Source organism: Sus scrofa, chromosome 1 (assembly GCF_000003025.6).
Source record: "Sus scrofa isolate TJ Tabasco breed Duroc chromosome 1, Sscrofa11.1, whole genome shotgun sequence".
Classification (NCBI taxonomy): Eukaryota; Metazoa; Chordata; class Mammalia; order Artiodactyla; family Suidae; genus Sus; species Sus scrofa.
This window is the reverse complement of record NC_010443.5, coordinates 196,805,438-196,949,616: the sequence shown is the minus strand read 5'-3', so window position 1 is coordinate 196,949,616 and position 144,179 is coordinate 196,805,438.

Below are 144,179 nucleotides of genomic sequence, written 5' to 3'. Positions count from 1 at the left end.
CAGTTACAAAAACCAAACAGCCTGACTTATTATGGTGACATAGTCCATAAACAAATCAACATACAGTTATCATTTTATTGACTATGTTTTCAAAAATATATCAAGTACATACTTGGATAAATGCATCTATTTTGCGGCTCATCCACTGGAGTTGTTTCTGTTGTAAAGGACATGAGATTAACTATCACTGCTTTCTGCATTTCCTACCTTGCTTCTCAATAGCAGACACAAATCTGCTCTAACTTTGGGACTCAGTGATAAATGAGCAGTATTAACTACACTAATGTGTATAACAACGTATAATCTCAATAATTCTGCAGAATATGTGATTAAGTCACTGTTACACTTGAGTTAGAGTAGCAAGAAATAAAATTAAAAAAGGTCCATATGTCTGAAAATAAAATTTAGAAGACTCACAACTCAAGGCATATGATTAGAGTGTATCATTCAACACAACCTTACTTTGCTCACATTTCTGTTTTATGGAAAGTTTTTGTTGTTGTTTTTGTTGCTTGTTTGTTTGTTTGTTTGTTTGTTTTATTTTCCCACTGCACAGCAAGGGGGTCAGGTTATCCTTACATGTATACATTACAATTACATTTTTTCCCCGACCCTTTGTTCTGTTGCAACATGAGTATCTAGACATAGTTCTCAATGCTATTCAGCAGGATCTCCTTGTAAATCTATTCTAAGTTGTGTCTGATAAGCCCAAGCTCCCGATCCCTCCCACTCCCTAGGGTCCCAGGCTAGGGGTTGAATCAGAGCTGTAGCCACAGCAACACCAGATCCAAGCTGTGTCTGCCACTTACACCACAGCTCATGGCAAAGCCTGATCCTTAGCCCACTGAGCAAGGCCAGGGATCAAACAGGCGTCCTCTTGGCTGCTAGTCAGATTCATTTCTCACTGAGCCATGATGGGAACTCCCTGTTTTAGGACAAGCTTTGATTTCAACACTGTCTTAGCTAGGGTTGTTTTGTCTTTCATATTATGTAAATCATCTTTCATGGAGATTTCCATGAGGATTTTTGGTCCAAAGATAGTACCAGTTGAAGATGAAGCATTTCAGACCTGCTCCTTGAGCTCAAAGTAAGGTTGACCTGCGAGTGAAGTCCTTCTTACTGTTATCTCTGCAAACCCAGTAGACAGAGAACTGGCCAAATAGCCAGAATCAGAACATAATTCCAAGGCATTCATACCAGTGAAAATCATACTGCTTATGAACTCCTGGAGTAGTAGGAGGGAAGGGCCATGGCAAAGTCAGCTAGGGAGAGAAAAGTTTCAAACACCAAGAGCCAAAGTCAAAGGCAGATTCTGAATTGTAAGAAAGTAAGGCTATTAGGTATATTTCATTAATAGAGTATCTTATTTTATCATTTCACTCAATCACCTCTTAGTATCTATGGGTGTCAGAGGTAGAAGAACAAACTAAATTTTCTGAGTCTAGTTTAAAGACAACTTGTTAGCTATAATATTATACCAGGGTTGGAAAGTGGCCTCATCATAAGGTCACTAAATAATCAATTTTGTCTACACTCTGGAAATAAGGGTCTATATTGCTTCATTTTCTTTCCAGAGCATCTTTCAGAGTTAAAAATGTCTGTGGTTAACCTGGCATACCATTTTCAGTGAGTGATTTTTTTTCTTCTTAATGTTGGATTGTCAGGGTGTTCTAGCCAATTTAGCTTAGGATCAAGATATTTAGTGGGATTAAATGGAAAATCTGCTCTGAGATTCCTTAAGGGTCTTTGAGGAATTTAACAAAAGGAGAATAGATAGTAAAATCAGAATCTAGTCTGTTGCTCTTGCTTGTGGCAAGGCTTATTTATAAAACTACTCAATTTTATTTTCCATGTTTTCTGATTCTCATTTAAAACTATTATGCAAAATAGAATTTAATAAAACCTAACAAGGTTACTATACTAGTCTATGCATGATAAAAAGACCAAACTATAAAAAAGAGACAGCTATGATCAAACCACGAATTGATCCAAATGTCAAATAACCTTAAAGAATCACACAGGGCCTTTCATCAGAATTTTTAGGATTCCTCAAATAAGTGATTTCCCACATTGGAAATGGAGAAGTCTCATAAAGGAGTAATTTTAAGCAGACTGCAATGCCTATTGAGCTTCTGTCAACCTTAAGATTGTAGATCAAAAACCAGAGACAGAGGAATCTTTTCCATGTGTTTCAGAAGACTATGGAGTGTTATGGAAAAAGCACTATTCTCTGGAGCTTTGGACTGCCTCTTAGCTGTTTGACATTAGGCAAGCTCCTCTGAGCTTCAGGGTTTTTTTCATCCATAAGGCAGAAGCTGTAAGAATCACTTACAAGGTTTTGCACAGCCAAGGAAACCATTAAAAAAGTCAAACTACAGAATGGGAGAAATAGTTGCAAATGATGCCAATGACAAGGGCTTAATCTCCAAAATAAACAAACAATTCATGCAACTCAACAGCAAAATAACAACCAAATTGAAAAATGCGCAGAAGACCTAAATAGACATATCTCCAAAGAAGACATACAGATAACCAAAAAAAGATGCTCAACATCACTAATTATTAGAGAAATGCAAATCAAAACTACAACGAGGTAACACCTCACCAAAGTCAAAATGACCATCATTAGCAAGTCTACAAATGACAAATGCTGGAGAGGGCATCCAGAAAAGGGAACCCTCCTACTATTTGTGGGAATGTAAATTGGTACAGCCACTATGGAAAACAGTATGAAGGTACTTCAGAAAACTAAATATAGAACTACCACATGATCCAGCAATCCCACTTCTGGGCATATATCCAAAACTTTCATTCAAAAAGATACATGCACCCTAGGTTCATTGCAGCACTATTCACAATAGCTAAGACATGTAAACAACCTAAATGTCCATCAACAGATGATTGGATTAAGAAGATGTGGTACATACACAAGTGGAATACCACTCAGCTATAAAAGGAACAAACTAATTTCACTTGCAGCAACATGGATGCAACTAGAGATTCTCACACTAAGTGACACTAGTAAGTCAGAAAGACAGCGACAAATACCATATGATATCACTTATATGTGGAATCTCTAATCTAATCTGTGCTAATATATGACACAAATAAACCTATCTACAGAAAAGAAACAAACTCATGGACATGGAGAACAGACTTGTGATTGCCAATGGGAAAGGGGAACGAGTAGGATGGACTGGGAGTTTGGGGTCACTAGATGCAAATTATCATATTTGGAGTGGATAAACAATGAGGTCCTGCTGTATAGCACAGGGAACTATATCCAATCACTTGTAATGGAACATGATGGAGGATAATTTGAAAAAAGATATATGTATTTGTGTAACTGGGTCACTTTGCTGTACAACAGAAATTGATAGAACATTGTAAATCAACTCTACTAAGAATTTTTTTTTTAAAAGAACCACTTACATATTTTAAGACCAATGTTGTGAATGTGTAAAAAAATTAAGGTATATAAAAGTGCCATAAATGGAAAAGCACTACATGAGATGTTACTACTTATTTGAGGAGACAGGTCACATTTTTGGTGTTTTGCAGAAACTCTGCAGATGCTTTCTTTTTTAAAATTAAAGTATAATTGATTTACAGTGTTGTGTCAATTTCTGCTATGTAGCATAGTGAACCAGTCATACATATATACGTTCTTTTTTTTTTTTTTCTTTTGCTCTTTAGAGCTGTACCTATGGTATATGGAGGCTCCCAGGCTAGGGGTCGAATCGGAGCTACAGCTCCTAGCCTATGCCACAGGCACAGCAACACCAGATCCAAGCCTCGTCTGTGACCTACACCACGGCTTACTGCAGGGCCGGATCCCCGACCCATTGAGTGAGGCCAGGGATCAAACCTGCATCTTCACGGAAACTAGTTGGATTTGTTCCTGCTGTGCCACAAAGGGAACTCCTACACTATTTTTCTTATACTGTTTTCCATCATCTTCTATCCCAAGAAATTGGATATAGTTCCCTGGGCAGTACAGTAGGACCTCATTACTTATCCATTCTAAATGTAATAGTTTGCATCTACCAACACTAAACTCCCCATCTAGCCCACTTCCTCCTTTTCCCCCTTGGCAAACACAGTTCTGTTCTCTATGTCTGTGAGTCTGTTTCTGTCTTGTAGATAGGTTCATTTGTGCCACATTTTAGACTCCACATATAAGTAATATCATATGGTAGTTGTCTTTGTCTTTCTGACTTACTTCACTTAGTATCTTAGTATGAGAATCTCTAGTTGCATACATGTTGCTGCAAATGACATTATTTTGTTCTTTTTATGGCTGAGTAGTATTCCATTTGTGTATGTATTACATCTTCATTCATTCATTAGCTGGTTGTTTACATGTCTTAGCTATCATGAATACTACTGTAATAAATACAGGGGTGCATGTATCTTTTTGAATGAAAGTTTTGATTGGATATATGCCCAGGAGTGGGATTGCTGGATCATATGATAGTTCAACATTGTATTTTCTGAGGAACCTCCATTCTGTTTTCCATTGTGGTTGTACCAATTTACATTCCTACCAACAGTGTAGGAGTTTCCATTTTCTAGACACTCTCTCTAGCATTTGTTATTTGTAGACCTGTTAATGATGGTCATTTTTGACTGCTGTGAGGTGGTACCTCACTGTAATTTTGATTTGCATTTCTCTAATAATTAGTGATGTTGAATATCTTTTCATGTTCCTATTTCCTATCTGTATGTCTCTTCTTCTAATAATCTCCTTCTTACCCTCTGATAACTTCATCTTTAGCTTGTCCACACAAGTAGATGCCATCCTCACCAGCACACCTTCATAAACTAATTAGGCTTAACAAGCCAAAATATACCATATATGAGTGGCTTATGTTTCTCTTAGAAAGTGATCATGTCTCTGGTGGCTTCTGAGATAATGTGTCTTGCTGGTGGCTGGACTCCTTGGTACACAGGGAACCTAAAGGTAGTGTTGGGTCCTTTGCCACCCCTCTATCACCTGTACCAATTAAATATGCTCAGTCCCACAGTCACAGACTTTTTGTTTTCTCTTTTGACTTCTTTTTGAGATAGCTGTCTCAAAATAATAACCCAGAACCAAAACATACTCCACAGAGAGGTACTGGAAAATTCAGTTTCTGTAAGGAAAAAATATTAGAGAATCAATTTTAAGTACCAACAACAACTCTGAGTGCTTGAGCACTTACTGTGGGACAGTCACTGTGCTCCTTTTAATGCCCACTTCTCCCAACTGTCATTCAAGGGCTGAGGAGAGAATTTTTTTGTTTTCTTCAAGATAGTTTGGGGAAGAGTGATTTGTGTTCAGAATTTCCACACCTCCTAAGGAAATAATACTGAATAATCCTGAGGGAAATATGGGAAAAGGGTATTTGTACATATAGACAAAACATCTAGGAGAAGCAAGGTACTATCATACCTTTATTAGTAAAACATTTACTTTGGATTGAGAAAGAAACAAGAAAAATAAAATTCTATGGATTCTGAAAGCAGAGAAAACCTATCCCCTGGTTTTTAGCAACAAAGCAACAGGGTTAGAGAAAAGGGCACCTAGGATATGGGCCTCTAGAGAACGTCACCAAACACTCTACACTCAAGCTGGACAATGAAGACAGATTAGGGAGCCTTGAGATCTGAAGTGGCCATGTACATTGATGCAGTGGATGTGTCTAAGGCCATCTGGGTTAACCTATGACCTTAGATAAGACTGCTAACTCTCCTACCAAGAACTAATCTTACCATTAATGATTGATATTGCTTCCCAGAGAAAGTGAGAATAAAATTTCAAGCACAAATTAAATTGCATTTTTACCTTTGCATCTCTACTAGCCCAGCAGAAGAAGGGCTCAGAGTTAGAAATTACCAGTTAAAGAAGACGAATGAAGTTTGTTTTCTTCCATTTATGAGTCTAGATTCATTCACACTATATGTTTAATGCTTCAACTAATCCTTGTAATGGGATTATAAATTATGAATTATTCTTTCCTTGTTATAGATGAGAAAACCTAGATAGAGAAATTTAAGTCGCTTCTCAAGATAGCACAGCTATTTTGTGATGGTGCTGAGCTTCACTCCCAAGTTTTTCTGACTCCAAAGATATCTCATCTACTATTCTACAGTAACTATACCATAAGTGTGAGAAGCCAGGGGAAATTCAGTGTTGGCCAAATATACTATTGATACTTCTCAACATAAATGTGAACCTGGAATGTATTCTTGCCTCTTCATATTAATACAGAGACAAAGTAAAAAGAGATTCCTGAGATTTTGGTCACAAAAGTGAATCTTACTAATCAAAAGAGTTCATAACATTTGTGTTTGCCCTTTATAGCTATAATTACAACTCTGAAGCACTAACTAGATTCTTCATAGGCATTTTACATCCTGATTTCTCCACACGTCTGGGTTTGGGTGGTGGTTCAGAAAGGACAAAGCTCACGAGGGATAAAGATCCATCTGTAGTCATCAAGTAATTTTCTGAAGATTAGAGATTTGGCTGATCTGAAGAAAACTTTGGCAAGACCCAAGAGTAGAGGAGGCAGCTAGGGATAGTTCACGACTACTCCCAGGAGCTCCGCATGCATCAGAAGGAGGCTGGCACCAACTGGCTGCTGAAAGAGCTGCCAGTGGATATTAGCACTTGTGTACCAAGACCGAAGGGAAAACAAGTTGCAAGACAGAGTGCCAGCTGGAAAAGTATTGAAAGGATGGAGATGAGCTCTTGCAGAGGGTACTGAATAATAATTTCTGAAGTATGCAAGGAAAGCCAATGTGTGGAAATGGGGGATTGGAAACAGATGCAGGGCAATAATGCAGTCAAGCAAAATGGAAGGCTGGAATGAATGAATGGGAAAGATGTCACCCTTGATTGACTTAAGAAACCCAGCCAGTTAGCAAATTCTAGAAAAGGAGGGTGGCTTAGTTCATTCTGTATCAAATATATTAAAGTATCAGGTAGGAAAAGGAAAGATGGAGAAATAAAACAATTATGAAAAGGGAAAGACAGTACACAGATACGTATTAAAAAGCAGACCAATCGGATTTTAATCCAAGTTCCGACACTTTAAAATGTATAACCTGGGGCACTCTTCTGTAACCCCCCCTTAATTTTTTGTCTTTTTAGGGCCATACCTGCGGCATATGGAAGTTCCCAGGCTAGGGATCGAATCAGACATGTAGCTGCCAGCCTACACCCCAGCCACACAAAACCTAGGATCTAGGAGTCAGGCATTGTAGCTGGAGCAGGATGAACAAGAAGAGAAGGAAGAGGTGATATTGGAAGGATGTGGGCTATGAAACTCTGTTAATATGGTAAAGATTTTGATTTTATCCTGGCTGAGGTGGGAACAAAATTGGAGAGTATTGAATAGAGAGTGACAGATCTGACTTATGTCTTAAAAGAACTGTTCTTGCTTGTTATATGGTGAATACCCTGGAAGAAACTGATCAAGGGAGAATAGCTAAGAAATTACTACAGTAAAGAGAAAGATCGATCCAGATATTGTATAGTCATTGTGACAGAACAATACAGTGATTGCTATAAAGGTGATGGAAATTGGTCAGATTCTGTATTTTTAAAGTAGAGATTACTGTGTTTGCTGAGAGATTGGATGGGAGGATGATAGAATGAAATGAATCAAGGATGACTTCCACATTTTTTGGCATCAATAGTTTATTTATTTATCTATTTACTTTTTAGGGCCGCACTCATGGCATATGGAGGTTTCCAGGCGAATTGGAGCTGTAGCTGCCAGCCTACACCACAGCCACAGCAATGAAGGATCCGAGCTGCGTCTGAGATCTACACCACAGCTCAGGGCAACACTGGATCCTTAACCCACTAAATGCAGTCAGGGATCGAACCTGCAGCCTCATGGTTCCTAGTCAGATTCATTTCTGCTGTGCCATGACAGGAACTCAGGCATCAATAGTTTAAAGATAGAGTTGCACTGATCAAAATAGGAAATACTTGGAGAGAAGGTTGGAAGGTAGAGGTTAAGAGTTCAGTTTGAGATGGAAGAAGTTTCAACTATAGAAATATCAAGTAAAGAGTTGGCTATAGAATTTTAGAATTAAGAAAAGAGTTTTGAGACTGGAAATATGTATTTGGAAGTTACTGGAATATAGATGGCAATTGGCAATTGATATTATTGGAATGGCTGGATTCACTTATGAGGAAAACAAAGTAAAGGTCTGGGGAGTGACTTTCAGGGCATTCCAGCATTTAGTCCTTGGAAAGATGTATGTGAGTCATGGGAACAGATTTTGTAACTGGATCCCACTTTATCAAAAGGGATAAGCATGCTTACAGAAATGAAAGAAAACTGATGGAAGTCAATTGCAAGATGCGTCTTTGAGCAGAAGAGCAAGCATAGGACATACACTCCAACAGAAGGAACGGGCCATGGATAGGAGCTGGGGTGTATTCTCACTCTATGAGGAGAGGAGAGAGTGTTTGGGGATAGATGCATGCATATTGGTAGATCTGGTATGTGAGCTTATAGAAAGTTTCTTTTAATACTTTAACTGAATTCTTAGCATCATTCACAGTGCCTGGTATGTAGAGGGTGTTCAAAAAATTATTGAATGGATGAATATGTGTTCTTAAATCTGCTTCCAGAGAACTTCCTGACAAAAATGCTCTGATTAAGAGTTCTCCTGGCTTTTAGCTTAAATCTGCACCATAAAATAGAAGAAAGCGAGAGGAAAATAGAGAAGCTTTTCAAATAAGCTTTAAAGATTTACTTCGTAACCTCCACCTCTTGCCTTTTCTTCTAAAACAAAGATGTGGATAGAAAGGTATGGAATGTTGTGCTTTTATTAGAGAAGTAATTGGATATCTGTGACTCCTCTTACCCTCTCATAATATCTGCTGGATTAAACTCTTGGCTTTTTCATTTTGGCTACATTCCCAGAACTGTATGTAAAGTGTTTTCCTGAAATATTGAAAAGGAACCTACATTTTAAGTTCATCATCTCTTTGTCTGAAAAGTGGCTTATTCTTTTCCTGTTGAAATTGCATTTTGCATGGGCTTTTCTCTTCCTTTACTATTAAAGTTAAAATTTGAAAAAGGGACATCTCATACAAGCCAAGCATGCTGTGGTGGACCATAAAGAGATGGGAACACCATAAGGGAAAAAAATAAAGATGACTAGAATGTGTTTTTTTATGTGAATTAATGGGGGGAGAGGGGATCCAGTTTTCACTGAGATTCTACCAGGCTCTTGGCTGTCTACATATGTCATTGATATTTAATCATATCATACACACACATACAAACCTGGAAAGGAGGCATTAGTCACTCATTACAAAAAATGGAAATGTTTCAGGTTGACAAAAAACAATATTTCCACTTTCCAGGTACCTTATTATATACCAGATATATTGCCAAGTACTTCATATACATCATCTGCTTTCATTTTAGTATAACTCTAGAAAGCGTATATTTTTACTTTATCTTAGAATATGGCAAAGCTGGCACATTAAGAAATTTAATCATTTGCTGAAGTTTAACAAAACTTCTAGGGGCTCAATCCTGGTTGTTGTTGGAGACATACCCTTCCTATCACACTATGTGGTTCCCCAAGGGAAGCAGAGATGCCAGGGAATTGAACAATACACAAAATAAAGCAAAACATCTATTTTAATGGAGAGCACCAGTGGTTCAACAGTTTCGCTTATTATACTCACTAGCTAAATCACACTTAGTTATACCTAGTTGCATCCCTTCAAAAATGAAGTTTCCTTTTATCTCCAAATCTCCCAATGAATTACAATTTAAACATTAGCAAAAACATATGTCTTAAAACTCAAGTCAAGATGAGAAAGGTCTTGTTTTTTTGACCCCTCAGCAAGTAGCCAACTAGATTACAATGGAAGATAAAGAAAGAAAACCTTATGCATCATGTGGAACTGTATTTATGCATGCACATGCAACTTTTTCAAGAGTAATTTCTCCTCAGGCAACCTGGGAGACATAGTAGTTAAGAACATAGTCTTTCAAATCAGAACTAAGGAGAAGTTCCCATTGTGGGTTAAGAATCAAACTACTATCCATGAAGATATGGGTTTGATCCCTGGCCTCTATCAGTGGATTAAGGATCCAGTGATATACAAGCTGTGACATGGGTTACAGATGAAGCTCAGATGTGGCATTGCCATGACTGTGGTGTAAGCCTCAGCTGCAGGTCCAATTCAACCACTAGCCTGGGAACTTCCATATGTTGCAGGTGTGGGCTTCAAAGTAAATAAATAAGTAAAATCAGAGCTGAGTTTCCAGGCTGCTTACCAGTGCCTGTGTGTGAAATTTGCACAAGTTCCTCAGCCTGAACCTCATGGTCTCTTCACTCATCAGTGAGCAAATGATGCTATTTCCTACCCAGAAGTACTGAGAAGAGCACTGAAATAATCCAGCTAGCACAGTGGCTAACAGAAAATGTGCTCAATAAATTGTTTCTGTCCCAAATGACAGTTGGAAATACAACATAAGGCACTAATAGTCAATCTAGAACCTGTGACAAGCATGAAGATTGGCCTTAAATAGAGTCCTGGTTTTTAAAAAGGTTCTAATGATTAAGTCTGATGCAGATAAATCACAGCATAGGCTGCATGATTAAATTGCGCCTCCTATTTAGTTGCATCTCAGGTGCTAGATACTTGCTACAATTCCTCTCTCCATCACAAGGAAATGCTTGTGTTTTATAAGTACAACAGAGTAAAAAGGAGATGAAGAAATTTAAAGATAGCTGAGACATTAGTACCTTAGTACATGTGAATAGGGTCCATGTACTCTTCCAAGACCATATTATAAAATTATATTTTATAAAATTATCTGACAAGCTAGAGAATTTGAAAGAAAGAACATTAAAAATTTTAAACCCAGCTTGGTTGTAGTTTTCCTAACAAGTCCAAAAGGAGTCCTAGCCAACTCCCTAGGTCCTATGTAATTACCACAACTATTCGTTTAGGAGAGGAATTCATGCCAGTTCTTAGAAAGAAATGGTATTTTCTCTTTCCAAATATGATATCATTACTATACACACCTTTTGCTGAGGATGGAACCCTGGAGAAAAATATATCTTTAGTCTCTCAGAGTGTTATCTCCAACATCACAGTATCTCCACAAATATAAATGTTCAATTTTTCATGTTTCTATTCAAACTCACTTCCTTCATAAAAATTTCCCTGATGCCTCAGCCACATCTAAATTGGTTCTACCTTTCTAAACTCATATAGTATTTTATTACATCTGTCCATTTTTCATCTTTATCTCTACCTCTGTCACTTTCACTACAAAAGATTCTAAGGGCAAGGTCTATATTTTATGCATTTTAATTCTACATAGATCTGAACACAAGCATAAACTCTTCCCACATAAGTATCAAACATTCAGTGTGGTCTAGACACTAACATAATAATTGGTTACATTGTATTGAGTGCTCTTCTTTTGCCACAAATCTCAAGGCTCAAATCACAAATCTCTTTAGCAAGGTTTAAGGTACATTATCTTAGTCAATTCTCAAAACTAACCTAATAGTTTCTAACATGACAGGCATTTTGTAAATTAGGAGGCTGTATCATTGAGAATGTGAGCCATGGACCTAAGATTCCAGATTAGTGATGTTTTATTTGGTCTTTCTCACTCCAGAGCTCATGCTGCAGGCACTCAGTAAATACCCACTCTATAACTAAACAGATAAAATCAGAAACTATGCTTTTTATTTTTTTTTACTATTCTCCAACTCTTAAGATGAGACAGGCAAGTGACCATATTTTTAAAAGAACAGGAAATTCCTTACATGAAAAAGAAACTAATACTTAGATATTTTTATCTTTTTAATAACTCAGCAGTGCATGCATAATATTGCTTGGTACCATTGAGAGCAGTCAAGTTTATTTTCAGTGACTTGCAGACTGTCACTTACTTAAACTTAATGAGTTATGAAGTCATTGGCCTTGCATTTAAAGAGAAGGAAGAACTTTTGGCATTTCCTTTGGGCAGCAAGATCACTCTAGCAATTAAGCTTCACTTCCTGTTAAGAATACTGTATTGCATACTTGAAGTCTGGTAGGAGAATGGATCTGAAAAGTTTTCAACACACTCAATACACAAAAGAAAAGGTGACCATACGGGTTGATAGGTTTGTTAACTAGCTTGATTATGGTAACCATTTCACAATATATACATATCAAGTCAACCTTAAATATATACAATTTTACTTATCAATTACAACCCAATAAATCCAGGAAAAAAATTAACCCTCATTTTCTGATCCACTCCAAAATAGGTGATAACAATGGTTTTAAACCTCTCCTAACAACTACTAATTGTTACATTTGATCCACATTATGAACAGGTGCCATTAGTTACTAGTAGTATAGAATAAATATTTGATCCAGATTGAAAAAAATAGGGGGAAGAAAACATGAATAGATGAAAGCTTTGAGCAAAAGGTCAGTTGTGAAGAGGGCATGGCTAGTCTGGAGAGAATATTCATCCAAGCCTCTCTCCAAGTACAGTGCATTCTGAATTATTTTTTCATCCAGGGAGCTTAAGTGGGAATTTAATGGGAAAACATGTGGTTCCTGGAACAACGGATTTTATAGGGGAAAAAAAAAGACAACATGTTTTTATTAACTAGCTGAACTTGTCCTACTTTAAAAATCAGGATTCATATTCTGCAAGTAATATGAGAAGAGCCTATGCTTTTTGTAGAAAAGAAATTTAAAGTGGGAAGGCTATTCTGGATGGAATAAAATACATGTTATTCTCCTCAGAGTGGTCCATAAAAGGTTAAAATAAGGACCAAAAAAATAGTCTGAGCCTAGCATTCTTTTAAGACCCTTGGAGCCAGACATAGTCAAAGATCCCGGTAACCACAGCTGCTCAGTGGGTGAAGGGACTCTGAAATCAGACTTCCTGGCGTCTAATCCAAACTCGGAATTTACCAGCTGCACATCATACATGTAACTTAGCCTCAATTTCCTAACTTAGAGGCCCAGGAGCACAATATCTGATTCATAGTAAGTACTCCACATTTATTAGTGTTTTACCTATTTTTAAGTGATTAAAAGTTTCTAAAACTTTACTAATAAAAAGCAAAACTTCCCATGGAAAATGAATACCTGGAGATATTGCTAGTAGAACTCATATTATAATGCCATATTCATGTCAAGTCAAGCAATGGCAGTTGTTTATGGTGAGGGAGAAGTGTGTTGATGTTTTTGATCTTTGTGTTTTAGTTTCTCTTTCTTTTTAGAGCACTTAAATACATCAAACGAAGATGCAGTTTATAATAATTCTTACTGCCTCATGCACAACAAAAGGATCACCATAGGGACAAGACAGAAGGTGAGAGAACAAAATTTCAGTCCAAGAACAACTACCTAGAAGATGTGTTTCCCAAAAAGTTTGGTTCACATCAGTTTTTGTTTGTTTGTTTTTTGTTTTTAAATGGCTGCTGGATCCTTTAACCCACTGCGTGGGGCTGGGGATCGAATCTGCACCTTCACAGGGAACTGAACCCCTGCAGTCAGATTCCTAACTCACTGCACCACAGTCCTCATGTCAATCCTTTTTTAGATGCCCTATGAGAGCTCATTGTTTATGGGAGATTATTCCAATAAGGTTATTTTTGGTCACCGTTTGCAAAAACTGCAGTCCTGCTAAAGTTACCAAGGAAAAACAAACTATTTGTGGAAAAATACATATTAAAAGCTAAAGAATCCTAGCTCCAGGAGTATAGGAACTGGCAGTTCTAGAGACCAAAACTCTCCTTCTGTCAGATCCTCTTCTTTCTCTTCCCCCTCAGCCTGTCTCTCTTCTGTACTTCTTTTCTTATCCTCCTCCTCATCCCCTCTCTCTCTTTCTCTCACTCACTCTTCCATAATCTATGATCAAGAGTATTGAGTTTCACAGCCCATTTTCCACTCAACAAAGGTGGGTGGCTGGAGAACTTGTCTAAGAAGGACTTTGAATGGGACAGGCATCCTAAACCATTCCACTCTTGCCTGGCAAGTACTCTTGCCCTTATAAATACATCAAAAATAGCCTCTGTAACATCTAGCTATCTATCATATATATAACTACCACCAAACCCAATTTTTAAAAACATGTGTCTTTCAAACCATCTGAAATCTGTAAGAATTTAATTTTTTTAATTTTACTTACATTTATAACTTCTAATCAGAGCTTCTGACCAAATAACTAGGTCTGTGAGGTTGTTAACATGATTTGACATAAAGGAATCTCTCCTTTTGTTCGTGTGTTTAACTTTATCTTGGGTAAATGTGCTAATTTTAAAAAATATTTAAATATATGTAGAGGTTACATAATATTGAAATCCACCCCAAGTGCTGCCTTCAGAGACTGAAGTTTAAAAAATGATAAATTCCAAAATTCATATAGCAGTGGGATGCTTTTGTATGATAAAGACAAGATAGCAAATGGTTTTACACTAAGTAAAAGCATTGATATAGGCTATACTGATCAGTGTGTCATCTCAAAATGAAAAGAGGAAAGAAATCACACTTGGAAAAGCTATAAAGTTTCCTGAGATAGAATGTTGTTAAAACACTCTATAATTGATGAAAATGTCTCTTGGATATGACTGTTTATATGTGATTGGTGCACCAAAACTCGACAAGCAGGAAAAATAAGCCCTTATTTCATGAAAGATGGGCGGACATTTTCCAATCATTTTCTGAGGTTAAATTCAGGTTCTATATAGCATCAGAATTCTTGGTTGATTTTTTTTTTCTGAACTGTCCCTCGTGGCATTATCTGTAGGAATATCCTAAGGACTTTTTTTTTCTTTCCTTGAAATTTTAATCCAGAAAGTAAAGCTTTTTCTAATTTTTCCACCTGATCATAGACTCTAAAACTCTAATTACTGTGAACGTGCAAATAGAACAGCATTGCCATTCATTCAACAAATGGTGAATATGTGAAACATTGAGATAGATGTTGGAGACAAAGTAAAGAACATAAACATGGTTTAATTTCTGTGAAGTAGAAATTCCAGCAGAGGTTAATGAGTCCTATACCAGAGGAAAAACACAGTTTTGGTTACGGTGGTCAATACTGTAAAAAGTACTTATGTCACTCTTTCAAGCACATGATGTATTTTACATCCTGCACCATTAAAGTTGTGACTGAGTGACTTGTTTTGACCAATGACATGGAGTGGAGGCAATTTGAGTCACTTCTAGATAAAATCTTTAAGAATCAGGATCTAATTTACCATACCTTTGTCTTTTCCTTTCCATAGTAACTGATACTCCCAAGAGCACCTGATCTGGAAACATGGGTCTTGAAGTGCAGACAATACAGAACAGGGCTCCCAGCAGAGCTGTGATAAATATGTAGAATAAGCAGGAAACTTTCAATGTGTTGGTTAACCTCTGAGATCTGGGGTGTTTGTTACTACAACACGACCTAAATTATCAGAGTTGTGGGGCACACAGAAAGCATGCGTAACCCACACTTGCGCAGAAAATATTTCCTTGTATACCACATATGCATGCATAATTTATTTCCTTATCACTTGCTCAACTGTAAGTCATGGAACTTAGCTCTTTGCATGGTATATCTGCTCAGTAAATGCTGGTTTAATTTGGCCAAAAATAAAACCTTCTCTCTAGAAATGCTACTTCAGTGCTCTTCTGCAGTTCCTGTTAATCAGAAGTTGGTTCTGGACAAATTCTGGCTCTGTTATACTATATAACTGGGGAAATTTACATGTGCTTTTTAATTTCAATGGGCATTAGATCCTTTATCCGCTAAACTTGAATGATAATTATTTGAAAATATCTCTCATAACTTTTGTTCAAAACAAGTAATCAACAAAATGTTTTTCTTCTCCCAGAATCACTGTTCTCTGCCTCTTTCACATTCCAGTGCTGCTAAACTCTAAACTAAAAATGGAAATCAAGATATTAATCTGATTCTACAATGCTGGAACACAAGACTATTTAAAATATCAAAAACGTGTTCACTTTTAATGCCTTTCCTCTTAAAATAAAATATAACTAGCACATTATTGATAAAAGGAAATATTTTGTTGCAAATTTGACTGCAAAGGTAATTTTAGATTTTCCACTGTGAGACAGCCAAGTGTTTTTGCCTGGAAATCTCTTAACTTGTTCTTTCTTTTATCAATAGTATCAGCTTCTGAGTGGTCAAAACGCCAACTGCAGACCTAGGTCAAATTTAATTCTATGCACTAATTACAGTAGACAGTTTGAAATTAATAGAGATTTTGCATGAGTAATTTTAATAGGAACAGGTACTTAATGATTCAAAAATATATTTGTGTTCTTAGGTATCCCATATTCCCTAGGTACTCTTTGCTTATTGCTGCTTCACTTCTTCCAACTCTTAATAAAGCTAAACTCTGTTTGTCTGCCATAAAATGATTTATAAATAAACCTTGCATTATCCTTGCTTCTAAGAATGCTTCCCAGTACACACTGCAGCATCTTCAAATAGGTATTCACCTCAACCAGGAAAAAAAATCTTTTTAATGATCATACTGCCATGATTTACAGTTGTTAGCTGAGAGAAGATTAATCTAAAGAAACTTGATGAAGTCTAGGCCAAAAAAACATGAGTAAGAAGCATTTAACCAAAGCAAAACATTTCGGAGTTGATATTCACTTTTGATGAACACAGGCATACACCCCTACAAATAAAACAGACTGAATAAACAGACTCGATCTTCGTAAGTTATTCACATCAACCTTCCTATGCAATGATCAAAACCAAAAAAAAACTTAAAAATGACTGATGGTATTTTTAAATGTGTGTCTGAGAGGTACTGGGAAGTTCTTGATAAAATTTGTTCAGTGAATCCAACTGAAGCCCGTTTAGAAATGTGCCGATCAGCTTGTATGTTAAATATCTGAAGAGAGACTGCATTTAGATTTTTCGCAGCCCAAATCTGCAGGCTCAGCCTATTCACATACAATTTGGTTGAGCATGAGATTAGCAGCTACACTGCTCTGATTCATCTGCTTTTAATGGAACCCTTGGGGATTGACTCAATGTTGCTGACTGGTTTCTTGCAACATTAAATTGTTCCTAATCTGATTGGCTACATCCTAATATTATAGACTATAGACTATTTGTCACAGCATGATTCTACATTTGGTTCCCTGAGTTCAGGCAAGTGGGCTATTTTTGTAAAGCTTTGATTTCTAATTTCAAAGTTTGAATATATGGTCATCACCAGCAAGTAACTTTAGGGTACAAAAGTGAAAACAGAGGCCATCCCTAATGTCACATTATGTAGGATGTGAAGTTTTGAAGTTCTTAGGTCATCGTGAAAGCATTTTACAGTTCTGCTTCTGGAATGTGCACACATGCTCACATGTGCACAGGTTCAGACTGTGCTAACATTTAGGATAGCAGCTTCATTCATAGGAGACTTACATGGGCATCAGTGTTTCATTTCATGATGCGTCATGTGTCCCAATATTAGGATACTGATTACAGCCTAAGAGCTGGAGTAATTACAGCCTTCCAAATTCTAGACTCTCAAACCTCCTCATTTTACAGGGCACAATTAGTTTACTTTCTCAAAACTGATTTCAGCACTGTGGCAGATGTTTTATGAATGTTGTAAATGGGTACAAAATGGAGAAATATCCTAATACTGAGAGTAGTAAATATTGTTGTCATGAGCCTAAGTCTTCTTTATACACATTAGAAGAAAGCACTCTCCAAAGAGAATGGTTAGGAGTTAAAAGAGAAAAAATCACTATTGTAATAATCATAAAAAAGCAATTGAATACTGGTATTAGATATTCTCTGTGTAACCAGGTGGTAATAATTTTACTGTATTAATGAAGACTTATAAAGTCATATTGTTCTACTGATTTGAATGGTATTTGCTTCAGCATTAGGAGGACTTGATGTCTTCCTTTTTAAACTCAAGTTATTAACTTAACCCTGTTATTGAGAGATTGCAATTCTTAATTTAAGGGTAATTTACAGTGGCATCTATAACATTAGATACAAATGGGACATTAGCTAAGGATGGAGTGGAGGACATTCATCCATTTTTATGCTCTATTATGGCTGACAAAGGATTAGGCCTGTGGTACAGACAGCAGATATTTACACCCTGCCTTTTTCCTCATTCTCCCCACCTCACAGGCCCAAAATCATGAAGATCCATGCAGAGAAATGTGAACACAGATGTCTGAATTTTTTCACATTGAGTGCAAGTCTAAAGCATGATTTTTCCCCAAGTGTTAGAGTAATCAGTTCCTACTTAAGTCTACATGCACTCCTACATTATATATATAAATATTATCTAACTAAAGCCTTTTAGTTCAGTAATATTTCAGGTGCCTAAAACAAGTCTTTTTAGATTTGAGTCAGTTCTATCTTGACTTTTATTTTTAAAAAGGCCTGAATCAGTAGAAGATTGATAAAGATGAGGACACTGAAGTATATAAACCCTACTTGAGATTCAATACTTTCAAATCAAAGCAAGTTCAGGCACTAATAGTTAGCAAAATTTTCCAAGGAAAGCTCTAATCATCTAGTTCTAAGTAGAGAACAAGAAAGTGTCTATTATTCATTTGTCATTCATCCTGACCCTTTCCAGGCACTAGTCACAGCAAGGGGAAGAACTATCTACATTAGTGACTCCTGGCCCTGGCTTCATACTAGAATCATCCAGGACATTTACAAAAAAAAAAAAAAAAAAAAAAGGAAAAAAAGAAAAAAAATGGATGTTTGCATCCCACAGTAGGCAACCAAACCAGAACTCTGGTGGAACATTGAGGTCTTAAGTTCCCCAAGTAATTCTAAAGTTCAGCTAAGGTTGAGAACCTTAACCTGCTTATTTGTTGTCATGTAAGAAGAAAACCACCCCAGATTAAAATTATCCTTTCTGTTAACTTTCTATAGTATGTGATAGTCCACTACTAAAACATTCATTGCATGCCTCCTACAGGCTGAATCGTCCAATAGTCCAATAAATACAATAGCCGTTAGCCACATGGGCTATTGAATGCTTGAAATGTGGGTAGTCCAAATTGAAATCTGCTCTCAGAGTAAACTGGACACCAGACTTCAAAGGCTTAATAGGCAATGAAGAATGCGAAAACTACAACAATAATAATTTGAATGTTGATTACTTATTGAAATGCTGTTTGAATAGGGATGAAAAATCTGCTAATAAAAATAATTTCAGGAGTTCCCATTGTGGCTCAGCGAGTTAAGAACCTGACCAGTATCCATGAGGATCGGGTTCAATCCCTGGCCTCACTCAATGGGTTAAGGATCTGGAGCTTCCACAAGCTGCAGTGTGGAGAGCAGATGCGGCTTGGATCCAGCATTGCTGTGGCTGTGGTACGGTCCTCAGTTACAGCTCCAGTTAGACCACTGGCCTGGGAACTTCCATAGCCTAAGGGTGTGGCCCTAGAAAAGAAACAAGATTCACTTGTTTTTACTTTCTGTTGTACTTTATAGAAATTCATATGTGCAACTTGCTTTATGATTTTACTAAAAATTGCTATCCTGGGAAAATAATATTGATGTACCAAAGGCAGTAGGTTGGGAAATGTTATTGATTTGTTTATAGGGTAGCCTATTTAAAATCATTAGTTTTGTTACCAAACTGGCAGAACAAGAGGCTTTGATAATATAGAAAATACTGCTATATTGAATGTTGATGTTGGGAAGATGACTCAAAAAGTCCAGATCATGGAACATTTCTTTAGTTTGAAACAGTGTTGCCATGTTGAGCCACAGTAGCTAATGACATGGATTAGATAAACTCTGCCTGCTTGACAGTTTAGGGTTATTCTTATCTCCATTTTCCCACCTGGTAATGTTAAACAAATAACATCTTCACTTGTTTAGGCTACTACAGTGGAACTACCATGAGTGTTCTGATTTTGCAGATTTGGCCATATGTTTCAGCTCTTACAACACTGTCCATGTAATCTTGAGAGACTAACTTCATCTTTCTGATCACATGTTTTTTTATATATAAAATACAGATAATACAATTGCTCCCAGGGTTAATTGAATGTTATCTAATATAAAAATAAAACACAAGCTAGTGCCTGCCACGCAGCAGAGTTCAATCAATGGCTATCCTTCTTTCTCCTCCTTCTATACATGAACACCTATTTATCCCTCATAACTCAAAAGTCACATTTTTTATGAAGCCATAACTGCGCACTTCCCCCTCTATTTTCCATAGAACATCACATGCACTTTAATTATTTGGTAACATATATTTTCTCCCACTAGACTACCATGTATTTCTTGAATTCAGAGTTTTTCTACATCTTTGTATAATCCCAATATCTAGCAGAAAATTTAGAACAAAAGCAGGTGATCAAAATTTGTTGGATGGATGGAAGGATGGGAGGTTGGTATTTATGAGTCAGCCCTTGAAATCTGCGCAGTTGGAGTACAGAGAAAAACATTCGATGATTCAATAAATAGTATATCAATAAGGAAAAGAACAGAGAAAATAATATCTGTTTTCTGTTCCATTATGAGTGGTTGCTCATCTGGCCTCATCCAGTAAATTGGCAAAAAATACGTAATGTGCTGCCCTATCACTACTAGAGGAACATACAAGAGCCAGTACCCCCAGCAAGGTAACACCCTATAGCCTTCCATGAAAAATATAATCTGAGATATCACTATCCCCACTGCCTTACCTCCCTCTACTAAGGACTGGCTCTTCTCCCAATTGTATTCATCCACAAGTCTTTCCCTAGCCAACACTGTATGTTGTCCATGCAACTGAAGGACCCCTTCTCTTCCTACTCCCTACTCCTCTACTCTCACCCCCAACCTGAGCCTTGGTAAATCCCATGCTATATATCCTATGATATAATCTAAAAGGTGCTTTTACTATCATCTCTAATCAGATTAACATAAATGATTTCTAGAAGTTCTACCCTCAAATATTACATTGCTTGCAGGCCCAAATGGCAATTAAAAAGCTTTTCATGATCCATGAGGTATCTGTTTCTGTCAAGTCCTCTAGGATATAAAAGGAACTACATCTATTACCTGTATTGTGATGCCTGTCTCAGGACCTTGCATTTCATAGCCATTAGGAATTTTGTAGTAGAATTGAAGTGAATTCCCAGGATAAAATATTTATGCCAGTGGATGGCATAGCTTTCTAAAGGTTTTTAACTTTTTTGTGTGTTTTTTTTTTTTTTTTTTGTCCTTTTAAGGCCACACCCATAGCAAATGGAGTTTCCCAGGGTAGGGGTTCAATCGGAGCTGTAGCCGCCAGCCTAGCCAGAGCCACAGTACTGCAGGATCCAAGCCACATCTGTGACCTACACCTAAGCTCTCAGCAACGCTAGATCCTTAACCCACTGAGCGAGGCCAGGGATTGAACCCCATCCTCATGGATACTCGTCAGGTTCACTAACTACTGAGCCATGACAGGAACTCCAGATTTTAACTTTTCATATTTACAGAGATCTATTCTGATTCTGTTTATAGATAATATTAATTATGTGAATCTAATATCTCAAATCTTCTGAAACTTTCCAGACACAGAAGAACACTAATTTTCCTTTGAACAAAAAGAATGTGAACTGGACTCTATGTATCTTTCAGGCAGTGGCCAACAAGGACATGTATAAGGAATCAGAGAGCATAGGACAAGCCACTGTCACAAGGAGCAGGATCTGGTGAGATATCAAGGCACAGTGGACAACATAACACTGTAATGTCCTACAAAATAATCATTTAAAATAATTTATTAAAAATGTTCCCATTGTTGTACCAAGAAATTAAATAAAAGGTTGAATCTCACTATATTTAAAATATGACAGATATATTATAAAATTCAACATAACATTTTAAATTATTTGGGATAAAATTTTTAAATTTCATTCTAGGTAAACAGGATTATACCATGCATAATTCAGTTACAAATTTGATCTCACACAATTATCAAGTGATTCTTATGTATTTGCTATAAATTTGGTGATACAACCTCTAGAAGTCAAAGGTAGAAACCTAAGTTAATTAGCAACAGTAATTTTTCTCATTTATCTCAGTGATGTTTTATTGTTGCTTGTAGATCTAGGTCTAAGACTGCTGCCTGGCTGACCGGATCTAAATTCAGCTCTATGTAGGAGCCAAAGATACAGTCAAGCTTAAAACCCTAAATCTATTGATCTAAAGGGTGATTGATATGATTATTTGATTCTGTAACCATAGGTTTGAATACCTACTGAGTTATTTGATTCCCAGTTTTTTTTACCTAACTACTGAGGAAACTTGGCATGCAATTATGCTTCCCTAAAGCTCAAATTCCTCAACTATAAAATTGTCAAAATAAGAGTATTTACTTCTTAAGATTGTTATGAAGATTAAACAAAATAATTGGCTAGGACATAGAAGATAACTGATATTCAATAAACATTAGCTATTGATTGCATCACTAAGCAGAGGAAAAATAAATGAGATGTAGAAAAAACAGAAAGCTAATTTATAGAATGTGTCCTCATCTAAGAGAACATCACATACCTCAAAGTAAAAATTGAGCTGTGGCACCCAGTGGAAAGAGTTTTCAGAATCACTTCTGGGTCTGCTTTCCAGATTCACAATTTAAAATCTGTATGAAACTAAACAGACTGCTTAATTTCTCTGAGCCTACATTTCTTTATCTACAAAAGGAGCTAATAACAAATGACCCATAGGTTGTGAGGATTAAGGAAAATAGCATATACAAAGATGTGAAATTTAATAAATAGGAAAGAAAAACATAAAACGGTTAAATTAGTACAGCATTTGTATGTAGGATGGTTTGCAAGAACTGTTGATGGATATGAAAGATGCTCTGTCTACTTGGTGATTCTTCCTCAAATAGAGAGGAAAATAGGAAGCCTTAATAACACTAGACTATTTTAAAATAATCTTCTGGCTAAGCAACACCTGTGCTACCTTGTTATCACTGTTCAGTCCAGGATTGTGTTTACTTGTTGAAATTTTTAAACAGGACATCAATAAACAGGCAGAACACTTTGAAAAGCTGATTGTACCATGAGCATTCCACAGGGAGAAGCAGAGTGGACTGGATGGATCATTAGGAGGCTGTACAGAAGTCTCTGTTGGCTGGAACCAGACCTTAAAGAGAACATGTTTCAGTGCTTCACTGTGATAGAGTTTATGAAATGTCTTTTCTAAAACACTCACAAATTCTTCTTCCTGCATCCTCTGGGATTGCTTTATGGCACCAAAAGGACTTTGTCTTGTCCCACCCCTTCAGATCATCCCAAATGTATGTTAAATCCCATGAATTTGTTTAACTTGAAATTTAGGACATATTAATTATTCAGTAAATATTTTTTGAATAAAATAAATAATTTATTCAAAATAAAATAAATACATAATTATGATGGCACAGGATACTGTTATAGCATTTTCAGAAAACAATAGAGACTACATAACGAGAGATATTAAAATGTTCACACCCTAAGATCCTATAATTTACTCCTATGAAATAGTTCAACAAAGAAATATATCTCTATCCTGGAGTTCCCGGCATGGCACAGTGGAAAGGAATCCAACTAGGAACCACGAGGTTGCTGGTTCGATCTTTGGCCTTGCTCAGTGGGTTAAGGATCCGGCATTGCCGTGAGCTGTGGTGTAGGTCACAGATGAGGTTTGATCTGGTGTTGCTGTGGCTGTGAAATAGACCGGCAGCTGTAACTCCGATTAGACCCCTAGCCTGGGAACCTCCATATGCTGGGAGTGGGGCCCTAAAAAAAGCAAATATATAAATCTATATATCTATATGTATATCTATATCTGTCTATCCTGATGATATTCTGTGTTGACAATATTATTATTTGAAAAATGTAAATATTTAACACAATAGAATTGTTCAAGTAGATTGTCTCCCTTAAAAGAAATAATTATGAGACATTATTGCAGTATTTGACAAAACATTTGGTAACAGCAGTAGCATACTAAACCCCCAAATATGGTATGTTAATAACCATATAAAATACATGTGATCATGTATAGATACTACAAAAGAATGCATACACATGAAAGGGGGTTGATTTAGAATGGTCAAATTACAGTTATTTTTCTGACAAAAATCTTTTTTGCTCTTGTTTTATTTTTAACAATTAAAGAGAAGTGAGAGGACAGCTTTCTGTCTTCTCATTATTAAAAAATATCAGATACCAGAAACAGGAACATTAAGTACCATTGTGTGTTCATGTTTCAGGTCATCATAGAAATCAAAGACATCATAAAAGTCATTCATGCCATGTGATCATGACTTAGTTCACTGCCTCTCTTCCTTACTAGAGTGTAAGATTTGTGAGGCCCTGTGAGGGCAAGAAGTACATATGTCTTAATGATTATCTCCTGAATTTTTACAATGACATGCACATTGTTATTCAAATACAATGTTTATTCAGTAAAAGGAAAAAAAGTATGCCACCCAAAATATGTCATTCCTATAAATTGCCTGCTATCTGGAAATCTACTGCAAATTCATCTTCATAATTTCTAAAAAGTAAATACTTCAAACTGTTGTCAGTCATGTACAGCTAAAAGCTGACATTGATAAGGGAAATCAGAGTCCTTTAAATTGTATGGAAAATGGAAAAACACTAAAGGTCTGTAGAAGGAATACAAAGGTGATGAAATAAAAATTCGTATTAAAAAAAAGGAGTTCCCTGGGGGCCTATAAGTTAAGGACTCAGCATTGTAACTGCTATGGCTTGAGTTGATGCAGCTATGGTTTAATCCCTGGGCTGGGGGTTTTTGCATGCCCTGGGGATGGACAAAAAAAAATATTCTAAGGGAGGTCAAGGAAAATTTATTTATTTATTTATTTATTATCAAGGCTGCAGTTGTGGCATATGGAAGTTCCCAGGCTAGGAGTCAAATCAGAGCTATAGCTGCTGGCCTACACCACAGCCACAGAAATGCAGGATCTGAGCTGTGTCTGAGCCATGTCTGCAACCTACACCACAGCTCATGGCCACAGGTATCCTTAACCCACTGAGCAAGGCCAGGGATTGAACCCGCAACCTCATGGTTCCTAGTCGGGTTCATTTTTGTTGTGCCACAATGGGAACTCTGGTCAAGGAAAATTTAAATATAAAATTTCTTCTCCTCCCTTAGGTTCCTCTCCCCACTTTACTATGCATTGTTTATCTAGATTATGCATCAACTGAGGCTCTTCATCAACAGAAATACCTGCTCAACCATAAAGAGCAACACTCTCCTAGCACTAATAAAATAACTCCTTAGGAGTGAACCTTCTTTTCTAATCTTGTAAAGGGCCATGGTGATGTACAACTCACTACTCATTTTAAACACATAGATATGGATTGTGTAAACTAAGTCATTTAATGTACAGCCATCTGTCTCAAAAACTTATATAACTGTTCTTTGATTTTTAGTAAGTGGAAGAGTTCTTGGAATTGTCTGAGAGGCTGTTCCCAGGTTATCATCCTCAATTTTGCTCAAATAAAATTTTCCATTTCTTTCTTAACTGACTTTTTTGCTGTTGTTGACAAAAGATATATTTCACGTATTTTAAAACCATGTTGTTACCAAAAGATATATTTTGTGTATTTTACAACCATGGTCTAGACCCTTGGATTTGAATTTGTACCATTAGGAACTCATCTCTTATATAATGTATAATAAACAAGCTACAATAAAACCTGCACTCAAAACAACAAATACAGAAAGCTCAATTATTCAAAAATCTGCTATACATTTTGGCATTATGCTTATCAATGAAAATCATTTTATGCTGAGTATTTATTTAGAAAAAGTTTTCTATAGGATATCCAAGACAAAATGATCATCTTTCAAATTTTGTACTTCATCCAAATTCACAATACAAAGAGTCATAATTTTTAGTCCTAAAGTAATCTGAGATCTAAACAAGGCTCCAGAGAGGAATAATCTAATTTTACAAATAAACAAATGGAGGATCAAACAGGTCAAGATATCTATCCCAGACTCAAACTTCACATCTAGCTTCAGGTAAAGAACAATCCTCATATATTATCAATGAAATCTGAATGATGTCTCTGAAACGTTACAAGGTACAATATTATAGGCACTTTCAAGAGATGGGATTAAGATGGTAGAATAGGACTGAAGCTTAACTTCTCTCAAAAAACAACAAAATTAAAACCAAATGCTGAAAAACCTTCAACTAAGTGGACTAGAAACTTTCAAAAAGATATCCTACTCAAGAAGACAAAGAGGCCACATCAAGAGGTAGGAGGGGGGATAATGCTACATAAGCAACCCCATGCCTCCCAGGTGGGAAGCCCAAAGGCTGGAAGGTAACTATCACAGAGACTCAGCTACTTGAGTGAGAGTTCTGAGCCCCACGTCAAGTCCCCATGCCTGGGGATCTGGCATTGGGAGAAAGAATCCCTGAAACGTCTGGCATTGAAGGCTAGTGGGGCTTGTTTGTGAGAGCTCCATAGGACTATGGAAATAGAGACCCCATTCTTGAAAGGTGCACACAGAATTTCATGTGTACTGAGTCCCAGGGCAAAGCAGAGGCTCCATAGGAATCTGGGTCAGACATGACTGCAGTTCCTGGAGGATCTACTGGGAAAACGGGGTGACTGTGGCTTGCTGTGCAGGAAGGACATTGGAGGCAAGGTCTCAGAAATATTCATCAGCATGTGCTTCTCTGGAGGTGGTCATGTTGGGAAAATATGGCCCCACCCATCAGTGCTGAGAAGCCCCAGGCCAAACAATAAACCAGGTGGGATCACAGCCCCACCAATCAGTAAACAGGCTGCTAAAGACCTCCCTAGGCACTTAGTAGCTTCCAATATCACATAGAAACAAAGCTCCACCCACTAGAGGGATAGGAATCAGCCCCACATACCAGTGGTCAGGCACCAGTCCCTCCTATCAGAAAGCCTACAGCAAGCTGCCTTACCATTTTCAGCCACAAGGGGGAAAGACACCAGAGGTAAGAGAAGCTACAACTCTATGGTCTGCAAAAAGGACACCACACAAAAAAACCTATAAAAAATAAAAGGCATAGAACTATAGCTCTGATAAGGAAGAAAGAAAAAACACCAGAAAAACAGCTAAGTGATCTGGAGATTATCAGCCTACAGGAAAAAGACTTTAGAATGTTGATGCTGAAGATGATGAAAGACATTGGAAATAAATTGGAGGCAAAGATTTATAATTTACAGGAAACACTGAGCAAAGAAATACAAGATTTAAACCTTAAGCAAGCATAGATGCATAATACAATAACTGAAATAAAAAAAATTCGTTAGAAGTGACCAGCAGCACAATATAGGAAGCAGAAGAAAACTCAAGTGAGGTGAAGGACAGACTAGTGGAAATCAACTGATGTGGAACAGAAAAGAGAAAAAAGACTGAAAAGAAATGAAGAGATTCTCAGAAAATTCTGGGACAATGTTAAATGCACCAACATCTATTTTATAGGGGTGCCAGAAGGACAAGAGAGAGAGAAGGGGACAGAAAAAATCTTCAGAGTTAATAGCCAAAAACTTCCCAAACATGGGAAAGGAACCACCCACTCAAATCCAGGAAGAGCAACGTGTACCATACAAAATAAACCCAAGGAGGAACACACAGAGACACATAATAATCAAACTGACCAAAATTAAAGACAAAGAGAAAATATTGAAAGCAGCTAGGGAAAAGAAACAAATTAACATACAAGGGAACTCTGAAACTCTGCAGACCAGAAGGGAGTGTCACAATATACTTAATGTGATGAAAGGACAAAACCTCCAACCAAGGTTACTTTACCTAGCAAGGCTCTCATTCAGATTTGAAGGGGAAATCAAAAGCTTCACAGATAAGCAAAAGCTAAGAGAATTCAGCAACGCTAAACCAGCTTTACAACAAATACTAAGGAACTTCTCTAGGCAGAAAAGAATAGGCCACAACAGGAAACAAAAATACCACAAATGACAAGGCTCATGAGTAAAGGCATTTATACAGTAAAGATAGGAAATCATCCAGGCACAATTATGCAACCAAAATCAGAAACCATAAGAGGAGCATACAAATGCAGGACACCTGTGCAATTAAGAGACCAACAAGTTAAAACGATCTTGTATATACATAGACTCCTATATCAAAACGTCAGGGCAACTGCACCCTAAAAATCTAAAATTGATACACACACAAATAAGAATGATCAAATCAAATACAACACTAAAGACAGTCATGAAACCCCAAGAGGAGAGAACAAGAGAAGAAGGGAAGAGAAAAGAGCAACAAAACCAAATCCAAAGCAATTAATAAAATGGCAATAAGAACATGCATATCAATAATTACCTTAAATATAAATGGACTAAATGCCCCAACCAAAAGACATAGACTGGCTGAATGGATATAAATACAAGAGCCATATATATGCTGTCTTCCAGGGACCAACTTCACTTCTTCTTTTATTTATTTATTTTTTTTAGATAATGCAATTTTATTTTATTTTATTTTATTTTATTTTATTTTACTCAAATGAATTTATCACATCTGCAGTTGTATAATGATCATAACAATCTAATTTCACAGGATTTCCATCCCACAGCCCAGGCACATCCCCCCACCCCACAAAATGTCTCCTCCGGAGACCATAAGTTTTTCAATGTCTGTGAGTCAGCATCTGTTCTGCAAAGAAGTTCCGTCTGTCCTTTTTTCAGATTCCACATGTCAGTGAAAGCATTTGATGTTGGTGTCTCATTGTATGGCTGACTTCACTTAGCATGATAGTTTCTAGGTCCATCCATGTTGCAGAAAATGCTGGTATTTCATTCTTTTTAATGGCTGAGTAATATTCCATTGTGTATATGTACCACATCTTCTGGATCCATTCCTCTATCGATGGACATTTAGGTTGTTTCCATGTCTTGGCTATTGTAAATAGTGCTGCAATGAACATTGAGTACATGTGTCTTTGCAAGTCGTGGTTTTCTCTGGATAGATGCCCAGGAGTGGGATTGCTAGATCAAATCGTAGTTCTATGTGTAGTTTTCTGAGGTTCTGGAAGTCCTGGCCACTGCAATTAGAGAAGTAAAATAAATAAAAGGAATCCAAATTGGAAAGGAAGAGGTAAAACTATCACTATTTGCAGATGACATGATACTATACCTAGAGAATCCTAAAGACTCTACCAGAAAACTGTTAGAGCTTATCCATGAATTTGGCAAAGTTGCAGGATACAAAATCAATACACAGAAATCGATAGCATTTCTATATACTAACAATGAAAAAGCAGAGAAGGAAATTAGGGAAGCAATCCCATTTACCATCGCATTCAAAAGAATAAAATACCTAGGAGTAAACCTACCTAAAGAAACAAAAGAGCTGTACTCTGAAAACTATAAGCCACTGATGAAAGAAATCAAAGATGACACAAATAGATGGAAAGATATACCAAGCTCGTGGATTGGAAGAGTTAATATTATCAAAATGACTATACTACCCAAGGCAATCTACAGATTCAATGAAATCCCTATCAAATTACCAAGGACATTTTTCACGGAACTTTAACAAAATATTTTAAAGTTTGTTTGGAAGTACAAAAGACCCAGAATAGCCAAAGACATCCTGAAAAAGAAAAATGGAGCTGGAGGAATCAGGCTCCTGGACTTCAGACTATACTACAAAGCAACAGTCATCAAAACTGCATGGTACTGGCACAAAGACAGAAATATAGATCAGTGGAACAGCATAGAAAGCCCAGAATTAAACCCATGCACCTACAGCCAACTCATCTATGACAAAGGAGGCAAGAATATACAATGGAGAAAGGACAGCTTGTTCAATAAGTGGTGCTGGGAAAACTGGACATCCACATGGAAAAGAATGAAATTAGAACACTCCCTAACACCATACACAAAAATAAACTCCAAATGGATTAAAGACCTAGATATAAGACCAGACACTATAAAACTCCTAGAGGAAAACATAGAAACACTCTCTGACATAAATGACAGCATCATCTTCTCAGATCCACCTCTCAGAGTATTGACAATCAAAAGAAAAATAAACAAATGGGACCTACTCAAACTTCAAAGTTTCTGCACAGCAAAGGAAACCCTAAACAACACAAAAAGACAACCCACAGAATGGGAGAAAATCTTTGCAAATGAATAGACTGACAAGGAATTAATCTCCAAGATTTATAAACAATTTCTGCAGCTCAATACCAAAAAAAACAAACAACCCCATCCAAAAATGGGCAGAAGATCTAAACAGACAATTCTCCAAAGAAGACATACAGATGGCCAAAAAACACATGAAAAGATGTTCAGCATCACTCATTATTAGAGAAATGCAAATCAAAACCATGATGAGGTACCACCTTACACAAGCCAGAATGGCCATCATCCAAAAGTCTACAAACAATAAGTGCTGGAGAGGGTGTGGAGAAAAGGAACCCTAGTACACTGTTGGTGGGATTGTCAATTGGTGCAACCACTGTGGAAAGCAGGGACCCACTTCACATCTAAGGACACATACAAATGGAAAGTGAGAGGATGGAAGAAAATACTCCATGCAAATGGGAATCAAAAGAAAGCTGGAGTAGCAATACTCATATCAGACAAAATAGACCTTAAAATGAATAATACTTTTAGGAACAAGGAAGGATATTACATAATGATCAAAGGATCAGTCCAAGAAGACGATATAACAACTGCAAATTTACATGCACCCAACATGGTTTCACCACAATATATAAGGCAACTGCTAACAACCTTAAAAGGACAAATCAACAATAACACAATCATAGTGGGGGACTTTAACACCCCACTTACAGCAATGGACAAATCAACCAGACAGAAAATCAACAAGAAAACACAGGCCTGGAAAGAAGCATTAGACCAGATGGACTTAGTAGATATTTATAAGACATTCCACCTAAAAACAACAGAATAAACATTTGTCTCAAGTGCACATGGAACATTTACTAGGACTGATCACATCCTGGGCTACAATCAAGCCTCAGTAATGTTAAGAAAATTGAAATCATGTCAAGCATCTTTTCCAACCACAAAGTTATGTGAATGGAAATCAACTACAAGAAAAAAACTGCAAAAAACACAAACACTTGGAGACTCAACAACATGCTACTAAAAACCAATGGATCACTGAAGAAATTGAAGAGGAAATTAAAAAATACCTAGAAGCAAATGACACCAAAGATACAACACTCCAAAACCTATGGGATGCAGCAAAAGCAGTTCTAAGAGGGGAAGTTTACAGCAATACGAGCCTACATCAGGAAACGAATAAAAGCTCAAATGAAATAGAAATGAAGAAAACCACTGAAAGGATCAATCAAACTAAAATCTGGTTCTTTGAAAAGATCAACAAAATTGATAAACCCTGAGCCAGACTCATTAAGAAAAAAAGAGAGAGGACTCAAATCAATAAAATTAGAAATGAAAAAGGATAAGTTAACAATGGTCATCACAGAAATACAAAGGATCATAAGAGACTACTACATTGAACTACATGCCAATAAAAGAGAAAACCTAGAAGAAATGGAGTTCCTGTTGTGGTGCAGTGGTTAATGAATCTGACTAGGAATCATGAGGTTGCGAGTTCAATCCCTGCCCTTGCTCAGTGGGTTAATGATCCGGTGTTGCTGTGAGCTGTGGTGTGGGTCACAGATGCGGCTCAGATCCTGAGTTGCTGTGACTCTGGTGTAGGCTGGCAGCTACAGCTCCGATTAGACCCCTAGTCTGGGAACCTCCATATGCCATGGGAGTGGCCCAAGAAATGGCAAAAAGACAAAAAAAAAAAAAAAAAAAAAAAAAGAAAAAAGAAAAAAGAAAAAAAAAGAAAACCTAGAAGCAATGGACAAATTCTTAGAAAAGTGCAACCTTCCAAGATGAAAACAAGATGAAATAGAAAAGATGAACAGATCAATCACAAATACTGAAATTGAAACTGTTATTTAAAAGTTTCCAAAAAACAAAAGTCCAGGACCAGATGGCTTCACAAGCGAATTCTAGCAAACATTTAGAGAAGAGCTAACACCTATCCTTTTGAAACTATTCCAAAAAATTGCAGAGGAAGGGATACTCCCAAACAAATTCTATGAGGCAACCATCACCCTGATACTAAAACCAGACAAAGATACTGCAAAAAAAGAAAATTACAGGGCAATTTCACTAATGAACATAGATGCAAAAATCCTCAACAAAATACTAGCAAACCACATCCAACAATATATTAAAAGAATTTTACACCATGATCAAGTGGGAATTATCCCAGGGATGCAAGTATTCTTCAATATCCACAGATTAATGAGTGTGATACACCACATTAACCAACTGAAGAATAAAAACCATATGATCCTCTTAATAGATTCAGAAAAAGCCTTTGACAAAATTCAACAATTTCTGATTAAAAAAAAAAAAACCCTTCAGAAAGTGGGTATAGAGGGAAACTATCTCAACAAAATAAAGGCCAATTAATAAGACAAACCCAGAGCTAACATCATTCTCAGTGGTGAAAAGCTGAAAGAATTCCTGCTGATATCAAGATCGAGACAAGGATGTCTGTTCTCACCACTACTATTCAGCATAGTTTTGAAAGTCCTAACCATGGCAGTCATAAAAGCAAAAGAAATACAATAATCCAAATTGGAAAGGAAGAAGTAAATCTATCAGTAGATGACATGATACTATACCTAGAGAATAATAAAGACTACCAGAAAACTGTTAGAGCTCATCCATGAATTTGGCAAAGTCACAGGAAAAATTAATATACAGAAATTGACTGCATTTCTACATACTAACAATGAAAGATCAGAAAGAGAAATTAGGGAAGCAATCCCACTTATCACTGCATTAAAAAGAATAAAATACTTAGGAATAAACCTACCTAAACAGACAAAAGACCTCTACTCTGAAAACTATAAGACACTGATGAAAGAAGTCAAAGATGACACAAATAGATAGAAAGATATACCATGCTCTTGGATTGGAAGAATAAATATGGTCAAAATGACTATACTTCCCAAGGCAATCTACACATTCAATGCCATCCCTATCAAATTACCAAGGACATTTTTCACAGAACTCGAACAAAATATTTTAAAGTTTGGAAGCACAAAAGACCCAGAATAGCCAAAGATATCCTGAAAAAGAAAAACGGAGTGATGAATCAGGCTCCCTGACTTCAGACTATACTACAAAGCAACAGTCATCAAAACCATATGATATTGGCACAAAGATAGAAATACAGATCAGTGGAACATGATAGAAAGCCCGGAACTAAACCCATGCACCTAAAGTCAACTAATCTATGACAAAGGAGGCAAGAATATACAATGGAAAAAAGACAGCTTGTTCAATAAGTGGTGCTAGGAAAACTTGACAGCTACATGTAAAATAATGAAATTAGAACACTCCCTAACACCATACACAAAATAAACTCAAAATGGATTAAAGACCTAGATATAAGACCAGATACTATAAAACTCTTAGAGGAAAACATAGGCAAAACACTCTCAAACATAAACCACAGCAGCATCTCAGATCCACCTCCTATAGTAATGAGAGTAAAAACAAAAATAAACAAATGGGACCTAATTAAACTTAAAAATTTCTGTACATCAAAGGAAACCCTAACCAAAATGAAAAGAGAACCCACAAAATGGGAGAAAATATTTGCACATGAATAGTCTGACAAGGGATTCATTTCCAAAATTTATAAACACCTTCTGCAGCTCAAAAAAACAAACAGCCCCATCAAAACATGGGCAGAAGATCTAAACAGACAATACTCCAAAGAAGACATACAGATGGCCAAAAAACACAGGAAAAGATGTTCAACATCACTCAGTATTAGAGAAATGCAAATCAAAACCACTGTAAGGTATCACATTATACTGGCCAGAATGGCCATCATCAAAAAGTCTACAATCAATAAGTGCTGGAGAGGGTGTGAAGAAAAAAGGAACCCTATTACACTGTTGGTGGGATTGTAAATTGGTGCAACCACTGTGGAAAACAGTATGGAGATGCCTCAGAAAACTAAAAATAGAACTACCATTTGATCCAGCAATCTCACTCCTGGGCATCTATCCAGAGAAAACCATGACTTGGATAAGACACATGTACTCCAAGGTTCATTGCAACACTATTTGTAATAGCCAAGACATGGAAACAACCTAAATGTCCACTGACAGAGGAGTGGCTAAAGAAGAAGTGGTACATATACACAATAGAATATTACTCAGCCATTGAAAGGAAAGAAATACTGGCATTTTTAGCAACATGGATGGACCTAGAAATTATTATGCTAAGTGAGGTCAGACTTGAGACACCAATATCAAATGCTATCACTTACATGTGGAATCTAAAAAAAGGACAGACTGAACTTTGCAGAACAGATACTGACTCACAGACTTTGAAAAACATATGGTTTCCAAATGAGACAAGTTGGGGGCTAGGGGGATACACTGAGGGTTTGGGATGGAAATGCTATAAAATTTGGTTGTGATGATCATTGTACAACTATAATGTAATCCTTGAGTAATTTTTTTAAAAAGTAAAGGGAAAGTGAAGGAAGGACATGCTTAGTTGTTTCAAACTTTAAAAAAAAAATTTTTGGCTTATTGGGGCTGTACCTGAAGCATATGGAGGTTACCAGGCTAAGGGTAGAATCGGAGCTGTACCCAATGGCCTAAACCACAGCCACAGCAACACAGGATCCTAACTAAATAGGTCTGTGACCTACACCACAGCTCATGGCAATGCAGGATCTTTAACCCCATTGAGCAAGGCCATAGCAAGGCCTGGGATCCAGCAAGGCCAGGGATCAAACCTGCATCCTCGTGGATGCTAGTTAGATTTGTTTTCACTGAACCTTAACAGGAGCTCCTGTTACAAACTTCTTAATGTTGGATTCTTTCTTCTTGTAGTTGTCCTTGTAGGTTAGGTCACAATCAGGTCATGATGTTCCTCTAAACCTCCAACAAGACAAATATTATTCTCTGTTCTGCAGCTTTTTATTTAAAAATGTAATACTCTTAAAGGTAACACCTGGAGAAGGGAAGCACCTGGTGAGTGTCAGACAGGCTCTGGCTCACCTGCTGGGTGGTTGGTGCCAACAAGACCAGAGGTCACCTCAGCCTCAGTGGTGGTGGCTCCTCTCGGTAGCACAAGGGTGCTGGGCACCCAGTGTCCCAGAGTCCATAAAAGCCATGGTACCCACCTCATGGGTGCCCTCTGTGGTGACTGCACTGGTAAAGGGAGCAAGCACACAAATTGGGGCCAAGGTCTGGTCCCTCGACTGTGACAGGAGGTTGCCTCAGGGACAACTTCAATGTCCACTATGGCAAGGTGAGCAGGACCACTGACTATAGCGTGCTGATTGCTGTGCACTGATGGCTGTGCACTTATGGTTGCATGCTCACCCTGCCCCTATTACGGATCCCTGAGCCATGCATAAGTCATTTAACCTCACATAGCACATCCGTTTCCTCTGTAAAATAGAAATAACATTTCTGTTCTATATATGTCTGAGTGTTCCTATGAATACCAAATAAGGTAATGTTTGTTCACTGTGGGCAGCCTTTGCTAAATTAAGATGAAGAAAATATTTTTGAGGATTTATTCAAAGTAAAAAATAAAAATAAAAAATAAAATACAATATTATCAAAGATAGGATTTATTTGTACTTATGAAATTATATGTACTGAGGCAAGGAAAATCTCAGATAAAAGACACTAAATTTACACAAATCTTAGAGCTTTATAGCCATGCCAATGGACTTTTTTGGAAATAGAAGTTATGACAGAAAAGTTTTTAAAATTTACTTAACCAAAAATATAACTTTTCCCCGGAATTTTAATAGGCTATTTCATTTACATAGAATTTGGGGAGGGGGATTTTAAGCTTTAGTAAAGTCTGTTTCCAAATCTATCTACACTGCTACAGGAGTTAAGAATATGAAAAGCTGATTTAAAAAACTGAAGCATAATGTCAATAGCATCGCATCTCTTAAACCTCTGTGTCTGGGAAGATAAAATAAAACTAATTTCTAGGTGAGTTTTCAAGCAGTGAGCCTTGAAAGTCATCCTTCTAATATACAAATTCTTTGATATCTACTGGTCACTGTTTGATTGAAAATAGTACATACTGTGTAATTTACAAACTAAAGATAGCTAACTCATTTCAAAAGATTACTTTGAAGACATTCATTTAAAATCATTTATGATGTTCAAAGAAATAATATCCACATGGAACTTGAGTACATATTTCTCTATCAATAGGATAATTTGCCACAAGCAATTAGCATACATTTAATGTAATACTGCCTTTGGAATTTTTAGACATTTAAACTAGTTTCCCTTGTCAGTTGCAAAGGTATCAGGTACAGGGACATTTGAGACCTATTAAACGGAATGACCCTTCCATCTTGTTAAAAAAAAGTAAAGGATAATTTCTGCAATCAATCTTGTATATTGAAAATAATGAAGGACCACTAAAGACAAATGATTTTCAGAAAGGATGGTGCATGAAAGTTAAAATAGTTGAATTCTTAGAGTTGTATGAAGAAACACCATTTCAACTATGATTATATAATGTGTACAGGTCATATAAAACTATGTCTGAATAATCCAACTCATTTTAAATAAAAGTATACTTTTGATGTTTAAAAAGTTGATTTTGGATTTCCCGTTGTGGCGCAGTGGTTAACGAATCTGACTCAGAACTATGAGGTTGTGGGTTCGGTCCCTGGCCTTGTCAGTGGGGGTTAAGGATCTGGCATTGCCATGAGCTGTGGTGTAGGTTGCAGACGTGGCTCAGATCCCACATTGCTGTGGCTCTGGCATAGGCTGGAGGCTACAGCTCTGATTAGACCCCCTGCCTGGGAAACTCCATATGCTGCAGGGGTAGCCCAAGAAATGACAAAAAGACAAAAAACAAACAAACAAACTTGATTTCAAAATAATTTGGAAATAAATTATTTTTAAGTATTAATTCTAAAATTATGTTTTAAAACAAAATTTAAAAATTTATAAAAACTAAAGAAGTTATTTTGTCTTATAATTTTCCTATAATTTAAAAAATAAAATACTAGATCAATATTATTTATAAAATTAAACACAAAAATATGGCTACTGTATATTGTTTTAAAACTATTTTTATTAATTTATTTTTGTTTGGGTTTTGGGATGTAAATCCTGTGAAACTGGATTATTGTTATCATTATACAACTACAGATGTGATAAGTTCATTTGAGTAATAATAAAAAATAATAATTTATTAATATAATTATTTGTTCATTAATATTCAGTTGATTGTGCTAGCACAAATCTTCTCAAGATGTATGTAATATTCATAGAAATTTAGAAGAAGAGGTGCTCCCATTGTGGCTCAGTGCTGCTGAACCCAACTAGTATCCATGAGGATGCAGGTTCAATCCCTGGCCTTGCTCTGTGGGTTAAGAATCCAGTGTTGCTGTCAACTATGATGTAGGCTGCAGATGCTGATTGTATCTGGAATAGCTGTGGCTGTGGTGAAGGCTGGTAGCTGCAGCTCTGATTTGACCCTTAGCCTGGGAACTTCCTTATGCCCTGGGTATGGCTCTAAAAAGAGAAAAAAAAATATATAAAAAAAGTTCATTTCCATTAAGCTCAAAGTATTCTTCTGGCTTAATATTAATTAGCTTGGTTACTGCGGGGCATTTCTATGACTTTTAACATGCTTACATGCAAGAGGAATCTGTACCCACCAGTATCACATAAAGAATTTCCGAAGAATGGTTAGTTGTAATTCACCACTGTTATGAAGAATAACTCCAGAATAGAATTTACAGAAACTGGTCAATACTTATTTAATTATAAAGCATGAAGAAGTTTTTTCCAATCCTAATGGTTCTTGGGAACACCAGATAAAATGTTTTAAATTACTAGGGTGGAACAAGATGGCAGAGGAGTAAGAGGTTGCACTCACCTTCTCCCATAAACACCTCAAAAAAACACTTTTACATATAAAACAACTCGCACAGAACAACTGAATGCTGGCAGAATTTAAAACCTCCAAAAATGGCAAGAAACTCTCAATATAACTAGATAGAACAAAAGAAAAAGAAAGAGAGAAAAGGAATCATGACAGGACTAGCATTCGGGAGAGGGAGCTGAGAAAGAGAAAAGGAACCCACTTCCTGGGAGGTCACCTAACTGACAGAAAGATCAGTCAAGTTGGAGAGACCTCAAAGTCACCAAGGAAAGCACAGCAGCTGGACTGAGAACAGCAAAGCAGTATGAGAGCCACATAGATCATCTGAACCACTGGCTCAGACATCACAGCCTGAGATGCTCATGCAGGGGCTGGGAGCTGAGACTTAGGCTCCAAAGGTAAGTCCTGGGGAGAGGACTGGGGTTGGTGGTGTGGAGACAGCCTAAGGGGATAAGGAGCAGAGCACCATGAGAAGGGGAATGGTAGGCCACAGGCTAAGGAGTTGAATTCCATGCCAGAGGGAACACAGGAGAAGGTCTGGCCTCACAGGAGAGGCAAGGCGCCATTGTTGGGGAGGGAGAGAGGAAGATGGGCAGACTGCCATAGGAAATTCCTTGCAACAGAGTGTGTGCATGCCCATGGGAGAAAAAATTTACTACATGGATACTAAACAACATGCTACTAAAAACCAAAGGGTCAATGAGGAAATCAAGAAGGAAATTTAAAAATAACTTGAGACAAATGATAATGAAGACACATTCACTCAAAATCTATGGGATGCTGTAAAAGCAGTGCTCAGAGGGAAATTCATAGCAATACACGCCTTCCTCAAAAAAGAAGAAAAATCTCAAATGGACAAATTAACCCCACACCTAAATGAATTAGAAAAGGAGAACAAAAAACCCCTAAATTCAGCAGAAGGAAGGACATGATAAAGATCAAAAAGGAAATCAATAAAATAGAGATTAAAAAAACAATAGAAGAAATCATTAAAAAACCAAGAGCTGGTACTTTGAAAAGGTAAACAAAATTGACAAATCTCTGACTAGACTTAGCAAGAAGAGGAGAGAAAAAACCCAAATAAGCAAAATAAGAAATGAAAAAAGGAGATGTCAAAACAGATATTACAGAAATAACAACAAAAAAAACCATGACAGAGTACTATCAACAATTGTACACCAACAAATTTGACAACCTGGAAGAAATGGACAACTCTATAGAGACTTACAACCTGACAAAACTGAATCAAGAAGAAATAGATCAACTGAACAGACCAATCACTAGAAATGAAATTGAATGCGTCATAAAAAAACTGCCTACAAAGAAAAGTCCAGGACCAGATGGCTTCACAGGTGAGTTCCACCAAACATACAAAGAGGAACTTATACCCATCCTCCTTAAACTTTTTCAAAAGGTTGAAGAAGAAGGAACACCCCCAAAGACATTCATTCTATGACACCACCATCACCCTAATTCCAAAACCAGACAAAGATACCACCAAAGAAGAAAACAATAGGCCAATAACTTTGATGAACATAGATGCAAAAATTCTCAAAAACTTTCAGCCAACCGAATCCAACAACATATAAAAAGATCATACACCATGACCGGGTGAGATTCATCCCAGTTTCAAAAGGAGGGTTCGACATACACAAATCAATCAACACCATACTTCACTTTAACAAAAGAAAAGTCAAAAACCACATGATCATCTCAACACAGCAAGAAAAAGCATTTGACAAAGCCCAACATCCATTCATGACAAAAACTCTTACCATGGAGCTCCCATTGTGGCACAGCAGAAATGAATCCGACTAGGAAACAAGAGCATCCCTGGCCTCACTCAGTGGGTTAAGGATCCAGCGTTGCTGTGAGCTGTGGTGTAGGTCGCAGATGAGGCTCAGATCTGGCATTGCTGTGGCTCTGGCATAGGCCAGCAGCCACAGCTCTGACTAGACCCCTAGCCTGGGAACCTCCATATGCTGCAGGTGTGGCCCTAAAAAGACAATAGACAAAACAAAACAAAACAAAACAAACATCAAAAAAACACCACGAGAAAACAAAAAACAAAAATCTCTTACCAAAGTGGGTATAGAGGGAACATAGCTTAACATAAAAAAAAAAGCCGTTTATGACATACCCACAGCAAATACAATACTCAATGGAGAAAAGCTGAAAGCCTTCCCACTAAAATCTGGAACATGACAAGGATGCCCACTCTCACCACTGTTATTCAACATAGTACTGGAAGTCCTAGTAGCAGCAATCAAACAAAAGAAATAAAAGGCATTCAAATAGAAAGAGAAGAGGTAAAACTGTCACTGTATACAGATGACAGGATACTATACACAGAAAACCCCAAAGACTCAACCCCAAAACTACTTGAACTGATCAACAAATTCAGCAATGTAGCAGGGTATAAGATTATCATTCAGAAATCAGACACATTTCTGTATACCAACATTGAAATATTAGAAAAGGGAAGCAAAAATACAATACCTTTTACAATTGCACCGTGAAAATTCAAATACCTGGGAATATACCTGACCAAGGAGGTAAAAGACTTATATGCTGAGAACTATAAAACATTCATCAAGGAAATTAAAGAGGATTCAAAGAAATGGAAAGATATTCCATGCTCCTGGATTGGAAAAATTAATACTGTAAAAATTAATCTACAGATTCAAGGCAATCTACAGATTCAATGCAATCCCTATCAAATTACCCAAGACATTTTTCACAGAACTAGAACAAACAATCCAAAACTTTATGTGGAACCACAAAAGACCCAGAATTGCCAAAGCAATCCTGAGGAACAAAAACCAAACAGGAGGCATACCTCTCCCAGACTTCAGGCAATATTACAAAGCCACTGTCATCAAGACAGTGTGGTACTGGTACCAAAAACAGACACACAGACCAATGGAACGGAAGAGAGAACCCAGAAATAAACCCAGACACCTATGGTCAATTAATCTTTGACAAAGGAGACAAGAACACAAAATGGGAAAAAGACAGTCTTTTCAGCAAGTACTGCTGGGAAACCTGGACAGCTGCATGCAAATCAGTGAAACTAGAACACACCCTCACACCATGCCCCAAAACACTCAAAATGGCTGAAAGACTTAAATACAAGACAAGACACCATCCAACTCCTGCAAGAGAACACAGGCAAAACATTTTCTGACATCAACCTTACAAGTGTTTTCTCAGGTCAGTCTCCCAAAGCAACAGAAATAAGAGCAAAAATAAACCAGTGGGACCTGATCAAACTGACAAGCTTTTGGCACAGCAAAGGAAACCAACAGGAAAACAAAAAGACAACTTACAGAATAGGAGAAAATAATTGCAAATGATGCAACTGACAAGGGCTTACTTACTCTCTGAGTATACATGCAACTTATACTACCCAACAGGAAAAAAAAAAAAAAAAGCCAACAACCCAATGGAAAAATGGGCAAAATACCTGAATAGACATTTCTCCAAGGAAGAGATACAGATGGCCAACACACATGAAACAATGCTCAACATCCCTGACTATTAGAGAAATGCAAATCAAAACTACCAGGAGATACCCCCTCACACCAGTCAGAATGGCCATCATTAATAGGTCCACAAAGAACAAATGCTGGACAGGGTGTGGAGAAAAGGGAACCCTCCTGCACTGTTGGTGGGAAGGTAAGCTGGTACAACCACTCTGGAGAACAGTATGGAGGTACTGTTCTCTGTAGAAATCTATACAGAGAACTACCATATGACCCAGCAATCCCACTCTTGGGCATATATCCAGACAAAACTTTCCTTGAAAAAGACACATGCACCTGCATGTTCATTGCAGCACTATCCACAACAGCCAAGACATGGAAACAACCCAAACGTCCACCAATGGATGATTGGAATAGGAAGAATTGGTATATATACATAATGGAATACTACTCAGCCATAGAAAAGAATGAAATAATGCCATTTGCAGCAACATGGGTGGAACTAGAGACTCTCATCCTGAGTGAAGTAAGTCAGATAAAGACAAATACCATATGCTATCACTTATATGTGGAATCTAATATAAGGCACAATGGGAACCTTTCCACAGAAAAGAAAATCATGGACTTGGAGAATAGACTTGTGGTTATCAAGGGAGAGCATGAGGAAGTGGCATGAATGGGGTGCTTGGGGTTAATAGATACAAACTATTGCCTTTGGAACAAAACAGATCCTGCTGTGTAGCCCTGGGAATTATGACTGGTTACTTATGTTGGAGCATGATAATTTGAGAAAAAAGAATGTGTACATGTATGTGTAACTGGGTCATCATGCTATACAGTAGAAAATTGACAGAACACTGTAAACCAGCTATAATGATAAAAATCATTATAAATTGCATATATATATTGTATATGTATACACACATACAGGTATACACACCTTCATAAATACTCTACATATGAATATTCATGTGAGTATATACCTGCGTGTTTATATGTATAATGTATTTTCCCAAGTGTGGAAAAAAGCTGTTAGCTATTTATCTCAACATCTGTTCTATACTTCCTCTGACATGAATTCTAGTTTTTAGCTGGGCAAACTGAAACTTGGAATAAAACCTTCAATACTTAGCCCCCTTGTACGTATGATATGTACTCCATGTGACATGTAAACAGAAATATGTGATATCTTTGGGGAAATCTTAAAAGAAAGCTGGATATTTGGTGTCTTTTGTATTTCCATACAAATTTTTAAAAATTTTGTTCCAGTTCTGTGAAAAGTGTCATTGGAATTCAATAGGAATTGCACTGATCTGTAGATTGCCTTGGGTAGTACGATCATTTTGACAATAATGATTCTTCCAATATAAAAACATAATATATCTTTCCATTTGTCTGTGTTACCTTCAATTTCTTTTATCAGTTTTTTATAGTCTTCAGAGTACAGGTAATTTTCCTTTTTAGGTAGATTTATCCCTAAGTATTTTATTCTTTTTAATGCAATAGTAAATGGAATTGTTTCCTTAATTTCTTTCTCTGATATTTTATTGTTAGTGTATAGAAATGCAACAGATTTATGGAGCTGGAGGAATCATGCTCCCTGACTTCAGACTATACTATGGTGTTACAGTAATCAAAACAGTATGGTACTGGCACAAAAAGAGAAATACAAATTAATGATATAGGATAGAAACCCATAAATAAACCCATACACTTATGGTTAATTAATCTGTTACAAAGGAGGCAATGAATACGCAATGGAGAAAAGACAGTCTCTTCAATAGGTGGTGCTGGGAAAACTAGAAAGCTACATGCAAAAGAATAAAATCAGAACATTCTCTAACACTACCACATACAAAATGAATTCCAAGTAGCATAAAGGCATATGTGTAATCTTCATACTATAAAACTCCTAGAGGAAAATAGAGGGGAACACTCTGACTTAAACCACCACCATTTGCTGGGGGCAGAGGACCTGTCTCCTAGCAAAATGGAAATAAAAACAAAACAAAACAAAAAACAAAACAAATGGAACCTAATTAATCTTAAAAGATTTTGTACAGCAAAAGGAAACTATAAAGAAAAGGAAAAGGAAACCTATGGACTAGGAGAAAATATTTGCAAATGATGCACAGGCAAGGGATTAATTTCTAAAATCCACAAACAGCTCTTACAGCGTAATATCAAAAAAAAAAAAAAAAAACAAAAATGGGCAGAAGTCCTAGATAGACCTATCGCCAAATAAGACATACATATGGCCAACAGTCACATGAAAAGATGCTCAATATTTGTCATGGTTAGAGACATGCAAATCAAACTACAATGAGGTATCACCTCACCCAGGTCAGAATGACCACCAGTAAAATTCTACAGATTATAAATGTGGGAGAGGGTGTGGAGAAAAAGGATCCTTCCTATGATGTTGGAGGAAATGTAAATTGTTTTAGCCTCTATGGAGAAAAGTATGGTGGTTCCTTCAAAAACTGAAAATATGATTCATACTATATGATCCATCAATCCCACTCCTCTGCATGTGTTTGGAGACAACTCTAAGTGAAAAAGATACATGCAGCTCAATGTTCTTAAGCAGCACTATTTTCAATAGCCAAGACTTGGAAGCAACCTAAGTATCCATCAACAGATGAACAGATAAAGAAAATGTAGAAGATATCAATCACTTTGGTATACACATGAAACTACCACAACAGTGTAAATTTAAATTTTTAAAAAAATGATAGCTGGTATGTGCTCTTTGGCACTTCTGTATTAGTTCTTTCATGCTGCTACCTTAAGGACAGATGTATCTGGAGTGGGAATATGTATCTGGAATGGTCTGCTGTGGCATTTCCTTCCCATGTACCACTCCACTGTCTCTAAGATGTGACCCTCACCTTCAGAGCTCAAAATAACTTCTTCTCTGAGAATTTCTTTCCCTTTTGAACAGGGTATAGATTTACAGCAGCCACATGTCAATATTGTGATGTAGTTGCATGTCCATTAGGTTGGTAAGATTTTCTCTTCCTGAGTTTGGGAATATGTTATATAGAAAAAGGAAATTCCTTCTGAGAGAGAATGGAATGGCTATGTATATACGGCTGGGTCATTGTGTTGTACAGCAGAAATTATCACAATCTTGTAAATTAACTACACTTCAACAAAACAAAAAAAAAAAAAAAAAGAAAAAGGAGATTCTTGACATCTAAGTGTTTGGAATAGAAGTATGTTAGAAAATTGACCACCAAATCATATTTCAGAGCTTCCATGGTTTCCTACTTCTTAAGGTTTGACTATTTAATAAAGTTTTTTGGGTGTTCCTTTTTTGCCTAAGCCAAGCCAGAATTGGTTTCTACTACTTGCAACCAAAAGAATCCAATTAGCTTTAAGATATAGTGTGAGTTTGCAGGAAAGGTACAACGTAAAGAACTTGTATCTAGCAAACCAGTGGTTAAACAAAAATGGAATTTAAGAAATCAGATCAGGAATTATGGAGTTGGAAGGCATTTGTATTGATGCAGCAAATCAAACTGTTCCAACTCCTATTCCCAGTGCTTCGAATTGTCCTGACACCCATGAACAACTTATCATTTCAAGTACCTACTTGCAGGTTGTCCTGTCCCCATCCTCCCTCTTTTCATGAGCATCACTGCAATTTTAACCCATCAAAACATTCTATTCATCATTTTAGCTGGAAAACATCCATTTCTTCTTCTTGCCTATCAAATCACTTTCAAGACTCCCCTCCTTACTGGTACTTCCATCACCTATTCCTTTGTTAAAGGAGGAAAAATAATTCTTCTACCCTTTTGAGTTCATAGCTAATAATAAAAGATTTACGGAGTTCCCATCGTGCCACAGTGGTTAACGAATCCGATTAGGAACCATGAGGTTGCGGGTTTGGTCCCTGCCCTTGCTCAGTGGGTTAACGGTCTGGCGTTGCCGTGAGCTGTGGTGTAGGTTGCAGACGCGGCTCGGATCCCGCGTTGCTGTGGCTCTGGCGTAGGCCAGTGGCTACAGCTCCGATTCGACCCCTAGCCTGGGAACCTCCATATGCCGAGGGAGCGGCCCAAAGAAATAGCAAAAAGACAAAAAAAAAAAAAAAAAATTTACAAGAGAAAAACACACCAAAGTTTATTTTCACTTATACCTCATGTATATGTGAAAGATAAGCAGAAAAAACTACTAACTCCCCAAGATAGCTTAGAATTCCCATCTCAGTGGGAAAAGGGGAAGGAGATGTAAGCCTCTTAGGAGAGAGTAAATGTTTTTTAGGAAAGACGAATGGGCACTTAGAATTGATGGGAAATATGATAGCTTGTGAAAGTTTGTGTGTGATATCAACTTCTAGTCTTTTCTACTATGATAAGTATCAATCTTCTCTAGGTGACTCTCCAGGGAGAATAAAACAACTGGGGCCTGAAAAAGGCAGGGCTGGCTTTGGGAGCCCAAAATTTCCCAAATTCCTAACCAAGGGCCATGAAACTCTTTAAGTTCTTGACAAGTATGCAAGTTCCTTTCCATTTCCAGCCATTTTTACTTCATCCTTTATATCATAAGTGTCTTACTCCACTGTCTAATTCTCATGATCAGAAAACTGCTTCAAATGGCAACTCCCACTACAGCTCATACTGGCTTCTTTCTTTTCTGCTATCCTATTTAACTTAGAGTACTTTCTAAGCTAGCTTTAATCACTTCCCAGTTTTGTTTTGTCTGTTATTTCTGCTTTCTTTACCAGATTGCCACTTCCTACTTGAAAAATCTAGTCTCCATCCTCTCAGAGTGCTAGGAGACCACTACTCAGTCAACATTTCCTGGATGGACAATGATAAGACATTGATCTGGGGGGGAGTTCCTGTCATGGCTCAACAGGTTGAGAACCCAAGTCGTATCCATGAGCATGCGGGTTCAATCCCTGGCCTCACTCAGTGGGTTAAGGATCCTGCATTGCTGTGAGCTGTGCTGTAGGTCACAGACACACCTCAGATTCCACTTTGCTGTGTCTGTGGCATAGACCGGCAGCTGCAGATCTGATTCAGCTCCTAGCCTGGAAACTCCTATATACTAAAAATGCAGCCCTGAAAAAAAAAAAGAAAAGAAAAGAAATTGATTTTCTCCTTGGTCATTAGTATTTATCTGATGGCATGTAATGCCTGCCTTACCACTTCATTGCCAGTATACACACTCTCCCACTATTTGGAATATTCTTCACCCCACATTTTGTGTAGCAAAACATGCCTTATTCTACATGTCTCATATCAGGTCCTACTTCCTCCAAAAAGCATTTCTTAAGCCCCAATCCTGTTTATTACAGCATTTTCCACCACTGTAGTTGAATAATTGATAATTACTGCTGCTCAGTAGTTCTCAGCTGTGGGTGATTTTGCTCCCCCAGGGGACATTTGGCAATGCCTAGACACATGCTTGGCTGTCACAACTGCAGTGGAGGGAGGGTTGCTATTGGCATCTAATGAAGAGAGGTCAAAGATGCTGCCAAACTTCCTACAATGCATAGGACAACCACTCAGAACAAAAACAAAAAAAATCATCCAGGCCAAAATGTCATTATGGCTGATGTTCAGAAATCCTGACGAGCTCAATGACATTAAAGTTACACTGAATGTGTGCTTTGACATTCACCCTCAAGCTATTGAAAATATTATAAGACTCAGCTGTTATAGAATTCTGAGATTTTGAAGATGTTATCTACCACACCAAACATTGTTCCCTTTGAGAAAAGGAAAAAAAAAGTGTCTTCTGGAAAAGTCATACTTTTTTATTCAATAAATCTTTTAAATTATTGTTTTTCTCTATTTCTTTGGCTGCTAGAAAGATTAGAGCCAAATTTGCTCCTACCTGTGACAATAATATATGACTGTAAGATACAAATATCTACTAACTTTATTGCTGCTTTATTATTTTTCCATTTTTATTCCCCCCCCCGTTTTTCTTTTTTTACAAATTTCTTCAATTGTGTCTTTCTTTTCTTCTGTCAGGCTTATATAAATCCTAAGCTTAATAGAGCAGCGTTTTTACATTTAGCTCCCTGCAAAGCTCAAAGGAGGACAGTATATCACTAAACAATATACTTTGGATCAATATAACTTTCAGAGGAAGATATAAGAATAATATTATTACTATTTGCAAAGTCATAGAACAATAACAACGATTTAAGTATAAACTAATCTAGGAGGTGATATGGCCAAGTTTCTCACTTTAGTGGGAAGGAAAAGTTGACTCAAAGAGAAAAAAATGCATTGCCTAAGTTTACTCAGTAGCACCAAAATGGCGCTGGAATATCTGGATATTCATTTTTCTGAAAGGTATTTGCATAAATAGACAATAATATAAATTTATGCTCCCAGATTTTTCAGGTACTATAGACTTGTGGGCAGTACAAGAGACTACCATATAGAAAATGAAAATTTAAGACTTTGAGGAGGCTCGCTTCTCGGCCTTTTGGCTAAGATCAAGTGTAAAACTTTGAGCTGCCAGTGATTTGTAAAGGACATCATGGAACATGACTCCTACTACTTGGCGCTTTGTTGCCTTAACCACCTATTTACACAGCAGAAAATCACAAGTTAGAATGCTGTTGATTTCCACAACATTCTCAGAAAAACAATCACTTTAAATTCATAGATTAGTGTCTGTTTCTGAGAGATAAGCAAATCCAAGCGCTTCTTAGGTGTCCTGTTTAAGAAATCACTCTTCTTTAAAGAAGCTCACATAAGTTTAAAATGTATCTCTCTTTAAATCTTGCAGTGCATGGTTTACAATTTTAAGTAAAATGGGATTAATTATTTCACTTTTACAGTGTCTCTGCAGTAAATTCCTGTTTAGCTTATCTTTTCACTAACTTGTAGGATTTTATTTTTTTCAGTAAAACAAAAACATGATTTTTTCTAGCTTTACTGAGTTATAAATTAACATACAATAATGTGTAGGTTTAAGGTGTATAATGTAATGATTCAATTTGTGTATGTATTGAAAAATGATTACACAATAAAGTTAACACCTCCATCACCTCACATATTTACAACTTTTGTGGTGAGAACTTTCAAGCTCTACTCTCGTTAATTTTCAAGTAGACAATATACTGTTAATTATAGTCATTATGCTGTGACTTACATCCCCAGAACTTATCCATCTTACAAATGGAAGTTTGAACCCTCTGACCATCTTCACCATTTTCTCCATACCTCCCTGCCTATGCTCTACCCATGACAACAACCAATTTCTTCTGTTTCTATGAGTTCTTTTTTTTTTTTAAGATTCCACACATAAAGAAGATCATTCAGTATTTCTCTTTCTCTGGCTTATTTCACTCAGCAAAATACTTTTAAGAGTTGTCCAAGTAGTTGCAAATGATAGAACTTCATTATTTTTATGACAATAATAGCCCTATCATTCCTATAGGAATATTATTACATATTAATACATTAGTGAGTTCCCATAGTGACTCGGCAGTAATGAAACCAACAAGTATCCATAAAAATGTGGGTTTGATCCCTGGCCTCGCTCAGTGGATTAAGGACCCAGGGTTGCTGTGAGCTGTGGTGCAGTTCGCAGATATGGCTTGGATCTGGTGCTGCTATGGCTGTGGTATAGGCCAGCAGCTACAGCTCTGATTTGACCTCTACCCTGGGAAACCCTAAGCCAAAGGTGCGGCCCTAAAAAAAAAAAAAAATATATATATATATATAGTATGACTATTATCTATAATAGTCCATTATTTATATAATGGACTATTACCTGAATTACATGTGTGTGTTTTATATATATATATATATTTTCACATACACACGTTTCTTTCTTCACTTATTGATAGACACTTAGGTTGGTTCCATATCTTGCGTATTATAAATAATGCTAAAAAAAATGCAGTACAGATATCTCTAGAAGAAAATGATTTAATTTCCTTTGGCTACATACCAAAAACAAACAAACAAACAAACAAAAAAAAAACATGGAACTTCTGGATCAAAGTTCATGTACTTTTTTCCTAACTTAATTTTGTTGTCTATGTTCTTATAGTTCACTGAATGCCTTTGAGGGGAATATCCTCAATTGTCAGATAATTCATAGTTCTTCACGTCATTAGCATCAGTTATAGAGGTTTTGTTTCCTTTGGTGACAACATGTTTACCACTCAGTGATCTTTGATTCCTTGCACTGGTATTTGTGCATTTGAGTAATGCACAAATACTCCTCCTGACTTTTCAGGTACACCTGAGCAGGGAAAGACTATCAGCAGTCTGCTCAGTCTGGAAGTACTAAACAGGACAGTTGGTAGCACTGAGGGCAGGCAGGGCTTGCTATTGTGGTCTCTAGTCCATGATCTGAGGTCAGGGGATGCCACTGGATGGTCTCCAAGGCTAGGTGGGCCTGGCCTACTGCCTGGTTTCTGTCGTCACTCGGGGCTGCTAGATGGGTTCCCAGATTAGGCAAGGCCTCTCTGACTGTTCCAAGATCAAATGGGGTTACTGGTTTATCTGCAACCACCTCTAGTCAGTGAGGTTTCAGGCCATGCTCCCAGCAGAGCAGTACCACTGGTTGGAATTTGTGACTAGACAGAGCAATAGTCTGGGTTCTTCAATTGTTCCCTGTCTGGTGGGGTCTCAGGCTATGCTCCCACCTGGATAGTGCTGCGGGTTTGCCTGGGCTGCTGGCTTAGCTCCCTGGCCAAGCAGGTTATATGACAGACTGAACAGCTAACCAGGTTTTCTTGCCTGGCTTCCTGGTCAAGCTGGACCAGAGGCCATACCCTAAAGTTGGGTAGGGCTGAAAATGTGCTCCTTGTGCAGAATGGGCTCTATGGCCAGTATGGTTCATTGATTGGGATCCTAATCAGGCAGAAAAGCTAACTGAGTTCCCTGGCAAGATGGAGCCACCAGCTCAGCTCTACAGATGGGCTCTGCTCGGTGCTGCTACAAGTAGGAATTCAATCAGTCAAACTGATTTCTGCAATCTCTGTGGCTTTCTCTGTCCCTGATTCCTACTGTTTGAACCTCGGACATTCCCCTAGTGTGCTTCCCAGGATGTGTCCTACAACACTGATGGAAATGGATGTCTACCTCATGGATAGTAGTCAGGTTTGCAAAATACTGAGCCACAATGGGAACTTACCTCTTAAGTTTTAATGCAATAAAATAACCTTCAAATGCACTGACCTTTTTTCTATCTGTACCTTTTATATTTTTTTTAAAATTTTTTCCCTGAATTATTACCTGCTATGATTATTTAGTTTAAAAATGTTTTAAGTTCCAACATCCTCTTAGCAGTGTTAGGCTTATAAGAAAAAAAAAAAAAAAAGAAGAGGCTGGCTAATTCTTAATTTGTATATCTTGTGTCATCTAAAAATGAAAGAATCAGGAGTACAAAGAATGTAAAGGTTTCTTCTCAATTTCTAACACTGTAACTCAAAAATGTGCCTTACTGATGCTAGAGATGGTCATGGCCTGCTCCCAATAGGGGTCCCTGAACAGGCACCACCTGCAGTTCCAATCACCTCAGAGGAGGGCATTGCAATCAAACACAAGCTGTTGTTGCTCTCACTGCCATAGGAACTCATGGACTCTGTGGCTGCTACTGCCAAATGCTCTGGTCACCTTGAAGATCTGCCTAGAGCTTATTACCACTTCCCAGGGCCCTGCAACTAGGAGTAGCCTGTGCCAACTTCCTGCAGATCCTTGCTGATGTTGAGACCCCAATGACCAGGCACTGACTGTTGGCCCTATCCATTGCCTCCTTCTCCCTGAAAACACACTGAGCATCCTGGGAAAAACAGCCTGCTCACACTGAAGAAAGACACAGCAAATATTCAAACTCCCACACCAAAAATAAATAATAACCACCACACCCCCAGAAAAAATACAAAGGGGTATTCTTGCATATAAGTAGCCTTACAAGACTACAGTTTGGCCTCCTCAAACTCATAGAAAAATAAAAACACAAGCAAGATGAAGTTCAAAAACCATTCCCAATTAAAGCAACTGGAGAATTCACCTAAAACAGACAACAATGAAACAGACCTCTGCAGTCTGACAGACATTGAGTTCAAAAGGGAGGTATTGAAAATACTGAAGGAATTAAGAAAGGATATGAACAGTAATGCAGATTGCTTTAGAAAGGAACTATAAAATATAAGGAGGAGCCAAGAAAAACTAGAAAATTCCTTTGCAGGGATACAAACTGAGCTTAAGGCAATAAAGAGAAGAATAAACAATGCAGAGGAATGAATTAATTTTGTGGAAGATAAAATAATAGAAATCACCCAATCAGGAGAACAGATAGAAAACCAAATGAAAAAACATGAAAGCAATATAAGAGACCTATGGAATAATATAAAGCCAGCTAATCTATGCATAATAGGAATTTCAGAAGGAAATGAAGAAGAAAAGAGGATAGAAAACATATTTGAATAAATTATGGCTGAAAACTTTCCAAATCTAATGCATACTGATATGATACAGGAAGCACAGAGGGCCCCAAACATGCTGAACCCAAACAGACCCACACCAAGACATACTATAATAAGAACGGCAAAAGTTAAAGATAAAGAGAGGATTCTAAAGGTAGCAAGAGAAAAGCAAAGCATTAATTATAAGGGAATCCCCATAAGGCTATCAGCTGATTTATCTACAGAAATACTACAGGCCAGAAGGAAGTAGCAAGATATATTTAAAGTCCTGAAAGGAAAAAACTTGCAACCTAGAATACTCTATCCAGCAAGAATATCATTTAAATTAGAAGGGGAAATAAAGAATTTCTCCAGCAAACAAAAGCTAAAAGAGTATAGCAAAACTAAACCCATTCTAAAAGAAATACTGAAAGGGCTTCTCTAAATTAAAATAAAAGAGAGAGAGAGAAAAAAGAGAAAAAGAAGAATTAGGATGGCAATACAATCATAGTAGGAGATTTTAACACCCCACTCACAACAATGGACAGATCCTCTAGAAAGGAAATCAATAAGGCAACAGATATCCTAAAGGACACAATAGAAAAGTTAGATTTAAATGACATTTTCAAGACATTACATTAAAAAAAATCAGAATATACATTCTTCTCAAGTTCACAAGGAATATTCTCAAGAATTGATCACATACTGGGGCATGAGGCTAACCTCAACAAATTTAAGAATATAGAAATTATTTCAACTATCTTCTCTGACCACAATGGCATGAAACTAGAAATCAACCAGTAAAAGAAATGAGAAAAAACCCTACTACAAGGAGACAAAACAACATGCTACTAAGAAACCAATGGGTCAATGAGGAAATCAAGAAGGAAATTAAAAAATACCTTGAGACAAATGAAAATGAAGACACATCCACTCGAAATTTATGGGTTGCTGTAAAAGCAGTGCTCAGAGGGAAATTCATAGCAATACACGCCTTCCTCAAAAAAGAAGAAAAATCTCAAATGGACAACTTAACCCTACACCTAAATGAATTAGAAAAGGAGAACAAAAAACCCCTAAAATCAGCAGAAGGAAGGAAATTATAAAGATCAAAGAGGAAATCAATAAAATAGAGATTGAAAAAACAATAGAAGAAATCATTAAAACCAAGAGATGGTTCTTTGAAAAGGTAAACAAAATTGACTCACCAGGAAGAGGAGAGAAAAATACCAATCAAACAAAATCAAAAATAAAAAAGGAGAAGTCACAATAGATACTACAGAAATACAAAAAACCATGAGAGAATACTATCAACAATTGTACACCAACAAATTTGACAACCTGGAAGAAATGGACAACTCTATAGAGACTTACAACCTGACAAAACTGAATCAAGAAGAAATAGATCAAATGAACAGACCAATCGCTAGAAATGAAATTGAATGCATCATAAAAAAACTGCCTACAAAGAAAAGTCCAGGACCAGATGGCTTCACAGGTGAATTCCACCAAACATGCAAAGAGGAACTTATACCCATCCTCCTTAAACTTTTTCAAAAGGTTGAAGAAGAAGGAACACCCCCAAAGACATTCATTCTATGACACCACCATCACCCTAATTCCAAAACCAGACAAAGATACCACCAAAGAAGAAAACAATAGGCCAATAACTTTGATGAACATAGATGCAAAAATTCTCAAAAACTTTCAGCCAACCGAATCCAACAACATATAATCTCACCCATGACCGGGTGAGATTCATCCCAGTTTCAAAAGGAGGGTTCGACATACACAAATCAATCAACACCATACTTCACTTTAACAAAAGAAAAGTCAAAAACCACATGATCATCTCAACACAGCAAGAAAAAGCATTTGACAAAGCCCAACATCCATTCATGACAAAAACTCTTACCATGGAGCTCCCATTGTGGCACAGCAGAAATGAATCCGACTAGGAAACAAGAGCATCCCTGGCCTCGCTCAGTGGGTTAAGGATCCAGCGTTGCTGTGAGCTGTGGTGTAGGTCGCAGATGAGGCTCAGATCTGGCATTGCTGTGGCTCTGGCATAGGCCAGCAGCCACAGCTCTGACTAGACCCCTAGCCTGGGAACCTCCATATGCTGCAGGTGTGGCCCTAAAAAGACAATAGACAAAACAAAACAAACAAAACAAACAAACAAAAAAACACCACGAGAAAACAAAAATCAAAAATCTCTTACCAAAGTGGGTATAGAGGGAACATAGCTTAACATAAAAAAAAAAGCCGTTTATGACATACCCACAGCAAATACAATACTCAATGGAGAAAAGCTGAAAGCCTTCCCACTAAAATCTGGAACATGACAAGGATGCCCACTCTCACCACTGTTATTCAACATAGTACTGGAAGTCCTAGTAGCAGCAATCAGACAAACAAAAGAAATAAAAGGCATTCAAATAGAAAGAGAAGAGGTAAAACTGTCACTGTATACAGATGACAGGATACTATACACAGAAAACCCCAAAGACTCAACCCCAAAACTACTTGAACTGATCAACAAATTCAGCAATGTAGCAGGGTATAAGATTATCATTCAGAAATCAGACACATTTCTGTATACCAACATTGAAATATTAGAAAAGGGAAGCAAAAATACAATACCTTTTACAATTGCACCGTGAAAATTCAAATACCTGGGAATATACCTGACCAAGGAGGTAAAAGACTTATATGCTGAGAACTATAAAACATTCATCAAGGAAATTAAAGAGGATTCAAAGAAATGGAAAGATATTCCATGCTCCTGGATTGGAAAAATTAATACTGTAAAAATTAATCTACAGATTCAAGGCAATCTACAGATTCAATGCAATCCCTATCAAATTACCCAAGACATTTTTCACAGAACTAGAACAAACAATCCAAAACTTTATGTGGAACCACAAAAGACCCAGAATTGCCAAAGCAATCCTGAGGAACAAAAACCAAACAGGAGGCATACCTCTCCCAGACTTCAGGCAATATTACAAAGCCACTGTCATCAAGACAGTGTGGTACTGGTACCAAAACAGACACACAGACCAATGGAACGGAAGAGAGAACCCAGAAATAAACCCAGACACCTATGGTCAATTAATCTTTGACAAAGGAGACAAGAACACAAAATGGGAAAAAGACAGTCTTTTCAGCAAGTACTGCTGGGAAACCTGGACAGCTGCATGCAAATCAGTGAAACTAGAACACACCCTCACACCATGCCCCAAAACACTCAAAATGGCTGAAAGACTTAAATACAAGACAAGACACCATCCAACTCCTGCAAGAGAACACAGGCAAAACATTTTCTGACATCAACCTTACAAGTGTTTTCTCAGGTCAGTCTCCCAAAGCAACAGAAACAAGAGCAGAAATAAACCAGTGGGACCTGATCAAACTGACAAGCTTTTGGCACAGCAAAGGAAACCAACAGGAAAACAAAAAGACAACTTACAGAATGGGAGAAAATAATTGCAAATGATGCAACTGACAAGGGCTTACTTACTCTCTGAAGTATACATGCAACTTATACTACCCAACAGAAAAAAAAAAAAAAAAGCCAACAACCCAATGGAAAAATGGGCAAAATACCTGAATAGACATTTCTCCAAGGAAGAGATACAGATGGCCAACACACATGAAACAATGCTCAACATCCCTGACTATTAGAGAAATGCAAATCAAAACTACCAGGAGATACCCCCTCACACCAGTCAGAATGGCCATCATTAATAGGTCCACAAAGAACAAATGCTGGACAGGGTGTGGAGAAAAGGGAACCCTCCTGCACTGTTGGTGGGAAGGTAAGCTGGTACAACCACTCTGGAGAACAGTATGGAGGTACTGTTCTCTGTAGAAATCTATACAGAGAACTACCATATGACCCAGCAATCCCACTCTTGGGCATATATCCAGACAAAACTTTCCTTGAAAAAGACACATGCACCTGCATGTTCATTGCAGCACTATCCACAACAGCCAAGACATGGAAACAACCCAAACGTCCACCAATGGATGATTGGAATAGGAAGAATTGGTATATATACATAATGGAATACTACTCAGCCATAGAAAAGAATGAAATAATGCCATTTGCAGCAACATGGGTGGAACTAGAGACTCTCATCCTGAGTGAAGTAAGTCAGATAAAGACAAATACCATATGCTATCACTTATATGTGGAATCTAATATAAGGCACAAAGGGAACCTTTCCACAGAAAAGAAAATCATGGACTTGGAGAAAAGACTTGTTGCCAAGGGGGAGGGGGAGAGAGTGGGGTGGTTGGCGAGCTTGGGGTTAATAGATACAAACTATTGCCTTTGGAATGGATTAGCAATGAGATCCTGCTGTGTAGCACTCTGAACTATGTCTAGTCACTTATGATGGAACATGATATTTTGCAAAAATGTATGTGTACATGGGTCACCATGCTGAACAGTAGAAAAAAAAATTGCACTGGGGAAATAACTATTAAAAAAATAATGAAAAGAAATGTGCCTTGTCTCTAAGAGCCTGAGGAGCAGGAGCACCTATATTTGTTGGTATTTTAAAATGTTTGAGTTGGGTTTTAGGTGTCTGAATCCTACCATTTACTACCCAACACACTGAAATGTGAGGGGAAAAAAATCCTAATGAAAAGTAGGTCACAGTTTATTAAGAACATATGTTGACATCCCTAACACGGCCCCTCAGCATACAATCCAAATTGTATAGATGAAAGCTGTACTGAAGAATGTGGATTAGGCACAATGATTCTGTGTAGTCATCCCCAAACAGAAATACCAAGTTGCTTAACCTTATAAAAACTCAGAATTGAAAAGGAACATTACCTTATGAGTTTAAACTTGGGTTCGAACTTTAAGTCACGGTAATCCCAGTCAGCATTAAATGGGGCCAATTAATGCCTATCTTCTTACCAGTCATACACGTCAGTCCTCCTGCAGAGCAGGCTTGGAAGGTGGCCAAGAAAAGGGGGTAGAAACTTGGGCAGGGGCTGAAAGTTTCTAGAAAGGAGTTAAACTATCCTTTAGACAGATAGGAAACAGAAGGAAACTGGTAATGTCATACTTAATCATGGGATAGTATGTGTCTTAAAAGTATTACTCCATTTCAAATTGCTGTGCTGAATTTTGTTTCATTTCAAAATAGACAGTATATATAATATGCCCTATAATTGATATGAAATAATAAGTTGGTGATAGAACTTATATCTGAAGATCCTGAAAAGAAAGTAACTCTCCTACCATCTTAATGGTAAGGATTCTTTTAAAAATTTGTACCATTAAGCTTATATTAAGAAAAGTTGAATCATTTTCTTAGTAAACAAAACTGAGGTGTTTATCTGTTTTCATGTATCTTGATGGCTTGATTCAGCAACACGGTTTCCTGATAAAAACAAAATCGTAACCCACTTTTTTAATTTACAAATCCAAACAAACTACATGAAAAACATTGCCAAACCTCCCTCAATCATATAGAAATAAAAAAGATTTATAAAAAAATTTAAAATAACTTAAAATGAAACCAGTTCAACCAATTTTTGTGTGTAAACAAAATGAAAATATAAACTGAATAAATTAAAACTTCTTTCTTCCAAAAATAATTGTATATTTTGCTGCAGATGTTATTTCCAATAAGCCAAAATGTTGGTTACAAAATTAAATCCAATTTGATATTTACTTTTATCATTTAGTTTTAATTATTTTCTTTTCAGAAATGAAGATGTTTAAATTGTATATATTTTATCTCCCCAATAAAACAAAACTTCAGAGCACGCTGTCACTAAAAAAAATGCCCTTTTCAGAAATAACTCTATATGCACATGGTATAAAAACTTGCTATAGTCATTTTTTATATCTTTAATTCTTATAAAAGGATTCCCTTAGAAGCATACTAGCGCTGAAAATTTCAGGCCTACAATAAAGCTAAAAACCTAAAAAAAAATGGCATTGCTCTGAAGAAAGTCTTTTTCTTACATGTGCAACTCGTTACAAATATTCGGCATTCTAGAAAGCATAACAGAAACAAGAAAAAGCCCTCCATCCCTACTTCAGCTAAGTTTCCATGCAAGCTTTTACTGCATTGTTTAAGAGTAGGTTAACACTTTTGTTATTAACCACATTTTTCAGAGTTTATATAACATTGTTGAAATTTCTTCCTACCTTTCTTAGTTGATATTACTAGAAAACTCAATTACATGCTTGGAAACTCTAGAAGACTCATTCTAAGTGTTTTTCTAATTCTCTTTTTATATTGAAACCAAGAAAAAATTTTCTTCTAACAACACAGGGACAGAAATTTTAAGACTAAACAGAAATAGCCAGGCTTATTTTATTCTCATTCAATCATCTAATTTTTCTCTATTTCCAATAAATAGTTTAAGCATAAAAAGAGTGAAGAGTGAACTCCAGAACTTTTTTTAAAATTTTTGTTAAATAAAAACCTTTCCATCTCCTTTCTTTCCTCCTGCTGGAAAGGTAAGACTATTGAACCAACTTAGTAGTATGAAAGAGAATAACTTTATAATATAAAATAAATTTGATGTAAAATGTTTTTGAAAGATACCTAACAAATTTCAGAAATACTTACTGCTAGCATTTTTGACACTCTGGAGATATAAAATATAACTTGATACATAATGTTGCATATTTATTTTTTATATCTAGAAGAGTTTGTGCCCCAAACATATAAATATAATTTCTTACAAATATATTTGATTATTATGACACTATGAAGTCCTTTATCTCCTTAATGTGTTGTGGTTAATGTAACTGAATATTAACGATATGCATAAAGAAAAGGGAAAACATCCATGTATCTATTCAGACTGCAAAAGTAAATTAAATACAGAAATATATATTTTTCATATTTATTTGTGCAATGCCTTTGTTCCACATAGTTATCATGCGCGGTGTCTAATATTAGTATGGAATGAGAAATGAAGAACAAAGGTTCTGATGCTTAAAGATATGCTGGCCTTAGTAATTCTACACAATGAATAATTTCTGGGCCAGCAGTACAAAGAAAATGAGTTTTATTAATTACATTGTTTAATTTTTGATTAGCAAAGCTTTATTTTTGAGATATTTCTGAGATTGCATACTGAGACTCTGGCTTCAAGAAGTATGCTATTATTACAGTTGATTTAGTGGTATTAATTATTATTATTTGAAATTCAGATATTAAAATTACAAATATTTTGCTTTGGACATTAGTTATTTCCTTATCAAGAGCACCATTTTCAGTAGGTTTCTAACAACTGTACCTGAATTCAATAAACTTTTGTTTTCTTCATTAATAATTAATAAATATTTAAATAAAGCTTGCTTTAGTCTAGGTCATGACTATTTTTAGTGTATAAAATACTTTTTACTTTTTTGTGGTTGAAAGAAAAGTTTTAAGGTAGAATGAGAGTTTTCAGAGCATATTCCATTAAATATTTTCATTTTTTTACAGTGGCTTCAGAATTAAACAGAAAAGAGATGATATTATTACTTCCTTTTTGTATTACAGGAGTTCCTTGGTGTACTGAGAGTGACTGAGAAAAATTAAACTTTATTTTAAAAAATTCAATTAAAATCACAGAGCAAAATGGTTTGTTTCCAATAGCGAATTACACATACTTCATTTAGGGCACTGCCATATCAGACTAAAGGAATCAACCTCACCATGAAATGCAAAGATCAATTTAAATTATGTTATAAAACAACAGAATCACTTTTTATCAATCATTTAAAATCTACAAGTGATAACATCTTTTGTTTCAATTACATGTCTGAGTTAAATTTATACAGCACCAATACATAGAAAGTAATCACTCCTGAGTGCTCCCTGAAAGCTGACAAAACTATTTCTGCAGTAAACACTTTTTATTTTTCATTAGAAGTCTCACTTGCTAAGTTACGTATGCTTTAAAAAAAGCTGTCTGTAGATTTTATAAAATTCAATAAAAATTGGGAAAACACAAAAAGAAGCATCAGATTCAAATAAAAATTTGCCAGAAGTACTGACTATGCTGAAATGGTTTTATTGAGTCACTTTTGAAGATGAGTTTTCAGTAAAAATCATTCATTTAATCTTCAATCAATAATAGGATAAAATGGCATAAAGTTGGATGAAGCAAAATCTAAATATGGTTGGCACACATGTATTTTGCATATGGTTAATATATTCATCTCTAAAGTTTTTTGACATTACTATATATTTAACAACAAAAAACTTGGGGTAAGTATTGTAGCAGAATATAAATTATAAAAATTTCCTTAATTTTTACCTTAATTTGCTTAACATCTGTTAAAAATTAATAGGAAGCTATGAAAGTCCATGATTCCTATTATAGTCAACTCCCTCTAATGGTCTTTAAAGACTTTATTATAATTCTGTTTATGAATTTAAATTTTGAAGTTTAAATTATATTTAATTCAAATAAGTGCAACTGAATTGATCTAAGATGTTTTACTAGTCAGAGGTGGAGTTCAGAGAGGACTTGGTACTTAAAAATGCCTCATTTATGAATCAAGCACTTGCTACATATTGCAAAAAACAAGAGCTATGGAATTTTAAGTACTCTATGGCTTTTGGCCAATAAATAAATTATACACATAAAATATATCTTTTCAGTCTATTCTTTACTATCTCCAGGAATATAAAATCTGCTCCATAACCTTTTTCAGCATTTGTCAGATAGTTTTTTTGTTTGTTTGTTTGTTGCTTTTTAGGGCCACACCCGTAGCATATGAAGGTTCCTAGGTTAGGGGTTAAACTGGAGCTACAGCTGCCAACCTACACCACAACCACAGCCATACAAAATACTTAACGCACTGAACAAGGCCAGGGATCGAACCTACATCCTCATGGATACTAGTCAGATTCATTTCCACTGTGCCACAATGGGAACTCCATGTCAGATAGTTTTAATGACTTATTTTAATGACAATTTTCATGCTCTTTTACTGTTTGTTTTTCTAACTAGAGCAGTACATACTCATGAAAAAACTCAGAAATGAACATGAAAACCTTATACAGTTCTTTATCTTTCTTATTACATGTTCAGACCATTTCTTTGATCATTGTTATTTTAGTTCAAATAGCAAAAAGAATGAATACTTATTTAAAAAATTTTCACACATGTAGTATTATTTTATATCTTCACATCTAAGCACATGCTTATAAAATCCCCTTATTTTTTATTTTGGCACTATGGTGGTCTTTAATTTTTTTCAATGGCACTTATTCAGCTAGCATCCTCCTCAACCACCTGGCCATTTGACAATGTGTGACCATTTACGCATTCTCAAATTGTCTTTTCAGATGGCATCTCTCACATGCCAATTCACCTACTAATGCTCTATTCCTCTCTTACTTTAACTTCTATGCCCACTTTTTCCTCCAAAGTCTAGATTTCTCTAGGAATTTTCTGTCTTTTTTTCTCTGTACTTACCATTTTAAACTTGTTTCTTTAAATGTCATCTCTATTTACTGACAACTAATTATATAACTCTAGCTTTACTTTCTCATTAAAGAAATAGTATAGCCTTCTTCTCCCCCAGCACCACTTAAAAGCGGCCACCAAACCTATTACCTAATGGCCCCTAGAACCCATTTCTTCTTATATAAAATCCTTCCACTATTAATAGCTTTTTCATGCCCTACTTGCATCCTTATTCTCATCATAATCTCCCAATGTGCCTATCTCCTATCCCAGAATGGCAAATTGTTTTTGTCCCCTATGCCGATTTCAATTGACTGGTAATGGAAGCCCAAAGTGCCATCCTGAGAGTCTAAGAAGACATCTGGGCTTGGTCGGAAAGAGTTGCATGTTGGATTAGTGAAATCAGTCTTGTGACACTGCTCTAATCTATCTTCTCCAACATATCACTGTCACAGTGATCAAGGTGCAACAGGAGAGCGATTTTTTTTTTAAGTACAATTTAGATCATATTATCTCTCTACTCCAATGGTTTTTTTGTTGTTGTTGTTCCCAGCTGCCTGGTAAATAAAGTCCAAGCTCTTAGAATTTCCCAATGATCTGGCTCCAAACAACCCTCACTGCTTCTACTCCACTCCATTATCCTTACGCTTAGTTACACTACTATTTCTTAGATATTGTTGAATTTCCATTTTCTGTACCTTTATTCATACATAGTCATTGGTCCAAATCATACTCATATTTCAAAATCCAACTCAAATGCCATTTCCTATCCCTGATTTTCCTGGATTTCTTAGGCATTATTGACAAGTAAAAGTCCTCTTCATCCCTCCAACGGCATTTACAAAATTCTTTACTGGCACACATCTCCTCAGCAACCATTTTTTCAGCATTTTCTCATCCTGGACCCTCTCAGACTTAGGGAACCTCAACACAGTGGGGATTCAGTAAATCTTTGTTTAATTATGGATTCTCATGAAGAATCCATAAGATTGTTTTAATCAGAATATAGGTATAAATTTAGCAACCTAGCAAAATTTTTATATTGTCGTTTTTTTTTTTTTGTCTTTGTATGAATGGTATGTTTTGTAACAGCTGAAACAGTTAAGTCTGAGATATGCTATGGTCAAAGGAACACAGAGTAACAGATTAAACTCTGGTTTAGAGCAGGTATTACAGTATATAGTTGTCTTGATGCCAAATACCACAAACACCACTGTGTGCTTTCCAGATGTTAAAATGTATTCGAAATGTATTTGAATGGGAAAAAAAGCAAAACAAAACCAGAAAAGTGTGTGTGCATGTATGCATGCACAAATACATACACTTAAATTCAATGTCACTTAAGCCAATTATTCTTGGATATCTTAATGCTTGTGGTATAATTTGGCAAAAGAAAATTCCAACCTAGCTAAGAAGGAAGTATATGTGGAAATCTTTGTGCTGTTTTCCATGTACTTCTTGGACTAAAAATGTTTCAGTCTTGTTGATCAATGTGTAGTCCATGGACCAGCAGTGTGTCAAAGTCTAAGAATTTGTTAGAAATGAAGTATCCCGGTCTCCACCTAAGTGCTACTGAATCAAAATCTGTACCTTAACAAGATCCTCATGTTGTTCACATACGGGTTAACCACTGAGAAGCACTTCTCTAGAAAACCTTAGAGCAAAAAAAAAAACAAAACAAAAAAACAAAAAACAAAACAAAACCAACATAATTAAAAAATGGGTGGGCATAGGACCCAGACAGACATTTTTCCAAAGACATACAAATGGACAACAGGTACATGAAAAGATGCTCAATATCACTCAACATTTGAAAAAAAAAAAAACAAGTAAAAGCCACAATGAGATATCACCTCACATCTGTTGATATGGCTATTACCAAAAAGAGAAGAAATAACGTGTCAGCACAGATATGGAGAAAAGGAAATCCATGTGCATAGTTGGTGGAAATGTGAATTGATACTATGTAAAAAGGTATGGGTTCCTTAAAATTTTTTTAAAATAGAACATATTATCCAGCAGTTCCACTTCTGGGTATTTATTCAAACAACTAACGTGAAAAGGTATACACATGCCCTGTTCACTGCAGCATTATTTACAAAAACCAAGATATGGAAACAACCTAAATGTCTATTGACGGATTAACTGAGAGAGAATATATACAATGGGTTGTTATTCAGCCATGAAAAAGTGAAATCTTGACACCTGCAACAACTTGGATGGGACTTTAGGGCATTACACTAAGTGAAATAAGCAAGACAGAGAAAGACAAATAATGTATGATCTCACTTATATGTGGAATCTTTAAAAAAGTAGAACAAAAAACTCAAGCTCAAAAATACAAAGAACAGATGGTAACTGACAGAGGTGGCAGGATGGAGGTGGGAAAAATGGATAAAGGGAATCAAAGGTACAAAACTACAATTCTAAAATAAATAAGTCATGAAGAAATAATGTATAGCATGGTGACTATAGAATGATACTTTACTGCATATTTGAAAGTTACTAAAAAAGTGAATCTTAAAAGTTATCACAAGAAATAATTCTGTTCCTCTATATACAGTGATGGATGTTAACTAGACTTATTGTAGTCATCATTTCACAATATATGATCATTATGTCATAACCTGAAACTGACATAATGTTGTATATCAATTATACCTAAATTTTTTTTTCAGTGGCAGGGGGGATACTGATATATGGATCACCACCCACAGAGATTCTGATTTGATTGGACTGGCATACCTCCTATTCTTTGGGATTTTAAAAAACTCCCCAAGTAATTTTATTATGTAACCAAAGTTAAGTAAACTTTGGTGGGTACTGGAAACACCAAGAATCTTGGTAAAAATATGAAGACTGAGGCCCTACACTTCTTTAGGATTTAGGGCTTCTGAGCTTCAAGTCATTTCTTCAGGTGATTCTAATAAACACTAAAACATGACAACAGCTTGTCTATAAAAATCTCACTTGAGGAGGTCTGAAGGTTTCCACTGGCCAGATAATGAATATGGAGGATATATGTCTATAGATCCTACAGGGAGCAACATTCCAAAGATGTGTTCCCTCTCCAAGATCCTCATTGTCTGGTTATTCAATAAAACACTTATCTGGATACTACCATGAAGACACTTTGCAGATAGAATTAAGTTTACTAATCTGCTGACCTAAAAATAAGGAGATTACTCTGGATTATTTAGGTAAACCCAATGTAATTACATGAGCTTTTAAAAGCACATGAATCAATCAGAGAGGAGGCAGAAGAAAACAGGAAAGCAGTAGCATAAAGGTAAGTCAGAAAATTCTAAGTGTGAGGTCAGCTCAGTGTACATTGCTAGTTCTGATATATAGTGACCACCACGGCCAAGCTCAAGACAGTGGCTTTTAGAAGCCAGGATGGCCCTAAGTTGACAAAGAGCAATGCAATGGGAACCTCAACCTTGCAACTGGATAAATAATATCAAAGTATCTAAAAATCTAAAAAGCAAAGTTATAAGATTTAACCATTAGTACTGAGGGACAGAAAAGAGATCTCTCGTAAAGCAATTACTCTGCTTTCCCTCTAAAAATTTCGCAAAATCTGAATTTAGATAAGCCTGAATGTATTCAATGCAAGTATTGTAATACATTCCTTTTTTTTAATGTTTTATAGAATGAAGGTTAGAATTAAAAACTTACCAGATTCAACACTCTTGTTTATCTCTGCTTTCTTGAAATCTCATTAAAATAATAGTTTAAAATAACCAAATTTAAACCATGAGGATAAAGGAAGACTATAGCGAGTCTAATCTCAAATATGGTGCAAATGAACCTTTCTGCAAAACAGAAACAGACTCACAGACATGGAGAACAGACTTGTGGTTGCCAGGAGGCTGGGGCAAGGAATGGGATAGAATGGAAGTTTGGAATCAGTAGATGCAAACTATTACATTTAGAATGGACAAACAATGAGGTCCTACAGTACATCACAGGGAACTATATGCAATCTGTTGGGATAGATTGTGATGGAAGATGGTATGAGAAAAAGAATGTGTTCGTATATACATATGTATCACTGGGCCACTATGAGATACAGCAGAAATTGACACAATGCTGCAAATTGACTATACTTTAATTTTAAAAAATAAACAAATTTTTGAAGGTGGAAAGAGGGAATGAATGATATAGACAAGTAACAAGCAAAAGCTACAACCCAAGTGACAAAGGTCAAAAGACAACTACAGAAATTGGTTCAGGCCAGCTAGCTGTTAAAAGCTTAAGAACTGGAAGCACCACTGACTCTAACACTGTGGGGGAGTGGGGGCATGCAGAATAGAAAGTACTAATCTTCTGGAAGCCTTCCTAACTCATGAAGTTAGGAGCCTACCCACATAGAATACTAGAAGTTTACTCTCTGGATACATTGAACCAAAGACAGTCTGGACCTGGCCTGCACCTGGCATAGAAGAATGCAGTGGTACAGCAAGTATCATCACTCTGTACATTCGATTCTGAAATTCCTTTCCTATTCTTGGCTTTCAAGAAGCTGACAATCAAACCTGTGATACAAAGTTAAGATTTCATATGCTTTATTGCTAATAAAATTAATCTGCTCAGGAGAAAGAAAACTTCAAGTACTGACTTTTGATGTCTTCCCAATGTAATAGAAGATCTCCATATTATTCATGCAATTGTGAAGAATACCAGTCCATTAATTCTCCCAAGGCAGAGAAAATTCAATTAAATTTTTAGTGCTTCCATTTTGAGTGGGAATACACACTAAGAATGCCCAAACTTTTGAGGAATAGCTCTTACATAGATAACAATGACCAATATAAACAACTGGAAGTGGGAAAAGTGGAGTCAAGTTAAGGTGAAGAAAAAAATATTGACAGCTTTCATGTATGTTCTCAGAGAGATAAGACATGAGAATATGTTTTTATATTTGTAAAATAAGAATAGGATATTATATGTGTTTTTAGGAAATGAAATAATTTTAAGAAAATAAAAACATGATGGCAGAATCATAATTTTTATCTATAAAAATGTCAGAAGACACAGTTATGGAAAGCTTCCAGAAAGAGGCAAAACAGAAAGGTGAAGAGAAGAAAATTCAGAGATAAAAGATAATAGGTTATGGATAAATAAAAGAATACCTATGTAGGAGGGTCAACATCAGACCAATTAATAGTCTTGAAAGAAAGATCACAGAAAATGGAGATAAAGACAAAATATGAGACTCTTAAAACTAAAACACATTAATATCCAGATTGAAAAGACCCACTGAGGACAATAAAATGAATAAAAACAAAAACATAACAACATTAAGTAATATCATAATGATATTTTAGAACACCAAGAATAAAGAGATAATCAAAATTTCCAGAAAGAAAAAAAGTCCTATCACATACACTATCAGGTATTAGATCGGGTATTAGAACACTGTCAGTTCTTCAACTGCCACTGTGCTAATTAGAAAACAATGGAGCATACCATTATAATTATTTGAAAATGATTCTTAACCCAGAACTCTATCCCCGACCAAAGGGCAATCCCGTGGTAGAGTAAACACAATATAACAAAGCATTATGTCTTGGGGAGTGAGTCACCAATTGAAGAGTGTAAAACAAAAAAGAAAAGACGTCAGATCCAGTGGGGGGAAAAAGAAAAAAAAGGATTAGCCCAAGAGTGAGAGGTGAACGAAATTCCCAGGATCAGTAAATGTTCTTGGAAGACAGATCTCTATGGATTTGACCAAGAGTCCGAAAAAATTTCTTATCAGTCTTGTAGGTCTGTTTAACCCAAAGCCATAGACATAAACTGCGCTGATAATTTGAAATAAGTCAGTTCAGGTCAGTTTTACTGACAAGGTAGCAAACACCTAAATTAACCAGCCTTTCCTCAAATGAAAATCCTTCTCTTATTATTATACATTTTAATTTCTTTAAGCCAAGAAATGTCACTATAGACTACAGTAATAAATTCCCATTTACTGATTCAATTTTTTGCCCCCAAAATTTCCCTCAGCAAACATAGATTCACTTTATATTTAACAGTTATTAACTTTTCCATAGTTAGCCCCATTTAAACCATTAAAAGAGAAAATTACTGATAGTATGTATTTTGAAATGGAGTTATAAATACATAAAGAATTAAATCAGAATTATGACAGGAAAAGAGTAAAATTTCTGCAGCAGTTACTTCTTACTCAAGAAATATAATATTATTTCATTTTATGTTAATAAATTCAGTAACCAAACTAGTTTAAAAATAATCATTAATAAAATTCTGTTTCTGTGAGTACGCTATTTTGATCTCCATTTTTTTATTTACATATTTCTTTTCATTTAGAAAGTCCCTTGAGATGAGCAACACCACACTATCAAGTCGATTTGATAAGGTTGCTATTCACCTACCTATACATAGAAATATTAAATGATGCTCAGCTCATTTCCTTAAGAGAGTCTGCTACATAAAGTAACTCAGAACAGTATGTTGTGGAGGACAGAATAAAGAATAATGACAACAATCAAACATGTAATATTGCATAGTTACTTAAAAGTAAGACTTCTGTCTTGTGGCTTCTGACATATAATATCTATCATTTTGTCAAGATCACGTTCCCAAGTTACAATTTAAGACATGGAACAGCCTAAATGCTGAAAACATTTTTAAAAAGTGGCACAATAACGAAATAATATTATTTTTCTATAGGCTCTACTAGAAAATTGGATTAAGACATCTCTAAATGATTTATTTTTAAGAGCACACTTAGATAAGGATGATCTCTGGTGTCACGCCATCTATTTTAATCTTTTTGAACAATGTGCCTTTTCACTCTCTGATCAGGTCTACTCCATTGGCCCAAATCACCAATCTAAAATAAGTGAATAGATTTCTTTATGATACACACGGACATTCAGCTGTTTTTCATAAAAATAGGGAAATTCAAGCTGGATGGGAGGTTAAAATTCTCCAACAATTTCATTTTGTAATGACAAAACTGAAGTTTAAAGAAAAATGCATAATTTCTCATGCATTTTTTAGTACATGCCATTCTATTCTTTTTAATCATTTCTTTCTACATAACAATTAATAATGGTAATATTATCAGTCACCAATATATGTAAAACATACATGAATTAATTATCATAATGGGCCCATTGTTTTTATTCATGAAGAGTCTGATTCTCAGAGAGAGAAGTAAATCCCCGCCCCAGTGCCACACAGCCAATAAATGGCAGGATGAGACCTTCAAAACCTGTACCTTTGCCTGTGCTATTCTGGGTCCCACTTGGATGTGCCATGTTATCTCACCTAGACATAATCTAAAAGGAAAACAACAACTATACCTGTCAAGTTTTTCATAACATGAACAGACTTAGTCATAGAATCGAGGGAAATTACCATGTGCTTCAACACACAGCTGCACTGTTTCTATGACTAATGCTACTGGTCATTTTCAAATGGTGAACCAAATTAATAGGCTACTATTGAAACAGAAGGGTTTTTTGTTTATTTTTTAAATCCAGATGTGTCATAGGTTTACATAATGTTTCTTAAAACATTAGTAATTTTTTCCTCTGATTGCCTGATTTCCCATGACTAGGGTTTAGTCTAATTATATAGCTGCATATTAACACAATTGTAAAAATTCTTCTTTCAAAAAACTCTACACACAGGTTAGTAAAACAATTCCTATCATTCTAATTATATAAAGAAGCAGAGAAGAAAATAATTCATATAAAATCCATCCATAAGTCAATGCAATATTGGAATTCATTTATTGCAATAAAACAATAATACTATTCTCAAGGAAGACATATTTTCTTAAGTTTTGAACCATCAAGATAAGAAAAATGGTTGTTAGTTCTATATCTGCTGGACAGTAAATCAGGCTATAGATTTAGCTCTCATCATTTTTAACTAATGTCAAAATAGAAAAGTAAAAGTGGCCTAATTCTGCAATTTAAGAGAAAACAGTTTAGGAATAGCAGACACATTTACCTATTAAAAATGTATCAATTATTATAACCCAATGTACTCTGTACTCTAGAGTATTTGTTCTTTAAACTTAAAATTAATTGTTGAAATTAATACTTAAAAAAAAAGGAGTTTCCATTGTGGCTCAGCAGTAACAAACCCGACTAGCGTCCATGAGGACGTGGGTTTGATCCCTGGCCTTGCTCAGTGGGTTAAGGATCTGCCATTGCCATGCTGCCATGAGCTGTGTTGTGGGTAGCAGAAACACTCAGATCTTGTGCTGATGTGGCTGTGGTGTAGGCCATCAGCTGCAGCTCCGATTCTACTCCTAGCCTGGGAACTTCCACGTGCAGCAGGGTATAGCTCTAAAAAAGCAAAAATAAATAAATAATACTTAACTTCCATTGGTGGAATTTAAGAGTTATCAAATTACCTTAAAAGATCAAAAAAAAATCTTAATCATTTTTGAGTTATAAACCCCTGTGGAGCTCTGATGCAAGCTATGGGCCCTTTACCTACAAAAATGTACTTGAGCTCATACAGAAACTGTGGCCAGCCTTTCCAAGGAATTTATAGATAGATCCTCTAATTAAGAAATTCCTTCTTCCATTGATGTGAAGCAGAGATATATTGAGCCCTTGAATTTTCATCTGTGTGGAGATATCACTAAAATTTTCTGAATTTTTAAAGTACCATTTTGTGGATTGAGCATTATCTCAAGCTATAGAACATCATTATCCATGCTCCTGAATTTTCAGACTATTTAACAACTGGCATTGTTGTATCTTAATTATTTGTCATCCCAGCCTGGATTGCTGAGATTCATCAATGTGGATTCCTCTCTTCTTCCTTTGTGCATTTGTTTTTAGACTAAAAAGACTTTCATCTTAGCCATCTACCATAAATTACTACACCCTTTATTTGTATATAAAGCTCCAATGATCTGTAAGCTTCCTGAAAACAGAAACAATCTCTTAATCATTTTTTAAATCTACATTGTCTAGTACAGGACTTTATACAAAGTAGGCATTTAGGAGTTCTCATTGTTGCTCAATGGGCTAGGAACACAACATAGTGTCCCTGAGGATACAGGTTTGATCCCTGGCCTTGCTCAATAGGTTAAGGATCCTGCATTGCCACAGGCATAGGTCATGGATGTGGCTCAGATCCAGCATTGCTGTGGCTGTGGTGTAGGCCCACGGCTGTACCTCTGATTTGACCCCTGGCCTGGGAAATTTCATGTGCCACAGATACAGCCCGAAAGAAAGAAAGAAAGAGAGAAAGAAAGAGAGAAAGAAAGAGAGAAAGAAAGAGAGAAAGAGAGAAAGAAAGAGAGAAAGAAAGAGAGAAAGAAAAAAAAAGAAAGACAGACCGAGAGACAGACAAAATAGGCATGTAATAATTATTTACTAAGGAATAAATGTTCTAAAAAGTTACAGCTTTAGTGTACTTATGAACATCCTATATTTTCACTGTAGAGAATTTCTGTCAGATTCGTTTCCAGGGAAAATCCTTTTATATTGAAAAAAAAATCAGATTATTCAGTCGTAAGAAACAATTGTTACCTGGCACAAACCTTCAAGTCCTTGACCATTTTTAGACTTGAGAGATCATCCATTGTTCTCCTATTCAATAAGCTAACCACATGTATAACACAGTATTGGCACATATTAGTGTCATGGAATAATTAACTTACGATGCTTTTCAATAACATGATTTGATACTATGATTTACAATTCTGTTTTGTGAGTTAAGGTCTTTAGGGTTAGGGGTTTTATGTTGTATGTTCTTTACAAAGTACGGTTTCTAACATACTCTTTTTAGCTCTAAGTTCCCTATAAAAATAATTTTACATATCTGGGCAAAATATCAGAAGATATTGCTGAAATTTGCACAATTTTCCAGCAAGAGTCACTAAACCAGACTGAAGACTTTCTAATTTGGAAGACAACAGTGCTGGAGTGGTACAAGAGAAAACTCTATATAAAGCTCTAAGAGTAGTTTTCTGGAGAAAAATGAATTATCGATTGAGAGACTGGACCCAAGTGAAACAACATACTGCTGGAGGGAGGCAGAAAATAGGGTGATTTGATCCCTGCCTCCTTGGTTACAGCCTGGTCTCAAAACATGAAGATTCCTAGAAAAAGAATCAGCTAAAACCCATAAAAAGGATTTATCAGTTTTCTCTTTTGTGTGCATGCTTTTAGTGCCTGGTGTTCCCCAACATTACACCCCTACCTTCAGTTCAGGGGTAATGCTTTTCCTAGAAATAGTTTAATCCAGAGGAGAAAAAAAAAAAGTATCTTGCTTAGAACAGGAATGAAATAGTATTTAAATCAGCCAGAAAAACACCTTCAGTAAATAAGTCAATATTCCTTATAGTGGGAAAATAAGATTATACCCCCCTCAGCATTCATATATTGAACTAAACTGTTCAGACTAAATTCATATATTACTGTCATTTTGTCATCATTCATTGAAGAGAAGAAGGTGTGAATGGGGAAAGAAACACTTCTTAACTACCCACAATTTCTTGAATGTAAATTGGTACAACCACTATGGAAAACAGCTATAGAGGTACCTCAAAAAACTAAATATAGAACTACCATATGACTCAGCAATCCCACTCTTGGGCACATCTGGACAAACTTTCATTCAGAAAGATACATGCACCCCTATGTTCATTGCAGCACTATTCACAATAGCCAAGACATGGAAACAACACAAATGTCCATTGACAGATGAATGGATTAAGAAGATATGGTATATATGTACACAATGGAATACTACTCAGCCATAAAAAAGAACAAAATAATGCCATTTTCAGCAACATGGATGGAACTAGAGACTCTCATACTAAGTGAAGTAAGGCAGAAAGACAAAGACAAATAACATATGATATCACTTACATGTGGAATCTAACATATGGCACAAATTAATCTATCTACAGAAAAGAAACAAACTCATGGACATGGAGAACAGACTTGCAGTTGTCAAGGGGGGAGGGGAAGTCGGATAGGCTGGGAGTTTGGGGTTAGTAGATGCAAACTATTGCATTTGGAGTGGATAGGCAATGAGATCCTGCTGTATAGCACTGGGAACTATAATTACTTGCGATGGAACATGATGGAAGATAACATGGAAAAAAAGAACATATATATATAAAAACTGGGTCACTTTGCTGTACAGTAGAAACCGACAGAACATTGTAAGTCAACTATAATAAAATTTTTTTAAAGAACCCACAGTTTTTTTTATGATTTTTGCCACAATACTCTTTTTTTTTTTTTCATCTTTTTTTAGGGCTACACCACAGCATGTGGAGGTTCCCAGGCTAGGGGTCTAGTCAGACCTGTAGCCGCTGGCCTACATCATAGCCATAGCAACACCAGATCCGAGCCGAGTCTGCAACCTACACCACAGTGCACAGCAACGCCGGATCCTTAACCCACTGAGCAAGGCCAGGGATCGAATCCGTGACCTCACGGTTCCTAGTCCGATTCATTTCCATTGCGCCAAAACAGGAACTCCTGCCACAATATTCTTATTTAATGCTCACAATGTGCCCTGATTATTCCATATTATCAACGAAGAAAATGTAGCTAAGCAAATTGCTCCAAGATGCCCAGTTATTAAGTGTCAGAGGCAAAATTCCAGTCAAAGTGTGTCTGAATCCATTTTTCTCTCTCTACATACTATACGACATTACCAACTGAATGGAAAAAAAATGAGGAAATAAAGTTAAATAGATACCATATTTGTGATAAATATTTTGGTTACTATTGACAGTGATAGAGGTAGATTTCAGGGAAGGAGACAACATCTACCATATTTGTTTGTGATTTTACTTTGGACATTGGAATTTACTTCCAACATAGATACATGGCAAGCATGAGAGGAAAAGAGGTTTAGTACTGACTGCCAAGAGTGATCTCAACATGAACCTAAAGAGCTGCATTTGTGGTCTACTAAGGAGGAGGCAAAGACCTCCAGGAGTCAGAATGAAAAGGAAGCAGACTACTTTGGAAGTCAAAGATGTAAAAGATAGATGTTATGTTTAGTTAGGGTCTGTGAATCAAAGGCCATCAGTGAGATGTGAATTCCTAATGTATTTGATTATGAGGTATCTGATTTCTGATACTCCTCCATACTTAAATTATAATTTCAGGGGCTAAGGATGAACTTCTGAGTATGCCTTAGACCAAAATACAAAAGCAGTTATCTGCTTTTCTTTTATAGAAAAAAATGGAAACAGAAGAAATTCTCATTTAAATACAATTATTCTTGGCCCCACTATTTGTAGTTTCCTAACTTCTTTAATAATGCTTCTTTTTCTTACTTTGTTAGATATAGTTGAACACATTCAGAGCAGTTAATGCATAACCAAATTTGACATAAACATGAAAAAAATCTTTGGAAGCCAACGACACTCAGGATTCCTCCCCTCATCACCCACACTTAAGTGTATCCCCAACCCATCACCCACTCCTAAATGTCATTTCCATTCAGCTAATCCCCACTGGAGATTAACATTACACAACTGAATGTCAATGATAAACTTAAGAAGTTCTACTGAAAAGTAGATTGATACTAATTTAATAAAAATTTAAACAAAGAAATCAAATAAATTTCCAAGAAACAGTCACCAGTCTCAAAGGATTATGATCAGTCTTGATGGTATGGGGTCCTTCAGATGAAGTTGTTTTAATAGTACAAGAGGAGACAGAGACCCAGGTTTATAGGGCTTTGTAAGATCCTGAAAAGTGCCTTCTCTATTGAAGAATAACAGAGAGATATGCTACAACATAAGTTTCAAAAGAATTACTCTAGTTGCTAGGTTGATAATAAGCTGGGGAAAATGGCTAAGAGTGGAAGTAGGGCCCCTAATGAAGTTATCGTAATGTTCTAGATAGAGGATGATGATGACTCAGAGTGTTTAGTGTTTGAAATCTGCAAAGAAAAGAATTCTGGCAGGAAATAAAGTAAAGATACTGTTTGAGGATCTGGAGTGAAAGGTCCAATGTGAATTGTCAGTGACAATCTGATCCTCCCTCTGGGGCAACATGACCCCAGATGCAGTGACAGAGGAACTGAGTAGCTGGTCAGGGCCAGATGCTTGTAACTACTATGGGTCCATGTAACACTGCTCATTGACCACACAATAACCATTTAGGCAAACCATTTCAGATCTTTTCTTTTCTAGAATCCAGTGTTTCTTTTCTTCTATTTTCCACTTTTGAATCCTACTTATACCTGATTGCATCCCTCAATAACCTCCTTAAAGAGTCTACTTGAGTACAACAGCAAAATATTTGCTCTCTCATTCCTCTGAACCACCTTAATACTTCTTAAGAAGTATGTTCCCTTTGATTTGTAATTGCTCATATCATCTTCCTAATTACATTATTTACCTAACATTGAATGAGCATGTATTCTGTTCCAGGCTTTATATTAGAAGTAAACTCTCTGAAAGGACTTCGTAATGTGACTTGAATATAGGAAACCTCTGAATAAATGAAAGAATAAATAGTCTGGATGGAGATGGGAGCAGAAGTCAAATTACTAACTTCTAAGCAAATGTTCCCCCCCCCACGCAATACCTCAGCAAACTCAAATGTCCTTTCCTCTATAGAGATAGCAAATTAGATTCTTAAAATAGCCCATAAAATCGTAAGTGTGCATCAGTTTAGATAATTGTACCTACTTCATGCATCAATTTTTACAGAGTAAGGCAATTCACACCAACTGAACACCTTTTAAACCACTTAGTTTCTGGAACAATGAATTATGCCTACATTAACTCAGTTTTCTTTATCTGTGGTGTCTGGGGAAAAAAAAAAACAGGTATAATTAAAATACTGATGATACAACAGAAATGATTCCCACATCATCTTATACAAGCTCCATTTGTTATCTCTATTTCTGAGAATTATTCTATCTTCACTTATTCTAATAACCCGTAAGAAAATCCTTTAAAGAAACAGCATTATTAGTCAATGATGATGTCATAGCCTCATCAGGTTCTAATAGTTTATATGTATTAGTTCTGTCCTTAAATTATGCATTGAGATAGCCAATATTTTTGACATTTTACTAGTTGAAAAAACTAGAGAGCTTCAATAATTTTCCTAAGATTGCATTCTAGTAAATGAACTTGACATGTGAAACAGTTTCCTATATATTGTCTTTCTTTGCTGTAAATGTGAAATTCCAAAGGTCTTTCTAGTCCTAAGAAATAAAGCCTCCTAATCTAGAGGCAACAAAAATTCTCATTCAAAAATTACCTAGCTACTTTCCTTTTTCTTCTAATAGCTAGAAATACTTGAAATACTTTTGTATTAGTATTAGTAATTTAGGCCTTCAGTTAAAAACAATAAATCAAAAAAGCCCTTGTTTTATGCAAAACACTTGAACTGCATTAAGTTACTAAAAGCCTACATGTCATATAAGGCTCATTCCCATGGAAAATAAATAATAAAATAAGACTACATGTTTAGCAGTTTTGTGGTAGCCCAGTATCACTGCTATGGCTTGCCTTTACTCCCTGCCAGGAATTTCAGCATGCTGCAGGTGTAGCCAAAAAAAAAAAAAAACAAAAAACAAAAAAAACCAATTAAGGCTACATGTTTAAAAATAATGCATTACAACTAAAACTGAAAAAGATAATGCAGTACAACCAAGACTTACAAAGGGGAACACATATTTCCTTTTAATTTTAAGGGGATAAGTGTTCATTAATTTTAATTTTCATCTTCATTGTCTAAAAGTTATTTAATAATAATTCATTATTTTAATTCATTAATTTTAATTATCTAAAAGTGATTTAATAATAATTCTAAAATTTGATAACCATCACACAAAAAAGATATCTTAAAAGGATTTTGTTTAAAAAGCATTTAAAAGAAGTTTTCAGAAATTGTTTCAATGAAATATGAATGATGTAAACTAAACTACAATGAATGGCAAATGAAGTTACATAAAAATCAAACAGAAAATGTTATGCATAAAAAGAAGCTATCCAAGGTATTTATACCATCTCTGGTTATTTTTCATACATATTTATAGCAAACAGGAAAATCAGAGATTAACCCAGGCTAATTTATTTGTGATAAAATTGAATACCAAAACGTTTAAGTAATTTGTTGAAGGTCATTGATTTACTTAGTAGTTTAGCAAGAATTAAGTCTAGAACATCCTTAGAACATCATCACCCACTGATGGTATCTGCTAGTTTTGATGAGTTCAAACACAACTCTTGGGATCTTTCCTGCCGTCACCCTTCAATATTTCAAATTTAAACTTGTATATAATTTTCCATTCTGTGTCAATGCACACAATCTCAAATTTAGAACCTTACTCATTTTCAAATATAGAACCTTTCTCACAGTCTCTGACTTTCATTTTATTGTTAATTATCTAGAAATACTTCCAAAACATTTTGTAAGAAAAAGAGTCACATTGACAAAACTGTACTAAAGAACTCTGTGTATTATGTTCAGGGGAGTAAATGAATCTCCTGTGCCCTTTTGTCATTGTAGAACCAGTCAATAACATTCAATAGTCTTAAGTATTAAGAAATCCTGGCAGTCTCTTCCAGGTGAGAACCAAGGGCTATGCTGTAGAGAAAGGGCATATCAGCCAGAGTGAGAGTTTCTACAGTGTTGAGAGTAAGATATTCAGCATTCAGAGGATGAGCACTTCTGGGGAAGCTTCAAAGTGTGACAGAAGCAGGAAGGAGAAACCATGGGCTTTAAGAGTTGGTGCTATGAGTTATAATTCAGATGTCCTTTACCATGCTTTAATAAATTCAGTTAAAGTTTGGGAACACTCTTCTGTTAGCTGTCAGACTATACTTTGGATGTGACAATACAAGGAATCTGATTTTCCCCAGGCCCTAGCTGATATTCAATCTTTATGATTACCTAAAATAGAGAAGTCACCATGGTAACAATCATGTCATATTAGTAATTTGTTAAAGTCTTCCAGCCTAATGAATCAGGCCACACTGTGAGCTATCTCAGTGGACTATACTATAACCAAGGGATGTTATTCCAGAAGAATGGCCCTTGAGGCATCAATGGGATTAGTGGAACAAAGGTTAAGCAGAAGCACAGGAGGATGCAGTGGGGTATAGGGAGAGAAGGAACAGCACAAGTCTTCTTCATTCTTACTGTGAAAAGTTAGGGTTAGAAGCCTCACTCCTTAGAAACTGAACCAAGGCTTCACATCTTCCCGTAAGATCTCTACAAATCCCAGCTCCAGCATGAGGTTGGATTCTGAAAGCATCCCTTCATCAGAAAGTAGAAAGAAAAGGAACTCTCAGCCCATCATATCTGGCTCACCTAAGGCCAATCTTGCTGTGCATTCTCTGAGATTACATGCCTAATCCCAGCACATGTGTTCTGTCCTGGTCAGATGAGACTTTAAAACCCCCCTCCAGTTCTAAGGCTATGATTTAGCCCTTTTGAACACAATCTTAATCATTCTTACCACATACGACAGTATTTTTGAATCTTAGCTTTTCCCCCACCCCCAACCTAATCCCTAAATTCTTCTTGTGACCAAAGTCAACCCACTGACCTCTGAAGCCCTGATTCCAGATGAATAATACTATTTTCTCTTCTCTATAATTAGAGGTTGCAAAGAAGTGATTCCTAAGCCTTTGCAAATCCCAAAGCATATTACGTGTCCAGGTACCAACACCTTACCCAGACAACCATTGACTTTTCTAGCAAATTTATATCTACCAAAAAATCTGTTGGAGTCCTCTTGTGGTACAGTGGGTTAAGGAACCAGCATTATCACTGCAGTGGCTCGGGTCATTGCTATGGCGTGAGTTTGATTGCTGGTCCAGAAACTTCCATATGCCGTGGGTGGGGCCAAAAAAATCTGTTTAATTACTACAGTCTCAGATCTAGACCCTTTTTTGGCTGACTCAGGCCAAATTATAATAGAAACAGAGAAATGTGTCTGAATTACAATGCAAGACTTGTGATAATCAATGGATTAACACAAGAGGTGTGAATTTCTTTGAGTCATGTGAAAAAAGAATAGTTTCATTATTATTATAGAATTGTACTTTCTTACATTTTGACATCTGAATTAGAAGTACCTGAACCCAAAGGGGTGAAATCTCATTAATATTTATATGTTATCAATAATAGAAATACATTTAAAAAATAATGAACTTGCTAATTTCAGCATAAATATCATGTACTTTTCAGTTTCCTCTGCTATAAATTTTTATCAAGTACAAGGACATAATTTTGCAATTAGTGTGGTGCAAGGAGTAAGAAATATTAGAAAGCATTAAGATCATTTTCTTTATCTCTTTATGATATCTCTCTCTTGTTGCCTTAAAAGCTGAATAAGAATATAACTTATTTTGCAAGAAAAAGAGATGGAGTTACTACTATAAATTATCCTTGCAGGTGCGGGCTAGGGACAGTCTAAAAATTAAAATCTACCAATAAACTAACAAATAATAATTTAAATGTTCTTCCCCCTATTTTCATTTACTATCTTCTCCACAAGGGTTCAGGGAAGTGGTCCTTCCCATTATCTGACTGGCCTTCATGTTCAGAAACTGGACATCTGGCTACAGTGGAGAGCTAATGAGAAATTAAACTGAAAAGAGGACACTGGATAAGTAAAGAAATTTAAAAACCTAAACTGCTGTCTAAGCCCTAAAGAATGGAACTACTTTCAAGCAATACGTAGTAGGATAAATCCTATTCTAGAGCTTTCAGGGTAGTGGTTAGAGAAAATTAAAGAATTTTAATTCTCTAGGTTCATAATCATTATCACAATAAATCAAGTTAATTTAGCACTTTATAGTATTTAAATACTTTCAAATATTTAAATTATTGAGCCTCTCAAAAACTGTTTGAGCTATTATTAGCATCTCCATTTTATATATGAATAAAAGAGTTTCCCAGAGGTTTGATAAGTGATTGATAAAATGTCACCTTAGTTGAGTGGCAGAACTGGAAAGAGCATTTGGATCATTTGGCTCTTTGCTATGATGCTAGTATTAAATTAAGATTACATATAATGTGAGATTAGATCAAGATGGAGGGGGAATAGGATGTGGAGTTTGCATTCTCCCCAAAACATATCAAAAAACCCCCACATCTACATGCAGAAAAATTCTCATAGATCATCTAGTAAATGTTGGCAAAAGACCTCAGACTTCTAAAAGGGGAAGAAAATCTCCACATTACGGGGTGGGACAAAATGGGAACAAAAAGGTACCAGCACCCCTGAAAGGGAGCTGTGAAAGAAGAAAGGTTTCTGCATACTAGCAGGACCCCTGATCAAGGGGGAGATCAGCAGGGCAGAAGAAAGTTCAAAGCCTTAGAGGTAAGATCAGCAGCTAGTCTGAGGCAGGCAAAGAGGATGGAAAGCCATATGGACAGTGTTACCACCTGGCACACTATAACCTGGCTCATCCTCTATGGCAGGCAGGGCCTGGATGCTGAAGCTCAAGCTTCAGAGGTCAGACCCCAGGAGATCACTAGGATTCGCTGCATAGAAAAACCCTGAGGTGGCTAGAGTATGGCTGTGTGGTACACCATGGTTAGAGAGTATAGGAGGAGGCCTGGGCCCACCAGAGAAGCAGGGCACCACTGTCAGGGAGTGGGAGACAAGGAGGGTTGGGGGTGGGACTGCCGTAGAAATTTGTTTTTCCATGAGCATAGGCACTCAGGTAGCAGGGAACCATTGCACAGGCCTCCCTGGGAATATACATGGACCACTGCTGCCATTACCACAACTGAGGGTCCCACAACCAGGCACTGCCTGTCACCACCAACTCCCCAAGGGTTGCTGCTGCTGCTGAGGGTCCCACAACCAGGCACCACCTACTGCCCACAACATGGCAAACCACCATGGCCACCCCTGCCAAGGGCCCTGTAACCAGGAACCCCTACTTCCCTAGGGCTTGCTGCCACTGTGAAGGGCCCTGGGGCTGGGCACTGCCTATCACCCCCACCATCCTGGGAGCATGCACACCCATTATTTTCCACCACCCTGTCTTCCTGGAAGTGCACCTGGACCATGCACCTGCACTCCCCCTTGAAAGAGATAATGGCCAGCATATGCTGAGGAAAAAGACAGAAAGCATCCAAACTAAAAGCAACCCTCATGCCAAAAATTTAGTAAACCCCTACAAGCTACTCAGAGATGTTCCCACAAATAAATGGCTCTCCAAGACTACAGTAGATAATTGTTTTCACAAAACTCACAGAGCAAGAAAAATATAAGCAAAATAAAGCAGCACAGTAACCATTTCCAGTAAAAAGAACAGGAGAATTTCAATAAAGGAGCAAACAATGAAACAGACTTCTGCATTTAATAGACACTGAGTTCAAAGAGAACATAATAAAAACACTGAAGGAATTAAGAAAGGTACTGACAAAAAACAAAACAAACAAAACAAACAAACAAACAAAAAAAAAACCAGATTACTGTATAAGGAACTAGAAACTATAAGGAGGAAACAAGAAAACATTAGAAAATTCATTTGCCTAAAGAAAAGCTGAAGTAATGCAATGACTATTTGGATGAATAATGCAGAGGAATGAATAAGTTATTTGGAAGAGAGAATAATGTGGAAATAACCTAATCAGGACAGGAGACAGAAAGCCAAGTGAAAAAAAAAATGAAAGTACTATAAGAGATGTATGCGATAATACCAAGTGGGCCATTTTACACATAATAGAAGTTCCAGAAGGAGAAGAAAGAGTAAAAGGGATTGAAGAAATTATGGATGAAAATTTCCCAAATCTAAAGAAGGAAACATATATCCAGATACAGGAAGCACAGTTGGTCCCAAACAAGATTAACACAAACAGACTTACACCAAGACATATTAAAATAAAAAAGGCAAAAGGTAAAGATGAAAAGAGATTCTAAAGGCAAAGAGAAAAACAGTTAATTACAAGGGAATCCCCATAAGGTTATCATCTGATTTCCCTACAGAAACACTATAGGTCAGAAGGGAGTGGCAAGATATGTTCAAAGCTATGAAAGGGAGCAAATCTGCAACCTAGAATCCTCTACCCAGCAAGATTATTATTCAGAAAGGAGGAGTAATAAAGAATTTCTCAGACAAGCAAAAAGTGAAAGAATGAAGCAAAGCTAAACACATCTTAAAGGTCACCTCTAAAGAGAAAAGAAGCAAGAAGACATAGAAAGGAGGAAATCAAAATTGGAAAGTAATCAGTTAAATAAGCCAGAATCCTGATCAAAAAGGAGAAAAAAAAAATCCATTTGTGAAAGCGAGATTAAACACATCAAAAACACAGCAAAAGTACGTAACACAGAGCAAAATGAAAAATATAAAGACATAAAAAGGATATCAAAATCATAAATGTGAGGAAGGAAAGTAAGAAAATCTAGACTTTTTTTCAGAATATATTTGAGTCTATATGACTATCATCTAAAGCAAGCAGGGGTTAACATACTTGAAAAACAGGGCAACCATAAACGACTAAAAGCAAATAACAGATACACGCACACACAAACAAAGAAGGGGACACAAGCACAAAATATAAGGAAATAATCAAACCACAAAAAAGAAAAAGGAAGGAACAAAGAAACAGAATCAACTAGAAAAAAAAGGTTTAAAATGACAATAAATACATATTTATAAATAATTACCTTAAACTTCAATGGACTGAATGCTCCAATCAAAAGACACAGGGGGCAGAATAGATCTTTTAAAAAAAAAGGGGGGGGGCCTACAATATGCTGCCTATAAGATACCAATCTTAAGGCAAAAGACACACAGTTTGAAAGTGAAGGAACAGAAAAAGTTATTTCATGCAAATGGAAACAATAAGAAAACAGCAGTCCTGATAATTCATCAAACAAGATAGACTTTCCTTATGATAAAGAAAGATATAGAAGGACATTATATAATGATAAAAGTGTCAAAACAAGAGGATTTTAGGAGCTGAGGGAAGGTGGCAGAGTAGTAGTATACGAGGCCCAGTTACTCCCACAAAATCTATGAAAATACAACCACATGTAGAACTTTTCACACAGAAAATTTACCAAAACAATGACAAAAGACCTCAGGATTATGACAGAGCAAGAAAAATTTCATGAAACCAGATAAGACAAAAGAAAGAAGAAAAAATAGAGACAGATATGAAAGGAAGCAAGATAGAACCTGCACCTCTAGGAGAGGGATAGAAAGAGGAAAAGCTCCTGCACCCTGAGAAGTTCCCCCACCAGCAAGGAGATCAGCCAGAGGAGGAACTCTAGACAATAGGTGTGAAGCAGTTAAGGCAAAAACAATCATCCACAATCAGTGCTACATTATGCAGGTGCCAACAGGTGCCTGGAACTAAAATTCTGGTCTTGTACATCAGACTCAAAGAGGGAGCTGGGGCTGGCTTCATAGGAAAAATGGTTTGGCCATGCAGAAATAGCTTGGAGGGACTAGAGAATAGGGTGCCAACTGAGGGCGTGTAAGCAGAGGCAACCCTGTGGGGCTTAGAGGTTATTATGCCATTGCTTGGGGGTCCTAAAAGGAGGGGGTGGGATCCACCACTACAGGCTTCTTCCCTGTGTGTGTTTTCTCAAGCTTCAGGACCCTAAGTGCTTTATCTCTGGGAGCCATTGGGCAGCAGAAGTTGCCTAGTAACAGCTGGGAATCAGCCCCACCCTTAGGGATGCAGAGTTTTTGGAGCAGGTGGAGTAACCACCTGGAGGAATAACATAAGTTCTGGACTCCAGTCAGTGGCCCCAGTGCTAGAGGTGCCAAACCTGCACCAGAAGAGCTGCCAGCAGCACCACCCCTTCCCCACAAGAGCAGTAATCTGCCTAACCAGGGAAAACACAAGTGCTGTGGCTCCACCCAATGGCTCTGCAGGGGCTCCTGCTGGTGATGCTGGTTTCAAAAGAGCTGAGAGAAGACCACCAACACCCATTCCCCGAGGGAGCTGTAAACTTCCTGACCAAGAAAAGCACAAGTTCCTGCAGGAGCCCATACCAGCAGTCCCAATCTGTGCCAAAAAGTGCCAAGAGAGAGCTGATGCTGCACACTCCCTGCCAAAGCTGCAGGCTTCCAAGATAGAGAAAAGCACAAGCTACAGGGCCCCTGCCAGTGGCCCTCTGAAGGTCCACATTGGTGGCACTTGTTCCATACCAAAAGAGCCATGGGAGGCCTATTAATCCATATTCCAATCCACAGTGGCTAAAGAGAGCACTCACTATCAGCAGCCAGGTTGGGGGTGGGGGAACTGCCAGAAATATATGTCTTTCAGCTACTGAGAGAGTCTTTTAGCAACTGTTAGGGAGAAGCCCCATGCCCTTGGAGCTGTGAGAGAGATCCCCAGAGTGGCCAAACAAGGGGAATGATGGCAGAATGGCAGAAGCTTCCCCTACAGATACAGAGAGCAGTCCCTAGAAACTTCCTAGCAAAGGGAGGGGTGGCAGAAACAACTGTTGACATTGCAAACTACAGAAAATATTCCAAAAAGCTACATGGTAGCAGGAGGGGTTACAGGAGACACTGCTACTCCTGCATGCTACAAAAGCAATCCTGTGAACTGTGAATCACTGCCACTAGCCTCAAAGACCCTGTCCCTAGCAGCCATCTAGTCAGGGAGAGAGAGTGTGGTAACAATGGTCCCAACACATGCTCTGGGTACATGTGAACCACTACCATCCAGAGAACTCCAGGACTGTGCATCCGCTATTGCATCTACATTCCTACTGTCAAGAGGACAAGAACCACAAAGGCAAACATTATGAAATGACAAAGAAGTAGCTTTCAAAGGGACAAGACAAACACACACACAAAAAAACATTAAATGATGAGGATATATGCAATCTACCTGAAAAAAAAAAATCAGAGTGATAATAGTAAGATGATCCAAGATTTTGGAAAAAGAATGGAAACACAGATTGAGAACTTAAAATATCTGAAGTATTTTTATGGAAGATTAATGGAGGCAGAAGAACAAATAAGTGAGGTGAAGAAAGAGTGGTGGAAATCACTGCCACAGGAAAGAATAAAGAAAAAGAATGAAAAGAACTGAGGAGAGTCTAAGAGACCTCTAGGACAACATTAACAGACCAATATTCACATCATAGGGGTTTCAGAAAAAGGTGAGATAAAGGACTAGAGAAAATATTTAAAATGATTATAGCCAAAAATTTCCCTAATGTGGGAAAGAAAACACTCACTCAAGTTGAGGAAGCACAGAGAATGCCATACAAAATAAACCCAAGGAGAAGCACAGCAAGACAGATACTAATCAAACTGACAAAAATTAAATACAAAGAAAAAATATTAAAAGCCACAAGGGAAAAGCAACAAATTACATATAAGGGAACCCACATAAGAATAATAGTTTATTTTAACTTGCTGGGCAATCTTGTGTGTATATATAGACTCCTATATCAAAACCTCATGGTTACCACAAACAAAAAATCTACAATAGATGAAATCCAAACACAACACTAAAGATAGTCATCAAACCACAAGAGAACAAAAGGGAAGAAAAAAGGCCAAGAGATAAAGGGCCAGAGAAAATCAACAAAAACAAATCCAAAACAATTAACAAAAGGCAATAAGAACATACATATCAATAATTACCTTAAATGTAAATAGACTAAATGCTCCAACCAAAAGACATAGACTGGATAAATGGATACAAAAACAAGACCCATATATATGCTGTATATAGAAGATGTGGTGTGTATACACACACACACACACAATGGAATATTACTCAACCATAAAAAGGAATAAAATAATACCATTTGCAGCAACATGGATGCGGCCTAGAGATACTAACTGAAGTTAGGCAGTGAAAAACATCACATGATAGCACTTATATGCGGAATCTAAAAAAAAAAAGATATAAATGAACTTATTGCAGAACAGAAACAGACTCACAGATTTTGTAAACAAACTTATGGTTACCAAAGGAGACAGGTGGGGTGGGGGAAGGGGTGAACTGGGGATTTGAGATTGGCACATGCACACTGTATTTTGAATGCCTGGCCAACGGGGACCTGCTGTACAGCACAGGGAACTCTGCGCAATCAATATTCTGTGATCATCTATATGGGAAAAGAATCTGAAAAAGAATGGATGTGTGTGTATGTGTAACTGAATCACTTTGTTGTACAGCAGAAATGATCACAACTGGTAAATCAATTCCACTTCAATAAAATTTTTTAATATGGGAAAAAAAAGAATAATAGCTGATTTTTCAGCAGAAACTCTACAAGACAGAAGGGAGTGGCAAGATATATTTGAGGTGATGAAAATGAGGAACATAGAACCAAGAATACTCTACCTGGCAAAGCCCTCATTCAGATTTGATAGATTGAAAGCTTTTCAGGCAAGCGAAAGCTAAGAGAATTGAGCACCTCAAAACCAGCTCTACATCAAGTACTAAAGGAACTTCTCTAAACAGAAAAAGAAGAGCCATAAATATAAACAAGAATATTAGAATTGCCTTCATGTCTCAGTGGTTAACAAACCCAGCTAGTATCCATGAGGACGCAGGTTCAATCCCTGGCCTTGCTCAGTGGGTTAAGGATCTAGCGTTGCCATGAGCTGTGGTGTAGATTGCAGACACAGCTTGGATCTGGCATTGCTATGGCTGTGGTGTACACCAGTGGCTACTGCTCTGATTCCACCCCTAGACTGGAAACCTCCATATGCCATGGGTGTGTCCCTAAAAAGAAAGAAACAAACAAACAAACAAGAATATTACAAATACAAAAAGCTCCCTGGTAAAGGCAAAGATAATAGAAAAATAGGAAATCACCCATTGACAAATATGATATCTAAACTAGAAAGCATGAGAAGAGGAAAGGACAAGTGCAGAACATTGAAAATGCATTTGAAAATAAGAGACCAGCAACCAGAAGTAATTCTGCACATATACAGATGGTTAAGAAAATGACATTAAGTACATTCTTATCCATACTTACATTGACTATAAATGGATTAAATGCGACAACTAAAAGACATAGACTGGCTGAATGGATACAAAAATGAGACCCATATATATGCTGCTTACAAGAGACCCACTTCAGATGTAAGGACATATACAGACTTAAAGTGAGGGGATGTAAGAAAATATTACATCCAAATGGAAATTATATAAAAGCAGAAATAGCAATACTCATATCAGACAAAATATATTTTAAAATAAAGAAGGTCACAAGAGACAAAAAAGGACACTACATAATGATTAAAAGATGAGACATAATAATTGTAAATATATATGCACCTAATATATAGGAGCATCACAATACATGAAGCAACTACTAACAGCCGTAAAAGGAGAAATTGATAGTAACACAATAATAGTGGGGGAATTTCACACCTCACTTGCAGCAATGGGCAGATTATCCATACAGAAAATCAACAAGGAAACACAGGCCTTACATGATGCACTAGATTACATAGGCTTAACTGGTATCTATAGAAATTTGCACCCCAAAGCAGGAGAATATAATTTCTTCTCAAATGCACATGGAACATTCTCCAGTATAGATCATGTCTTGGGCCACAGATCAAGTCTTGGTAAATTTTTAAAAATTGAAATTATTTCAAACACTTTCACTGATCACAATGCTATGAGACTATAACTCAACTACAGGGAGAAAAAAAAAAGCAAAAACACAAACCTTGGAAGCTAAAGAAAATGCTACTAAACAACCAATGGATCATTGAAGAAATAAAAGAGGAAATTAAGAGATACATAGAGATAAATGACAATGAAGACACAACAATCCAAAATTTATGGGACACAGCAAAAGCAGTTCTGAGAGAGAAGTTTATAGCAACAAATCTTATCTGAGGGAAGAAGAAAAAACTCAAATAAACAACCGAACCTCACACCTTAAACATCTAAAGAAGGAAGAACAAAGCCAAGAGTTAGTAGAAGGAAAGAAATCATAAAGATTAGAGCAGAAAATTAATAAGATAGAAACAGGAGTTCCCATCGTGGCTCAGCAGTTAATGAAGCCAACTAGCATCTATGAGGACATGGATTCGATCTCCAGCCTCATTCAGTGGATTAAGGATCCAGCATTGCCATGAGCTGAGGTGTAGGTCACAGACCCAGCTCGGATCTCACATTGCTGTGGCTCTGGTGTAGGCCATCGGCTACAGCTCTGATTTGACTCCTAGCCTGGGAACCTCCATATGCTTTGGGTGTGGCCCTAAAAAGACAATAAATAAATAAATAAATACCACAATAACTTAGAAACAAAGAAAACAATAGAGAAGATCAATGAAAACAAAAGTTGGTTCCTTGAAACAATTAATTAAATTGATCAACCTTTAGCCAGACTCATCAAGAAAAAAGGGGAGAGGGTTCAAATCAATAAAATTAGAAACAAAAAGGAGAAGTTACAAGTGACACCACAGAAATACAAAGGATCACGAAGAGACTACTATGAGAACTGTATGCCAATAAAATATACAACCTAGAAGAAATGGACAGATTCTTACGAAGGTACAACCTACCAAGACTGAACCAGGAAGAAACAGAAAATATGAATAGACCAATCACAAGCACTGAAATAGAAAATATGATTAAAAAACTTTCAAAACACAAAAGTCCTAGACCCAATGGCTTCAGAGCTGAATCCTATCAAACATTCAGAGAAGAGTTAACACCTCTTCTTTGGAAATGTTCAAAGAAATTGCAGAGGAAGGAAAAGTCTCAAGTCCAGTCCATGAAGCACTATCACCCTGATACCAAAACCAGACAAAGATACCACACACACACACACAGACACACAAAATTACAAGCCAATATCACTGATGAACATAGATACAAAAATGCTCAACAGAGTATTAGCAAACCACACGCAACTATATATTAAAAAGATCATACACCATGATCAAGTAGGATTTATCCCAGGGATGCGAGGATTCTTCAGTATCTACAAATCTATCAATGTGATATACCACATCAGCAAACTGAGAAACAAAAAACATATGATCATCTCAAAAGATGCATAAAAAGCTTTTGACAAAATTCAACATTCATTCATGATAAAAAAAAAACCTCTCCAGAGAGTGTGCATAGGGGGGAACTACCTCAATATAATAAAAGCCACATATGATAAACCCACAGCTAGCATTCTCAATGGTGAAAAACTGTAAGCATTTCCACTAAGTGTCCACTCTCATCAATGTTATTCAACATGGTTTTGGAAGTCCTAGCCACGGAAATCAGAGAAGAAAAAGAAATAAAAGGAATCCAAATTGGAAAATTGGAAAAGAAGTAAAACTACCACTCTTTGCAGATGACATGATACTATACATAGAAAATCATAAAAACACTTCAAGAAAACTGTTAGAGCTCATCAGTGAATTTGGTAATCAAAGATGACACAAATAAATGGAAAGATATACCATGCTCTTGGATTGGAAGTATTAATATAGTAAAAATGACAATACTACCTAAGGCAATCTACAGATTCAATACAATCCCTATTAAATTACCAAAGACATTCTTTATAGAACTAGAACAAAATGTTTTAAAATTTGTACGGAAACACAAAAGATCATGAATAGCCAATGCAACATTGGAAAGAAAAATCGGAACTGGAAGAATCAGGCTCCTTGGCTTCAGAGTCTACTACAAAGTTACAGTCATCAAAACAATATGGTACTGGCACAAAAACAGAAATATAGATCAATGGAACAGGATAGAAAGCCCAATAATAAATCCAAGCAGCTATGCTCAACTAATCTATGACAAAGGAGGCAAGAACATAAACTGAAAGAAAGATAGGAATACTGCTGGGAAAACTGGACAACCACATATAAGAGAATGAAATTAGAATATTGTCTAACACCATACACAAAAATAATCTCAAAATGGATTAAAGACACAAATAAAAGGCCAAATACTATAAAACTCCTAGAGGAAAACATAGGTAAAATGCTCTTTGACATAAATCACAGCAACATCTTGTTGGATCCACCTCCTACATTAATAACAATAAAATAGAAAAATAAACCCATGGGACCTAACTAAATTCAAAGGCTCCTTCACAGAAAAGGAAACTATTAACAAAATGAAAAGACAACCCACAAAATGGGAGAAAATCTTAGCAAATGATTCAACCAATAAAAGTTTAATCTCCAAAATATACAACAAACTCATACAACTCAATAACAGCAAAACAAACAACCTAATCAAAAATTTGGCAAAAGACATAAATAGACATTTTCCCAAAGAAAGAGACATACAGATGGCCAGTAGGCACATGAAAAAATGCTCAACATCACTAACTATTAGAAAAATGCAAATCAAATCTACAAGAAGGTACCACCTCACACTAGTTATAGTGGTCATCATTAACAACAAACAAAAGATGCTGGAGAGAATGGGGAGAAAAGGGAACCCTCATTCACTGCTGGTGGGAATGTATCTTGTTACAACCACTATGGAAAACAGTATAAAAGTACCTCAAAATCTAAATATAGATTAGATTTTATCCAGCAATCCCATTCCTAGGCATATATCTGGACAAAACTTTCACTTAAAAAGATACAAGCACACATATGTTCACCACAGAGCACTATTCACAATAGCCAAGACATAGAAACAACCTAAATGTCCATCAATGGATTAATGGATGAAAAAGATGTGGTACACATGTACAATGGAATACTATTCAGTCAAATAAAAGGACAAAATCATGTCTTTTGCATCAACATCAATGGAGCTAGAGACTCTCATACTAAGTCAGAAAGAAGACAAATACCATATGATACCACTTATATGTAGACTCTAAAATATAACACAAAAGATCTATTCACAAAACAGAAATGGATCATGGACATGGAGGGCAGACTCATGTTAGCCAGGGGTGATGGGGAGAGAGGAGGACTGATGGGGAATTTGAGGTTGGTAGTTTCAGACTGTTACGTTTAGTATGGATGAGTGATGGGGTCCTGCTGTACAGCTCAGGGAACTGTATCCAGTCTCTTAGATAAGAACCTGGTGGAAAATGAAAAATATTATTGTGTTTGAGTGCCTGGTTATTTATGTTGCTTTACAGTAGAAATTGAAAGAATATTGTAAATCAACTATACTTCAATAAAATTTTTTAAAAAGACAAGGCTTTTATACTCTTCAACATATATGACACTAATATAGGAGCACCCAAATATATACATATATATATATATTTTTTTGTCTTTTTGCCATTTCTTGGGCCACTCCCATGGCATATGGAGGTTCCCAGGCTAGGGGTCTAATCGGAGCTGTAGCTGCCAGCCTGCACCAGAGTCATAGCAGCACAGGATCCGAGCCATTTCTGTGACCTACACCATAGCTAAAGGCAACACTGGATCATTAACCTACTGAGCAAGGGCAGGGATCAAACCTGCAACCTCATGGTTCCTAGTTGGATTTGTTAACCATTGCAGCACCATGGCAACTCCCAAATATATATTTTAAAAAATACTAGGAAACATATAGGGTGAAACTGATAAGAATACAATAACATATAGACATTTTAACATTCTGCTCACATCAGTGGAAAAATCTTCTAAACAAAAAATCAATAAAGCAAGTGATTTCCTAGATGATATGGTAGAATGATTAGACTTAATTTATATTTTCAGGACATCACATCCAAAAAAATTGGAATACACATTCTTTTCAGGTGCACATGGAACATTCTCTAGGACTGACCACATATTAGGGCACAAAACTAACATCAACAAATTTAAGAATATAGAAATTATTGCAAGCATCTTCTCTGCCCATAGGGCATGAAACTTGAAATTAACCACAGGAAAAGAAGTGAGGAAAAAAAAAAAAAACTACATGAAGACTAAATGACATGCTACTAAAAATACAATGGGTCAACAATATAATCAAGAAGGTAATTTAAAAATACCTTGAGACAAATGACAATGAAAACACAACTATATGAGATCTATGGGATGCAACTAATGCAGTTCTTAGAGGGAAGTTCATAGCAATACAGGCCTTCCTCAAAAAAAACGAGAAAAATCTCAAATCAACGACCTAACCTACCACCTAATAGAATTAGAAAAAGAAGAAGAAGTTCAATAACAACAACAACAAAAAATCTAAAGTAATCAGAGGAAGGAAATCATAAATGTCAGAAAGGAAATAAATCAAATAGAGATTAAAAAAACAATAGAAAAAATCAATAAAACCAAGAGCTGATTCCTTGAAAGAATACATAAATTTGAAAACCTCTGGCCTGACTCACCAAGAAGAGAGAACTCAATATAAGAAATGAAAATGGAGAAATCTCAACTGATTTTCAGAAATACAAAAATCATAATTGTACACTATGAACAATTACATGCCCCAAAATTTGACAACCTATAAGAAATGGACAACTTTCTATAAATGTACAGCCCACCAAAACTGAATCAAGAAGAAATAGATAATTTGAACAGACCTATCACTAGAAGTGAAATAGAACTTGTGATATAAAAACAAAAAAAAGTCCTGTACCAGATGGCTTTCACAGGTGAATTCTACGTAAAGTGCAGAGAACTTAGGCTGATCCTTCTCAAATTCTTCCAAAAGATTAAAGAGAATAGCAGATTCCAAAAGGCATTCCCCGATGCCATCATCATCCTAATGCCAAAACCAGATAAAGATACCACCAAAAAAGAAAATCATAGCCCAATAAGTTTGATGAACATAGCTACAAAAATTCCCCAAAAAAATTCTAGCAAACTGAATCTAAACAACACATAAAAAATGTTATACACCACAACAAGTGGGATTCATCCCAAGTTCACAAGGATGGTTCAACATATTAACAAATATAATACACCATATTAAGAAAAGTAAAAAACTATGTGATCATCTCAATAGAAGCATAGAAAGCAGTTGACAAAATTAAACACCCATTCACAATTAAAAAATAAAAATAAAATAAAATAAACTCTTACCAAAGTGGGTATACAGGGAGCATATCTCAATATAATAAAAGCCATTTATGACAAAACCATAGCCAATATAATACCCAATGGAGAAAAGCTGAAAGACTTCTAATATCTTGCAAAAGATAACGAAGCCCACTCTCACCACCTCTATTCAACACAGTACCTGAAATCATTTCCATAGCAATCATACAAGAAAAAGAAATTAAAGTATCTAAATAGGAAGGCAAATAGTAAAATTGTCACTATATGCAGATGGCATGATAGTATATATAGAAAACCCTAAGTATTACACACAAAAATTACTAGAATTGATCAACAAATTCAGTTAAGTAGCAGGATATAAAATTAACATTCAGAATCTGGTTGCAATTCTTTATACTAAAAATGAAATATCAGAAAGGGAATGTAAAATACTTTTAAAAATTGCACCAAAAAATAATAACTAGGAATAAACCTGACCACAGATTGAAAGACTTATATTCTGAGAACTATAAAACATTAATAAAGGAAATTAAAGAGGATTCAAAGAAATGGAAAGATATCTCATGCTCTTGGATTGAAAGAATTTATATTGTTAAAATGGCAATACCACACAAAATAATTTACAAATTTAATGTGATCACTATCAAATTACCCATGACATTTTTCACAGAACAAGAACAAGTAATCCAAAAATGTATATGGAATCATAAAAGACCCAGAATTGCCAAAGCAATTAAAAAAAAAGTGAGGGGAAAAAAAAGTGGGAAGCATAACTCTCCCAGACTTCAGACAAAGCTACAGTAAACAAAACAGTGTGTTATGGGTACAAAAATAGACATACAGATCAATGAAACAAATAACCCAGACATCTACAGTCAATTAGTCTTTGACAAATGAGGCAAAAATATAAAGTGGGAAAATGAAAGTTTTTTTTCAGCAAGTGGGGCAGCTGAAATGTAAATCAATGAAACTAGAACACACCCTCATGCCATACACAAAAATTAAATCAAAATGGCTTTAAGACAAACATAAGAAAAGAGACCATAAGATTCCTAGAACAGAACATAGGCAAAACATTTTCTGACATGAATGATACAAATGTTTTATTAGGTTGGTCTCCCAAGGCAATAGAGTTAAAAACAAAAATAAATAAGTCAGGCCTAATCAAACTTGAAAGCTTTTGCACAGCAAAGGGAAAAAAAATGAAGACAACCCAATGAATGGGAGAATATATTTGCAAGTAATGCAACTGACAAGTGCTTAATCTCCAAAATATACAAAAACTCATACAACTCAACAACAAAAAACAACCCAATGAAAAAATGGCAAAACACCTAAATAGACATTTCTCCAAAGAAGACATACAGATGACAAAAAAAAAATCAAGAAAAGATACTCAACATCACTAATTATTAGAGAAATGCAAATCAAAACTATAGTGAGCTACCACCTCACCCAGTCAGAATGACCGTCATTAAGAGTCTACAAATAACAAATTCTGGAGAGGTTGTGGAGAAAAGGGAATCCTTTTACACTGTTGGTGGGAATATAAATTGGTTCAACCAATATGGAAAACAGTATGGAGGTTCCTCAGAAAGCTAAAAATAGAATTACCATATGATCCAGCAATCTCACTCTTATGAATATATCTGGACAAAATTTTCATTCAAAAAGATACATGCACCAATATGTTCACTGCAGCACTATTCCTAATAGCTAAGACATGTCCATCGACAGATGAGTGGATTAAGAAGATGTGGTACATATATATGATGGAATACTACTCAGCCATAAAAAGAACAAAATATTGCCATTTGCAGCAACATGAATGCAACTAGAAATTATCATATTAAGCAAAGTAAGTCAGAAAAAGAAAGACAAATATCATATAATATCACTTATATGTGTAATCTAAAATATGGCTAATGGGAATCTATGTAATAAAGTATGATCAACATCCTCTGTGTCTTCTGCTCTCTCCCCCTCAGCAAATAATGCCATTACCTGAAACCTACACTCCATAAACAGGCTTTCTGCCAATTCTTCAAGGCAGCATGCTACTAACTTAGAACATGTTCATGTATGTGTCCCTCTAGCAAGAACATATATCAATGCTCCTATAGCCCCTCAGCTTACAATTTCCAGCTCCTATTGCACATGTCATTTTCATACCACCCCCTCCTTGGGAAGCCTACCCTGATAGCTCTGACCAAATCAGGCACCTCTGCTTTTCACTTTCACAGTTCTCCATGTATTTGCTTGCTTTTCGATATTTTATAATGACATACTTAATCATTACCGTATATCTCTCACAGACTAAACAGTTAATGAGAGCTGGAATCATGTCTATTTTGTTAACGATAGTATCTTAAGATCTAGCATAACAACTGGCAAATAGAACTTATATACTTGCTGAATGATTGAATAAATGAATGAAATACAACTGTTGGATACTGCTGTCTGTTTTCATACCTCTTTCATGTTCACTGGCTACTTTTATAAGGTTAACTCATTTGAGCATTTTGGTAGAGTATAATGACTCGATGCTTTTCTCATTTTAGATTTATTTTTGTGTTCTGACAATAATATAGAGTGCAGTGTAATGAAAATTCTATGGCCAAATAAGAAGAATTTGGGGACCTCATTACCCTATGTTATTCCAAAGACCGACATTGACCGCTAGTATTCACTAGATGTGTGGTTTTGGTCTTGGCCAATAGACACTTAATGAATCTTAGTTTCTCTCTCTTCATCTGAGTCTAGAAAGATCAATATTACCTGCTAGTAAGTAATATGTGAAATGATACACCATAAAAATGTTACAAAAAAACAGGGGGTTGTCAGTAGTAATCTTGAAATTAGGAATGTTTACCTTGGAAAGATGCATTTATGTTGCATTTAAATACTAAATCTATATATATACAATGAACTCTGCAAGAAAAGTGTTTGTATGCCTAGAAAAAAGTACTGCACAAAAACATTTTCAGATTTTCTCTAGGGTGTATTGGCTTGCATTTTTAGTGAGAGGAAGAAACATTAATTTAAAAAGAAAAAGAAGAGCATATTTAGACTACCATAATCATGTCATTAGTGTCTACTATGTGCCATTGTCTCTACGAATTAACCCATCTCCCTGTATCTTCTTTGTTTTCATAAAACTGATAAGTGCCCTGAGAAATGTCCCCAAGTTACCACAATGAAAGCTCATTTTTAATGTTGAAGTCAAGTTACCTTAGCTTGGAAAATGACAGAGGACCCTGTCTAAAGACAGAAGGACAAGACATACTGTTTTCCCAGTCAATCCTTCCCATCTGGAATCCTTTGAGATACTGCAAAATGAAGCAACCCAAAGTATAGAATCCTAAATAAGTGATTCAGAAATCAACTGGCTGCTTTGACACAGTTCAAGTAGGATAAAAAAACCATTCAATAATTTTACCAGCAAATAGGCAGCACTGACCTTGGAGAAAAGCCATAATGATGGCCAGAAATAATTTCAGCTGCCATCAGCAACATTATATATTCATGAAGTTATGTTTATTTGTCCTCTGCATCAAATATACTTACAAACTAACCAAGTACTTAAGATGTCTTTGCCCTCTTTGACATCAGCATGAACAGCTACAGTATACATTACATATCTTTCAACTACATAGAAAAAAGCTATTTCATAAAATGTGAAAATATGATGCTAAGATTCTTTCTCCTCCTACTCTTCCTACCATCAACTGAGCCCTGCAGATTCTTCTTATGGTTTTCAAGGTATTGGCATAAACATTTCTTAACCTCAGTTAATTCCAGAGGCAAGATCCATACAAAATTTAGAGCAGCAAAAGGAAGAGAAAAGAAGATAAAAAAAACCTCACTCATGTAACTGGAAGGAGACAAACGCCTTGCAACAAAACACATTTTATGTGTTGAGCTCCCTCTTCTAATTATAAATGTGAAATTTCAAAATAAAGGAGCGCAGTAAAGTGACAATGTCTCTAGAGAAGCAGGCAGGCTGACTTCCAAGAGGCTGTATGAGTACAATTCCTTTACTGAATCCATTCTTCAAGGTCTGCCCTTCAGTTTATATAGGTTCAAAAACCTAATTTATCAGATCTGGAGAGAAGAGGGCACTCCACATTAACCAAGATTATAGAGAAGGACATGTAATACAAACCATCAATCCATTAATCAAAATGAAAAGTGTAACAATCATATGGAATATATGACCAGAATATTCTGCATTTCTTGAAGAGATCTGCATTGGCTGCTAAACTATAACCATTTAGTTGGCTTGGAGAATAGGGATTCAAAGACAAGAGAGTTGCCTGGATAATTTAAATATTCATTCAGTGCCTTCTAGACAAGATAACTAATGGCATGCGTACCTATTTACTACAAAAAAAAAATATGTTTGTGAATTGTTCAAACCACTATTTGATCAACACTTCCCTCCCAGTTCTTTGAAAATCTGTCTCGCTACTTGGAATTATACCATAAAACGTTAAGGGTAGTTTTAGTTTACTCTAGTTAGTCATAGTAAATTTTTGTTAAGCTCTCAGGGACTGATCAAATTGTTAAAGACCAACTTAAAAAGCACCGATGCCCTAAATATAGACTATATGTTATATATATTTCTTGGAAAGAGAAAACTTTTATACATAACATATATTACAAAAATGTAGAGATGTTTAATGCTTCCTTAAGCATATTACAGAACTCACACACATTTAAAACAGTATACTGATTTGTCTGTCTCACTAATTGTCTTGTTAATATCCTGGAATCCTGAGACTATGTTTTATTTTACTCTGTTCCAGAATTCACTTCCAAATACCTGGATTGAGAATCTGTTTATCCACTAGTTATTTAAAAGAATAAATATAAGGACTAATATCATCTCCTAGGGTCCCTGTTAAGCATGAATAAGACTTTGGCGGGATTCTGAGAACCTGTCATGGAATGCGGGGATGATGAAGTGAAAGGATGGGAAAATAGAAGAAGTGAGTATAAGGCACAGGCAGAAAACTCTGGGAATTCCAAAGACAATTTTTTCACTATTTAAATCCTTTTTTCAGGACAGGTCTTAATCATAAACAAAATACTATAAAATAAGACAGACTATACATTTTAACGCTCTCCCTTCTAGCTATGTTCAGGGAATATTCCTAAGTTAGACTTTAGGAAAAATCCTGAGGATAAACCCTCCCCAATTAAAAAAAAAAATCTTCCTTCTCTTTATTCTATGAAAACTCCAGGAACATGATGGTTCCAGGCATGACTAGATGAAAAGGAAATAGCAAAACTAAGAGTTAAAAGAATTGGAGAAAGAAATGTTCTCCAACCTTACAAACTGAATTTGTACTTTGGTAAACACTCCTTTTTTTCATAGGGATGGAAGTAAAATATTAAGATTCAACAGAAATGTTCCCACATTTGAAGGATAAAACCACATCTCAAAGGATGTTGCTAAATTAAATAACAGAGGCCAAAAGAAAATGTTTTACATTAATTACAAAAAGAAAAAAATGCAGATGTCATAAGATCAAAAAAAAATCTAAGAATTTGGCTATAAATTCAATAACAAAAGGGATACAAATTATGAAATTTAATCTGCCAAACTACTGTTTGGAGTGAAATGGAGTGAACAGATTCCATTTTGACCTATGAGATTTCAGGACAATTGTTGATTTATTTCTTCTTTAACTTTCATTATTTTAAAAGAATTGTATATTTATTTCTCAATGCAATTTAAGATATTATGTAAGTGCAATGTATACACAAATAGAACTTCTGAGATCTAAGTTGAACTGTGCCAGGACCACAGTCTATTCTAGCTCCAAGCCACCCAATAAAAATGTGATTCATCTTTTGTTAGACTAATAGATATAGTCCACCTGTTCTAACTGCAGAATTGTTGTATCTCATAACAACAAAAGTCAGATCACAGCTTGATTTTTAGATTCAAAGTAGTACTGCCACCAATGCAGTTCACTATATTTACTCCTACAGCAAAAGAATTCATGAAAGTCATAGAGACCCCTATATGAAATAATACCAACATTATTATGAATCCAATCTTTAAAAGCAGATATGGATTTACAACTGCTGATTAATTTTTTTTTTGGTCTTTTTTAGGGCTGCACCCATGGCATATAGTGGTTCCCAGGCTAGGGGGTGAAATGGAGCTGTAGCTGCCAGCCTATGCCATAGCCACACCAGATCTGAGCCATGTCTGTGACCTACACCACAGCTGATGGCAATACCGGATCCTTAATCCACTGAGTGAGGCCAGGGGTCGAACCTGTTAGATCCATTTCCTCTGAGCCACAATGATAACTCCTCAAATAATTTTTTAAGTAATTTTCTGTGAGTTGCTCAGATTTGAACTGAAAAATATATTTGTTTTGATTAACAAATATCTTGTCAGTAAGGCTTTTAAAAATGTAGGATGGAAGAATTTGGGAGATGGTTGAATCTGATTTCTTTCTGCCCAGTACAGCGATATAATGGTTAAAGGCGTAGATGCTATAGTTATGTGGTCTGGGTGTGAATAGTGGAATTACCATTTTTTAACTGTGGATCATTGAGAAAATTATTAACTCTCTAAGCATCCTTATTCCTATGTGCAAAATGGTGGTAACAATAGCTGTTAACCCAAAAGCTGTTATGTTGGTTAAACAATATAACACATGAAAAGTGGCCTGTAGTCATCTATAAAGGTAAAAGTGAAAATACTAGAATATATTTCCAGTGCCCCAAAGGACTTTTGAGATTTTAATGTTAAATAATCAATAGGAAAAAAGTACTATTTATATTTTTCCCAAGAAGAAGTTTATATTGATACAGATAATTTATATATCTGAAAAGAATAAAGACACACTCTTTTATTGGTCCATCTTCCTGAAGGGGATTCCAAGGTGTCATCTGGAGACCACCATGTTATCTTTCATAGAAAGAGTCAAAAATTGACTTTCTCCTCCCACATAAAAGAAAAGGATTTCCAAAGACCTGAGCTACATGATGGGTAAACAGCTAGTGTTTCATACACTTTCCATCCTGCCACAACCTTCAGGCTAGTTTCATGAAGGAGACTTCAGTTCACTCAGCTGGCCTGAGAGAAAAGGCAATTAAGACTGCATAGTTGGTTAGCAATTAGTGTTGTGATGAATGTGAGAAGATATGTTGAAAGAACAAGAAATGTCCCCACAGAGAAGCAAAAGTAAGTCTCATCTTCAGAAAAGAGAAATGTGTTCTCACTTCCTAAAAAGTCCACATTGTTATTATTCTCTGTGAAAGGCATAAAGTACTGGCATTTAGCTATAACTCATAGTGGTTAAGACTGTGTTGAAAGCCTTGTTTAGACTCACATGTGCTATGTGGCTTTGAATGTGCACTAGGTTTCCATTTACACACATGGAAAATTGCTAATAAGGTTGCTGTTACAGTTACTAAGATAATGTATGTAAAATACATCACAGAGCATGGCACCTAGCACTGCACCAGAATGTGATAGCTATTATTATTACTATTATTGTCTGCTATTAAATATCCAGGAGAATATTTGCCTAAGCTTTCTTATTCTTCAATGTTAGAGGCTAGCCTCCTAGATATTCAAATTAACAATAAAATAAAAAACAAAATCAAAAACCAGCCAGAGTTTAAAAGAAAAATAATACTCAAACAGAGAAGAAAACAGTTAATTATTACAGATTTTAAGACACTTTATTCAGGTTTCTTCCCACTTAAATGACATTCAAAACAAGGGCAGTGCTTCCATGGACCCAAAACGTTGTAAAATGGGCATATAGAGACATGAATTCATATAATTTATAAGTTGGAGAGGAATGTAAAGAGCTAACTACATATTCATCTTGAAGATGAATAAATTCATGCCTAGAAAATGTGGGTCTCAAGGTTATCAGATGGTTAGTCACTAACACTAAGGGCCAAATATCTGCCTGTCTTTCTATTGAGAACAACAGTTTTTCATGGAACACTTTCCTGGACCTAATTATCAGCAAATTTTCTTCTTGTTAGGAAGAATAGATTCCTAAAACAATTCTGAAGTGTCCTTGAACACTGACAAAAGAAGAGAGAACAGTTTACATTAGATTTTTGGGATGCATTAGATGACGTAATTTCCCAATTTCATTACAAGACCATATTTCTGGGTTTTATACTCATGACTCAAAGCAATGAAAGAAAGTCAAGCATAGAGGGTAGTGTTTACCTGAATAATTGAAACAGCTTCTTATGAGCTGTTTTATTTACTCTTTGGGTAAATATATTTATTATTCAGGCAGTTTACTTTCATGCATTACATATTTAAATAATGTTTTAAATTCATATGGTTTTATAAATCCTGTCTAATATATGCTGATAATAATTATCAGAAATTGAAGCATATCATGAAGAATTGCATGAAACTTCAGAGAATTTCTAGCCTCTTCTATTTTACTACTGATATAACCACTGTGGGATTTACAGAATGCCATTTCCAAACCATATGAAAGAACAGTAATTTTTCTCTAGTTATATATTTACAGCTGAACACAAATCTTTATATAAACTTGCAAATTTAGGATTGATTTAAAATAAATCATTGCAAGTATTCCCAGTTTGTTATTTAAGCCCACTTAATAACATTGTACATGACATTCATTTTTCTCTCACTGTGTGCCAAGACTAGTGTTAAATAATTTTACATTAGCTCAGTTTCTCAACTGCAGCACTCTTGCCCCTAGGGATGGAAATTTATTTGTTTGAAAGGGTTGTCCTTTGCATTATAGAGTGTTTTGTAGTACCCCTAGCTTCTATCTTCTAGGTGCCAGTAGCAGCAAACAGAAATACCTTCAGACATTGCCACATATCTCGTGGGTGGCAAAATTACCCTTGTTGAGAACCACTGCTTTAGCTAATTGAATTCTCTCAATAATCCCATGAGGTATGAATTGTTGTCTCCATTTTCTAGATGAGGTGACAGAAGTATAAGGAGTTTAGCAATCTGCCCAAGGTCACACAGATAGTCAGTGGAAATCAAATCAATGGCAGATCCCAATAATTTAATCTCTGAATGATACAACCTCACTCAAAGACCCAGATAAATACAAAATCAAGTTCTATGTATTAACAGACACCTTACTAGCCATACTGAAATGGAGAGACTCCTTTAAAAAGGGTCACGTCCCAGTTTCCTTCAAAGTTTTTATTCTCATACACTATGTATGAGTCATTTTGAGTTATGATGCAGCTACAAGCAATATGAACATTTTAGTGGCTTAGAACACCAGAAGTTTTTCTCTGGCTCATGATACATGCCATTATTATGTGGCATGGGCTTCTTTGCTCCATCATCCCAGAATGTAGTTCAAGGATAAGGACCTGGCGGGGACACAGAGTAGGCTCTGTCAAGGTGACAAAAGAACTGTCTGTAGGCACTCTAATTAATTTCTGCTCATAAGTGACAAAATAGCTTCCATATTTTACATGTTTAAAGCAAGGCAGATGGCTAAGTATAAAGTCGGTGAGCAGGGAAGCATAGCCCTCCCTCAGGGTGGTGATGGGGTGGGTATTAGGGGCCAGGTGAAGAGCATCTTAGTAGAAAAAGCAATAAATATTTTGGAAAATAATATAACCTTCACACAACTATAATGAAAAGTGAGGGGTTTCCATTGTGACTCAGTGGTAAAAAAACCTGACTAGTATCCATGAGGACGAAGGTTTGATCCCTAGCCCCATTTAGTGGGTCAAGGATCTGGAATTGTAGAGAGCTGTGGTGTAGGTCACAGTCGTGCCTTGGATCTGGCATTGCAATGGCTGTGGCTGTGGCATAGGCCAGCTGCTGCAGCTCCGATTCGACCCCTAACCTGGGATCTTCCATATGCCATAGGTACAGACCTAAAAAAAAAAAAAAAAAAAAAAAAAAAAGGAAAAGTGATAAGAAGTAATATCACTAGAAAAACAACTTGCTTTTTATTCAAAATTCCTGTACCTATATACTTCTTGGAGGCATCTATTTGAGAAAGTAATCCATATGTGGCAGCCAAATATCAGAAATGGAACTGCATTTCAACATTTCAAAACCTCAAAACAGTAATATAGCAGAAAAATGGATGAAGTCTCTTGATTCCTGTATGGTGCCCTTTCTTTGAGAGACTGAACACATTTCTTTCCTTTTCTGTGAGTCTGTTCTATTATCTCTTAAATGGGAGCTCTACAATCTATTCAATTTCTACTTGATTTCTAGACTTTTTTGAGTAAGCGGCAGAAAAATTTCTAATAGAAAGAGTATTTGCGTTTGGTATTTAGGCAGACAATCATGGACTTCTGTGGGAGGATACCTCAAGAGCTATTCATTTTAATGCTTTTACCACACAGACTTTCTCTCTACACCTACCTCTATCCCTACCCATATCTCCCATCTCTCATTCCCAACTTTCACTTCTTACCCTCTCTTTCTCATTTGTGTGTTGGGGAGTGGGGAGAGAGAGAGAGAGACTCATATATACAGGAATATACCTCACACTCACGCTCAGGAAAACATATGATTATAAAAGCCATGGAAGACACTACAAAATAAAAAGTTCATTTTTCAAATATTTGTATATATCATTTAGTGAAGGCACATAATAAATACCTAAATACACAAATGAATAATAAAAAGGATAGAGAAATAGAAGGAAGGAGGATAGGAAAAAGAGAATGGGGGTATGATAGAATAAAGATAGTGACAAATCCTTGAAACTCCTTCGCTGGGACAGGAAGTCTAATTTTACTACCCTTGATTTTGAACTGGCACTAGCGACTTTCTTCATTCATAGAATGTAGCAGAATTGACATTTTAAGGGTAGATAATAATAGATTATTATATTGTTAAGATTTCAGCTTCAGCCCAGACCTTTTGGAATGCTGAGTGTCATAGATTGACTTCTGTTTCCCCCTAATTTGTTGATGTCTCAACTTCTAGATACCCGTGAAAGTGACCTTATTTGGAAATAGGGTCTTGTGGCTGTAATTAAGATGAGGTAATACTAGATTAGTGTGAACCCTAAATTCAATGACTGATATCCTTATAGGGAGAGAGATATTAGGAGATACAAAAGCACAGAGGAAAGAGAACCATGTAAAGACAAAGACTGAAATTGGAATGGTGAAGCTACAAGCCAAGGATTCCCAGGTACTGCAGGCAACCACCAGAAGTTAGGATGAGGCAAGGAAGGATTCTTCCCCGGGATCCTTTGGAGCGAATGTGGCCCCACTAAAACTTTGATTGTGAACTTTAAGCCTCCAAATCTGTGAGAGAATAAATTTTTGTTGTTTTAAGACACTTACTTTGTGGAATTTGTTATGTCAACCCCGGGAGACAAAAACATTTGGTCTTAGGATTCACCCCTTGGGAACCCATCCTCCATCCATGGAATGAGAATCTTAAGCCACATGGAGAGACTACATGTGGGCATTCACCCACAGCCTTGGCTGAGCTTCCAGTCAACAGGCAGAATTAGCTACCTGGCATTCTGGTTGAAGCAACAGATTGCGAGTGAAAAAGTCATCTTAGAAGCTAACACCCTGTGCATTTGAGATGATCTGTCTAAGCAACCCTTTCTAAAATTCCCAATTCACAAAGTTGTGAGCAAAATAAAATTGTTTCAAACTATTAAGTTTTGTGGTAATTTGTTACCTGGTCAAAAAAATAAAAACGTGCTTTGGACCAGGCAGCAGGCAGAAACTAGAAGGACTTTGTGGAGTCTGCTGGTAAAGGCTTGAAACCTTCTTTGTAGAAAATATCATCAGATTTCACAGAAAAGGAATTCGATGTTATATATGGGCAAAAGTTTGGCAACCTGGTTGCTGGCTGCAGCATGGAAAATGAAGTTGTCTTAATGAATTCTTGGATTTGCCTAAAGTGATTTCTTCACATAATGTGTAACTGACCAAATGCCTCAGCAAAGTCTTTCTCAAACTTCTGATTAATACAAAAAATTAGCAGAGTACATGATATTTCAAGCCATTAGGTTTGGAGAAATGGAGGAAATGAGGTAAGAGAATAGGAAAGAGGAGTGTGATAGATTTAAAATGATGACAAATCCTTGACAGACACTCTTCCAACTGAGAGTGGAAATTGTTTTCCCGCCCTCGAATCTAGACTAGTGTTCCACAGCATATATTACACAGCAGTGAATACCTGGAACAGGGAAAAAGGTGTAAGGGAACAAAGGAAGACCACTGGAAAGTGTGAACATTCTGGAGTGAGAATAAAATGTGTGATATAAATCTTCCTTTTAACACTTCAGCATTCCACCTGTTTGATGTCATTTAAATGTTTAAATATTTTTATGTACAGTCACATCATGGTCACTAACAGGAACCAATGACTCTATGTGATGTTTGACCAAATAAGTAGCTGTCTGTTTAATTCTGAGGGAAAAATCTGTGTCGAATTTATTGAGAAACAGCATTTCTGTTTCTCACATGGTATCTCCCTAAGGGATTTTCAAGGATAACCTTCTTGCCTTAGGCATGGATTTCAGAACCTCAATTTGACCTAAGATGCGACTTCATTATATACCTTGAAATAGAAAGGATTCACACAGGCAGAACACTCCAGACACCCAGTTTTAAGTGTTAAATGATGAAGACACAATGTAATACTTGGGCATTTCTTTTCAGATAAACCTCTTTATTCCACAAGGTATTTAAAGTGGCTCATAAATAAGATAGCTAACACTCTAAAGCTCAAAATATATACATAAAAGTCCTGCATCGTAGAGAATCTAAATAGAATAAAAGCAACAAATGATGAATAGTCAAATTAATGCTAAATAGTTAATAAGCTGAATTTGATTCTGAGCTTCCAGACTACAAAATAGAAAAAAAGAAATATCTGTGGTATGCTTCCACAGAAAGTGAAAAGAAAATATTTTCACTACAAAGGAGAAACAAAGTTATTCATGTCACAGAATTTTGAAAATATGCCTTAGAGAAGTGACACTAAGGACACTGTGATTTCAACAATATTTTTATAGTTCACACCTCACGCAAAAACACATTTATATTAATTTGGTTCTTTGACATTTTCTCAATTAATGAGAATGTAATTCCAAACATGTAAGACTAATAAAACATGTCTGAAGACCCACTTCTACCTTTTTACCTCCTCTACTAGCGTATGGGCTCTTGAAGTTTAAAAAAAATAAAAAGGAAAAAAAAAGAAGCTTATTTTTCTTCTCACACCTAGTACAACATATTTGGCACATGGTATCATGCAGCTATGCCATACATCCGTTTTCTGGGAGCACATCTGAGACAAGGGTCCTTATATAAAGAAACAAAATTAATTTCCTTTCACAGTTCATATGCTAAAGAATGACAATGTGATTTATATTGTATTAGAATGCATAATAATACATAAAAGCATGTGCTCCTATATGAAATTTTGGCAAACTAAAAGCTAACATTACTACGGAAGTTACTGGATACACTTTTCCTCCCTTTTGCACAATGCTTTGTAGTATGAAATGTTTACAGCCCATAGCTCATTCAGAACTAAAGCAGAGCCTCGCTTACTAGAATATTGAAGGAGAACAAGTGGTTTATGCTGGTTAAACATTATGAAAATATCCCAAAAGTTTTGGAAAAAAATCAAGACATCAGCACCATTAAAAACAGGCATTATTAGTAGCATAACGGCTGTATTAAATCTGAGTTGTGAGATGGGAGGAGGAAATCATTGCACAAGGTTGATGGAGATTTGCAGAGAGAGTTTCACAAGGCCATTTAATGCTTAGGCAGCTGACTTTTATTGCTATCTCAAGGGCCAGATCTGACTAAAACTCTCCCTAGTCTTCACATCGTGCTAAAATGGAATGGAGCATCTAGGCAAAGAGATTTAATGTCTTTACCATTTGGAGGGAAAAACAAAACAAAAAACCTTTGCAAAGCAGACTGGTAAGTAGCACTTATTTCCACATCAAGGAGCAATTTCTGTCTATTCATCTATCTTACTACTTTATGAGCACTCTGGGTACTGAAGAACCAAAAAATGGCAGATTAGACTGGAGAAAATATTTAGGGGCTGATATTGGGGGAAAATGGGCATATCCCCAGCAAATTAACTTAGACTTTTAGGAGTACCCAGCCCAGAGGACAAGAGCAAGTGAGACCACTGGGGCAAACCTGAGTGCTCACCCATAAGAGCTTATGACTGAGTCAAGAAGAGATGTAACAGAATGTTTTACTTAAAAGTCTCCTAAGAGTTCATCTGGTTTGGTGTTTTCAAATTTTCCATCAAGTCCTACCATGGGACAGGAAGGAAGACTAGTTCAGCAGAAAAGGTTCCAGTACCCTCTCCAGCTTTAACCAGAGTAGCTCTACTTTAATATCTCTTTTGTATTTTTAAAAAATATCTCACTTTATGCTAAGTTCACTGATAGTAAAACTTGAAGGCCCTTTAAGAAAATGATTAGCCATCTGAGATGAAAGTTTGTTGCTTTGCTTTTCCAGCATTTATTCTCCCCTCTTTAAGGTCCCTAAGCTGCCTGTAGGCACCACAATTCCTCCATCATCTGCAATTCAGGCAGAATTGACCTTACCACCGGCTAGAATTGCAAAGATAGCTGGCCATTTAGTTTCTTTTATCCAATCCTTCTGGCCACAGCAACTTTTTAGGGAGAGAGTGTATGCTCAAGGCAGATCCAGATCAAACAGACTCCAAAGATTCAGTTCAGGGCTTTTTTAGAAAGCTGTCAGGTTAGATGTAGCTTCTTCCATTAGGATTTCTGAGAGAGGGTGGAACTGAGCCTGGAGTTTCTGGAACACACCTTCCTGAGAATGGTGTCCAACACAGGAGAAAAAGCTCCTGTGTTCTGCCACATGCTCCAGCACTATTCCTGGAGATTCAGGAATGTGACAAACAAATACTCTTTTTTAATGAGTTTTTTCCACTCCTTTACAAACTAAGAGTGATGCCTCACACCCCATGTGGACTTTAAAGACAGAGTAGAGGTCCTCATTAAGTAAAGTGAGTGGCCCAGGTTAGTATGTGGATATATCCAATTGGAACTCAGGGATTCTGACTCAGCCTCATGTTTCTTCCCCTACAATCATCCCCAGGTTCAAGGAACATAGCACAGAGTGAGTGACACTCCAAAAACAGTGATATTTCTAAAAAATGAAATACCTAAAATTTTGAATTTACCAGAGGAACACACAATCTAAAGGAAACATGTAGTGGGTCCCTTCTCTGTGTTTGGCGAATTCAGAATTTTGTGTGTCTTGACTTGAAGATTTGATGTCATGCTCATGGAACCTTGTCAGCACAACACCATGGTTCAGAGACCCTCAGAAGAAGAGCTATCTGAGTCATCAACACCTTGTGAACACATGCTGGCATTTTCAAAGCATGCTTTTGCTCACCCTGAATCTTTGGCTCCTTAGACTCCTCCCTCAAAATGTAAATACAGTAGCAGTAATTGACCATGCCAGGGTTAAATTACTTCATGAGAATTATAGTTCAGAAAAAACTTCTTTCCCCCTTCTCTTTGCATTTTCACTTTTTTTGGGGGGTGGGGGCAAGGAAATTTTACAAATGTATATGGTAATACAATAGAGTTTGTTTGTTCTATGATTAACTAGCTTCCTAGCCTTGAGCAAAAACGTTTATCTCTGAGTCTATTTTAGGGTATTTTAGCTAGAATAACTCCTCTAAAGTTGCTTTAATATTTAGCTATCTCTGTGACTATGGACTTAAATCACATCAACTGCATAAGTCTAAAGTGTGGTAACCTTCAACACTTAGGTGGGTATAGAGAAGGTGCTGGGTGCAGGCTGCTGGAATACAGCATCTCGGTGTATATTTCCCTTGTAAAAGTCTGCTTTGTAAATGTTTTTGTCTACATTTTTTCTAAAACCTATGTGGAAATATTCAAGGTAGACAGCTTCTAATCAAAAAGCAATTCTTAAAAATGTTATATCAGAAGCAAAACTGATAGTTAAAAAAAAAAACCTATCACCATAAAAATAATGACCTTAAAGAAGTAGGTTTAACCCAGTGGCCATTCTCATTTTATACTTGATGCAAATTTTCCAAAACTTCTATAGAGCTTATAAAAGTATATCAAGATATAAACTTTTGGACAGAAATATAATTCCTCAACAGTGACTTCAGTAAAGTAAATATATGGAATAAAATATTGCTTCTTTTGATAATGCTGTCACTGTTATTATAATTCCACATAAAATGGAAGGATGGTATGATGAAAAATGGTTTGAACTTTAGACACAGACCTGCTTTAAATCATGTCCAAACGGAAATTTACTGGAAGAGAATTTGAGGAGGTTACCTAAACTCTCTGAAGCCTAGTGTATATTTCTATAGCATATACTATGCAACAGGGATAATAGCTAACTGATGGAAATGTTTGAGGATTAAAATGCCAAATAGCATTGTAGACATCATTAAATATAAGCCTCCCTTTGCTGTATTATAATGTTGCTCTTTCCACATATGTTTCAAATGCTGGAACAGCTTATGGAGTTGATTAGCTTGTTATGCAACAGAGCCTGATAAAGTCACTGTTAGTCCCTGCACTGTCCTCCTGGCTTAACATGATGACTGGCTTCTTTGGGAAAAATCACCCAGGAGTCGCTGACACTGAGATGCTCACATAGTATAAAAGTACCTGCTGGATGACATTCACTATCCTGTGGGTGGCTCCTCTAGTCATGCTTCCTATTATTCCATCAAAACCACTTATTTGACACTTCATTCCTTTTTGTATTTTTCTCCAAGTGATTGAAGGTGCCAAAAATATCAACACCTAATAAGTGAAAGAATCACTGTTATAAAAATATTTCAAGTACTTAAACTCTCAGTCACATAGCTAATCACAGACATAACTACACAGCACACAAAATTAGTTTGAGGTATTCTTTGTACCCTTTTCAGAGAATCCTTTAACTGCTACCAAAGTTACAAACATTAGCGAGAGGATGTTTTCTTGGCTTTTGCCTCAACTTTTCCTGTTTTCCCTACATTCAGTTGAAACATCCATCTTCTCTTCCACTGTCCTTGTTTGCATGGTTTCCCTTTGCCATTTCCTTCTCCTCCTCCTCCCTCTCTCTCCTCTCTTTTTCTTTCCGAGTCTGCTTCATTCTCTTCTTTTTAAACTGGCTTGCATGCAATTCCTTCTCTATCCAAAATTCTTGCTAGCTTTTTTTTTTTTTAGCCCAACATGTTTTAGCATATTACTCTCTGAGTTTCAATTTCAAATGTCTCTATTTTTTCAATTTCAGAATTTATCTTACAGTAAATGATCCAGCAGAGGGAGAGAGAGTACCTTCTGCAGCTCTGTGGGAGGAAGGAAGAACCATTTTCAATCAAGGTTTGTTGGGAGAAGCAGGGAAGAAATCATTCCATTAAGGCTTTACCTATTTGAATGCATAGATTTCAGAAATCTTTGGGACAAGCAAGTGCAAACATCAGATGGTATTATACTGAAGAAATAAAAAGTAATGATTGTAAGAATATAAAGAGACAATGGTAAAGAGGAAGGACTTTAGGAACTGAAACAAATGATTAACTTATCCTGGTTTTTATCCATTTTCTCTGAAGGGCAGAAAAATTCCCAAGTGTAACTGCCCTGAGGTTTGCAGAAGGAGACAACTGGGAACCCTTAGCTGAAATGAGCAGAGCTCACAAAGAGAAACTTCCTGATAAGAGCTATCTTAAATATCCTCTTCAAGACAGTCTCAATTCAATCATAGCAAAAGCTTTTATAAAATTGTCAGCTTGCAACAGAAATATAGAAATACTTATTTATCTTGTATTAAGGACAGTTAGTAGCCTATTTCTTTAAAATTTGAGAAATGAGAGAGAGAAACCCAAAAGCCAAGCCAAGAATATTATCATTCTTGGTACAAATTTTGATACAATTCTTTCAGAGAAAATAATATTTACTCTGCCCATTATTTATTATTAATCAGAGATCACATTAAAATTGTAGAAGCCAGCATATTGTATTTTCAGTTGATGGAATAAGAGGGTTTTTTTTTTTCCTTTCCACCTACTGGAAAGCTTGACTGAAATAAATTCACAATTAAGATATACTAGGTTATGCTATAATAATAAGCCCCAAATCTCAGTAGATTCCAAAAATAATGACTTATCTTTTATTCTACATGTCTGTCCTGGATCAGCTGGAGACTTTGCTCTGAGGATGACTGAACAATTATAATTTTGGACATCTCAGGATTTCCAGTTTCTGTGTAATATGTTGACTAAAGAGATATTGTTGAGATCTAATTCACTGAAGAATGTTACTTTCACAATTCTATGACAAAACAATGTATATAGTGACTATGTGAAAAGAATGTGTGTGTGTGTGTGTGTGTGTGTGTGTGTGCGCGTGCGCGCGCGCACGCACATTCGCTAAAGGACAGAATGTCTATGTTAAGTGTACCTGTGACCCTTGAACAATGGGTTTGCATTGCATGGGTCTCTTGCATGCATTTTTTCATAGTAAGTACTACATGATCCACAGTTGATAGTCACTAAAATAATTATCTTATTATGGCTAGGGTACAAGAATATTAAACATGGACTATGGTAAAGCTGACTAGTTCAAGCAGGAAAAAAGCTCATGCCATTGGTCTCTCTGTCATTTTGAGCCAACCCCTATAACTCCATACCCCGAATGATATAGATTATGATTTCCAAAATATTATGGGGTTCCTGCTACACAGTTCCCTTACTCCACTCCAAAGCACGTACATACATACAAGAGAAAGAGAAAGAGAATTTCACAGCATCTTAGCTCATGGAGAAATTCTGCAGGTCATTTGGTTCGATTTCCTATCCAAGTAACTTATATACTATGTACATCAACTATAATTCAATAATTTTTTAAAAAATGTATTCTATGTTGCCTCTGCATATACCTTAAGTATAAGAAGTCATATGAATGGAATCAACTCATGCTTCAATGAAAGCAGCTCTATTTTATACAATGAATTTTCCCCATAAGTTCTTGTCTGGAGAAATGATTTTAAAAAATATTTGAAGGCCAGTGATGTGAGAATCTCCTCTATATCATGCTGATAAGAAACAATCCAACTTCTGCAGGAGGACCTTAAATGCTAAGAATCCACTACCTCATTACGTCTTGGATAGCTTCAACTTTTAGAAAGTTTTCCTTACACTAAGCCAAAATCTGCCTTCCAATAATTTTGATCAATTGGTTCACATTCTTGCTTTGGGCGATTTAATTGCTGGTAGAGATTTCAGTTGTTTCCCTGAAGGCAGAAGACTTAATGTTTTGTAACTATTATTGATCTTTGGCCAGCTTTGGCCTGTAGCTGGGCAGCTAGATAATTTATTTCTCTTTGAGGTTCTCTGATACTATTTCTGGGCTACATTTTCTGTTTTACTTCTTGATGCTTTCATTTCTCTCTCAGAAGAAATTTGAACACATAATCTTTTTTTTTTACTATGAGCCACACTTTTTAACATAGATACAAATTAGCTGTTAATTATTAAATGTGTTGGTGAGAGGGCATAGGTACATATTTATAGCTGAAATGAAAGCTTAGGGTAATTTAGATTAAACATTATGAAAATCTTTATAAAAGTAACATTAAAAAATTAAGTAATTCGACAAGCTCCAAGAAAGGTTGCATAATGACTTCCGCTAGAGGTATTCAAGGCAGAAATAGTCATCTGTTAGGAAATGACAGTTTAGAGCTAATTACATCTTCTGGTTATCATCTGTGGTTATTTATCCAGACTACCCTCTTCAAGTTACTTGAAATTTTAGTGATTTTAAAAGGTGTAATTTAAGCGTATTTATATAAACACATACCTGAACTACCCCATAAATACTACTTTTTAAGAATTTAAATGCTAACTTAATGCTTAGCATTTTAGTCCTCAACTCAATCCTAAGGAAACAATCTGGGAAAAAAAATGGGAGGACAAAAATGTTCACTGTAGATTTATTCACTGGAGTACATAACATATATGTAATCTAAATGTCAAAACACAGTAAAATGGTTGATAACTTATGGTACATGCATGTAAGGAAATATTGGGTAACCAATTAAGCTACATTCATAGTTGGTAATAACATACAAAATCTTGCTATTATAAAGTGAAAAATCAAGACCTTAAGTTGCATACAAAATATGATTTTAACAATGGGGAAAATGGAGTAGAAAAAAATGGTATATCATTTCCAACAAAGTGGAGGAATGTTTTAGTGCAGACCACCTCCTCTGCTACAAATACGTAGGAAGGCTGGATAAAAATACAGGGCAAACAAAGACAAATCATTTAGTGAAGATTAAAATTTAATGAAAAGATAAGGGAAATGCTCAGACACTAAAATAAAGAGGGAACTCAAAACTAGTATAATCAGCTCTAGCTGATCCTGATAGACCCAGAAGAAGAGTACTCTGTGGTCCCTAGAACAGGGATCTATGGTTGAAATGCTCATAAAGTATGGTAGGCACATGAACATAGCTGCAGGTCTATCCAGACCATGGAGATGGAACTACGGATGCTTCATAAAGCTAGGACTCTAAAAATCCTCCATATGAAGATAATTAAAAATCTGCATAGAAACAGAAAAGAAACTTGGTAACTGCTCTGGGCTCTGAGTGGATAGAGGGAGGGGAAAGATAGTTTCCTCAAAGCTTTGACATGATCATATGTGGAGTAAAAGCGTATATAACCTGGAAAATGTGAAAATCCTGGTCTAAGATCAAAGATATACACTGGGCTGCAGCAGAAGGGGTCAACACAAAGCCATGTAGGAATTCCTCTACTGCTTATGGTACATAGGACTTACAGCGAGAAAACAATTCCAACTAAAACTGAGTCTACATTAAAAGATTACAAACAAAACACAAAACAAACAAATCCGTAAAGGAGAGTCTGAAAATATAAGAAATGGAAGTGACAAAGTACAAAATAGTAAAAGTAGTATTTTTAAAGTTAATAAAAGGGAGTCCCCATTATGGTTCAGTGGTAACGAACCCAACTAGGATCCATGGCCTCTCTCAGTGGATTAATGATCCAGTGTTTCCATAAGCTGTGGTGTAGGTCACAGATGCAGCTTAGATCTTGTGTTGCTGTGTCTATGGCATAGGCCAGCAGCTGCAGCTCCGATTCAGCCCCTAGCCTGGGAACATCCATATGCCACGGATGTGGCACTAAAAAGCAAAAAAGTAAATAAATATAAATAAATAAATAAAGTTAATAAAAGGATTAAAAGAAATATAAAAGCCATGATGAAAAAAATATGCTCCTAAAAAATGAGCAGATTTAGAAGGTAAAAATATAAATTTTGGAAGATATACAAAAGTGTTAAACAAAATACTAGATATAATTATTGGGGTTTGGGGCTGAATTAAGGATATCATCTAGAATGCAGTCCAGAAAGGTAAGATGGAAAATGTATACTGAACTCGTTAATGGGTATGGGAGTATTCAAGTAGGAGTTTCAAAATAATCTAAATGGCAGCTCCAAAAAAAGAGGAACAGGAAAATTTGGATGAGAAAATATATTAATATATTAAATATATTAGGAAATAATAAATTTTTTAAAAAATGGGAAACTTTGAATTGAAAATCATTCTGGGTCATATGTATCATATTTTGCATGCAGAACACCACAAAAGACAAAGAAAGACAAGCATGTTAAATACTGTCAAAAAGAAAAGACAAGCTACAGACAATTGAAAGATGATTAGTGACGAATGATAACTCAGATCAAACTTAGAAGCCATGAGACAGGAGACCCATATTTTCAAAGAACTAAGAGGAAAGAAACCCAAACCTAAAAGTCTATAACCAACTAAACTATCAATCAAGAATGAGGGCAAAATAAAAACATTTTCAGGAAAAAAAATCACTAGAAAAACTTGTTAATCACTGATAATCACCAAGAAATATAAAATAAAAAGAGGAAATTAAACCTGTAAGGAAGATGTAAGATGAAAGAATTAATGTATACACAGAACCTGATAAACCTGTGGATAAATCTACACTTGCTTTGAATGTAAAAATCAAGATACCCGCCTTAGGCACAATAACAAAGACAGAAAATAACAGATGGAAAATGATGAACAAGAATTTAAGGCAAAAGGCATTATTAGAGGGAAATGAAATATTTCATAATTATTAAAGGAATAATTCACCATGAAGATATAATAATCCTAAACTAAGATGGACACAATCATACCACCAAAAATCAACATAGCAACAACAATCAATATAACATCATTGCAGAACTAATAATATTAAAGGAAGTCCCTTCCGAGGGGCTCAGGCTTTCCTACTTGACTCTCAGTTTCATATATAAAAGCATAGATATTAAGAAATGTGTCATATATTAAGTGGAAATGTGTTACATCTTTTTAAAAGGAACACTGTTACAAGTAAAGATGAAAAATATTTTCTTTGACGTGCTTTGTTAAGTACATAAAGAATGGAATTAATGTACGATTCACAAACAAGGTTCCAGGAGGGACCACTGATAATGGAAACTTTACTATGAATCAAACTAAGGGCAACACAAGACGTAATTCTTAATTTTTCTCAGCTGCAGATACTGAGTAGCTAGCTGTCCCTACAGAGGAGAAAAGCCTACCTAAGTCTCCTTTTTGCTGATCCTCCCTGCTTCTGCTCTCTGAACCTCTCTCTCCTCTCTACTGGTTTGAGAACATCCAGGGAGCAACATGGTTGCTGAAATCGTCTGCCCTCCCTTTCTAGTCCCAATAGCCTTCTCTATCCCTAGTCCAAGTATTATTTGGTGACATGCACATTTTTTGAGTGACCCTAAACTACGTGTCTCCCCCCAGTTTCCTGTTTGATTAGACCAAGCCTTACGGGAGGAAGCAATAGCATTCCCTTCTCCTTTCAAAGGCACAGTATTTATTCCATACTATTCTCCTCCCTCATGCAACTAGAGAACTTCTGCATCACTTTTATGGTGGTATGAAATCATCTATTCAGTATATATAACATCTTCATTTTAGCCTTGCATATGGACACATTTTGTGAATGACCCTTATGTCTTGATAAGAATGTGTCTGTTCTAAAAGACAACTGGCAGATTTTAGACACATCCATAAGATCAGGCTTGTTATATTGACACTTAGAAGTTCCATATTCTTACTGATTTTGTTATACTAATTCTATTGGTTTCTAGAAGATAACTGTTCTCAGTAAGAGTATGGATTTGGTTGATAAGGTCAAATTTTTATGAAATGTTAAGTTTGAATTAATACACATGTACAGAAACTTACACATCATTAAAAGCAGTTTCATTCTTTTTAAGCATACAAAAATCATTCCAAAATATTGAGCGTGAGCTATGTAATAAGACGCACTAGTCTTAACAATACTAAACAACTATCTTACAGAGTAGATTATTTGATGATCACAAGAGAAATTAACAAAAACTGAAAGGTTAAAAAAAAACTTAGAAATTTAAAAGTACTTTCAAATAGTTAATGTGTTGAAGAATTCATAACTGAAATCATGATCTACTTAAGATAGTCTAATTGTCAAAAGTGGTTTTAGGCTAATGTCAATATATATGGTGAAACAGAAATCTCTACCTCACATAAATAAAGCAATAAATTTAAATATATTAATCAGTGTGAAAAGAAAAAAGTATATGACTTTTAAATTCTTGGAAGGAAATATTGGAGAAAATCTTTAAACAATGGGACAGAGCTGGATATCCTAAAGACATAAAAATGTAAATAATAAATTTAAAAAATATATATAAATTTGATGTTCCAAAAGACATTACATGTCAAACCTAAAAACTAGTGATGAAGCATTTAATTAATTGATTTATATAAGCATTGAAATGAATATAGAAGTCAAAGACGACTATAGAAGAAAACTGTAAAAATACAGATAGGCAATAAGAGAGGAAATAATGAAAACAAATTTATGGTTACCAAAGGGAAATATGCAGGGGAGGGATAAATTAGGAGTTTGGGATTAACAGATACACATTATAATATATAAAATAGATAATCAACAAGAATCTACTGTATAGCACAGGAAACTCTACTCAATAATCTGTAACAGCAATAGATAGAATGTTCCTTTTCCTATAGATATTTCTATAGGCAAGGAATCTGAAAAAGAATGGATATATGTAAATGTATAACTGATTTACTTTGCTGTATACCCAAAACTAACACAACAACATAACACAATTATACTAGGAACCATGAGGTTGCGGGTTTGATCCCTGGCTCTTAAGGATCTGGTGTTGCTGTGAGCTGTGGTGTAGGGTCAGAGATGTGACTTGGATCTGGCATTGCTGTGGCTTTGGTGTAGGCTGGTGGCTTACAGCTCCCATTAGACCACTAGCCTGGGAACCTCCATACTCCACAGGAGCGGCCCAGAAAAGGCAAAAAAAAAAAAAGATTTGAAATTTTGAAGTGAAAAATTATATATGAAGCAATTATGACAAACTTCGCGTTTGGCATATCTGAGTTGTGAATACATAGTGTTTTTCGTGTTATGATACACAGTCTTTTTTATATCAAAAATAATCCATATTTTAATCTATATTTTTCTATTAAAAATAAAAGAAATCTTTCCTTTGGTAAAAGGAAGTACACAAAAATGTTATTAGTGGTTGTTTCAGGGTGAAAAAAATGCAGGCTTTTGTTTTATACTACTTTCTATATCTTTTTCTAATTTTAACTTTTATTATTAGAATAAAATTCATCTTTTTTTAAAAGCATATTTAGGGCTCTCCTCTGAATATTTCTTCTGAAACTAAGCAGCTGTCACACTGAAGGTGATGTGGCTAGAGAAGGTATCATTTCTTTGAAGAGTTAAAAGAAGAATATTTTGGATTCTGTTCAATCTTAGTAAGAGAGCTGCCTTCACTTGGCTAACTGCTGACATGGATGCTAAGATTTATTATCAGAGGAATCAGTGGGGCAGAATGAGTTCTTATAGGACTGAAATTTAGGTTCCTGAAGGATAAAACGTCATAAAAAAATGCAAATGTTCAAATTGAGTGCACTATTTTTTCTACATATTTCTAAAGATTACTTGGACTATGTAATTAAGGCAGTTTGCTTTGCTAAAATAAGATCAATGTCTTCTGTCTGGTTTTAACTGATATTTGTTTGCCTGGAGTTATAGGGAGGACTTTTATAAGTGTTCCTCATGATCCTAGGCTCTTAAATTGATATATTCTGATTTTCAAATGGTAGGATTTTTGTACTGAGTAAAACACCACACTAAACATGTCAAAGAAGAAAATGGATTTCTGGTCAGCGAAATGCATAGCCACACATCCATATCTTCTCTAGCACCCAGTCATGCTTATTTGACACAATTTACACCTAAATTAGTTATATTTTAGGGCTCTTTTTTGCAATAGTTATAACCAAAAATTACATTTGCTCCACAGGCATTTAATATACCACTGGATGATTATTTATTTTTTTCAAGGTCTTTCAAAACCTTGATGTTTTTAAGAGGAACTGTCACCCTCAGCATCTCTTTCCCAAGACGGAGAAAACATGACTTTATCATGTGCAATGGGCTTAGGCAGCAGGCAGACCTTTTAGACTGATCACATATTCTCAAGATTCCTTGGGGTTAATTAAAAATGGACACCATAACATTATGCAAATAAGTCCAAGCTTTCTTTCCTGGAATTGAGAAAAAAACAATGAATTTTTCCAGTTTTGTCAAGTGCTTTTTATGATTTAAAAATCATAAAAGAAGACTCTAAGACCCATTTTTTCCTAAAGAAAATAGTACTATGAATCTCGTATAAAAATCCGTGTTTTGATCTTTCAGGTTATAACTTCATTTATAAAACACACACACAAATATGCACACACACACATGCACGTGAACATGTGCAGGCACACAAACGCAGAGCATGAATTAGATATTCTATTGACATGTTTTAGAATGAGAGAAGATCAAGCTAAGTGTTTTGAGATTCAAACCGACTGTTCCATGGTTTCTAATCATTGCAAACCTGATGTTTTAAATCATTAAGCCATTCCCTCTAGCTTACCATGGGAATATATTTCCATATAGTTTGCTGTGATATATTGAGAGGGATAAGAATTAGAATCCATTTGCCATTTAATTTTTCTCCCAAAGTGACTTAAAAAGGTCATGTAATGCCCACGCTTTTTCTATTTCCAGAATATTTTTATTTCATCTTTCAGAAACCCCTGTGTCAAGGTAATATATTTGACTACACTTTTAGGATATCAGCATCATGGTTACATTTATGTAAATAAATCCAGAGTTCCATCTGATTCTAACCAGCAAAGTATGGAAAAACAAAATGGTAATATTAACAACTTTAATTTATCATGAAGTAAGTTCTTGCATTTTTCCTTACAAGAAGAGATAGAAGAGATATCAAAATATTACAGGTGTCTTTTTGTTTGTTTGTTTGTTTTGCTGTACCCAAGGTATACAGAAGTTTTTGGGCCAGGGATTGAAGCCAAGGCAGCAACGACATTGGATCTTTAACCCTCTGTACCGCTAGGGAACTCCCAACAGGTGTCCATTTTTAATTTTTATACTAACTTGCTCTTAAAACTAATCCCGACTTATTGAGGTGTCTCTGAGTTAAAACAGATTTTCTTATAAGAATATTTGGTTTCATTTCTTGAATTTTCTGATAACATGTAATTTCTTCTACCTCCTGACAATTTCCAACTCCCTACCCTCTAAGATTCTGAAGCAATAAAAAAGAAGAAGAAACAGAAACAACAGAAGAAGAAAAAGAAGAGGAGGGGGAGGAGGAAGAAGAAGAAGAAACCAAAGAAGTAAAAATCTACATGAAAGCTGAGGATCAGAAACTTCAGAAGTTCATTCTGGAGAAATTTCTAAAATAAGTAGGAAAGGAAGCACGATTCCTGAGACAGGAATCCAGTCAGATTTGAGAGCGAAGTATATTTTCTAGGCTATTAGAACTTGCATCCATATGGATTGCAGAGCAAAGGGCAAACAGAGTATTATGGTATATTTCTTTTATAGCCCCAGAATTTACCACGTGTCTGATATGGAATAGGTTCTCAATAAATATTTGTTGAAATAAGAAAGAATACGTACATGAGTAAACAAATAAAAATTAAAGCAACAAACTACATGTAACTGAAAAGGTTTCTCTAAATCCTAAAACTACATCAACCTCTCTCCTTTCCTTTCATCAGAGATGTCCTGGTTCAAGTTCTAAGCAGGTTTGGTAATAGCCAAAGAGATAAAACATTCCACTTAGCATATAACCAAAGATCCTAAGCTTGCAGTATGTAAAAATACTCACGAACTTGGTAAATGCTGATTCTCAGACCTACCATCCAAAGAATGTGATTCAGTGATTTAGCAAATAAAAATGTTTTTAAATGTTTCAAAGTGATTTGGATTCAGATAGTCTTAGAATCTCATGAAAAACAATAAAAGGGATCTTAAATAAATGCTGCATGAAAGAAAAAAACTTGATGAATGCTCACACTAGTTAGGCTCCACTGCTTTGGTTTTACTGGGATAGGCCAATGCTTTCACTTAGAAGATAAAATGACAATAGCAATTTATGAAGTGCTTACTAGGTCCATTCACAGTTGTTTGCCTTGGCAAATAATCTGCACAAGCCCCCAGTGACCAACCATTTTAAAACCCTCTCCCTCTGAGACCAGAGGTAGCTTTGGCCTTGACTCTGCTAAGGACATGTTCAGAAGAAAGGACCAAAGAGTTAAATGAGAGCATGGCTTCAGGTCCCTGGAAAGAAGCTGAACCTTGTTTCTATCTCATTTCTCCATTTAGTAAAAAAAAAAAAAAAAGAAACAAACAAACAAAAACAAAATTTAAAACCATGTATTTTCCCTAAAACACAGCATAATTTTTACCATAAAAAAAGTTGGAAAGTGAAAAAATTTCATTTACTCTTCTTTTAATGAAGGGCAATTGCCTGGGGGTTCACAATCCTCTTCCTATACTCATTAAAGCCCTTAGTTTTCATCCTTAGGAAAAATTTTGAGATGGAAAACACTGATAGGTAATTCTGTCAAATCAACTGTAGTCGAAAAAGAAATAGAATCTGGATTCTCATCCTACTGTTTTAAGCCAGCCAATTTATATGAGTCCCCCAGGTAGGTATTACATGGATATTTCCAAGGGTAAAGAAGGCATGTGTCACCTCTCAATGTGCAGGCAATTGCACATGAAATACCTCTGTGGCTTGTTGCTGAAAAGTCACACCTCTGATCCACAGATCGGCTTAATTTAACCATTTTTCAACATGTTAATACATTTCCCTATTTTAAATTCCTGCTTAGTGGAAAGTTTCCCCATTGAGCATCTGATTTAATTTTGTCTGCTTGGATGCCCTTTAGGTAAAGGACACCATTCAATATCGGAATTAGAAGCATTCTATTCATTTTTCCCCCTGCAGCCAGGGAAAGAGAAAGAAGAGCGCAAAGAGGCAGAGACTCAAACAACTCGAGATGCAGCAATTCTCTAGCCGCTGAGCAATGAGGTTTCATACGCTGCTGGAGGACCCATTCATCTTAATCCATCTGGAAAGAGGGCTACGCGCAATATTTCACAATCTAAGTACTTTCTGACAAATCTATTAATTATGCACTCAAACAAATTATTTGCTGCCTGTGGAGAATTGCTACTGGATTTTCTCTTGTGCCAGAATCCATGTTCTCTTTTCTGTTTTTAACTCATTGCTGTCATTGGCACAGTCATGAGTCCCCTATTTTTAATTGTCCATCATTTTAAATTTAGATGTGGTCACTACTAGAAAGAAATTGTACAGGGGCGGGGAGGGGGGCTGAGGTAACATGACACATCATAGCTGAAAGACATTTTCTGCCTACTTCCTCACACCTTTCGTCTTCTGTTCTTTGCCAAAGTGTATGGAAGATGTCTTTTCTACTTGCTAAACCAACAGATGAGACTATTTGTCCACAGCTTACTGACTACACTTCCCACCCACAACTCCTTTTCCTCAGTTCTAAAGAGAATTCCTCTTCCACAACCCATGAATAACAACTTTCTGAAACAGGCACAATATTTGGAAGGAAAAAAATAGAATTGCAATTGCTTCTCACTAATTTTAAGGTTATACTCAAGTTCTATTAAATATATCATTTAAAGAGCTCAAATTGTTTTTTAAAAAATAATTGATTTCCTAGCCTTAGAGATACTGCATGCAATTACAGAAGAAATATTGAGAACAATTAAAAGGAGATAAAATTAACCATATTATACTACCATTTAAAAAAAATGTATGTATATCTTTCTAGTCTTTGTATACATATTGAAAATGTATTGCTATATATTGAAAAAGATATGTATATAATTTGTATGGACTTTTTACTTACTATTTCATATATATTATCTACATCACTGAGACCTTGATATGTGTTAGGAAAATATAATGAAGAACAAAATCTCTCAGAAATCCTCTCCACAAACACAAAAAAGAAAGAACACACTTTTATTACTGAATAAACATTAAACCAAAATGTGATCTGCATTAAAAGCAATCTGCCAAAGGATCACAAGGACAGAAAGACATCTCACCCTTTTATACAGCCAAGCAGATACAACCCATTACGTACATGTTTTCAAGATAAATAATAACTAGTCTCCAAATAAGAGGACTTGACAGTACCATTTGTCACAAATAGTTCCTCCTAACTTTACCTGGCAATTGAAGTGACCGTCTCTGTTAGCTAATGAGCTTTATCCAAAGGAAACACAAACTTCTCATATCATTATAACAGGAGGCCCTTTGGAAACATGTAGCAAGGTAGAAGTGTCTTTTTTTCTTCTCTCTTCTACGACCACACCTGTGGCACATGAAAGTTGCTGGGCTAGGGGTCAACACCACAGCTAGGACAACACCAGATCTGAGCTGCACCTCTGACCTATGCTGCAGCTTGTGCCAATGCAGAATCCTTAACCCAACAAGAGAGACTAGGCATTGAACCCACATCTTCACAGACATTATGTCAGGTTCTTAACCTGCTGAGCCACAACAGGAACAACCAAACGTCTTTTTTTTTTTTTTTTCTTTAGGGCCACATATGTAAGTTCCCAGGCTAGGGGTAAAATCAGAGCTGTAGCTGTCTGCTTAAACCACTAGGGAAGCCAGGGATCGAATCCGTGTCCTCATGAATACTAGTCAGGTTCATTACCACTGAGCCACAGTGGGAAGTCCCTTATTTTTTATTTTTATTTTTTTTGTGTGTCTTTTGTCTTTTTGTTGTTGTTGCTATTTCTTGGGCCGCTCCCGCGGCATATGGAGGTTCCCAGGCTAGGGGTTGAATCGGAGCTGTAGCCACCGGCCTACGCCAGAGCCACAGCAACATGGGATCCGAGCCACGTCTGCAACCTACACCACAGCTCACGGCAACGCCGGATCGTTAACCCACTGAGCAAGGGCAGGGACCGAACCCGCAACCTCATGGTTCCTAGTCGGATTCGTTAACCACTGCGCCACGACAGGAACTCCTATTTTTTAATTTGTATTTGCTCTTACAACATGCATCAAATTTTAAAAATATTTTCATTTTGTCATAAAGGTAGAGAACAATTTACCTAAGTACCCTCCACTAATTAGTTTTTAAGTATTCTTATTTTTTAAAAAATTGCAATGTACATTCTTATGAATATAGTATTCAAGCACTTTTATTTATTTTCAAACACCATGTGAAATATGACAGTCTTCTCTTTGGGACAAAGAGAAAAAATATTAAATATTGCCTTCAAAAGCATCTACAGGCATGAACTGGAGACACACACACATATAATTAGGGCACTTCTGATAATTTAAAACACATACAGCAAATTTCTGCAGTAACCATCTGCATGTATCAACAACACATCAAATGCTTAGAAAAGCTAATGTTCAGATCCTAACTATCAAAATCCTGAGTTTACAATAAGCTCCTTAAGAACATCCATAAACTGGCTAACTCTTCATTTATGCCCCATCTCCTGACTTTGAAAGCTGCACTTCCTTTAAAAGGCCCAAGTGCTTCACATTTTAATGGTCAATTGGTCTTCTGATAATGGGAAGAAATCATTTTCCAAACAGTAGTTGGCTGGCTTGGAAAAGTGAGTGCGTCTTCAAGAAGAGAACAGAGCAAAACATTTTATTTTCCTACTTTGAGGGGATGCTGAGTCAAGACTTCTTTTTAATTTTTCCAAAATATTTTTTTTCTTTTTGAGGTTGGGAGACTTCTGTTTTATAACTAAAGGAAAAGTGCTAGGGTTCATCTAGCAAGCAAGTGGCAAATCCAAAATTTGTCAAATCTCAAAATCCCTGTTCTCTGCATTTATACTAGGATGTAGTAAAACCATGGGCTAGTTTCTGCTACTTGCCTTGAAAACTATCTGTATGTCAAAATAATTTCATAACCACTAGGAGAAAAGGAGGGTGCTACATGGAACCCAGGAATATGTAACCAAACAAGTATAGAGTAGCAGATTTTAGAAAGAATTCATACAGAATTTCAGAATCTAGACTCAATAGATACAGAAAGGAAACAAGATAAAGACTCACTGATGTGCAAAATAGCCAGCTTTATTGCCGTAATTTAATCTCAGAAAAAAATCCCCCTAGCTAGCATAAATTTTAATTTTAAATTTTAATTTCCCTAAACTCAATTTGTTCTTCTGAGATTTAGAAATAAATGATCATCAGATGTTTGTTGTAAATTAGCAAAAGAAAGGTGAGATGCTAAAATTTATAATTAACAATTTGTCTAAATATACAGAAAAATCAGTTTTTAATATTTTAAAGAAAAATTTTATGTGAATATTAAACTATGAAACATATTGGAAAGAAGTTAGTCATAGCAACTAGAGTTTTTCCACCTTTCTCTAAAGAATGCCACTTCTTTTGCTAATATAATGGTTTCTTCTTAGTACCTGAAGATTGTGAATTTGTTAATCACCAACAAAATTTCTTTGCAAGAGATGGAAAAATGTGCTATCAATACTTATTTTACTGTTAAAAGGATTATAATTAACAGATAAAACAGTCCTCTTGATCATAGCATAGCATTTCAATCAAATCATTGAAACTAAACTAATTTTACTTTCTCTAAGAGATGTTGCATGGTATCCCAACTGGTCTAGGTTTGAAACTAGATAGGTCTAGAATGCTGAGCATGGAGTTAGGTGATACCATCTTGCTCCATTATACACACACACACAGAATGAAAGAATTAAGCAAACGACCCATGGATATGAGAATATGGTAATAACAGCATTGAATCCCATCATGACAAGGCCTTTGCCCTCCATACACCCATCCTCAGTTTGGCCTAGTGGACTAGTTTTGAGCCTCAAAAAGGAGGAAGAGGGTCCACCAATGATGAGGCTGACTCATGACAATTAGAATTGCCTTGGAGCACAAGGACCAAGCAAACATGAGTTCAGGATAGGATTGGTGTTGGGCAATGGGGGAATGCAGACAGACTCCTTATGTCAGGACCAAGGAGAGCACTAGAATGAAACTATGACTGCAAAGTAGAAACACGACAGTAGCAGTGCCCACTGAATGCAGCAGAGTGGCAGGCCCAAGGCCAGTCTCTCACTGGGCCCTGGAGAAGACATGAGTGGAGATTAACTATTCATTAGTAAATGGATTTTAGAGGAAATGAAATGAACATAATCAGGTTAATGGGCTATAATTCATACCTATTCCAGTCAGGCCTTGGCCATGAAATTTATATAATATGTCATATTTATCATCTTTCAACCACCTAGTTTCCTAAGACTTTTCTTGTGATTACTGCCAACAAAATATTTTATACTAATGAAAACATTCCAAAAAAAGACACACATACCTGTATCTGGTCACTCATCATCATTCACTATGGAAAGCAGCTCTAGTAAAGAGGCTTGAAACAAAATATATCTGATTTCAACGCATTGTTTAATGTGCCAGTCTCAGTAGAATCTTCCAAGGTAGACTGGGAGAAGAAAGAATAGAATCAAATGTTAATTAGGCAGCTTCAGTGTACCAAGACCTGTTCAGATATTTAGCAATCTCATCTTCAGCTAGAAGAAGGATTAATGATGACTCTGCTACAGACAAATTCAAAAGCAGAATTCAGAGTCTATAAATTTGTCCCATAACTAGCCTTAAAAAGACCCCTGACACATCATCCATAGGTGGCCATGTTTTCTTCCTTTTATTTATGAAAGTCATCAGAACAACACCCTAAGTCTAACCATAACTCTAACTCTATTTTCCTGCTGTCTCTTTTCCAGTCTAACTATGAGAGATTCATGCAGATAATCTTTAGGCAAACACTTTGCATTCTGGCATGACACACCACTAAGAAACTGAGGACCCAAATATTCTGAAAATCTCCACAACTGGAATAGTTAATTGCAAACAAAAGCAACCGACCCTAGTTTACTTGGGCATAAAACAAAATTTCTTCTAGGTCTCTGTGCTAGCTTACATAATCAAAAGGAACCAGAACAGGCAGGGCTCAAGGAGAAAGAGCAACTAGATTAACTCTGGGGACTGGAAGCAAATGGGCCATGCCTTCAAGGCTCTCCTGTCAGGATGAATCAAACGCAGACTATTTCCAGCATGGGATAGCTCCACTCAAATTCAGGATCAGGAAGAGGGAGGCCGCGGGGCCTAACCCAGGTCCAGGACTCGGCAGGGGAGAGAGAGGCTCAGCAACTGAGCTCATGCAAGACTGCGTGCGGCCCAAGAAGAGCCGGCCCCGCAGGAAAGCCAATGTGCTGGGCTGGTGAAATAACAGATCCCCACTACAATAACGAGAAGTCTCCTGTGCCCTCACAAATGTCCTCCCTTGTCACATTACAATGAGTGGTTTCTGCTTACTCACATATTCCTCACAAAGAGCCCTCCGCCGCGGAGGCTTAGGCGTGGAGAACTCTGTCTCCCTCACTATCGCCACGCACCAGAACTACTTCCAGCTTTGATTCATTACACACATCACTTCTATCTTAGCCACCAGAACATGATATATATGGTAATTTATTTCACTGCTTTATACTTGCTGCCGCCCCCTCACGTCCTATATCATTGAAGCTGCGTTCTGCATCAGCTACAGTGAACAGGAAGACCCACCCCTGAATCTGGGACAAGAGAAATCTCCCCTCTCCCCCAGCCCACCTCCCGGTGGGCATCAGCCCAGCCACAGCCCAGATAGGAAAGACCCTCCTCAAGGCCTCCACAAACATCTGTCTTTTTGAGAATGCTGTGTTCTACAAAACAGAGAGGGAGAAAAATCAGCAGACAGATTGTGTCACTGAAATCGAACAGCAGCAAGAATTGCAATGGAAGCACACGAAAGGCCTTCTCCAAAGATACTGGTTTATTGAAATTAAGCACTCTGGAGTGTCCAGAGATAGGTTGAGAAATTTCCTGAACCATGAGGAAGAATTTCTGATTTCTAAAATAGAGACAATATGGTGGAGTCATCCACTTCATCGAGATACCCAAAGAGGTTTTCAGTTTATTACTGTGACATCAGGAATAAAAACATGGGGCATGCTATGCTTATAGATTTAACAGAAGTCTGTGCAGGAAGAAAGAGGTGAAGAGATGGCTTTGCCAACAAAAGGAATGAAATACAGAATTTTCTTCTACCTGGTGGCCTCCAGAACTGAATGTATAGCATGCTCTTTATTCTTATAAATCTGACCTCAGACAGAGTTTTCCATGGAGTAATCTGTAGGACAGACATGCCTCCCTTTATCATATTTACGAGACAAAGTAACTTTGTAGGAAAGCCTGTAGATCTATGGGATCAGGGAGAGAGCAGTGCATAGACCTCACAGTCTCCTTCCTCCATCTACAGCCAAGTGGTCTCCCCACTGCAGGTGAACCTTCAGATCTCCTGAATGGGGCCAGGAGACAGACTAGGAGAAGCTCTTCATAAGAAAGGAGAGTTGTGACAGCTTCATGCTAATTTTTAATTTCTACTCAATTTTGATGTTCAAGGAGTTTAGCAGGAGGAGACAGAATAAAAGAGGATCCCTAAACCAGAATTTTTAAGAAAGAGATTAACATGCCATATTAAATTGTCTGTATGCCTATGAACTAAGGCTCTCCATCTCCTCAAAATTGAAAGAGATCTCCCTCACATAAAGAAAGTCCCGTTAGAGAAGAAATGAGTATACATGGCTATGTGTATTCACATACCCATGGGGGTGGGAGGTATTTGATTTACTCCAGATGTGGACTAGACACTTGAGCCATCCTTACTAAGGCTTGGCTATCTCATTAGCATTTTGGTTATATGTCCAAAAGAGTTTCTAACTATTAATTTATTATGGCATACAAATAGCCACCAAGTTGTAAACGCTTTATAGGATGTTCTAAGTTCTTGTTTTCCTAAATGAGTCTCCAGTTTAAAAATGGAGAGCAGCTTCTGCTACATGTTAGAATAAAACTATATCCTTCTTTTTGGCTTCCATGCCCTCTATTAACAAATCCCAATTAGCCCATCAGAACTTGTCTCTCCTTACTCACAGAAGTGTGATGTAGCCAGGCTGATACACCTTCTATGTTCCACATATGTGTAACCTTTTCCAGAAACTATATCTTTGTTTATGACATTCCACACATTGGAAATAGCCTCCTCAATTCCAGTTCTTTGTTTTCATTGTCTTAATTCATGACTCACAAATCAATTTTGCCCTAATCTCCCCTGAGCCTAAGCTCCCTTTGACCCTTTTAAGACCCCACCACCATTATTTTCCTGTCCATATGCTGCCTTTAGATGTCCTGTAGCTAGCCAGGCATTAACCGCTTTTATGTAAACAGTTTATGATCATTTCAAAGGCAACAACTAATGTCCACATCTCTGTGGACAGAAAGTGTGGTGGCCTGCTTTATTTTTTGTCAGCATGTTTATCACCACCTGACAGAGTATCCTTTTATTTGCTTATTTATTATTTTACTTCTTCTATTAGAATATGAAAATACCTATTTAGTCTCTTTTGTTTTGCAGCTTCTAGAATGGGGCTGGGGACTTGGCAGACGATCATGAATTATGGTTGAATAAATGTATTATTTCTAGATAATTGAATTAAATAATTTAATAATTGTTCAAGATATATTTCAATACCGATATGTGTTAATTTGTAAAAGATCTCCTCCACACCTTCGGTGCCCACTAAATAGATAAAGCCTCAACTTCATCTAATGCTCAAAGGAAAAATAATAGTTCCTTTTCAAGGTAATTTGGATGATTAAAATAGCAAAGTGTCTGCAACTGAAAAGTAGTTTAGTAAATTTTATTTCTCTTTACGACCAGAAATATTTGGAATTTTCCCCATCTCTCACTCTCTCTCACATACACGCACACACATGCTTTAATGGTAAAATACCTCCCTAATTATCTTTAATGATGAACAAATACCTTGTCTTAGACATGTGTGTCTTTAAAGTATAGAAACGTAACTCTTGATAAGTACTCAAAGTTGTGCTTAATGAATTAATGAATCCTACAATAGACATTCTCTAGTAGGACAAATGACACCTTTTATAGTTAATACAATGTCTGTATCCTGGAAATTGCTAAAATGAATTGCAAATATGCTAAATTTATTAATATCATAAATAAGCAGTCTTAAAATTAAACTATTGCTATTATTAATAACTTCCTGTTCTGTTAGAAGATCATGAATCCTTTCTGCTCTCTTTTTTAAACTTGCTCTGATTCATATCAGTTATGAATAATAAATTACACTTACATTTAAAAAGCAAGATTTCATAAAGCCTCTAACTTTTGTCTGTTTTATTTTTGAAACTTGATGCTAACTCATGTGCCTCATCTTCTCATCTCTTCATTATCTTAAAGTTAATTATTTGAATTCCCCCTTAGAACCACCCTTCTGGTCCTTCCTATGTTCTTTGTTTATGGATCACCGAGCAGAAAACAGTCGCTCGACAAATACACATGAGATTTTATAGATGGTTTTCCTGCTTTTTGTCTGTATTTTAAAAGTATTTTCTATCATGCAAGTGTGCTATACTTTTACAACATGCTAAATATATAATGGACAGAGTTAGAAGGAACACAGTTCTGTGAAGAATAAACCACATTTTTCTCCATCTTTTCCACATTGGTCACATTATTCACATTCTCTTCTGCTCTTTATATTCTTCCCCAATGTCCACCTGACAACATTTCACTTCTGCTTCCGCTGAACCAACTGCTTGGAGACTCTTTTTTTGTAAAACATTAAATGTCCTCTCACCTTCTTAGATTTCCTAGGCCTGCGTCTCTCCCTGGAGCACTCACTTCTGCTTTCACAGACTCTTCAAAGCTCTCAAGTCACAGGAAAGGGCACAGGTGGGACCAAAGCCTGACAGGACATAAAACCTGCCTGGTCTTAAACTAGGGACATTCTCTACATATTGCCAATTTGTCAAAACATGACTTAGGTGAAATGGCCTGTCTTCAACTTCCTGAGCAAAAGTTACTAACACCTTCTTCACATTCTTCTAATGCTTATCTTCTCATATTTATCAAATATTTAAAAAGAAAATTTTAATTGTATCAAATTTACTTTTAAATAGATATACATGACTAGTGGTTACTGTACAGTGCATATTTAGAATAACACTCCTGGCTGCTTTCAGTACCACTGAGAAAACCTGCATGTTTTTCCCCCTCAATGGCTTTATTATCTTCTCTTTATCTCATTTTCGTTAGATGATAGTTTTGTTTTAGAATGCTTTTTTCTCCCATATAGACTCTGTTTTCTGCAAGATGCTTTCTCTTTTTTTTTGTTTTGGTCTTTTTCCTACCAGGAATTTCTTCTAATTTGATTTTTGATTTTCCCTCACCACCCCCGCATATAAAAGGGCAGAAAATTAATAACTGAATGGGAGTAAATACTTGCAGATAGAGCTTGTGGACCTGGTCTTTATCGAACTTGGAAGTAACTGTAAGAGAGTTTGCTTGTTTATTGTTTAAATCAGAGAAACTCACATGGATTTGTTAGATGTAACAGAATGCATTGTCCAAGATTGTAAATGCCCAGCTACATGTCACCAAAGAGCTGACAGAGGAAAGAGTAAGAGAGGGAAGGTCCCAAACTTCAGCATATAATTTAGTACTAATTTAGCCTGTTTTCAGTAGGGAATACAGCTCTTCACTGTTGCTTGTGTTTTACAGTAGAGAAATCTGCTGGTACCCCCTTGCCAGAGAGTAAGCATCCTACTTAATCTATCTAGAGGTAGAAAGGCCATCCCCTGTCTGGGTGATGTGACAGAGGAACTTTTAGTGTTCTAAATGTTTCTTAAACTTTCAACCATTTCTTATGACTCAAGCCTCACCTGTGCCCCTCAAGGACCCCTTCATATAAACTGAGTTGTTTCTCAGACCTCCCTACTGTCAACACTTTGGTCTGCTTTCTGGGAAATTCTAAATTAGTTACCACTCATCGTTTCTTATTCCATTCAAACTTTTTGTCAAGAAGAGGTACCTACAAGTTCAATCTATACCACTTTTAGCCAGAAATATGCCAATATGTCTTTCTATTTAAATGTGTTTTTAGTGGTATAAACAAAGAACTTTGCCTGACATTCGGGTAAACAATGAATGTTTACCATCAAGCCTTCATCCAGGCAGTCAGCTGGGGCAGTGCACCCTAGGGGCATCCAGAAAAAAACAAGAACTTGCCCTGGAGAGTTAAGATGCATATCAAAGGAATAGCATTAAAGGGCCCAGACTCTTGCATCTTTCCATATATAGAAAAGCACTAAAAGAAATTACTGGAGATATCTTTCTTCTATGTGGTTATATGTTCTATTATGTGGGTTTTTTTGTTTTTTTGTTTGTTTGTTTGTTTTCCCAGCAAAAGAATCTATATATCCTAGCTCTGCCTTATCTCTTTGGAACAGTCCCTCAGAGCAGAGAGTTTGTCTCAGGCTATAAGCCTCAGTAAGTTCCTCAAACAATACATAACTTGCAACTTTTAGCCTATTTGTGTGTGTTTTCTTTTTTTCCATCTTTGTGTTTCTAGTGTATGGTGTACAAAACATTGGAGGCACTCTAAAATATTCACTAAATGAATAGATAAATCTATGAACAGATCAATCAATGGAAGCATAGATGGATGGATGAATGGACCCATGAAAAAGAATATCTGTGGCTCACAGAGAACATCTGATCACTCCCTTAGAGGAGTGAGCCATCTTTGGGAGTAGCCTGGCTTTGGAGTTGTCTTTCTACCTCATGAAGAGATATGTCTGCTCTCCAGTCCACCAAATGTTTCCCTGGTTGAATTGCTGATTAGGCCCTGAAAGAGGTTATTTGCCCTTTTTCTATCTTTTCTCCTCCCATCAGGGCTACATAGCAGCCCTCACAGCAACTTCATTCGGGCATCTTGTTATGAATAGCATTACCCTAAGTGAAGACCATTGCTCCTTCTTCTGGAAACCTGTGAAGTTATGTTGCTACAGTAAGAGACAGTGCCTTGCAATGCAGGTTTCATGGATTTTCCATACAGCATTGTAAAGCAATAGTACACTTTTCAATGATTTCTGCTCTGCATAAGAGTTTTTGATTCCATCTAGCATACAATACCATAGCAGCAGAATTCATGAATATTTTACTTATACAGGGAAAGGGAAAGGAGCCTGCCTAAATAGCTTTTATTTTGTAAGGTTTTAGATTTAGGGTTTTTTTCCTCCCCTCCCAGATTCTTTTTTTTTTTTTTTAAACTCTACATTAAACAGCTGCTTTGAAAGTTTCTCTTTCCCTTTAAGTGTTTTCACATTTACAGACTGTGCTCCTATGATCTAATAAAATTAAGCTATCAGGAGGAAATCATCGCATCAGAAGGGGCTGGGGAAGCATTGTAAAGCACCAGACATCTCACTAGAAGAGCATCTCTCGGGAATTTGCTCAGGGAAAGAAGTGGTGGGTGGAATTGCTGAGCTCCTTGGTCTGTTAAGCTGATGCCTGCCTTCCCACACTTGTCTTCTTTACATAAGCATTTTCCTTTTAAGGCAGCCCACGGCAGCACTGAAAGAAGCTATCAGGCACACCGGTCAGATCTAAATAGTCCAAGGAGAAGATAAAAATAAAATGATGTACCTGAGTGAATGACCTTCTAACAGTTTAAAATCTTGAGCTACTTTATGAGTGCTTTCATTTTCCACCTTATTCCCCCTCCCCGTTTGCTCATCTACTTATAAATTTTAACTTCCATGGAGCAGAATATTCTTCTGATTGTTAACAGCTAGAACAGCAAAAAGACTGGGACATTTCTTTTTTTGCATGAAGTGTTTCATTCTAACTAAAAATGTGAAGAAGGTCAACTCTCAAGTACAATTCACTGGGAATTTACACCCCCAGTGACTACTCATCTAGACAAGTATATTTTTTTCTGCTTAAACCCCTTGTATTTTCAAGGCTCATATGACTGTTGTTCCTTAAGGAAGAATGAGAGCAGACACAAAGTGACTTCTGTAGATGACTGGTTGTCAGACTTTACTGTGCATCTGAATTACTTGGGAGATTTGTTTAGAAGGCAGATCTGTGGGTCCTGTCACATATTTCTCAAATCAGTATGTGTGATATTTTGAGAGATACAGGAAATCTAATCTCCAAAGTGTAACAAGGGGTGAACCAAGAATATAAAATATTTTAGATTGCTAATTTAAAACATCACAGACTGGCAAAGTTGGGCAAATCTAAGTTTGGATAAAGTCTTCCACACACCCCTACTACCTATCCCTGCTCACTTCTACATTGTGTTTCTTTTGCTCTGTCTACTTACCCAAGGTTTACGTTTACTTTCAGCTTGAAAGTGCCTTTCATCTGGTGTCCCTCAGATATGGCACAGTATTGAGAATGAAGTGGGCAGACCACCGTGTTAACCAAGTATCTGAATAGTTAAGAGGCCGGAGGATTGGCACCTTGAAAGGAGACTGAAATACACTCAAAAATTCTCGTGATTCTGGGGATAACTCTAGGAAGAAGTCTTGTATTTAGATGATACTTCAACCACATTTTTGTATCTCCAGAAAGATTTATTTCTATGATTGTATAAGGTAGATTTTATGGTTAAACAGGATCCTCTATAGATTCATTTGACTGGATAACCTTTAATAGAGAGATTCCTGGGATCTCTGTTCTTTGGCTTTCTCTAGTCACTTACAGAGTATGCTCTTCCAATATTCATAGACCAGCAGCATGAATAGTTATCATGAAGAGAATAAACATGACCAAATAGATGAAGAGTTATGATTCTTGGCAAATGTTTATCTACAAGAAGAAAGTGCTTCTATATTATGAAAGACTTGAGGAAAATCCCTTTTCCCTCTTTTCTCTTCCCTCCATCTCTTTTATTTTTCTCTCCTACACAAATGCTTTGGTTGTAACAAGGTACAAAAATAGAGATCCAGAGTTGTCATATTTGTCTCTTGTGTCAAATGGCTAGAAAAATAGGACCTGCCTCAGAAGATTCATGTAGGAAGTAAACAGGAAAGCACTTAGAAAGCACGTTGCATAAGATCTGACACATAGTAGAGCTTAGAAATTATTCACCATACGAATAATTCACTTAGAGCATGTAAAATGAGTTTGGGTGTATTTCCATTGAGAGCCTCCACAAGTCTAGGTCAATCCCTTGGAGTTTCAAGTCCAAATAAAATTGCTGAGAGAGAATTCAGGACCATGTCAGAATTAGATGAATACTCTTTAAGACCTACTGCAAAAAAAAAAAAAAAGTTAGACAAGCATCCCATCCAAAAGACATAATTGGTTAAGTAAGATAGACATGCTGAGGTGGACACATCTTGGCCATTTAGAAACTAAAGAGTAAATTACTCTGAATACATTTAAGCTCCCAAATACCTAACTTTTTCCCCTTGAGTAACTACTTTGATCCAAAAACAGTTATAATCATATATGTTAAATGTTTCTAATCAAGCCCAAAGCACCTGTATTTCTATCATTCTGCAGAAACGCCAGCTGTTAGTTATCCACAATCAATGATGTTTCACATTTTGTGACAAACCTATTAAGGGGAAAGTACAAATGCTAGTCTGAATTAAGAGAATAATAATAAGTTATCAAGACTTTTTTCTCAAATATACATCATTATGTTTATTTTCCTCCTCTTTTTGAGAGTTGTATGTTCTAATGATAGTGGCATTAGTAAGAGGATATAGCATAAAGCATTCTTTAGAAGAACTTTCAACTACAAAGCACAAATTTTGTAATATATTTATTGGAATATTCATTTCCCACTACTATCAACATCCCAACCTGGTACATTTCCAGATCTACCATCCGTGCATGTGAAAGAAATGTAGGAGTTTTTCCTCACATCTTTCCTGCCTCACCATCTATATCCAAGCTTTGTCAGTTTCATCTCCTATACATTTGTCAAGTCAACCCATCTCACTCTTCTCCACAGATACCATCCAAAGAATGTAGGTCACTTTTTCTCTTACCTGGTTAATAGCAATACCATCATAACTAGTTTATCTGCCCCTCTCTGCCTCTGTAACAATCCATTCTTCTTACTACAGCTCAAATTATCTCTGCATTGCAATCTGGATCATGTGAGCCTTAAGCCTGTCCCATTTCCTTAAGGAAAAGGTAAAATTCCTCCACCTAGTCAATAGGCTCTACACGGTCTGCCTCTGCTGCCTCTGCTACCTCTTCAGACTGCACTTGGCTTTATTCTCCTCCTACCTTTCCATACTGAGGTCAAGAAGAATGTGTGCTTAAATTGTACTGCACAATAGTTTCTGTGATAGAAACTATTACTTCATATTACTTCACAAAGAGCCAACTAAGATACACATTTTGAAGAAGTATTCAGAATAATAAATTTAGTTCACCAGATTAAGATCTAAGATTTGGGCACTCATAAGCATTGGAAAACATGCTGGATTAAAATTTCTGTCCTTCGTTGCAAAACTATACTACGAGCATGCTCTGTTCTTGTGGAAACTATACAATAAAGAGGCGCTGTATATGTTAAAGCTATATTTACCTAACATGAATCTAGTTGAAGTTAATAAAACTTTCAAAGTACTTTGTTTTACAAAATGATAATGGTGTTTTGTTTTGTTTTGTTTTGTTTTTTACTCCAATTAAACTTTTCAAACACTCCTTCAATATCATATCATGCTAGTGAACTTGGGTGAACTGCTTCACTTCTGAGTCTTTTTCCTTCAGTAAAATGAGCTTGATAACACCTGACACATAGATTGACTGAGGGACTTTAGTGAGATTATGGCATGGCATAGAAGCATGGCAAATTTTGTTCCCTTTGCCATTTTTTTTACCTTCAATTGCCTTATAATATGACTTTGAAAAGAGGAAAATGCAATTCAACTAGTTTCTACTCAGAAACACAGAATATTTTTATGTTAGAAAGGATGTAAAGATCATTGAGTTCAACATCCTCATTTTACAGATGAGAAATATAAGGTCCCAAGTGGTGCCCCAGGTCACAAAGCTAGTTACTGTGACAGTTGAGACCAAAAAGAATGCCTTCTGAATGCCACTTAAAGCCATTATGTATTAAATCACACTAATTTGGGTAGATTTCTTTTCTCTTTCTTTTTTGGTTTGCATATTTCAATTTAAAACTAATGACTGTAAATCTGTATCTAAATTTGGGTTAAATTCACTTCGTAATTTTCAAAACAGAATCCTAACTACAAAAATATTGTGCCAAAGAAGTCACACTTTGAAAGAAAAAGATCTGAGCTTGATTCTTGAATCTGCTATTTATTAGCTGAATAACCTTGGGCAAGTCATTCAATTTCTCTGAGCTTCCATAACCTCATTTATTAAATGGAAAATGTAACACCTATCTCAAATCATTACCATGACAATTATATATGAGATAAACTCTGAATGCAAAAAGCCAAATTTGAATAGTGTTCAGAACCTAGTTAGTCCTTAAAAAAAGCTGACTTCCTTTTTCTCTCCCAGAGGCTGCAGATTCAAACCAAAAGAAGTATAGTATCATACTTTGGAAGGTTTCATGTTAGAACACCTAAGTCAAGGTGTAAAGAATGATAATGAGGACTTGTGCAGTTGTGATTGCTAATAGAATTCAGAGTATCAGTTTAAGTTTGTTTTCAAAGTTAAATAGAAATTCAGGCAGCTTTAAAGTGTTTTTGAAATGAACTGGCTTTCTTCTACTCCTTTTTCCATTGAAAAATCACATACAAATTCCTCCTTTTTTGATAACGAGAGAAAAGAGAACTATCAGCAGGAAAATTTTACCTATGATTGATGCTTCCAGTCAGCTTAAAAGAGCAAGTATCTCAGATGTAAAAAGTCTGACACATCACTTTCTGACAAAACTACATTAAACAGCCACAAGTTCAATCCATTAACTCGACTCTGTAAAATGACAAAATTAAGTCTTTGATATTAGTAATCTTCAAATAGTTCTCTTCTTCCCCCAATTCTCCTAAGTCTTTTTTTTTTGTCTTATTTACTGGATTTGATAGCATTTTACTCTGCTTTGATTGGCAAGATGAATAGATACTGTACAAGTTTACTTCTTGGGACTGGATTGTGGTGCTAAACTGTACAATCTTAAGGAAGCAGAGCTGGGGTAAAGGGGGTGAGAAATGGATTTGCTTTCCTCCATGATCCCCAGTGGATGTATAATATTTTAAACTGTATCTTGACTTTATTCTTCTGTTAATTTCACAAAATATTTTCCTCCTGCTATTACAAGGAGCCAGATTTTTTAAAGGCAAAAGATGAATATATTTCAGGTCCAATATTGTGGCTGAGAAAAATGAAGCAAAGTAGTAAAGCAAATATATCTGGATTACACATTGCTACAAATAATTATTCTGAGGCCAGTCCAGAACTCTTCTGTTTTTGACCTCATAGGGAAATGTATACAACCAAAGGAAAAAACAAACAGACATACAAAAACTTATTCCTTAAGTATGAATAATAGGCAATCTATGATTATTGATTTATACCAGTTTAGGCTCTAACCACCCCCAAAACATTTAATATTTTCTTAAAATTATCTGTATATCTTGGAGCCACTGAAAGCATGTGTGTGTGTGTGTGTGTGTGTGTGTGTGTGTGTGTGTAAATCTGAGTTTTATAGATAGATGATAGACAAAGAGATGGATAGATAGATAGATATTATATAGTGTGTGTGCCCATGTGTATGTATCTGTGTGTATTAGGAATTTGCCTTAGAACTAGATCTTGAGCCCATGTCCCTCCTTACTAGCCAGAAAGTAGTCTCAAACTTGGTAGACCATAAAGACCCCTATTGTTTTCTGGCTTCAGTTTCTACCATCTGAAGACACCTAATTAGGTAGGACTCATCCTATTGGACACCTGAATAACAGACAGATCTAGGTCTACTCTGAGCTCACCACTTTCTTCCCACACTGTAGTTTGAACTGCTTATCATTCTTCTTCTATAATCCAGTGAGTTATTTGATCTTTGTCTTGTACATGACTGGTTTTGTAGACATTTTTGCCTCCCACTCCCATTGCTTATTCCTTTTTGGTCTCTCTTTTTTTTTTTTTTTTTTTTTTTTTGCCTTTTCTAGGGCCTCACCAGTGGCATATGGGAGGTTCCCAGGCTAGGGGTCTAATTGGAGCTGTAGCTGCCAGCCTACGTCAGAGCCATAGCAACATGGGATCCGAGCCGCATCTGCAACCTACACCACAGCTCACAGCAACGCCGGATCATTAACCCACTGAGCAAGGACAGGGATCAAACCCGCAACCTTATGGTTCCTAGTCAGATTCGTTAACAACTGCGCCACGACGGGAACTCCCCCCATTGCTTGTTCCTCGATGAGCTCCCTGATGTACCCTTGGACATAGCTTTTCTAAGTCATGAAACACTAGATTATTTGACGCCTTATCTCTTGGTTTTACTTGGTTCCAGATCCGTGGTATGTTAATAATTTCAACATTGGATGATTTTTCCCAACCCAAGGCAAACACTTGTCTATCTGTATGCATTTTTGTCTGACTTCACAGAAACATCATATTAGGGGGAAAAGGGCTAAAATAAGAGAAGTAAAACTAGAAATAGTAGAAATTTAAAAACATATCCATAGGTATTTAGTAAGTACATTTATTGCCTTTTCAAAGAAGGAATTATCAATTTATACATATGACTCTGTAATCAACATATAATAGAAAAGAAAGTATGCTAAATCCTGTAGCGAATCTAACAGATAAATTTTTATCAGGTTCTGCAGGTACAGTGATGTTTGATATACTGTTGGTTCCTCAAAATTCATGCTTTGTTGCTTTTAAAAAGCCCAAAGTTTAAAAGAACTCTATTTAAGATGTCCTGACCCTAAAGTTAGGTAAAGAAGTAGAGTATTAAGCAGTGTGCAATATGATCAAAACTGTTTAAATATGTGTCTCTCTGTGCAGGCAGGTCTAAAATATGCAAGAGAAAGAAACTGAACCAATTGCATTCAGTTTATTTTTTCAGATAGATATTTTATCAATCAGATGAGTTTCTCCTTCTCAAAGAAGTAGAACAAGCAGTGGTGACACAGAGGCCAGAGGTGTAACTCCAGAAAGGTCCTTTCATAAACAAGCATCAGAAGGGAACAAGTCTAAGATTTAACATGGAAGATAAGATGCACCTCAACCTTCTCAGTCCTTCCTATAGTCTCAGGATTGGGATTGTACCTAACCAAGATGTCAACTGAAAGAACAAATCTGCTTTTCAGGAGACAAGAAGAATATCAATATTTTTGACTCCAGAAATAGAGACAGGATAGAAAAGTGTGAAGGGACCAGAAAGTTCACCAAGATGGACATTGACCAAACAGACTGGGAAAAGAGAGCCAGTGAAATTCCATGGTGGAGGGCAACTAGAAGACTTTTAAGATCAATGACATCAAAATTTTTAAAGTCATTTGCATTATTGAGACACTGCTTCATTTCCATGTCTTAAATGACACCATTTCACATGTAAATATATACATTTATATTTCTTGTATACATTTTTTGAGTAAGGTTGTGTGTCTCCGTGCATAAATCAAAGCAAACATGAAATTTTCCATCAAGAAAATAGACTGAAGAGTAAAATTTGCATGAGTAGAAACATGAGCCAAGTGAAAATGTAGCCATGAAAATGTTTCCTTAAATTTGTAGAAATGCTGAAGAAGACTTTGTACATTTCTAAATCATGGAATCGATGGGAGGTGTGTAACCTAATTTGATCTAGATCTTGAGAAAAAGTGAAAACCCAGGTAATTTATGGGACTAAGAGCCAAAAATGGGATTGACCATGGGATGGAACAGGAGATATTATCCATTGGAATATATATCCATATCTTATCCAGCATAGTAAACATGACTTGGAATATTCTATCCAAGGTATATAATAACTGTATATGTTTAAATTTTTCTATTATTCTAAATGCATTGAATGTCTACAGAGTGTCATACACCATATTAGGTCCTGGTAGTACAACAAGGATCCGTACTCTCATGGAGAAGCATAAAAAACATTTGGTGCTCAAGCTCCTATTTTGAGAAATGATGTGATGGAAAGCCAACATAATGGAAATCAGAATTAAGCTCATACCTCAACTCTTTCCTAACTATCTCTGTTACCGAAAGTATGACATAAGTTTTAGGACACAATATATCCAATTTCAAGATGAGATGGTTGAATAAATGATGTCTAATATTTCTCACATCTCTAATATGCTGTGATATACAGTTTACTACTGGAGGCTTACTGTTTTACTACTATAATAAGTGGGTGACAGAATACCAAAACCATCACTGGTCCTATAAAAAATGCCGCTGAAGACAATGCAACACACAGTCCAAAAATAAGTGTCTAAAATATGGATTTTTTTATAATACTCCACTGGAAATAATAATACCTGTGCTAAATTGATAATTTTGAAAAGGAAATGGAGGAAAAAAAAAACTGCCATAGTTTAACCACTACAATGAACCAATACCTATAATAGGTGCTTTAAATGTCTTGTCCTCCTTAATTGTCACTGCAATGCAAGAGATGGAGATTATTAAATACCTCTATATAAGCACATAAGGCAAACAAGGAACAAGCAACTTGTACAATTTCAAATGGCTGGAGAAGAGGTTTAAATCCAACTTTTCTGACTCCAGTTACTGCACTTCTTTCACTGTATCAAATAGCTTTCTATGTGGAAAGGTCACTTTACATTTCCTTTGATCTTTCTTTTCTGCACATCTCTTCCACGTCTATTTCCTCCCTTTTCCCAAAATGAGGAAAGAACAAAATTACAAAAGATATGCCATTAAGTAAATGAATACATATACCTGAATTTACAATGTGACACACACATGTACCCACAACCATATTTAGAAGTGGAAAGTTGCTCACCTCCTTGCCTGAAGAGCCATTATTTTAATTTCTGTCACCATGTTTATATTTGGCCAGTTTTTTTTAATGCATGAATTGAATTATAGAGTATATGTTTTTTGTTTTGCTTCTCCCACTCAAATTGTGTTTATAAGGTTCAGTCATGGTGTTAATTGTAGTGATAAATTTTCACAGCTCTATAACATTAAATTACATGGATTCATTTCAATTTATTTGTTTGTTCTACTACTATTGTATAGTTAGTTTATTTCCAGGTTCAGGCTGTAATGAAAAGGATGCTAAGAACATACCTGTACATGCCTTTTAGTAACATATGACTTTTTACCTGGTCTATGCTAGTGGTAGAATTGCTAGGTCATAGCTTATTGTTTTAGATTGAATTTTTAACCAAAGTTCTTTATCCCATTCTATCTCCTCTGCTATGTGATTTTGCAGTCATTTGCATTAAAGGCAAAATGTAATCCCCCATCCTTAAACTTTGAGCTTTGTACTGGAAATGAAAGAAATGCAGGCAAAAGTGGTAGTTTTCCAATTCCAAGCCCTAGCCAAAGAAGCATTGCAGATTTTCCTCTATCATCATGAAATGCGCTCTCCCTAAGTAGCTAAAGTTCTTTTAAACTTGTGCTCTAAAATGAAAACAGCTAGTACAGATCTGATCCCGACCTAAACAAAAAGGTCAAACCCAAGAGACATGCTGCTTAAAGGAGAGTCATTCTGAGCTCAGCTTAGATCAGTCAACCCTAAAGCGACTTGGCAACACACGTTAAGAAACATTTTTTATTGTGGTAACGCACACATAACATAAAGTCTACCATCTTAACCATTTTAAGTGTACAGTTCAGTAGTGTTAAATATATTCACATTGCTGTGAAACTGGTCTCCAGAATTTTTTCATCTTGCAAATCTCAAACTCTATAACCATTCAACAACTCTCCTTTTCCTAAATGAGATAAGCCAGTCACAAAAAGACAAGCAAGAATCTTACCTCACTATGTCTTGAGGTAGTTAGACAGTAAATATTAAATGGAAGAATTCATATGTCCCATTCTGCTATACCTTGACACACAGTTTTTCAAAGTGGGTATACCAGTTTATTCTCCCACCAGTATTATATGGGAGTTCCAGTGGCTCCACATTTGCAAGGATGTGTGAGAATTAAATATGCTCTCCTTTCTTCAGTTGTTCTCCTTCCACATTCTCTAGCTTCTTCTTCCTGTGCAGTCTGGAGGCTAAACCTCAATCTGAAATAACATCCTATGTCATTTTCATTCGAGAAAATCTATGAATTGTATTTAACTACTTGAGTGTTCATGACACGAATGAGATTGAGCACCTTATTATAAGTTAATCAGCCAATTGGATTTTATCATTTCCGAAAGTCTTGTTCAATATTGTGCCCACTAAAAAAGGAAATATCATTTTCCTGTTGATTAACAGAAAATTGTAAACATTCTGGATATCATGGATATCAGTATTTTACTGGTTATGTGCACTTCAAACATTTTATCTACTCACAAAAACATGTATTTTTACTCTATTCAAGTGTCTTTTGATGAACAAAAGTTCTTAAGTTTAAGTATAGTAATCTGTTTATAGACAGCCTTCCATATCCACAGGCTCCACATCCAAGGATTCACCCAACTTCTGGTCATTTATTATGTTTATGATCTGGATTGGTTGAATCCAAGGATGTGGAACCCATGAGTACAGAGGACTGCCTATGGGACTTGAATACCCGAGGACTTTGGTATTGGTGTTGGTTCTGGGAACCAATCCCCCATCAGATAGTGAGGACAACTGTACTTGACCATGGGTAGGGGGAAAGGTAGATATTTAAAATTCTAAAGAAAGAATTTACATTGTTTCTTTAGAAGGTCAAAATGAACATAGTTTTTAAATAGTCCCAAGAAAAAGCATTACTGAATTTAACCAGTTTTCACAAATTGCGTTGTGGTGCATTTATGACAGAGCTGCCTAACAAACTCTATTCCTACATGAAGTTTTAATGGGGCTGAGCACTGAATACACCCAACATGGAAAGTTATTTAGATAATATTTCTTTGATACCCCCATTTCATTCTCCTATGATGGCTTAGTGTGCAGAAGAGAAATAGCAGAGTTTCTCTCTGATATGAAATTTAAGAAAAGTGAGCTTGCAGGCAGAGTGTCTGGATGTTTCATGGATAAAAGAGACTGAGCTGTACCATATTTTTTTTCTTTCTTAGTGAAAAATTTGACTTTTCCTTCTCTCATAGCCTACTCCACAATATATGCATACCTTGGAGATATTGCAGGTTGGGCCCCAGACCACAGCAATGAAGTGAATACCGCAATAAAGTGAACCACATAATTTTTTGTGTGTTTTTTCCAGTGCATATGAGTTACATTTACACTATACTGTAGTCTATTAGGTATGCAATTGTGTTATGTCTAAAAAATGTACATACCTTAATTTAAAAATACTTTGGTACTAAAAAATGCTGACAATCAAATGAGGCTTCAGCAAGTTATAATTTTTTTTTGCAATAGTAACATCAAATTTCATTGATGACAGATCACCATAACAAATGCAAAAATGAAAAAGTTTGAAATATTGTTAAGAATTACCAAATGTCAGAGTTTCTGTCATGGCTCAGTGGTTAATGAAGCCGATTAGGAACCATGAGGTTGTGGGTTTGATCCCTGGCCTCGCTCAGTGGGTTAGGGATCTGGCATTGCCGTGAGCTGTGGTGTAGGTTGCAGATGCAGCTCGGATCCCATGTTGCTATGGCTCTAGCATAGACCAGTGGCTACAGCTCGGATTAGACCCCTAGCTGCCTGGGAACCTCGGTATGTGGCAGGTGCAGTCCTGGAAAAAGACAAAAAAAAAAAATAAGAATTACCAAATGTGACATAGAGAAAGAGAAACAAGGTGGGTAAATGCTATTATAATTGTGCAGACAGACTTGCTTGACACAGTGTTGCTGCAAACCATCAATTCAAAACAAAACAAAACAAAACAAAACAAAAAAACAGAAGTTCCTACTGTGGTGCAGCAGAAACAAATCTGACTAGTATCCACAAGGATATGGGTTTGATCCCTGGCCTCGCTCAGCGGGTTGGGGATCTAGCGTTGCCATGAACTGTGGTGTAGGTTTCAGACATGGCTCAGATCCTGCATTGCTGTGGCTGTGGTGTAGGCCAGCAGCTGCAGCCCCTATTCCACTCCTAACCTGGGAATTTCCATATGCCACAGGTGAGGCCCTAAAAAGAAAAAAAAATCTGCAAAGTGCTGTAAAGTAGTTATGTGCAACCAAACAAGTATGCCTGCATTTTGCAGTTGCCATTGAATATTAGGTAAAGATGAAAGTCCAATATTAGGAGAATAGTAAATATAAGTTTGAAGGCCTTGGAGAGTGAAGATGAGTGAGGGGAAGAACAGTTACAGGTAGAGAGAAAAGGGTAAGGCAAGAAAGGTGGTGAGGGGATGAGGAAGAAAAAATATGGGATAGAAGTAGAAACAGGTTGGAAGAAGAAAGAGAGCTTAAGAAAGGACAAGACAATGGAAA